This window comes from Paramisgurnus dabryanus, chromosome 1 (assembly GCF_030506205.2).
Source record: "Paramisgurnus dabryanus chromosome 1, PD_genome_1.1, whole genome shotgun sequence".
Lineage (NCBI taxonomy): Eukaryota > Metazoa > Chordata > Actinopteri > Cypriniformes > Cobitidae > Paramisgurnus > Paramisgurnus dabryanus.
Genome location: NC_133337.1, coordinates 36611232 through 36755410, shown reverse-complemented (window position 1 = coordinate 36755410; position 144179 = coordinate 36611232). Strand labels below are relative to the sequence as shown.

General features: G+C 37.6%; 9 protein-coding genes and 1 long non-coding RNA gene across 14 annotated transcripts in view; 7 read left to right on the top strand and 3 right to left on the bottom strand.

Moving 5' to 3' along the window:
- gsap (gamma-secretase activating protein) overlaps positions 1-16208 on the top strand; it is a 26318-nt gene extending 10110 nt beyond the window's left edge. Inside the window, exons 19-32 of one of the 3 annotated variants that reach the window (XR_012336729.1) lie at positions 3021-3101; positions 3794-3928; positions 4196-4257; positions 4588-4619; positions 5365-5426; positions 6607-6702; positions 8779-8849; positions 8940-9034; positions 10501-10620; positions 12962-13023; positions 13385-13489; positions 13748-13844; positions 13930-14091; positions 16086-16208. Coding sequence is in view for 1 of the 3 variants with exons in the window: in XM_065268573.1 (XP_065124645.1) it covers positions 3021-3101; positions 3794-3928; positions 4196-4257; positions 4588-4619; positions 5365-5426; positions 6607-6702; positions 8779-8849; positions 8940-9034; positions 10501-10620; positions 12962-13023; positions 13385-13489; positions 13748-13844; positions 13930-14030 (1119 nt within the window). In the remaining 2 variants the exon portion in view is untranslated. Of the gene's footprint in view, positions 1-3020; positions 3102-3793; positions 3929-4195; positions 4258-4587; positions 4620-5364; positions 5427-6606; positions 6703-8778; positions 8850-8939; positions 9035-10500; positions 10621-12961; positions 13024-13384; positions 13490-13747; positions 13845-13929; positions 14336-16020 lie in introns of those variants that run through there. The other 2 variants (XR_010532502.2, XM_065268573.1) reach the window with 2 other exon arrangements.
- On the bottom strand, positions 14478-40946 carry ccdc146 (coiled-coil domain containing 146). The gene is made up of 19 exons (XM_065268581.2): positions 40866-40946; positions 40064-40228; positions 34004-34086; positions 31921-32130; positions 30145-30202; positions 29640-29816; positions 29482-29555; positions 29153-29380; positions 28682-28868; positions 26549-26641; positions 25851-26021; positions 25175-25263; positions 24436-24600; positions 23823-24047; positions 23507-23735; positions 17025-17144; positions 16802-16939; positions 16038-16286; positions 14478-15206 (listed from the first exon to the last, which is right to left on the bottom strand). Exons 2-19 carry the CDS (start codon positions 40223-40225, stop codon positions 15006-15008), a joined length of 2859 nt encoding a protein of 952 aa, XP_065124653.1. The 5' UTR covers positions 40226-40228; positions 40866-40946; the 3' UTR covers positions 14478-15005.
- Positions 36575-40004, top strand: fgl2a (fibrinogen-like 2a). Its single transcript, XM_065268576.1, has 2 exons — positions 36575-37278; positions 38470-40004. Exons 1-2 carry the CDS (start codon positions 36627-36629, stop codon positions 39180-39182), a joined length of 1365 nt encoding a protein of 454 aa, XP_065124648.1. The 5' UTR covers positions 36575-36626; the 3' UTR covers positions 39183-40004.
- sinup (siaz-interacting nuclear protein) lies at positions 40576-43192 on the top strand. The gene is made up of 4 exons (XM_073814794.1): positions 40576-40665; positions 42219-42344; positions 42704-42939; positions 43026-43192. The coding sequence occupies exons 1-4, from the start codon at positions 40608-40610 to the stop codon at positions 43110-43112; spliced, it is 507 nt and encodes a 168-aa protein (XP_073670895.1). The 5' UTR covers positions 40576-40607; the 3' UTR covers positions 43113-43192.
- Positions 43193-74252: 31060 nt separating this feature from the next.
- LOC135749911 (leucine-rich repeat-containing protein 17) lies at positions 74253-92043 on the top strand. The gene is given in 5 exon segments (XM_073814773.1): positions 74253-74428; positions 78904-79748; positions 87783-87938; positions 91511-91793; positions 91795-92043. Coding segments are annotated over 4 exon segments (1305 nt in total). The 5' UTR covers positions 74253-74428; positions 78904-79003; the 3' UTR covers positions 91916-92043.
- A 5373-nt stretch (positions 92044-97416) lies between these two features.
- Positions 97417-106916, top strand: cep83 (centrosomal protein 83). Of its 2 annotated transcripts, none has more exons than XM_065268588.2 (16): positions 97417-97510; positions 98157-98363; positions 98614-98764; positions 100680-100772; positions 101302-101433; positions 101529-101780; positions 101972-102103; positions 102219-102333; positions 102416-102560; positions 102653-102802; positions 103304-103379; positions 103491-103648; positions 105657-105786; positions 105884-105987; positions 106084-106249; positions 106317-106916. In XM_065268588.2, exons 2-16 carry the CDS (start codon positions 98158-98160, stop codon positions 106473-106475), a joined length of 2169 nt encoding a protein of 722 aa, XP_065124660.1. In that variant the 5' UTR covers positions 97417-97510; position 98157; the 3' UTR covers positions 106476-106916. The 2 variants fall into 2 exon arrangements, with proteins under 2 accessions (XP_065124660.1, XP_065124661.1); XM_065268589.2 differs by lacking the exon at positions 97417-97510 and adding an exon at positions 97533-97934.
- Positions 106917-107448: 532 nt separating this feature from the next.
- LOC135749792 (sortilin) lies at positions 107449-126045 on the top strand. Its single transcript, XM_065268459.1, has 21 exons — positions 107449-107728; positions 110035-110097; positions 111297-111373; positions 111524-111626; positions 113997-114164; positions 114240-114313; positions 117022-117068; positions 117174-117310; positions 117411-117494; positions 120365-120425; positions 120971-121123; positions 121210-121307; positions 121631-121730; positions 121831-122002; positions 123254-123447; positions 124112-124304; positions 124702-124809; positions 124885-124993; positions 125206-125312; positions 125405-125522; positions 125759-126045. The coding sequence occupies exons 1-21, from the start codon at positions 107504-107506 to the stop codon at positions 125771-125773; spliced, it is 2406 nt and encodes an 801-aa protein (XP_065124531.1). The 5' UTR covers positions 107449-107503; the 3' UTR covers positions 125774-126045.
- On the bottom strand, positions 117514-123349 carry LOC135750462 (uncharacterized). 2 transcript variants are annotated; one of them, XR_010532486.2, is made up of 4 exons: positions 123225-123349; positions 123068-123124; positions 121826-121962; positions 117514-120469 (listed from the first exon to the last, which is right to left on the bottom strand). It is a non-coding gene; the product is annotated as an uncharacterized lncRNA (long non-coding RNA). The 2 variants fall into 2 exon arrangements; XR_010532731.2 differs by lacking the exon at positions 123225-123349 and having other exon boundaries at positions 123068-123137.
- A 1243-nt stretch (positions 126046-127288) lies between the features above and the next one.
- c1h2orf68 (chromosome 1 C2orf68 homolog) lies at positions 127289-128550 on the bottom strand. Its single transcript, XM_065268460.2, has one exon. The coding sequence runs from the start codon at positions 128077-128079 to the stop codon at positions 127588-127590; it is 492 nt and encodes a 163-aa protein (XP_065124532.1). The 5' UTR covers positions 128080-128550; the 3' UTR covers positions 127289-127587.
- Positions 128551-130125: 1575 nt separating this feature from the next.
- fam3c (FAM3 metabolism regulating signaling molecule C) lies at positions 130126-142401 on the top strand. The gene is made up of 11 exons (XM_065268433.2): positions 130126-130271; positions 131568-131659; positions 134200-134262; positions 134650-134754; positions 134923-134949; positions 135522-135645; positions 136705-136763; positions 137674-137724; positions 137879-137963; positions 138068-138194; positions 141067-142401. The coding sequence occupies exons 3-11, from the start codon at positions 134247-134249 to the stop codon at positions 141154-141156; spliced, it is 684 nt and encodes a 227-aa protein (XP_065124505.1). The 5' UTR covers positions 130126-130271; positions 131568-131659; positions 134200-134246; the 3' UTR covers positions 141157-142401.
- The last annotated feature ends 1778 nt before the right edge of the window (positions 142402-144179 follow it).

Here is a 144179-nt window from a genome sequence, read left to right as displayed (position 1 = left end):
ATATAACATCCATTCGCAGTTTTAGTCCACAAACGTATTACATATGAGAAATATTGATATTTCTTCGTTGTTTCCATGGGATTTTGCATAAAATAATCCGAAATCCATATTGTTATTCAACAACTGCACACGCAGCGCGATTCTACTATGGATAAGGCATACGCGATCAGAGGTTCAAGCAGCACAGGAGACCGATAGAAACTTTCTGTAGCTTTTACTTAGTGCTCTCATTCGCAGAATTTTGCGTATGCGGCGCTACCGGACCTGATTGCGACCACTTTAGTCAATGCTTATACAGCCGCGGACTTCCCAGATTCGGCTCTTTAAGAAACGCGTCAAATACAAAATTAAAGTTAAAATGAACATGCTGCATACAGCACCTGGAAACAGACATACGCTGCGTCCCAAACCGCCTACTTCCATACTATATAGTAGGCAAAGAGTACGAGAAGTAGTGCTTTTCGCCTACTATATAGTATGGAAGTATGCTGTTTGGGACGCAGCCATTACTATTTTACCCGCAGCTTTTTCCTGTGTGGATGCTGGTCGCGCGCATTGGTCAAAAATAAAAAAATTAAAATAACACGTCTATTTTTGAAATGCATTGTTGTATCGCGCTCGTTACTAAGACTGTAACGAGTAAAATACCAAACTTTTATTAGTAATGCGTTATATTACTGCGTTACAGCAAAAACTAATATATTACTGTAATATATTATATTTTGTAATGCGTTACTCCCAACACTGCTGGTGAGTGCTTTAGTTTGTAAAACATGAGGTGTCCACAATGTAAATAGTTTTATTTTTATTTTAAAAGCTTCATAATTACTATGTACTGTGTAGTTTACGGTTACTAGTTTATTTCAATATTTAAGGTAAAACACATTTTTGTCAAATGTGTATACAATGTTTTTATGTAATAAGTAAAGTTTTGTAGATACATACTCTAGGTAATAACCACATGTAAATAATTAATTTATAAAGCTTTTTCTACTTTATTCTACATCATGGTGAAGATCAAAGCTTTCAGTAACCTTATTTTTTATCATATCATCTTCAAATTTAAAACATAGATTGGTCAGACATGTGGTCTTAAGTCTATGTTGTATTTGGGTTGGTATGGCACATTTAATATGACATTATTAATGAAATAAAAACACGTTTAATTTTAATAAAACATTTTCACCACACTTCAGTGTCTATTACATTTAGCTTTTTTACATATCTGAATTCTGATAACTGAGAAGTAAAGACACAAGTGTCTTCTTTTTAGAGATATCAAAATTGTGTCTGTAGGTCAAAGGGTTTTGGAACTACAGCTGTTTTAGTGTGGGCATGTACATTTCATGATTTGGCCTGAAAACGGCTGTCTGGATTAACAGGTTAAAGGTGCGGTAGAATGTAAAACTGTATTTGCCTAGGCGTATATTAATAATAAGAGTTCTGTACATAGTAATGACATAATCGTGAGCCTCAAACATGATTGTTTCCTGCTTATGTAAACCTTATGCATGCAAAAGACAGCTGGAAAATAGGTCAATCTCAACATACCACCATCTGTGACAGCGTCATGTATGCCCCCACATTAAATTAATTACAATTTTGTTACGATGCTAAAAACAAAGTTGTGACTGTTGAGTTTGCGCTATATGCTAGTTAATGCTATATGCTAACGTTTAGGCTGAAGTTCTACTATTGACGTTACAGTTACGTTTTGAAGGTCCATACTGAAAAAACACAGACTTAACACTCAGAAATGTCGATTTCAAATCTCCGAATAATTGATTATTCCTCAAAATCTATATCTTCGTCTGATACAGGCTCAAACGTAAGGTCTGCTTAAACACACACACAGATCTACTAAATTAGGCCGCTCTGAGAAGTAGCCAATCAGAGCATAGCTCAACATTATTATTCATGAGCCTTTTAAATAAAGTAATTAATAGACCATTTCACTCTAGGGACAAATTGTAAGGTTGTAAATGGACATGTAAAACGTCTCTGGATCATTTTTGCACTTCATAAAGTTGCATACCTTCTATGTAGGTATCAGAGAACAATGTAACATAATGTATCAATGCCACCTTTAATGAGTGGAGCGATGGGAGATGTTGTCTTTATCATCCAGAGACGTGTGGAATGCACGAATCATGTTCACGTACAATTATAATGTTACATTATATATATTATAATGTTACAGTGGTTCATTGTGCATTAACTAATGTTAACAAATACAACCTTATTGTAAAGCTGTACCAATTTTTTATTACCAGTACGTTTGATTTAAAGTCATGGTAATGAATTAGCTGCAAGGCACAGCAGCTGCGTTCAGATATTACTTAATTTATAGACAAGGGATTTAAAGGGCACCTATTATGGCCTTTTTACAAGATGTAATATAAGTCTCAGGTGTGCCCAGAATGTGTCTGTGAAGTTTCAGCTCAAAATACCCCACAGATCATTTATTATAAAATGTCCAAAATGCCCCTATTTGGGTGGGAGCAAAAACGCGTGGTTTTAATGTCTGTATTTTTAAATGCAAATAAGCTACAGCTCCTTAATTCCTTACAAACAGACGGTGATCGCTTTCAGTTAAAATAAGTCTGATTAATACAGTCTGAGACAATAGTATCTAGTGGCCAGAGTACAGCTCGCCAAGGGTGGAAACTATGGTAATGCAGGACTGTAAGTAGGTGGGGCTTTATCAATGTGACCTCACATTGATAAGAGAATCAAAACGGCATGTCTAATAAGACTGTTTTGGTTTAACAGGGATTAAAAAAACCAAAAGCGGGTGGATTTTTTTTAATTGTAGGGTGTTTGTGTTCACACTCTGCCAACATACATTATGCACCTTGTTAATGTTAATAATGCAAGTAGTTTATGAATATTTTATTACAAAAATCTTACATATTGTGGCTTTAACTCCTTTTTTAAGGGAATTTGCTTTTATTACTTTAAACACTTTGCACCATTTGTCTTTGCCAAGGACTGCCTAACCTTTATGTGTTGTTTTCAAGGAGCTGCCCGTTGCTCTGACTGCAATCCCTGGAGTTAAGTGTACTCCTGAATTGCTCTGTCAACCACTTATCAAGGGGAAGGTAAGATAAACAACTGTATAGTCTCTCTTTGAGCACACATTTTAGGGAAAATACTTTTTATTTTAAGTCTTGCTTGCTTCTGCTTTTCACTATCCAAAAATTTCAATTAATAACATTAAGTTCATTACTACCTTTTTTCCTATTGAATCCCCTGTTTCAAAGAAAAATGTTACATAATGCAAGTTAAAAGTATGTAAGCCATTTAAGCTGCACTGTCAGAAAAATGGTCAATAAACAGTCCCTAGCTGTCACTAGGGCGGTACCCTTTTAAAAAGTACACTTAATAGTACCTTATTAATCGGTACCTTAGAGATACATATTGGCACCAAATGTATACATATCTGTATCTAAATGGTACATATTATGAACTTTTAAAGTGACAGCTATGGACCATTTTTTCAGAAAGTGTGTCCATAGGTAGTTTCAGTTAGCTTACAAAACACTAGGTGGCAGAAGAGGCCTGAATTTAGTGCTTGTGAATGACGCAGATTAGCTGGAATCCATATGTAATAAACAAAATTTGGGAGTGGTGTTAGTGGGAAACTCAACAACAGAAAATGTGTAAGTGGTGAACTGTCAGCCTGGAACCAAAACAAACAATTAAAAGCCTATACATTTGCCAGGACTTCAGTTCACACATAATATAACGAAAATAATATTGATGTTGTTCTTTGGGTTTCTCTGGGTAATAGGGTAAGAGCTTGCATGGTTACTGGGAGGAGCTACATCACGTCTTGGACAGGATGAGATACTTTGAGGCAGTACCAGGCCTACGATTTAGAACCACTTTAATTAAAGACGAGTGGAGGAGATTACAGACGGCCATGGTGAGCGACAGTATCACACAAGTAACGTTAGACCGACATTTAGCAGTTAGATGTGGGTCACTTACAGATTTTATTTAAAAATATTACCTATTGTAAAGTAGTGAATCATATTTAAATGACATAATAAATTGCCACTTCAAATGAATTAAAGCTAATATTCGGATGCTGTGTATAAATACACTAGCGTAGTAAACAAGTCCTTCACATTGACCAATTAGAATTGCGGACAGGAATTGGTTTTATAATATAATTGTTTTGTTGTTACAGCACAACTCAGAAAAAAAGAAATCTCCGCGCTATAATCGGCACATCGAGGAAAACACCAAAAAGTGGGTGGAGAATGATGTGGCTGTTGTGAGTGTGTGAGTGTGTTTGTGCGAATGTTAGGAGTGCATGTTACACTTTTAAAACAAAGTGTCGTATTATGCAGTAGGTTGTCAAACTTTTACACACATTTATAAACAAACAGTAAAAACAAGTCATTTATTTGCTTTTGCAGTGCATTTCATTTTTAAGCTTTGCATAGCTGATCTGTCCAAGCTAAGTGTGTTTGCCATTGACATCTGATGAGACCCGGGGGTAAAAGAAACAGTGCAAGTGAAACACTTGATTTTATTTAAATTCCTTTTTTTCTGATGTATTATTTTTTGTCTCTCTAGAGTTTTGTCCATGGTGGACACCTGGCGTTTGGGTAAGTGAAACATGATTTATTAGTGTCGATGAAAGGACTTGTGAGATCGTTTACCCCAAATCCAGGAAATGTTTTGTACTTACATGGAAAACAAGTCCCGTAGACGGGGGTTTCAGGGTCACATTCTCTAGTTTGGATGTAATCCCACTTTCGTTTATCTGTGATTAATCAAGTTTCTCGTTCGAGGGAAAGAGAGAAAGTATTTCAGGGTTATATAAGAGTACCGCTCGCTCCCTACTCACAAAACACACACAAAATATGCAGCTCTCAGACATGCACTCCACTTAAATTAAGCAGCCTTGACCATTTTTCATATGACGCTCTTCACCTGCAGCCTAAAACTGAATATGGTGAAGATGGAAGTTATGTTTAAAAAAAACTATATAAGGTGCAATGTACAATGCAAAAAAAAAACTTTCATAAGCGGCAGATCACACAGAACACATTTCTGACAGGTGCCTTTTTAGAAATAGTTTTCAATAGGCAGTGAGCATTTTGCTCGCCTCACATTTTTGCCGCCTGTCGCGCCAAATAAAGGCAGTGCTGTCCGCCTCGCGTTTAAAGCGTGTTTGGTGTGATCGGCCGCTAAGTGAAGTTCTCAAACTTTTTGGCGTCTTCAAATCTTCTCAAAATTATTTGTATTCTGTGGAAGCAAGTTATCTTGTACAGGTTTGAAACAACATCAGGGTGAATAAACAATGACAGAATTTTCCACATCTGTAGTGAATTTTCTTTCATCTTTCAGACAGGCGTGTGGTTCCACTGTTTCAGGAGGAAGACCAACAGCAGAGGGCACTGGTAGGCCTGGTGAGTTGTAGACCAGCATCTGATAATTGATCTGCTATGACACTCCAAAGAAATAGAGTCATGTCATAGATCAAAGAAGCTGAATTCAACATGAATAGGCGTCAAGTGCATGCAATTATAGACAGTTATAAATAATCATTCACAATGACAGAGACAGTTAATAAGAAACAGAGGACCTGACTCTACTCTTGCATATTTTTGATAGTCACAGTCCTTAAGTTTTATGATGTAATATTGGTTCATCAAATACTTTCGCTTCAAATCCGCTTAATCCCGGCATCAGTCTAAACAGTTTTTTAGCAAAGTCCTCTAAGTGCACAGATAAAGAATTGAATGAAAGACTTAACACTGACTAATAACCTTTTTTTAGGTATTGCTATTAAAGTAAAATGACTAAACCTAACCATAAGAGCCTGATAAAACAAAATAAGATCTCAAGGAATGTCGTGTAATAGTCCTGCACAATTTTATTAATTTATTCGTGTCCATAGCACAAAATTCAGCTTTTTTCATGCCTTGAGCACAAATGTCTTTTTCGTGACACCCATACGAATTTCTATAAATAGTTTCTGGTGTCCGTGCCACGACTTTCTTTTTTGTGTCATTTTATGTATTGATTTCTATTTTTCTCATTTTTTTCTCCCTATTTGGAAATCATTGTAGCTCGGGTTGGGGTTAGATTTGGGTTAGGATGTAATTTTATGTATTGGTTTCTACATGTTTTTCTTCTGCCTTTAAAACTATTCTTGCCTGGATGTAATGTGTGGTTAGAGTTCGGATTAGGATGTCTAAAAATGTAACAGAAAGTGATTCTATCCCCAAGCGACAATGGTAAGAAAATAGGAAAAAACTATGAGAAAACAATAGATAAAAAGAAACGAAAAAGAAAGTCGTGCCACGGACAAGAGAAACTATTTATAGAAATATGTGCAAGTGTCATGAAAAAACAATCATGCTCAAGGCAAGAAAAAAAGCTGAATTTCATGCCATGGAAACGAATTAATTAATAAACTTTTGTGTGACTATAACAAGACTTTCCGTGGGATCAGTCTGTAAAACAAAGCTAATTTACAAGAAGACATGTCTGACGCTCCTCATAATATCTTGTAAAAGGTTTATACAATTCAATTAAAAAGTATATTTATATTGTTATTAATCTTATTCCTGTTGCCTTATTCAGATGGTGGACAAGCTCAGAGAACACTTGAACAGGCATTTACCACGACTGGGGAAAAAAAAGATTGATCTGCTTGTGGTGAACTATGCGGCAAAGCTGGTATGTGTTTGTTTGTTTGTTCTCAATTCATTACGCCACAGTTTTCTATCAGCCCATCTGTTTGCAGTTGACCGCAATGAATCTACTCCCATTGACATAAAAACTGTGCTACAGCTTACTGGGGTCAATAAACCATTGTACGTATTCCAACATACTTATCACCCCATTATGCATTGCTCTCTTATTATCTAAGGGAAGCAAATGACAAGAAGATATGCACATATATTTGTCTCCACCAAGCTGATATTAGACTGAGCTGAGGGAAGCAGATGGATGGCACTTCCTGTTTTTGTAGACCAGGGAGATCTGCTTGAATTAATATTAGTTTAAGCGTGTGTGCTCAACTGAAACTAAAGTGAACAGAAAGTGAATTAAGGGTGGTGCGTGTGCTCTCTACAAAAACAGGAAGGGACAATGCGTCAAATTAACCTCTAGTGAAATGTCGCATGGTTTATGACAGCTGTCATTTCAGGACAGCGTGGGTTTATTTCCACCTTATGTCCTAATACTGTATGTTCCTTGGTAGTTTCGGAGAGGATGGGTGTTGTCATGATTCTGCTGTTCCTGTAATTGCTGGGGTTGGTAGTTATTTTGACATAAAAGGCTGCTTTAATCTGTGGTGGTCGGATTAATAATTTTTAGATTAATTGCAAAAATTAGAAATGTAAAAGCCGGGTTTTAAAATGACATTTACATACTCACCTGAAGGATTATTAGGAACACCTGTTCAATTTCTTATTAATGCAATTATCTAATCAACCAATCACATGGCAGTTGCTTCAATGCATTTAAGGGTGTGGTCCTGGTCAAGACAATCTCCTGAACTCCAAACTGAAAGTCAGAATTGGAAAGAAAGGTGATGTAAGCAATTGTTGGTCCCAGACAGCCGGTCTGAGTATTTCACAATCTGCTCAGTTACTGGGATTTTCACGCACAACCATTTCTATGGTTTACAAAGAATGGTGTGAAAGGGAAAAACATCCAGTATGCGGCAGTCCTGTGGGCGAAAATGCCTTGTTGATGCTAGAGGTCAGAGGAGAATGGGCCGACTGATTCAAACTGATAGAAGAGCAGCTTTGACTGAAATAACCACTCGTTACAACCGAGGTATGCAGCAAAGCATTTGTGAAGCCGCAACACGCACAACCTTGAGGCGGATGGGCTACAACAGCAGAAGACCCCACCGGGTACCACTCATCTCCACTACAAATAGGAAATAAAGGCCACAATTTACACAAGCTCACCGAAATTGGACAGTTGAAGACTGGAAAAATGTTGCCTGGTCTGATGAGTCTCAATTTCTGTTGAGACATTCATATGGTAGAGTCAGAATTTGGCGTAAACAGAATGAGAACATGGATCCATCATGCCTTGTTATCACTGTTCAGGCTGGTGCTGGTGGTGTAATGGTGTGGGGGATGTTTTCTTGGCCCACTTTAGGCCCCTTAGTGCCAATTGGGAATCGTTTAAATGCCATGGCCTACCTGAGCATTGTTTCTGACCATGTCCATCCCTTTATGACCACCATGTACCCATCCTCTGATGGCTTCTTCCAGCATGATAATGTACCATGTCACAAAGCTCGAATCATTTCAAATTGGTTTCTTGAACATGACAATGAGTCAATATTGGCCAAATTTCTAATTCAATGCCACGTAGAATTAAGGCAGCTCTAAAGGCGAAAGGGGGTCCAACACAGTATTAGTATGGTGTTCCTAATAGTCCTTTAGGTACGTGTATGCATTTGGCAGATGCTATTTTGGCATTTAAGGTATACATTTATTATCAGTATGCGTGTTCCCTGGGTGTCTAACCAACAACCTTGCTAACAGAGTGAGCTACACTTAAAGGGTACCTCATCTATGAAGATTTGTATGCTTTAATATAGGCCCAGATTGGCTAATCAGGAGCACCAGGAGAATTCCCTGTGGACCGGTCTGTTTTTTTTAACGAGAGAGCCAATGTTGTCATGCCACCGGGTGGAAGGTTGCTGTTCCTAGGCTACCTGCACTCACAGCAGGACCCCTGCTGTAATGTGTTTTAGTAATATTTATTTATATTTTGTTCACTTGGTAGTTGGAACTGGTCTGGCACCTGCTGGAATTGGTGTGGCAGAAGCTGGAGTTGGGCCCTTGGGTGCTTTGCCTGTATGTATTCCTATTCTTTGTGGGATTATGCATTACTTCCAAAGGCAGATGTTGATTCATATTTTTCAAACTCTGCAATTTCTACTCTAGGAAACAACAGGGCTGTTCAGAGGAGTGGGCAATGTTTCATGTGATGTTTCGCATTCTGGAAGCCACTAAAGGGCTCTGTTTTCCCCTCCCTCCAGGTATGAGAAACATTGACTGAGACTCACTGCATACCATATGAGGACATTTATCTGTGTTTCAGCACTGTTAGCTGCCTGGCTGTCTACTACCTAAATACTGAAACGGGGCCTTATAAGAAAATGTTAGATGGCTTACACGAAATGCAGCAGAATACACTTACAATAGATTTCAGTATAATTTTAAATTAACATGCAAGGAGCAAACAAAATATGTGACCCTGGACAACATAAGTCGCACAGGTATATTTGTAGCAATAGCCAGCAATACATTGGATGGGTCAAAATATCTATTTTTGTATGCCAAATATTATTAGGATGTTAAGTAAAGATCATGTTCCATGAAGATATTTTGTACATTTCCTACCATGAATATATCAAATGGTATTTATCATTAGTAATGTGTGTTGCTAAGGACTTTAAAGACGATTTCTCAATATTTTGTTTTTGCACCCTCAAATTCCAGATTTTCTAATAGTTGTATATCAGCCAAATATTGTCCTAACAAACCATAAATCAAAAGAAAGTTTATTTTAAAAAGAAATTACCCTTATGACTGGTTTTGTGGTTTAGGGTCACATAAAAATGTTGAATAAGCATAGAAACACATACAGTTACATAAACATTTTTTTTTTATTCATATTTCTCAGTGAATCTTTCAGATTTTATATCCCTACGGCAGTGTTTCCCAATCCTGGTCCTCGAGTACCCCCTTCCAGAAAGTTATAGATGTCTCCTTATCTAACACACCTGATTTTACTCAACAGCTTGTTAGGGAGATATGTTATCTATTCTGGAAGGAGACTGATTAGTTGAATCAGGTGTTTTAAATGAGGAGACATCTAAAACTTTTGAGGACCAGGATTGGGAAACACTGCCCTACGACAATCCTAAATTTTTTGCAATGTATACTGGGATTACGTTTCTTGAAAAACAATTTTTGTGACAATAAAGTATTTTAGAAGGAAATGTCTTTGTTTTGGGAGCGTGTCTATCATGTTATCTTGAAATGCAACTCGATACGTTTTTAAAAAGAGTTCATGCTCATACGTTTCCAAGACATAAGCAGCTGGTATGTCTTCTCTTTCCAAGTTTAGACATTGTAACGGTTTGTTTAATGATAAAGGGAGGAAAGAAACCTGTAGTTCTCCCATGACTTAAACCCTCTTAACATTAATCTACTGAACATCTCTCCAAAATCCAAATGCATCCCATAAAGTGTAGATGTCGGGCGTGTCGGATGTTTGTGTCGATTTTACGACTCAACGAGGTAAAAGAGTTGTTTTTGGAAATCTCACGCATGCCAGATATGTGTGGGTGGAGGCGCTCTTTGACACAAATGCTTTGGCCAGTGCTTGGATGATTCATTGTCCTGGTGCATCAGTGTATACTTAATAACGATTGAATGGTTATTACTCATAAAACAGTTTGAGTGACATAAAGGCGTTGGTTTGTGTATCTGTGTGCAGGTTATTCCACACTGTTGAGTGTGCTTGGAGTGCGCTGTCTCCCACGGCACACTTTTCTCCAGTATGTGGATCACGGCCTTTTGCAGCTCACTGAACCGTTTGTTTCACGCCTTATGACAGGTAATTATATAACACATTCTAATATACGCTGTTCCTAAGGCTATTCGTTTAGTTTACATTTTCATAAGAAGAGTATATTCAGTTAAAGGACCAGTGTGGGTTTTTAGCGGTGAGATTGACATTATGCGTGTCATGAACATGAAGGAGATTTTATGCACGTTTATAACAATTGTCATAAATGACAATTTGTCTAATTATGTCAATTTTAATGCAAAGATGACATTGTTTAAATTGTCTTTGTTATGACAACTTGACTTAAACCAATACATCATAAGTTGTCATAAATCTGTCATAAACATGACATGGCAAAATAATTATCAAACTTCAGAAACTACCTAGCTTTATGTGTTAACTTTACATAACATTAAACATTTGAATGTCATTAAGTGTTAATACTCTGCAAATAATTGTAAATTCTTTAACAAAATGCAAAGGACACATCAAAATATTATACGTAACTTTATGTATGTGCACAATACATAAAAAAACTGACAACTAACTTGTTCTTCCTCACACAGAGGCTTCTGAAATTTTCTGACAAAGTAGAAAAACTAATAAAACATTAAATTTAATTTATTGTAATTAACTTTGCAGCCATACGGACCCAATGCTGCATGGCTTAACCCATTATTGTACTGATTTTATTTAAGTTTAGGTGAATCGGTCTTCAAATGCAATAAAATATAATTTTATCAATTTTAATATTATTATTATTATTATTATTGAATGACTGATTTTATTTGTTAAGCACATGAAGGAAACTTAAAAAAAACATTATGAACTGAAGAATATTCATGATGTTATTATAAAACGATTTGACTGTTATTAACACTTAATGAAATTTTAATGACAAATTATATTTGTAACCACCGTTGTTGAGGTCAAGAAAAATATTTATGACACTGTTATAAAACTATATGAGAGTATTAACACTTAATGACATTTTAATGACAAATTTAATTTGTATCACTGGTAAAAAGTGTTCAGTTATGTTGTCTTGGTAATGTCAAGTTATGATGTATTGGTTAATGTCAAGTTGTCATAACAAAGACATCTCAAACAATGTCATCTTTGCATCAAAAATTACATAAGTGAACGAATGACACTTAATGACAGTTGTCCTAAACGTGCATAAAATCTCCTTTATGTTCATAGCATGTGTCATGTCATGATTATGAATGTGTCATGTCAGTCTTACAGTATGAACACCCCTTTAAGTAAAGTGTTACCATTTATTTTGATGGAATAGTACAATTTTTTATGTGTATAACTAATCTGCGACCCCATGTTTACAGCAGTCCCTTAGTGGTTATATTCAGTACAACAGCACTCTTGCTCATGTAATATTTTTTATTATTTTTAATCTGAACTTGAGTTGAAACTCTCTCATGATTTAATTACCCTCATGTTGTTACAAACCTGTATACATTTCTATGTTTTGATGATCACAGAGTAAGATATTTTGAGGAATGTTTTTAACAAAGCCATTTATGAGCCCCATTCACTTCCGTAGTAGTATTTTTTCCTACTATGAAAGTAAATGCGTCACATAATCGGTTTGACTCAAAAACATTCCTCAAAATATCTTCCTTCGTGTTCATCAGAATAAAGAAATGTTTAGAGGTTTTGTGGGTGAACTATCCCTTTAAATGAAACCAGAAACGTTATGCAATCTGTGGCTGGTACATTTACGAGTCAGATGAGTCACTTTAACCCAGGGGTGGGGAACCCTGGTCCTGGAGGGCCACTGTCCTGCAGAGTTTAGTTCCAACCCTAATTAAACACACCTGAAAAATCTAATTCAAGTCTTCAGGATTACTTGGAAATGAAATGTGTTTGATTAGGGTTGGAACTAAACTCTGCAGGACAGTGGCCCTCCAGGACCCAGGGTTCCCCACTCCTGCTTTAACCCATGTTCTGGAAACAGCCAATAGTATTTACACTGTAAATGTACATTTGGATCTGACAGCACCTTTGAAGTCTTATAAATCAAATCAGTTGTCTGTCATTCTTAATAAAATCAATGTGATGGTTTCCCAGACAGGGCTTATCCTAATCCCATCTAAAATGAATGTTTAAGCTGCCTGAATTTTAAAACATCTTGTACTAACATATTTTAACATATCGTTTCTGTAAGGTTTGTTTGTAAAATCTACTTAAATGTCCTAATATAACCAATCCCTAGTCCTGGATTAACCTAAACCCTGTCTGGAAAACTGTCCCAATATCAGTAATCTCAACGAACAGGGTCATTCAGGAGCCAGTACTTCCAGGGGTGCATATTTAAACAAAAATTGTATTTCTATTTTAACAATAAATTGTCTGTTGTATTTCTGGGCAGATCTAGATAACAGTGACGCCAATGAGAAACTGAAGTTCAGCATTTTAAAGAGACTTCCTGAGGTAATGTTTTACTGTTCTCTGGAAAGCTTTGTCATACAGTGTGTTGTTACTTCCCGTAATTCATCCACACTTTTCCGACAGATGACTTCTTTTGAAGAACTCAATAATTGGCCTTTTTTGTAGATTAAATGGAACGAGACCATGTTTGCGGCATTTATTTGGTCAAAGCATGTTCTTGGGTTCAGTCTTTGTTTGTAGTTCTACCGCAGCCAAGTCTGGAGGCGATATGGCCAAAAGTCCATCTGTTCTCCGTAGCAGAATCATTCAATCTAATTCTATCCTTTGTTTTGGAAACATTTGGAATATGAATTGCCATTGTTACTTGATTAGCTTTAATGAAGATTGCTTTTTACGCTTTTAGTGCATGAAGCAGAAAGTGAGCCAGCAGTGGGACCACCCCATCACATCTGCATGGATTTCCAGAGAATATGTCAAAATGCTACTGGAAAAGTATCCAGAGAACAGGGTAAATATGAGGGGGTGTCTTTTCTTTGTAAAACGACATCATAAAAATCTGCCAAACAACTGAAACTAATACTCAAGTTATTATTATGCTAAGCGTTTAATAAAAGATTACAGCTGCTCTTTAGACGTTTCTTTGGTCTGCAACAAAGAATCGACCGCTGTGTTTCGAATATAAAATATGGTCTTGGCTGTAAGATCGAAGCACTTTGTTGATGAGAATGTCCCATGTTTACCAGCTCACTGTGTCATTTGTCTTTAGGAGTCTATATCGCTAGACAACGGTAAGATGTGTTTCCATCCCGAGTTTCTGCCTCTGAACTACCTCGCCAAAATCCTCTCAGACAGGGAAGAACAAGGTACGCTATTTCAGAGATTTTTTTGCAGGATATGTTGGTTGTCATTTCCTGTAAAGGTCATTTTTGTGTCCGTGTTGTATTCAAGCCGAGAACCCTTTTGAAGAGCAGGAGAATGTGGACGTCAGGTTTGTGGAGGAGACTGCCTTGAAGCAAACCCTGATCAAGCTGGGCTTTGAAGTGAAATGAAAACAGTTGGAGACCAAAAAGGGAAACATGTAGACTGCAATCATTTCCTCAAATCTCCAATGTAAGGGACATTGACCTGCTGACCCAAGCTTATCATCTAGCTGAAGGTCTGTTTTAAAAAATAACGTCCATCTGGGTGCAAAAATGTGATTGACTTATGGGTACGTATGGGTGAAATTATGAATTGGCTGAAGATGCTATGAGCACCGATAAAAATACAAAGGGATTTTATACCAGATGTTATGTGGGGTCAATCTTGGTAAATGTGTACATATGTAACAATAAATAAAAAAACTTTATACTCATTTTCTTGTGTATTTTGTAAATTGAATAATTGTAAATTTCACTGGAGCCAACGAGCATGACCCCACCCCTAACACAATCGCGAGCATCCATTCAGGTTGTAGCGGTATTTGAAAGTTTAGGAAGACGGCAGCTTTCATACGAGTGGGCGTGGTTTCAGCGCAGACAGTGAACACGCCCCCAGTACTTGAGAGCACATAATGCTGCTTATTTTTCCAGATTAACTTATTTTATTAATAATCGTTTTAATCATTTCATTTTTGTATAATATGCCCACTGGAAGTCTGTGAGAAAGAACAAAACCTTGAGAGAAAAGGACCATAACATTAGGCTAGGTAAAAAGTTTCTATATATGATTTTAAAGCTTTGCCAGAGGGCATAGCCTCATGTCTAAGTTCTCTCCCAGTTTTCGGCTCTGGCAAATCTTTAAAGGATCCTTGTGAATTCCCGACATACCAACATCAGAAGATTCACAGAGCTCCTGAGCATGAGCTCAGTGAGGAAATGAAACTCTTACGGCAAACAAGTCTATTGTTAGCATTGCTAGTTCTGAGGAAATTAACAAAATTCCTTGGCAAATGTGGAGATTTAATTTTATATGTGTAAGTGACATCAATCTGCTACTGATGGACTTACTCTAATTCTTAGTAGGTCTGCAAGAAGAATCTCACACTAAATCTCAATAGGTTTGGGTTTTGGTTTGCGGATGTGGCGAATGTTGGCACCAGGCTCGGTGGGTTTGAAGGGCGCTAGGGCTCCGTAATGTTTGGGCACAGGCAACGGATCGTCAGCTGGGATGTAAGCGTTGGGTCGAAGCTCAGCTGTAGTGTAAACACCGCTTGGAAGCTGCTTCCACTCATCTTCCTCAGCCAACTAACAAACAAACAAAGAGTGACATCAGTATTGCACAAGTTTTATGTTGCAGGCATTGTAGTTTAAATATATTCAGTAGTTAAGCTTTGCAAGAGCATTGATCTGATCTGACATTAATGGCCCTTTACTTGTTAAATGCGTTTAAATGCACCAGGTCCTAGGCCTAAGTTTAGTTTCCAGGTAAAGTACCTGTATTATCAATTCTATTATTTTATCTTATGGTAATGAATCTTATGGTAATGTCTTAAAACAATGCAAAAATCATAAAGAAGCAATTATACAGCATAAAATGGAAATGGGGTGAAACAAGACCTGTACATGAGATTTAAGAATCTCTCTCTACTAAGTACACACCACAAGGTAATGAGCCTGAATTTTGGCCAATTTTCCCCCTTACGAAAATCCTAGGTAAAGTCCAGATCGTCTATGTGGTTTTATCGATTATCTTATCAGATTTTTTTGTGGTGCGTGTAAAGAGCGTCTGAATCTGCTCGGAAGGATGTTCGGTACAACCATATTTTGTTTACTGTATAGTCCAGTTTGGCCGCGAAAGGCCTTGCAAGATCTCCGCGAGATTGTGTTCTCAGATGATGGTGCCTGGTGTGCCGTCATGACCACATAGCGGCACTCCACACACTATAGGAACAAAATTGTTAAATCGTCGTTTGTTTTTTTTATTATGTTTGTGGTCTCTCACATCTTGAAAATCTGATAAGATTTAAACAAATCTTTTGGTGTGGCCCTAGCTTAAGTTGATATATTTTTACATATAATACAACATGTACTGTATTTGGTTTGCATTGTGTGTGTTCAGAATATTCAGAGGCTGACCCTGGCTTTTTTCTCTGCATCAACTTGGCGTCTGTGCTGATCTCGGAGATGTCGCAGCCACTCCTGCTGTGTGTCGTCGGAGGGGAACAGACCCTGGTCTAGACGCCTCTGACACGAGTCCAGCTGTAGTTCTTTCTCCTTCATCTCCTGATGCAGAGTCACGGACTCCGCCTGGCGCATGGACAGCTCCCCCACGACGGCCATCATTTTACGGGTGCGCTCCCGGATCTGAGCCTGCAGTTCATTCATCTAAAACATAAATGCTTATGTAAATGCACCTGATACATGTCAGTTTAGAGATTTAGTCGAGTTGAAGGACTGGCTGGAGAGGGTCAGAGATCATGAAAGCTTGCTATGGTTCATTACAGTGGGCCAACTATAAGATTTCACTTGGCTGCATTAACTGCAACTATTATGTACTGTGCATCAGCTATTTCAAAATAAAAAAAATACTTATAGGTGTTATATTATATAAAGCAGTTGTTTTGTACTATTACCAGTTAATACCAAGGATCAATCATAATAAAAACAATAGTCCTATTTCACAGCAAGTTGCGTCCATCAAATTTCAAATAATATATTAATAAGATATTAATCATTGGATAATTGAAAAACATGCATTACCACGTTGTTATGCGATGTGCAAAACACAAAAAGCTGTGTATGTGTTCAAACACAAAAGAGATAATGTGTGAATGTCTTAACCATTTTTGGTGTGAAGTGTACATGAGTGGATGTACAGTGTAGTGTGTGTGCGAGCTTACTTTTTTAGCCAGCTGAAGGGAATCTTCTTTACCATTCTCAGCTTTGTTTCGGATCCGCTGGGAGAGGTGCGTGACCTGCTCGTACACCAGTTCTATTTCCAAGAGCAGAGCTTCTTTTTCCGTCAGCTGAACCTCCAACTAAACCCACAAATGACATACGGTTTATCATAACCATTTATTACATTGTTTGGAGTCATCGTGCTTTGAGATTCATGAGTCGTACCTGTTCAATCTTCTTGACGAGTTCTTCAGGAGATGGATCTTCTCCACTCAGCTGTTCTGCTCTGCTGAGGTCCATTACCATTTTTTCTAGCTCTTTTCTTTTGTCTTTGGTCTCAGACAGCTATGACACAGACAAAACAAATTGACAATTTTGAACAGAATGTCTAAATGATATCAGTTTGAGCATTATTTCAGTAAAACTGTATTTTCTGTCTTAATTATCTGACTAGGCTATGTATACGTCATCATTGAGATGCTCTGTAGGTGGCCGCCACAAGGAGTGCAGACAGACTGCTTTTATTGCGCTGCATTTCTTAAAACTGACATTATTGACAATACATGTGTGTACATTTGCGTTCCATCTGAGAATGGTTTACTTAGTTATATTGCGTCAGACGAGCTGCAAATGTATTTGCTGTGCTCTTCAGTCAGAGTAAGACTTTACAGTGGGACTTTTCCAGCAACACTATATCACAACAGATAAATCTAATTAATACATTTGAGATGTGTACTTGTACTTATTGACCCCAATAAACTGGAATAAGCTTTCAGACTGTTTATTTTGTGTCTAGGGGCCCCTACAGAATTGGGGTGGAGGGTGGGATTGAGGGGAATTTGATTATTTTGTTTACACCATTTTTATATCTCTTCTGCTGCTAAGAAACCTCAGTGTGCGCTGAATGGCTTTAAACAGAAGACATAAATTCTTTATCAGAGTTTCTCATCTTATCTTCTGAAGCAAGGCTTGACTACAAAAGCAAAGAATATACAGTGAGCTGGATGTAGATTTTAAACGGCATAATGAGAAACCTACTGAAATAAGAGTCGTGTGAGACTAAACTAAGATATGCAACACAAAGCCACAGAGTACAAAGACATTACCATGATGTGCCAAGATTTGGAGAAAAATAGGGCTTTAGATCTCCAAGCTCATGAATTGAGGCCTTCTTGGGCATTCTAATAAATTTCAGTAATAAAAGGTGGGATGGTGAAGTGTTTGGGGTCTGACTTCTTATCATTTGGTTTTGCTTGGCGGTTTCCAAGACATTCCAGTTTTCTTGGCTTGTTTAACTTCTAAAGCATTGGTACAAAACTTATTGTGACACTCAATAGTCACACATACACCTTTCACACATACAGTCTTTACTGGTAATTTACTGGTAAATTGCAGTTAACAGGTAATGTGTGAACAGAACCTTTCTGGTATATCAGTTCTGCCAATTTACCAGTAAGAGAGGTTGTAAGATTACCAGCAATTACCGGTAAGCACTACGTGTGAACAAAAAATATAGATTACTGGCATTCAGAAAAGATGAAGTCAGACCGAGCTGACAGCTTCGGGGCCAATCGTAATGTTTTCATACAGATGACGCGTTTACCCCTGCACTGTTTATGGACGTTTCCACACACGCTGCTTAAAAATCGAGCACATTTAAAGTTAACGTCCACATTTCTTCCCCAAAGTTGTTTAAAATAGCTTACCATCTATTTGCTGAATTGCAGGCGTCCTTAGCACCCCCTCTGTGAAGCCTACTGTGCAAAAGTACTATTGTTTAAGACGCAGTTTCGGTTTGAAGTTGCCTAATGCAATGTTGTTTGGTCATGAGCCACTTCGCAACCGTCAGCACAAACATAAAAACAACAGAATACGAAACATGGATATAAAGGACGTGACTTTTTTACAAAAACAACGCTGAACTCGCCGCAACTTCGGCTTTCTCACTTAGTTTACCGGTATTTTGATACTTTGATTTTTTTTATATTTATTGGTAAATTCATTCTAGTAAATTCATGGTAATTTATTGAAATTACTGTGTAAAAGAGGCTACTAAGATGTGAAAACAAAAAGTCACTGTATATTTGTGCCTTCATGCAAAAATGCACACACTCTGCAGGTGGAAATGGATGTCTAGAGAGCCGTTTGCATTTTTTAACTCTGTCCCCCCCATTGACGAGTTTTTATGGCAATCCATATTTCCGCTATTATCCACTAGGGGCCCTATCTTGCACCCAGCGCAATTGACTTTGTCAGTGACGCATGTATCATTCGTATTTTGCACCGGTGCACAGCGGGTTTTTCCCTCCACAAACGCACGTCGGCAAACTAGGGAATGAACTTGCGCTCCCTGGGCGGTTCAGCGCAAAAAAAGAGGCGTGTTCCGGCGCAAACCATCCCTGATGCTATTTTGCTGTTTCAAAAAACAATTGCGCCACTGACCAGAAAAAAAAAGTTTAAAGTCAGTGGCGCGTTGCGCGTGGTTCATTATGCTATTTTAAGGGCGCATGCTTGACCATAATGTATAGCGTGCACAACGCGCACACACTTTGCATCTAATCTACACAGATGCAACAGTTATTTTTGCAAATCATAAATTGTTACACTAAAAATATTAATACACGAGATAAGGGGAATCACAGTGGTGATTGTGTGGCTGTATTACGTTTATTTTATGTAAATAATAATTAAAATGTTTTCACAAGAAACAGTAATGTATGTGAACTTGATTTGTAAGAGTACTTTGGGGTTGGACCTTGCTTGCGTTTCTTGGGTCCGATTTCAAAGCCCCCAAACCCTTTCAGCGGTGAGGGTGGACGCAGCGATGTCCTCTGCTGGCGTCAGGTCCTGAGGCAGATCCACCTCCCGTTACACGGCGTGCCCGATTTATGCTGGCAAGCTTGGGATTCCCCCGTCTCCTGACATCATTGTAGCGCTTGGCGCAACGATATGCCAGTTGATGAGACTGTGGCTATTTCCTCTCACGCATGTTTAACCTACGCTGATTTGGGCGGGTTTCTCCTATCCCCATACAAAATAACTTATCTGTCTTTGACTGCTCTTACAAGAACGTGGGTCTCCTCGGCTGTGAACCGCTCCTGGCGTACGCCTGGTATATCCGTCATAATAATAGCAACCCACCATGGAACTTGCGCCCTTGCGTTTAAAGGGAATGTTGGATAGCGTTCTGATTGGTTTATTTGACGTTACGCCCAAACCACACCTATGAATAATGAACCTACTTCAGACCAACCCCTTATTGATTTGCGCCCGGCGCAAGAGTTATTTCTCACGCCGGGAAAATAGCAACAGCGCCCAAGATCCGCCCACAAACTCACTTGCGTGTTGCGCTTCGCACTTGCGTTTCAGATCGTTAAAATAGGGCCCTAGATGTTGCTCTTAAACCAACTTATAAAACAATGAAGCATCCACTGATCCAAAAACAGGAAAAACTGTTGGGTATGTTTTGATCATTGTTAAATTATCTCAGCTTTTTGCTGGAAATTTTTGTATTTTTGAAGAAACCTACCCATATTTGAGAGGTGATAAACAAGCTCTGGTCTTTCATTTGATATACTGTATGTTTATACAGTATAGTTAAAGAAGAAAATGCATTTTGAAGGCATTAAACTTTTGTAAAAATCATAAAGGCTGCTTACTTTTTTTTTAAACGCTGGTGGGGAAAGAGTTAAGGAATTTCTTACATTTACTTATACACTTCATCTTAAAGGCACACAATGGAACTTTTTGGCCACTAGGGGGTGCTAGACATGTATTTTTCACGTCTAGTGCCCCTAGAGCCCACAAGCGCCGCAGCACTGTCGCAAAGGAAAAGAAGACAACTCTTTAGGTCACATAGTGTGCCTTCCAGCATGTCATGTGTCATATAATATAATTTCATGGGTTTTATTTTCATCAAACGCCAAAAAAAATCGCATAGCTCACGTTTACAAGCCAGTTGTAACGGTGGTCGCTTGGTTAAAGTTTATATTTAATAAAAAATTGCCCTAAAGGGAAATCGAGCCTGGATCACCGTGTCGTAGGTCCATGACGCCGCCACAATGTCACGTGATATAAGTCTCTCTCTAAACTCTCCAAGTAGCCTCCAGTAAAATTCACGTTAAAAAATAGTGTTCGGGCGCCAGACCGGACTTATATATGCAAGCATTATAACATTACTTACTAGAACAAAAGCATGAGGGACAAGTCAGCATCTGTAAGAAACCCCTCCTCCTTCTTTAGTTCACTTCAGCTAGCAAACGCTGGCCCAATATGATTGATCCTCGTCCTTCTTTTTATTCTGTCACTTTCCTTCTTTCTGGTCTCCTCCGACAAAACATTGGGTTTCTTTTTCTTAGTTGTTGCTTCGGCCATGACAAAAACATCAGGAAAATAAATAGTTGCGCTGTCACGTCCGAATTTGAGGAAGTGGGGAAAGTGATGTATGCCGTAAAGCAGATTTTTGTAGTTTTTTGTTTTGTGCTTGGGTTACTACCCGAAACCCCAAGTTTAAAAGTACGAGTAAAAGCGATACAGACCCCGTCAGCCTATGGTGGATATGTCATTAAACTTATATTAAGTTGATGTACCATCAAAAGGGTCTTGAAAATATATTATGAAGGTTGAAAAACTACAAAGTGTCACTTTAAGCATATATTATACAGTAGCTACCTAGGGCAGAAGAAGATACCAAAAACATTTCCTTTTTACTTTAACATACTGTACTTGTATACTACATTACTGAGGGCTCTAGAGCAGTGGTTTTCAAACTTTTTAAAGAGCGACCCTAAAAAAAGAATAAAGATTATGCAACCCATAACACACACAATATCTCTCTCTTACCACCAGAACTACTTAGAAATTCTTGTGAACTTGTGTGTGGGCTGGGCTGTGCAGCGTTGCATGGAGTCTATGCAGAGCGAGCATGTTTAACAACAGAAAGTTCATTAAAGTGGTGTCGGCGATCACTAATGGTTGACTTATATGTTGCTTATTAGTGGCAAAAATGTTTATTAAATGTTTATGTGGCTGAAGGTAATTAATGGTATTTAATGACAATTTCCTTAAATCATCCAGGTGACCCAGTTTTTAATTCTTTGCTCTAGAGAACGCTATTTCACTCCTCTGTATGTTCTGTAGATATAGCAGAATTGACAATAAAGTTGACTTTGACTTTTACTGTGTCTACACTGCTTGTGAGTGTTTCTTTTATTTATTATGCTCCACAGCTACTTTAGTCACTTTGTTCACAGCCAGTTTCAAAAAATAAAGTTATGTGCAAATACATGTATGGTTAATAACTATTAATGAAAGGATAAATAATAAAGAGAAACATGTTTGCAAGCACGTCTCTCTAACCAACAGGCAACAACTGCCCTTAAAGCACTTTATGAGCTCCCAAGAGCGGTCTTGAACCCATAACATGATCTTACATGAAGTGTTTATTTCATGTGTACTAATGCAGTTGATGTTGAAATAAAATGCCTCTGTTGTTTAAACATTGAAGACTATAAAACTATCAGAGCATACTGTTTATTCCACTTTTATCTTTTAGAAGGAACTTTAAATGCTAAAAGATTACATCTGTATGTGTACCACCCTAGGCAACAGTAAATATTATAAACTATGTGACCTGTATTTACATTTCATTCCATTATTTAGACTTTATGAATAGAAATTTTATTTGACTTACAGTATGTGTATGTGTCAAATTGACTCTTTGGCAAGAGATGCTGGTAAGAAGATACTTTGAAAAGTATCGATACACTATTACATATGCAGCCATCCTGATCTTTATATATTATATTATTAAACTATTTATGCAATTTTTGCCAAAAGCAGTATATTTACGTTAATATGATAATTTAAACTCAAGGATTGGACACACGTAAATTAGGCCTAGAGTACCATGTTAGTATATCATCAACCTTTAAAACATTTTGATGGAAAGACTAAAGCTCTTTTTGAAATGTTAATGCATCTGTTGGACCAGATTGGGAAGTAAAAGTAGCCAGCAAGTGACTAACAGGCATTTTAACAAGTGTTTAGAATTTTTTTTTTAACGGCTTTGAAAAGCACCCCAAGGATGTTTCTCAAGAAGTATGAGAGAATATCCCGAGTGTGCAGAGCAGAGGTTGAGTTAGACTTTTTAACCTCATTCTCACAGCACTTTAGCACCAGAAATTTTCCGAAAAATTGGCAGAGAGGCTTCTGTGTGAACACAAACACATCCCGTAAATATTCTGGGATCGCTCCCGGAAAGAGGACCTAACATTGCCGTAACATACACGAAAAGCATTGTGTGTGAACAAGATGCAGAAACAATGCCGTTAAGGGGGTGCCGTAGTGAGGACACGCATGTCACTGTAACCAGAAGTTATAGTTCAGCTCTTTGACACAGGGATTTAAACGCAGATCAACATTCATGGAGACAAATGTAGGAAAACTGGACTGAAGCAAGATCAGGAAGCTCGTCACTATCTGCACTAAAGCTGAGATCATGGACCAGCATGACAGGAAAGCGCATCATGTGCTCCTTATGATCTTGTCATAAACAAACATGCATGAGCATGGTATATCAAGAGAGAAATCACGGATAAATTAGCAACCAACAAAAAACCTACCAAGTGCAAGACTTTAAGTCATGTATCTTCACTGGGTTTTTACTGTTATGTTTGGGTTGTGTTGTCCTGTACTGGAGTTGTTACCTGAATCTGTAACAGAATGTTCTCGTCCTGTAGTGCCTGAGTCCAGGGCACCTGTTGTCTTAGCAGATTGATCTGTCTATCCTGATCTTTCTGGACAATCTTCAGGTTTCTTATCTCATCCTCCATGTCTTGGATCTTCATGTTGTCATCTTGAATCGCACCCTCCTTCGTATTAAGCCTCTCGTAAAACACACACAACTCCTTTTCTCTTTCCAGAAGCTGCATGCCTCTGCCAACAAAAACATGGAAGTAATGTTGCACATGTAATACCTAAAATTCTCCCGACATAATCTTTTTCCCTTCTACCCTCTCTCACCGCTCCTTACGTCCCTGCACGGCGGACTCAAAGCTTTTCCGCAAGTGCAGTAGATTTTGCTCCTGCGTGTTGATTGTGTCTGTGAGCTTGCTGATGTTCAACTTTTGCTCCTCACGTTGCTCGTGCATTTCCTGCAGATCTTTGGAGATCTTTGAGATCTCGTTCTTCGCATGGTCTCGGAGCTTGTAGCTTTGGGAGTGTTGCAGATGGGACTTCTGCAGCATCCTGGAGTGAAATCAAAGAATGCAAGTACTTCTTTTACACTTTTACACATGTGTTTTACTGATCGAATAGGTCAAAGGTGGTTATGAAAACACACGTGACTCTGCAAACTCAGTAAAACCAAGAATATAAATGCAAAGGAAAGTTGCAGAGCCATGAAAACTACATGAAGCATGCAAATATGGATGAGACGGATGGGGCAACCAGGAAATTAAAACAAATATTTCCAAACAGAAGAATTTTTACAGCAATGCATTACCCAGAATTACCATCAACTTCTGCATCTGTTATGATGTGATCTCGTGGTTACTGAAACTTTTCAACATCCTTTAAATTTCACGAAAAACAGCATGCCTAGCATTAGCAAGTGTAATGTAAAAGCTTTAGTTACTTGTCTTTGTTGATCACAATCTTTCGCAGAATCTGAAGGTCTTCCTCCATTTTATTCAGCTTCTCTTTAACTTCTGCCAGATTTTGGTTGGAGATTTGGATCAGGCTCGTGTATTTGTTCCTCTCATCTTTGATGACTTCATACACCTTAGCAAATACACTTAGCCTGGTGATAGCAACAACACAATCACAGGTTACAGGATAACAAACAGGCTTACTTCTACTGTAGATCAGGTCAATGTTTTCTTACTTTTTGGTCAATTAACAGTGGCGGAGTGGCAATCAGGAGGGTCGGGACTTTTCCCAGTGGGCCGGTAGTGTTTTGAAGCCACGAGGGCCGGTCTGATAATAGTTAAACATTATAACGTTATATAGCAATCCCGTCTGGCAGCCTGATGTGCGGCCTCTTCCTACCTCCCGCTGGTCAAACTGAGCAGCCTCTCTGCTCAACACAGTAGCCTATAACAGGTCCAACTATGTGTAGGTTATTTAAAAATATAGGGGGATCAGTGAGCGGCCACTCCCCAAATGGCATAACCCATCAGCCTTTGATGTAAAAAGCCGCCAAAAGAGCACGTTCATCTCTAAATACGAGACCTTATTATTTGTATAAAACATTTTTGACCACCATTTTTTTGGTGGTCTACGAAATTTCCCGGTAGATTTTTTAGTCCCACTCCGCCCCTGTCAATTAGGATCTAAAAAAGGCACAAAATAAAAACATGTTTTGCAGTGAATACCTTATTTGGGTATCTTGACACTGTTTCTTGTGTTCTTGAATAACCAGACCTTTTCCCTGTAGGTCTTGCTTGGAACGCTTATATTTAAGCTGTAACCACATTCGTATCTGTTAGCATGCATCGTGCAATATTGTTGCCAGATTTGACATCAGTGAAGGTAAACAACATTGGTTCTCATGACCATCGTGACTGATGGAAACAAAGCCCAAGTGACATTTAAATATTTTCAGCAAATTTGACTTTTTGGTGTGGTTTGGGTTTCTCACAAAATAGGGTTTGGAAAATAAACACAAGCTACAGTATATGGACTATTTTTGTGGTGTTTTGTAACTATACTGTACAGCCCCTGGTCACTTTTTTTATATTTAATTTTGATAGTCCGCTTTAGACATTCTACTAACTATAAATAACTTTGCAACAACATGTCAACAACCGCTTATTTATTTATTTAAAGTAGTTTGAAAGTTACTTATAATTAGTAAAATGTCTGAAGTGGACTATCGAAAAAAAAAGTGTTACTGTTTCAATTAACAAGAGGCTGAGGAAATGGTGACAGTTTTCATTTGTGGTTGAACTATAATAATGGTAAAACATTTTAGAAATTGGCTGTTACAATTAGGGAACAGCGATGCTAACATTGCAGTTTTGGGTTTGTGGGTTAAATAAAGATCTCAACCTGCGCTTTGAGCAGCTCGTGGCTCTTCTGCTCTCTCTCATTTGCTTTGATGAGTATGAGACGATGGAGGTGATGAAGCTCTTCTCTGTGGCGATGAGACTCTCGTATTAGAGCCTGTTCTTGCTCCACATACTCTTCTGCTAGATGGACCTTCAACCCTGCCATTGACTGCTACTCTCAAACACACACACACACACGCACACACATGTTGGTGTATGTGGTTTATGGGGACATCTCCATAGACGCAATGCATTTTATACTGTCCAAACTGTTATATTCTATTCCCCTTACCTACCCCAGTCCCTAACCCCAATGTCACAAAAACCTGTTGCCAGTCTTTAATCTATGAAAAACTACCATTTAGTATGTTTTTTTTAGCTTTTCCGTTTATGGGGACACTCTCTGTGTCCCCGTAAACCACCTTTATAGCATAATAAACATGTCATTATACACTATTCATGTCCTCGTAAACCACATAGACCAACCCACACACACGCACACGCACACGCACACGCACACGCACACGCACACGCACACACACACGCACACACACACACACACACACACACACACACACACACACACACACACACACACACACACACACACACACACACACATTGTGCTGGATATTGGGATCTTGCAAGATAAATTTAAACAAAAAGTAAACTTAATGTTATTTGCCTTTAAGTGTTTACCTTAATAATCAAACTGCGTTTTAGGTTCTCCACTTCATTTTCAAGATCCTTCCTCTTGTGCAACAAGCAGTCACCCTCTGGAACTGCATCCCTCTGCAAGAAGAACACCAACAAACTATGACATTCTAAAATGCTTAACCTGAAAAAATGCTTAGCGCAACAAGGAGACACACATCTCAAACATAAAAGTAACCTGTTATAAAATGTGTTCTTACTTTGTGACACCACAGAAAAATGTGTTATTAACCACCCAGTTAAAATTGAATCATCGAAAAAACTGCCAAATAATTAAAATGTGCCATCGAGCCATCGTTTTTGCCTGCTAAAATAATCCTAAACACAGATATGTGGAAAAACTGTTTAACAGATTAACTCAGACACAACTTCAGTTTTACATACTTCACATTCTTTGCAACATGTGTAAGCAATACATTTCTAACATTTATGATGTGTTTAGAAACAATTCTCTGAAAAGACTTTAAGATTTTAATAAAGTACTGTCAAAAGGAAAAGCTATAAAAGCACAATTTATAAACTCAGCATTTTCAAAAAAGCTTGTTATGAGGCCATCAAATGAAAAACAAAACAAAAAAAAACATTCAGTTCTTAAAATCACATGAGTAGATGATTGCTCCATCACACAAATTGTGCTTATTTGTTTAAACTGCAATGTTATTTCTCAGTAATAGCCACCTAATTTTAGGCACTACAGTGATTCTCAGTTCCTTTAACTTTATCATAAAATGAGAACGATTAATCATCATGCACGGACCTAACGTGAAAGCAAAATGATTTACACAGCGATTCTTAGATGTTATGCAATAACTGATCAATAATAATTCTTCACTACAAATCATTCTGAAAAGACGATTTTATTTGTTCAATCATGAGTTGTTTGTTACTTAAGAAGACATTTTCACCCCATATTTTTGTCTCTAGATATAGCTTGGGTCCCTTTCACAATGTACTGGCAAAAACAAATTTAAATTTTTTATTATGGCGGTTGGATGTGAATTTAAAGCGTCATGAAACACTAACCAACACTTTTTTTAGATGTAAACAAAGTTAGTTGTGTTGCACATCATAGAAGACAATGTTAGTATCTGTTAATTTCAACATAAAAATAAAATTTTAAGCTTTTCTGTGATTTTTTGTCTTCTGGGTTTAAACTCCATATGGTGTAAACTTCACGGGCTGTGAGGTGGCAAACACGAGAAAGAGCACAATGCATCATAACTTGAAAACCACGCCCACCGGTGTCTCATTATTATTTATAAGAGAGCGTGTTCTTATCCAATGCAGAGAGGTTTCGCTTGTGTGTGTTTGCGGACGCGTGCCTGTGCTCCGTACGGCCAGGTCACCCAGGGAGGGGTGTCTGGGGCTCAGGATTAATCGCACATGGTAACGTTCTGTATAGTAAAGTAAATGTGCCTGCGCCATACACACACTCTGTAAATATGTTGGATGATTGGTAGGCAGGTGGACTTTGATCTGTTCCATGCGGTACCATGCCCTGAAGACTTTTCATTATCTTCAAACACGCTATTATTTCAACTATTGTTTAAATTAAATATTATATTCAGTTTAATTATTTCTGTAATACTGCTAATCTAAGTAAATCTTAGCTTATATCATTTGCCCCGCCCACTCATTGCTGTTCTTCTCACAGCGTCCACGCCCATTTAAGTAGCATTTTTCAAACTGATAGTGAGGTAGACTGGACCTGAAACGCTTTAAATATGTACTGTGTACAGAACTGCAGTATAATATACATAACTATTTTATCAGTGGTGTATAAAGACTTTATCAAATCAACTGTATTGTTTATATTACCTTAGAATGAGCCTTTTTTTATCTACATACACCGCCAGTCCCCTTACAGAGAAGTCGCCATTTCGAACCACCATGTTTCTAAACGGACAAAATGCTCTATTGAGCGCGTTTTGTCTCTACAATATCTCAGACGATGACTTAGTGATGTTTAGTGGTGCTCTTGTAGCTTGTCTATGCATTTTAAAAGGGAGGGGTGAACTGTGGAATGAGCTGTTGGTTTCAAATCTCAAGGCTAAATGCCGTTAAAAACCTACACAGTGGACCTTTAAGAATCGAATTGTTAGAAATGTCATGAATAACCTGAGCCTGGGTCCTCTCAAGCTGCTGTTGAGTAAGAAAAAGATCCTCTTTGGCCTGTTTCAGCTGCAGTTCATTCCTCTTCAGAGCTCTTAAGAGCCTGTCTTTCACCCGCGTGTCTCGAGCCAGCTTATCACGGAGAGACACGTACTGGGCCACAATCTGCTCCATGTCAATGTCCAGCTGACCCCTGCATTCCAAAGCAAATTCAAGAGATAAGACCACTTTCAATCATAACATAAATATTTGTTGGTTCTTGAGAGATTAGTCACACATTTTTTTAACTTATGGGTTTAAAGTATATGGTCTGCATACAGTTCCTAATATTCAACCTACAATTTTTTCTTCATGTGTGTTCCATGAAGCAAACAAAATCATGAGGGTAAATAAATGATAACACAATATTACTTTTTAGGGTGAACTGTCCCTTAACAACGTGACAATGAATAAACTGAAATTTGAATCCATTATGACCTTTGATCCATGAAGCTGGCCTCTTTCTCTTTGGTCATCTGCAGCTCTATAAGAAGTCTTTCTTGTTTATTCTGTGCGGCCATCAGCTGAGCCCTGTAGGCTTCCAGTTCTCTGAGCACCTCTCCTTTGGCCTCCTTCACTTTCTCATACTTTGCCCCCATCAACTGTTGGTGCTTCATGCGCTCCATACGCTGTTCCTCCATTACTGCCACCTGTTTCTCCAACTCTCTGTCACACACCAAGATAAATGTTAACTTTACAAATAAACATCAACAATGTTTTGCATACATTTCTTGAAACAATGAACTCGAGCCGCTCCAGTCACATACGATTTTCTGTGGGTGATCCTGTCAATCTCCTTTGCTAGCTGAATGGGTATAGGGAGCAATTGAGCCAGCTCAGCCTGGTAAAAGAACAAATAAATAAACATGAGAAAACCCCACAGCATAATGCAAAGGAAAGATGCTCATTGATTGGTCTTGCTCACCTCCTTGTTCTCAACAAGTTTTTTTAACTCATCAAGCTCACATCGTTCTTTATCTGTGTGTTTCTGTTGAGTCTCCACACTTTCAGTTAAAGTTTGCCCCTCGTGTCGGAGTTGGATGGTCTCCTTTCTCATTTCCTCAGAGCTCTCCTTTAGAGACATGTACCTCCTTTCCAGCTCCTGAGGATTTGCATACATATAAATACTTGAGCAGAACACACACATGTCATACTCAAGTACATAGAGTATAATATATGCACCAAAATATAATTAATTGGACTACAATCAATTTAACACAAGATTATGCATAATTTAACATGGCCATTGAGAAAAATGTAAATCATAAAACTAAGTGATACAATGGTAGATTACAATTTCTATCTCCTAGGATGATATTTAAGAAAGATTTTTAGGCATTCTTCATCATTCCTGTCTTAACAACCCCACCTGTCCCCACAGGTGAAAGGACATGAATTGATAAAACATCATGATCGCAGCCAGTACTCACAGCTGGTTTGGGCTGGTTCTGGTACTCTTTTTCAAGACAAAGCTTTTCTTCATTGAGACTGAAAAGGAGAAATAAGATTCTGTGAAACAAATTTTGTCCATTTGACCAAAATCAGGATATGATTTTTAAATCAGGATGTGAAGCAATTAATACAAAAAGGAACTCAAATGTGTGATACTGTGAGAACCAAGGCCGTTGCTAAATTTAGTGGGGCTTGGGACAAATGTTCCCCTCTTTCCTGGGTCCACTGTTTTGGCTATTAGCTTTTATTGGACCGCCCCTCTTCACAGGGACCAGGACAACGTTTCTTCTCCGCACCCCCAATGGCCTTGATTTAAACATGACATATTGAGAGTAAAATGCTAGAAAAAGATTATTCATATAATGTAGGTAATACCAGAAGTAGAAGTCAACCTGATTTAAGTTTTATAGTTATTAAACACAAATTTTTCTATTCTAGATCAATGCTATACTGCTGTAGGTGAGAGCTGGATTGCAGTGAGTCCTTCAAGGTGAATTCCTTTATGAAAGTTTGGCTGAAGATTAAGGATCTATAAAAGAAACGACATCTGGCTGTAATATGTCTGCTTCTTTATGCAGTACAAATTCTTGCCTGACCCGGGACATTTATAGAATATATCTAAAAAACATTCTATGTGTGAAACAAAATGTCTGTGTTAAAGTAAAATGTAACAGAAAATCTGAAATTTTTAACACACGTCAGATTTTCTAATGGCAGGATGCCATGCCTCCCTAAATCTCATGTTAAGAAATATCTGATAAAGTATCTTTTGCCCTTATAATGATTCACATAACTTTGTTGCACCAATGTCCTAGCAAAATGTCAGCCGTGTGGGCCGTAACTGAGCATAGTGTTCTTTTCCATCTATTTTGGAGGCGAGAAAGACCTTTCGGAAACAAGTATGTGAGTGTTAGGAGAGAGAAAGAGCTAGAGTTGAAGTACCCTTTGATCTGCCAAGGGAATCTTATGCACAAAACTTTCTTAGAGAAACAGTTTATTAGAAAGGTCATGAATCTGTTTTTGACACGTGTAAATGGCCCTTAAAGGGGACATATCATGAAAACATGACTATATGTGCTATAATTTGGTCACCAGTGCTTCTATATAGAAAATATTAAAATATCAAAAAGATCAACCTAGTAAACAGTTCTCTGCAAGCATATGAAAAAATAGGTAACTGAAATGAAAAAAAAAAACGTTGACAACTCAGCAGGTCACATCAGCAGCATGCGCCGTAGTCTGCTTGCGAACACGTACTAAAGGACCAAAGAGGAGAACAAATTGTTGAATAAAATCATTTGTTTTGTTTTCTTTTACGTACAATAGTGTTATTATCGTCACTTCATAAAATTATTATTGAACTACTTATGGCAAAGGGACCTTTTTGGTGATGTCTTTAACAAAAGAATTGTGAAAATCAAACTGCAACCTATGGGACAGTCACAAGCCTCCCTGTTTTCATCAAAACTAAAATTTGTTCTGAAGAGAATCAAAGAACTCTGTGGCTTAGAATGACACAGAATGAGTAAGTGATTTATTATGATAAAAATTTTATTTTGGGGTGAACATATCCTTTAAAGCTGTTTCTTATTAAAGGGTTGCAGTTTGCATCAAACTTTGATGCTCATAATTCGTTTTAAGTAGGATTTCACAGACAGGGTCACAAATCATCTTTTGGTTAAGTCACCCGCATCTAAACACCTTTTCTCCATGTTTTGATTGTAATTGAAATACCCTTCAGAGTGTCATCTTACCACTGGATCTGGAACTGCATCTGGTAATCTCTCTCCTCAGCCTCTTTCAGTTCATTGTAGGACTGGAGGAGCTTCTGTTTTAGGCTGCTGACCTCAGTGTCATAACCCTCTGGAAAGAGCTCTGCCGTCTCCAGCTCCTGGTTCTGCTGCTTCAGCTTACTGCGGTAGGCCTTAGCTTCCTGCATGAGTTTCAGTTCTGAATCCTGAGAACTGGAGAGACAATTTATAATTGCGCCTGATATGGGATGTACAGTAATTTGTACTTCAGTGTAAAGTGGACTTCATTATTCATGTTCTGAATAAAATGTGACAAGCAGCACAATGCAAAGGAGTTGTTTGCGGCATCGCTGGGGTGTTAAGTGTGGTTGCTTGTAAGCCTAAATCAAAACAGTCAATAGCTACAGTACTCTGTTCCCTAGAAATGGCTCGGGTCCCTCTGTCATTGAATGTCTATGCGATACATACATATGTTATTTTTAAAGTTAATAGAAAATATCTGCACCTCTCCTCAACAAGGAGGAGATTAATCGTTGATTAAGGAGATTAATGCTTGATTAATCTACACCAACACTAGTGCAAGGTTTATTTGGGGTACTGTCACTTTGAGACCTAATGCATGCACATCCAACTGTAAACATTTACTTAAGACATAACTGAGACTGTTTACGAGGATAATCGTGGCTCTTTGAGATCATTTTGTGTAAATATGCTTAAGTGGAAGAAAACGTAAAGTCAGTATTTTAACCATTTGCTCGAATACCCGTCTTGAGATGCACGCTGGCCTTGCAGGCTATCCTTAGGTTCCTAGTCCATCCAGGAAATTGCGATTCTGCGATCACAGAATTTAATGCAAAATCCAGCAACATCCAGAAAATTTTTTGACATCTTACTTCCCGAAGATTTACTGCAAAATTTGATCCAAGATGCGTTGTGTCAACTTGTGTGAAATCATTATTTTGCACAATGCTCTTTTCGCTTCTAAGAGTGTGCTGCTTCAAAGTAAAAGCATGTAATGTGAGTACAACTATAAAATATCAAATTTAAATCGCAGAATTGATTGATTAGTGAAATAGACTGTCTGAGAAACCAGCTTATGCAACGTGTCCATGGCAATGAGCGAACTCCGTTCAGTGAAGCTTAATGCCAGAACAGTTGCATTTTGAGTTGTGTCCAGAACTATTGTTTATATTGAAACTGCAGCTGTGTCCCAATTGGAAGGCTGCGACCTTCTAAGAATACAAATGCAGTGACAAGAAACTTTTTTCTGCTTATTATCCACTTTTAATGAAGGTTTTAAATATTTGTTTCAAAATATCCACCCGTTACAGGTGCGCTATGAAGCTTGGGAAAGTGACGGATCAATTTGTTCTATCATTAGCAGTGCAAGAAATAAGGACGCACTTTGAGACTTCATTTTACGCATCCTTTAAATTGGGATTGCCTTACTAGCCTTCAGTCATGCTGCTGTGACTTAGAATACAATCTAAGAAGGTCGCAGCCTTTGAATTGGGACACAGCTATTGTTATTTGAAATAACTAGGGGTTCTTGAGATCAGAAAGGTATAAAAATGTGTACTGAATGTTGTCTGTTGTATACCTTTGAGTCATAGAAAGTGATTAAATATTTGCACATGTGTAGTAATTTAAAAGAAGAATCTTGTGCTTACCAATTCAGTAATTTTTTTGTTTTTACAAAAAAATCCTAAAGAATTTGAATAAAGCCACTGCAAAGTCAGTTATTTTTGCCACAGAAAATATAAAAAAAAAATTGCAAAATCCTGTGGGGACTGCTTTATTGTCGAGCCCTGGCAAGCATCACTTACTATATGAAAATTAAAAAAAGAAATCTAGAAAGAACCCACTACAGGACACATTACCTTAAAGGTTGTAAATACAGTATATCATCAATAGTTGTAAGTAGTAAATGTTAGGGCTGTGAAAATGAGACCGCTTAATGCTACATGCCGTGTTTGTATCTAATAATATGGCGTAAATTTAAAATACATATGTAATTATTTTGGTTTCCTTAAAATACAGTGTGATGGTTTGACAATTTGTAAAATAACAATGAAATTGGTCTTACCTTTTCAGAGCTTCTTGTAAGAGGTTAAAACTGGCCTTAAGATGAGCCATTTTCGCTGCACTGATCTTTCCTTCAGAAAAAAGCTGGAACAAAGATGATAAAGAACTATTAGATTCAGAGGTTACAAACAACCAAACAACTTTATCCTTGATACATTTGAAAGCTAAAAAGGTTCAGTGTATTTGCTTGAATGTCTTTAAGTGTTGTTGTAGAAGATCTACATGTGTCACACATCAGTTTGCTTTTGAACTGGAGTATGGAAAGCTTTGAGCTCTGAGGATCTAAGCCTTGAGGATTGTTTTTCTGAAGAATGAAGAACAGTTTTCAAGATAAGCATTTCTGATTATCAGGACCAACAGAAAGAACATGTGTGTTTTTCTCCTTTATAGTGGAGACAAACAAATAAAAGAAAGGTTTGATAGCTTGTTCCCAGATACAGTACATGACAAACCTTTTCCAGATTTCTGGGTTTATGTTTGCCATGTGATTCATCTAATGTTAAATGTGCTTTATATTTTATTTCTAAAATGCTGGTATTTATTTAATTTATAATATGACGTAGCTAATTTAAGTGAAACCCCTCAATTCAACTAACTATTTTAAGGCTTTTAACACTTTAGCCTTGTGGTGGAAGCATTGTTTGAATTAAATTTCAACAGTAACCTTTTCAAGTGTCCCTGTATAGCTCAGTGGTATAGCATTGCATTAGGGACCAAGGAAACCAAGAGAACACACATACTGATAAACAACATTGTAATGCACTGTAAGTTGCTTTGGTAAAATGATTTTGCTAAATTTTTTGATAAAAGCTTCTGCCAAATGTGAAAATGTATTAAACACAAACATGTCCTCATAATAACTCAGGAGTTAAATTTTATATACCCTAATTATATTATATATTATAAAACCCAATAGCCAATAGAGTCATATGCATGAATTACTGTAAAAAAGGAAATCATGAGGTAAACATGTGGAGGAAAGCTTTGAAGTCATCCAAGAAATACTGGACCACGCCATGTGCTTTTTAAAAAACATTTCTTTTTGCCCACATAGTAAGAAAAATTATTGTAGGTTTTCATTTCTGCAGAAAATGACCTCACAACAACGATTCAAAACAGAAGGTTGATAGAATAAGTAAACACGAGAATAAACTTCAAATTTCTGGCATACTTGTGAAAACATCTGCGTATGATTAAAAAACTGCAGTTTCTGTACTAAGACAAAGCATGTATGTGTCACAGCCAGTCTTCCAGTGAAATACTACTATGTGACACACAAGATCCAGTGCCAATAAAAACATGTTAGCAATGCATAGTGCGAACACATGACAGCAATAAATTGGTGTTGACAAACAATTTTTGCAGAATTCCTCAGCATCCACAGGAATGTGTGATGCGAAATGCAAGTATATGAATTGTATATGAATATTGATTTTAACTTACTGAAAACCAGCAAGTGCTTTAACAGGACTCATTTACTCATCTTGGGAGGTAGTTTATTTACTGTACAATTTACTCATATATTATTTGGATGACATATAGGTACTTAAAAAAAATAACTGAGTTACAGCAATGTGAGAAAGGATAGATAGATAGATAGATAGATAGATAGATAGATAGATAGATAGATAGATAGATAGATAGATAGATAGATAGATAGATAGATAGATAGATAGATAAAGATGGATGGATGGATGGATAGATGCTTGCAAGATTTATGATATTCTATCATTTAAGCAAAGTCAACAGTTGTTTGTTTTCATTTATTTTTGAGCTATCTGAACTGCATTTGGATGGCTATTAGACGTCTTTTAAATGCTAATTGCTCGCTGAGATTCCACAGCGTTTCCATTTACAATTACATGCACTTGAAATTGATTTTTTACTAAAACATTTTATCTTTTATTATCAAGTTATGAAGATCATTTATTTTAACCCTTGTATCAGACCCAGTGTTTCATAAAGTGTGGAAATCCATAAAACAATATAATACTTTCAAAGTTATGGTAATCAAAACAAATAGTGAACTAATTTTAAACACTTTTTTTTTACCAAAAAACATAAATATTTGTGGTCATTTTCATTACTGCACACAACTGTACAGTTAATTTAGTCTTTTAGGGAACTACTAAACAAAAAAGTAGATGTGAACTACAATGCCTTGGATAAAATACGACACATGACATGTGAATGAAGCACATAAAAACCAAGGTAAATATTATAAGTGAACAGACAAATGAAAATGTAATACACTCAATATTATAAAACAACTACTGTTTGCTATTTAGGAAACATAAAATGCAGCTATGAAATAAATAATTTATATGTAAAAATGGTCATCTTACAGAATTAACCTGTATTGCATGGGTAAATTTAACATTGTTGGACATTGTTAGCTGACAAAAGAAAAAAAACTAGAAGAATCTATAAGAATTTATTTACTAGAAGTTCACAACGCCACAATTTTTATAAGAAACACCCAATTATGCAATACACTGCAGCTCCACCCACTCTTTCTCCCTCCCTCCCTCTCTCTCTCAACGCTGGTATTAATGACAATGTTGTTGCACTTTCAGGCAGTTCTCCTCTTTTCCTTTCTTAGATTGGGTTCTCATTACAAGACCATGAAACTTTTGTATGTCTGCTGTTCCCTTCTGATAGCGATAAGAGAGGGGTTAGCAGCTGCTGGCAGTGGCCCTTCTGGGGTTCTGAACAGGTCGTCTGGAGTTTCCAGCTGCTCCCAGGTGAGACTGAAGCCAGCTGGGCAATGTGATGATGAGGACGAGTGCCCATACCAGCTCACTCTGCCGCCTCTGACCATCCAACTTCCCAAACAATTTCGACTACTGGAAAAGACCATGAAGGAGCTGCAAAGTCTGAAGGAGACCGTAAACATGATGAAGATCTCCTGCCAGGAATGCAGCTCGCGGCAGGTGGATGTCAACTTACAGAAAGACAGCGGAGACCCCGCGAATGGTGGCTTTGAGCAGGGCAGAGGGGACACCAGCACGAGAGTCTACCAGAATGGAAACGACAGCAATAATGATATCGTAAAGGACATGCGGGTGAAAATGAACCGTATGTCTATCAGCCTGAAGAATGCACGTGGGCAGATTAACACTCTTCAGGGTCGTCTGGAGGAGCTTAACCTTCTCAATTTGCAGAACGTTGAGGATATAGTGGACAGGAAGGTTGAGAACATCACTGGAATGGTCAACAAAATCAGCAGCACCTGCACTTCACAATGTCCAAAAGTAGAGCACCCTGAACCTCAACGTAAGTTCAGATTTGCACAAAATACTTTAGCCAGAAAGAAAAAAATATATAGATCATGTGTCTTTTTTAAGTTGATTATGTAACACAAATCTATTTGAAGAATAGAATATGGTGATAAAGGGGTATTTTTAAAGGAGTTGAAATCTTTTTCTATATATTGCTATCTATAATATTTGCCCTATAGTGTTGCCTACTGTAACTAAACTCTTCTGAACCACATGCAGAACTGGGTTAAATCTGTTAAGACCACTTACAAACAATAATCTCAAAGAATGCAATCACGCAGGTTGTAACGAAATGAATAAAGGTTTCTTATGGCTTATATTAAGCAAGTCATCTGCCAAAGCAGAGGCTTATAAACTGGACTGAAAACAATATTACATGTGGAATGCAAACTAGTTTTAGCAAAGACTGCATTTCAAAAATAAAAACCTGCTGTGGGGAAGAGCCATGTTTACAAAAAATCACATGCTGGTTAAATAATTTCAATAAGCTTTAGGAAAAAAATTGCAGCTTTTTGTCACCTTTCTCTCAAATTAACAGAGGTGTAAACTAAAGTAATGAAGTACTTTTACTCACTACTCAAGTAACTCTACATCAAAGTGTTTTTATTTGGCAAACTTTACTACATTCCAATGCATAAAATTGTTCTTGTCACTCCACTACATTTCATAAAATACCGTTATATTGTGTACTCTTGTTTTTAAACTAACACTAAGGTACATTAAAAATCTACTAATTTCTCATGAATACTCAAGTAAAACATTTGGTTACTTTTACTCATGAAAAATAACTAGATATTAGATTTTTAATTAAATTAGGTATTAAAAGGCATTTAATATGAAATGTAGTGGATTCAAAATTATGAAAGCATACAAAACATGCATTAAAATACATTAAAGTAAAAATAAAAAAGCAAAATTATCAAAATATATACCCCAGCTGTCACTGGGGCTGTACCTTTTCAAACAAGCAGCTTTGCACCTTTCATATTGGTATCTCAAAGGCACAAACTGGTACCTAATGAATAACAAATAATGGTACAAATATGGGCCTTTTTAAAGGGTACTTTGTATTCTCAATAATTAACAGCTTTAAACCTAAAACATCACCATTTTAATGATTTGGCTAACTTTATAGCGAAGACTGTGATTTCAAACTATTTCAATTCTGATATCTCCCTCTTCACAGCCCTCACAAGCTTCAGTCCCAGAGATTGCTCTGACATCAACTTGCTAGGAGAGCGGCCAAGCGGGGTGTACCAGCTGATCCCTGACCCCAGGAATGGCAGCTTTCCAGTGTACTGTGACATGGAGTCATCTGGAGGTGGGTGGACTGTCTTGCAGCAACGCATCAATGGCAGCGTGAGTTTTAACCGCAACTGGACCGAATACAAAAAGGGCTTTGGTGACCTGAACGGGAACTTCTGGTTGGGCAATGACAAAATTCACCTGCTTACCAAGGCCAAGGACATGGTCCTGCGTATTGAGCTAGAGGACTTCGGCGGCACACGTGGATATGCCAAGTACGATCAGTTCTACGTGTCAAATGAGTATCTCAATTATAGGCTGTCGCTGAGCGGGTACTCAGGCACCGCTGGAAACGCTCTGCAGTTTAGCAAAAACTTCAACCATGATCAGAAGTTTTTCACAACACCCGACAGAGACCATGACATGTATCCTACAGGGAATTGTGGGGAATACTATGGATCGGGCTGGTGGTTTGATTCCTGCATGTCAGCGAATCTCAATGGCAAATACTACAAAGCCAAGTATAAAGGAAAAAGGGATGGAATATATTGGGGAACGTGGCACAACATGACTAACGAGTACTATCTGACAAGCTACAGACAAGCATTTAAAAATGTCAAAATGATGATCAGGCCAAAAAATTATAGTCCGTAAATGAACTGATGATAAATGCAAATAAATGGTGCAGTTATGCACTTTCCAAAATATTTTTGCTATTGGACTTGCAATTACTGTATTGAAAGCTTACATTTGGTCAAAATATAGTACCATGACCTTTCTGTGAAAATGTATAGTTTACTTTTTCTTTGTGTGTGTGCTACTGCCATCTTGTGTTCAACTGTTTTACTGTAATTATACAGTATATCAGGGGGTTTTCAAATTGTGAGTTGGAAAACACTAGTGGGTTGCACAGTGAGATCAGGTGGGTCGGGCAAAGTCACTTAGTTGTTGTAGTGAAACAGTTTTGAATTAATCCTATTAATGATAATTAATGGCAATAGTTTTGATATCAGGTATTTTAAGACTGCAATTAAACTTACATTTAATTCATACAATGTCAATGAAAATATAAACAAGCTACACTTTTTTAAAAGAGAACAATTTTTTTGTATTTCTAAATGTATTTTTCTGTATATTTCTATAAAAAATAGTTTGGTGGATCCTGAGATAGATACTCAAGTGGGTGGTGGAATGAAAAAGTTTGGGAACCGTAAATAAAGCTTTAAAAAAAGAAATGTACAGTATTTATTTTTGAAAGAACAGCCTCTAAAGATTCTTACTGCATTTTTACTGAGATTAAGCATAGGTAAAAGAAATAGCTTTGGCATTTTCTGGCACTTTTTAAAAATAACTTAATTTTTTATTTTTTGGTTTTAAAATTGTTTGTATATTTGAGCATTGCTATTAAACATCTTTATTTGTTTTTAAAGGGTACGTTAATCTTTTGTGTGAATCTAATAAAACTATAAATACTAACATTTGCTTAACACAAGAGTTTTATTAAAAACGCAGATGTTTGATGTGTCCTGATCTACCTGTTCCAGGCATTGTATGGCTGGGTTTGATGATGTAACAGTAGGTTGTCTATAATGAGCATCAGCTTCAGGAGCTATTGCTGAAATGGGTGTGGCCCTCTCATCAACCCCCTCCTCCTCATTCTCTGATGGTGAAGGCCTCCACCCCTCTGGCTGACTCATGACCTACACACAAACACACACACAAAATTTGTAACTGTAAAATTGAGTAGTTTGCCTGCAAAGAGCTATATAAAAATGATAAAAATGTATAAAATAATATATCTTTCTTTTCTAATATTTATTTAATGTATCTAATATTTATGGGGAAAACAACATTATACTAAATTCTCAACAACCACATAAAGCATTTTTATCAGTTTACTATATGCCTGTCCACTGACAACGAACCCAAAGGACGCAAAGACGTAGCTGTGCGTGATTTTAGCCCAAATTTGGAGCAGCTGCCAACAATTAAAGTTGAAAAGCTAATTAAGTCCGTGTATATATAGGACAGATACGTTTACTGAGTTAACGAAGTTATCAGTTTTTTTAACCTGTTATTATGGCTCAACGAAACTCAACGGAAGGTGAAGACGGCCAGACGAAAGATCTTTACTCAGGTTAACAATTACAGAAATATTAAATTAATTACTCAAGTATTTTTGCAACTTCGTAGCAGTTATGATGGCGGAATTAATTTATAAAGGTTTTAAAATATATGTACCTCAGACATTTTCCCGGAGTTATAGCCTAACTTAACCTTTTGTCTGCGTTCCTTTAGTAACTAACGTTATATATGCTCGCTTTATATTAATCTTACCGTGTTCTTTTATCGGATATCTTCTCTATAATGCTGTTTTCAACTTCTAATTTTGCGTTTTATCCGTTAAGTGTAAATCTCTGCGTGTCACTGTTGTAGCGCGCGTGGAGATATCGCCATAGAAACGACTCCAACAGGAGGAGCTACTGCGCGTGCTCTGACGTTTTAGGACAGGGTTGTTAAAATCGTGGGTTTATTTGGTTTTACAAACCTTTATTGAGCACAACTAAAAGCTTTTCAAAAAGTGTATTTAAACGTATACCTAAACATAAGTATTCCGCTTTTCGTGTAAATCTGACATTAATGTTTTAACTGGTTTTAAATTTTGTCCCACGCGACACACTACTCTAAATATTTAGTCCCTTAACTGACACATCCAGTTTTGTTAATATGGATCCCTCCCATAGGAGCAGATGATCTGAATCATGTGTGTGTGTTCGATAAGGGAGACATGCGAAATGTGCAGAACAGTTTGAAAATACTTAAACTAGTTAAGTTTCTGGACATTAAAGTGTTTTAAAATCTTACTATAGCAGCATAGTAAATGAAAGGCTACAGCATTTACTACATTGTTTCCCCTTGTAATAGCTTTGTTTTTGTTAAATGATTTGCTAGATGCATTAGATCAGTGGTTTTCAGAGTGCGGCTCCCCTTGTGTACGGTGCATTCCTTCGTGCCCCAAAGAAAATTTGACAACGTTCTAAAACTCAACATTTTAATAAAAAACCATTAAATTATACAAAGTAGTGCTTTTGGTTAGTAGCCTTATTTTTTTTTAGGTTTAATTACACAGAATTCATGATAAATGTATTTTATAAAATGTCATAAAACGGGGGGCCCCCTGGCACCTTCTTGTGGCCCCGGCCTCCAGTTTGAGAACCACTGCATTAGTTAACATGAATAAACAAACAACTGACATTAAGTTACTTTAAAATTTGCTTCTGTTTTTATTATTTTTACCGTGAACTAATACATTTTTAAAATGTGCATGTGTTAGTTAAGGCACCATGAACTAACATAACTGCATTGACATTAGCAAATATTAATAAATGTTGAAGCTATTGTTCGTGGTGGGTAATATTTATAATATTAACCAATACAACCTTTATTGTAAAGTGTTAGCACTACAGTTAAAAATGCACTGTAGTTTATACTACAGGTTAGTTTACTATAGTGTAGTCGTATTTTGGGTTATTGGACTTGTGTTGGACAGCCGTGACATTTGCCTTGTGACAACAAATTTAGTATTTAAAATAATGACTTTGATACAATTAGACTTTACTAATTTTACTAAATCTAATAAAATCTTAAGTGCCAAGTGTGTTTGCTTTAACATTATAACTTGGTTTTCAGATCAGAAAGCCACCATGAAAACTGTAAGTGCATTTAGACGCAGAGCGCCGCTAACCTTTTCACCTAAACGACAGTATGCTGTAGCTGTCGTCTCTCCAATGCAAAAACATGACAGCAGTGAACCTGGTAAGGACACAAGATTCTTGTCCAGCTATATTATGTGGCATTTTATCCTTTATTCCCTATGCTAGTTTAATATGCAAAGAATTCTACAAGCCATTTGAAAAGCAATGGCCTGTGCACCACCAAAACGTATTTGGAGTAGCTGGCATCTTCCTATTTCTCCAGTGTATAGTATGTAGGCCTATAATGAAATGCTACACTGAAATGTATAGCAGTTGCAAACTGCATGCAACTGTCCCCCTGCAATCCAAAGTGATCACCTTTCAAATAACTTGCATGCAAAATTACTGTTGTATACAAAAAGGGCACAAGTTCTTTTACAGAAGTACTGCTCACACAACTCCTTTGTGCGTCTGTACCAGTCTTTGCAGAGATTACATCACTAGGAACATCTTCGTCTGATCTTAGCAGGAGAATGGATGAAGCCATTGCTGGACTCCAGAGGAGGTACAGAGAGGGCAGACGTGCGAGTTTCAGGTCGAAACCTTTAACTCAATTTAAGCCCTTCTCATTTGATGCACGTGATGCTGCACAGAGAGTTAAACGTGAAAGGAAACTGCGAGAGCTTAGTCGGAAGCAACATCAGTGGCTGGCAAGGGTAACATCTTTTACACCATTTTACTTAATTTTTTAAGATCCTGTCACTGTGGCCAAAGTGACAGTCTAATTTGTGTTTTCTCCCAGTGTTCCACATTTAAAGCTCATCCTATAAGAAGATACAAACCTATAGTCCAGCCACCCACACACTCCAAGGGTGCTTTGGAGAGCTAAAATAACATGCAACAGATTTTAATGTCGTCTTGTCGTTTTTAAGTGTTTGTAAAAATAAACTTTTTGTATGTCACAAACTGGATTCCTCTTTTCTGGAAGTGTCAAGTTTATTGGAACATTTTAGATTGTTTATTGTAGCCAGTGTCTTTTCACTTTACTGTTAGTTGCATGCATCTCTTGACCCATAATCTTACCCCATGTTTCATAAAATTTTTAATTTGATCCCATTAAGTCCGTGTTTTTCACTCCCAATCCTGCAGAGACTGTGCCCTGCAGAGTTTAGCTCCAACCTTAAATCAAACACACCTACCTGTGGTTTTTTTTTTTTTTTTTTTTTTTCTAGTGATCATGAAGACATTGATTAGCTTGCAGGTGTTTGATTAAGGTTGGAGCTAAACTCTGCAGGGCACCGGCTCTCCAGGATTGGGAGTGAAGAACACTGCATTAAGTTATTTATCAGGTGTTATTTAAATATTTGTGGTATTCATAAATCCTTTTTGGTTCTGTGCATGTTTCTGAATGTCTGGTAGCCTTTTATAAAAGTAGGTTAATTTAAGTTTAGTTTAACCTGAGTTTAACCAAAAATGTGAAATTGACCCTCAAATTGTTCCAAACCTGTATACATTTCTTTGTTCTGCCAAACACGGATATTTATAATCCAACAGGAAACTGGAGCATCTTTGGCATCCATATAATAAAAAAATACTATGGAAGTTAATGGTGCTCCAACTGTTTGGTTACAAATACTGCTAAAATATCTAGCGCTCATTTTTAGGAGAACTGTCACTTTAAAGTACTATGTACCAGAAATGACTGACCTCATGGCTGTTCATAAGATTTTTTTTTTTTATTGCTTGTCTTAGTGTTGCAATGGTTTAAACCCTTCAAAGCATGCAAAAATTAACTGCCAATCCCATACACCTCGGGCTGTTGCCAAACTTTTGTCTGTACCAGGAGAGGGCGCTGAATCTCCATTTTTGTAACTGGAGCAGTCTACCTTCAATGTCTTTGACATTAATGTTATGTAATCACTGCCCAATGGGGGGGGGGAAGGAAATTTGTGTCATGTAGATGGCATTGTCAAAAAAAGTTTATAATACTGTAAAACCATCTAAACGCTGTTGTTATTCGTAACAACGCATCACAGGTATGCAGCTCTTTGGAAGGCTGTGGCCAATGATGAGTAACAAAGGCATCTCTATGTACACCCTTAAAAATAAAGGTGCTTCACAATGTTATAAAACAAGGGTCTCCAACTCTGCTGGAGGGAACCTGTCCTGCAGATTTCAGTTCTGATCAAACACACCTGGACCTGCTCATCAAGGTTCCTAAAAATTTGAGGTAGGTGTGTTGGGAGTATCTTTGGAAATAAAATATGCGGGATGCAAACACTGAAACTGAGAAAAATGCCATTTAAGTTTGTTACACCAGCCAGTTAAACATGTAAGTTCAATTTTGGCACAGGTTTCTCTGAAATGGGACAAAATTGAACCAAGAGACTTTCACAAGACACAACAGATCTCACAAAGCCAATTTAACCCTTAACTCAATTTTGACCAAATGCGTAGTTACTGCACTTTGGTTTTTAGGGCAGAGGTGCCCTCTAGGAACAATGTTGGAGACCAATGCTATATAACAGGAGTGGGCATTCCTGGTGGATGGCCACTGTCCGGCAAAGTTTAGCTCCAACCATATTAAACACAACCGAATGTGATTTCCAAGTAATCTTTTAAATTAAGGTTATTGTTCTTTTATAAATGGTTGATCTGTGGCATCGCTGTGAAGAATTTTTAAAAGTGTAGGAGGCAAGACAAAATAAGACTGAATGAGAGAAAGGGTTCAATGAGAGAGCTTAGAAGTATGATTATTTTGAAATTATTTTTTTTGACCAGCCATATTTTGAAAAGTTGCCCGCCAGCATTTTTTGTGATTTTCAAAAAGTTTCACAAAATGCCTTCAAGGAAAACTTTCTTCTCTAAATATATAAACATACAATATATCAAATGAAAGAACAGATCCTCTGCTTTCGAACAAACAAACAAAACCGGAAAAAATGTTTCATCCTATTTTTTTTATCTGCTTATAAACACTTTTCAAAGCAAAAACCTAAAATAATTAAGTTTTTGTGAAGGAATTTTGTTAGAGATCTGGGGCCGTATTCACAAAGAATTTTAAGGCTAAAAGTAGCTCCTAACTGGCGAATTTAGGAGCAACTCCTAAAAATAATGGGCGTGTCACTCCTAAATTTAGGACTCCTAAATTTTTTCACTAAGAGTAATTCACAAAGCATTTTAGCCCTAAAAGTAGCACCTAAGTCTGGGACAGCTTAAAAGAAGTCGAGAGGACTCCTAACTCACTAAGACCTATTCACAAAAGATCTTAAAATGCCTTAGGTGCTGATCCTCCTTTACATGGACAGTTTCACCAACTCAAAAGCATTGCAAGTACTAAAAGCACACTTTAATGTAAGCATATTGTTTATGACATTTGTTTCATAATTCATTACATTCATGACAAGCAGGAAGTTTTTTAGAATTACATGAAACAATAATGATATTAAATATTTAATATTATAGGCATACCTGTTGCCATGCTAGTCTGTTTAAAGGCTGCAATCTCAACCCTCTACTGCGATTGTAATGCATATACCACCGCCTCTCACATTCGTCCGGGGTCCGCGACATAAGTGGGAATGTTGCATTGATCTGCAACAAATCCTCTCCCATCAGTAATGCGCGGGTTGATCCGAAATGAGCGGATGCATGCGGTCACCCGCGGTTACGAGTCATCCAAAAATATTTTTAATGATATTCGGGTCGCGTTCGGTCGGGTCGTTTGAAATAAAGATGGCAATTAACTATTAAACAATTACTACTTAAAAAAAATGCTGGCCAGGGAGCGGGTCGGGTACACTATTTATTTTTTATTTTTTGCGGTCCGAGTTGCGGGCGGGTTAGTTGAAAACGTTGGTCGGGTGCCAGTTGTTTTGTACATTGACCCGCGCATCACTTTCTCGCATGTCTCACGCTTAGTTTTGCTTGATATTTCAGTGCCAAATTTCCCTTTTATTACGTTTCTTTTTTCCAGCACCAACTGGGCCAGCAGCAGTAACTGATCCTGCATCCATTTGGGCTTTCTTTTTCGTTTTGGCGAGTTCCACCATCATTTATTTATTACATTAGGCAGGCTTCTTTAATATGGGCAACATTTCCTTGCTTTAAGTAGTCTATTTAGGCTAATAGGATGTACATTAATCAAGCAAGTGTTAATGCAATGTCGTTTTTTATTATTAGGCAATTGGCGGTTTTCATTTGTATTAGGCTTGATTTAATTTAATTTAATTCACGACTTTTCTTTAATATATGCATTTCGATGGCATTACTATTATTATTATTTTGTATAGGACACAGACATATTTCGATATTGTAATTCCATGATTTGGTGCATCTGTGTTATGTTCCGCATGACAGCCCTGTCATCTAACAACCAATCACCGTGGTCATTGCAAGGCAGCTCGTGCATGAGAATTGACGTCATCCGTAGCAACGAAGACTCACTCTTAGTTTAGGAGTTATCATTTTTCCTTACTAAAAGTAGGTCTGAAAGGCGTTGTGAATAACTTTTAAGAGAAAACTCCTAGCTAAAATCTTTTAGTGCGATTTAGGAGTACTCTTAGTGATAAGATAAAATGCTTTGTGAATACGGCCCCTGATTTAGAACAATTATCAAAACATGCACAGTTTAAAATTATATAAAAAAATTGCTTCAGTTTTTTATAAATTGGGTAATCGCGGTATTACAGATTAACATAAAACCTCATCAGGAACACGTTATTTTTATGCAAATGTTTGGGGAAAGAGTTCAGGACAAATGTGTCAGGGATTAAAGTTTGGTGACAATGGAACGGAGTTGGTAAATACATAGGAAAGCTATCTAGTGCTAGACGTTGCTTTATTGAAGAAGGGAGGAAATTACCACTCTCTGTCTGCCAGAGACCATAGCAGAATATCTTTTAGAGATGAAGAAAAATGGCAACAGCCTCAAAATGACAGAAATGCACAGGCCTCAAACCACAGTATCGGTCTTCCGAATACTGTCCGAGCAGCTCTATGTTCTCATCCCGGCCCCATGGTCACTTGCTGCCGTGAACTCCTGGAAACAGAATATGAGGCTGCATCAAACAGACATCTGTAAAATCTATACTGAACCCATATAGACAAACATATTTCCTGGCAGTCAACACAGCCACATCCCAGACATGTGATGACAGCTTTGGTTTATAGTTTAGTTCACTTGTACAAAAAATGGTCGATATATGTTTGTCAATGAAGCATTACCTTTCAAAAAGTACAAAGAGTTCATATTAGTACCTCAGAGGTGGTACCAAAGAGAGCTTATTAATATATACTGGTACCAAAAGTATACATATCTGGACCTTTAAAAAGGGTAAAAGGAGTGTACTCACTCCAACAACCATGAAACCATTTATTGTGAAATAAATGCAAATATTTGCTTCTTTTTATTAAAAAAAGAACTATTGAAACTACACAGAAAATTTTTCCATGAAAGTTTTGCGTAACTTGAAGAATACCCTGTGATTATCCTCAAACCAAAATTATAACTTTGGAGATGTGGAGCCTGGAGGAACATTGGAAAACTATGAATGCGGACAGTAAACATGTACAGACAATTGCAAAAAAAATATACGACAAGTCTTGTAAAATACAGCCAGAGGGATAAAGGTGCACAAAATCAAAAAGCAAGCCTTATCTTACAAATATGCGGAATAGTCCTTTGTTTAGGGTTTATTGCATCATATCAGGAATTAAAGTTTCTGTGCTTGGAAACACACGAGGAGTTTTAAGCATGACCATTGAAGGGCAGAGTTTACCTTCCCAAACATCTCCTTTTTTTAACCAAATAAGGATAAAACCTCACAATGCTGTTTTAAAACCCCCATTTAGTAAGAACATAAAACCTTTTTCTAATAAAAATTACAGTAGGCTTCCCTCAGTCAACACTACAGTAATAGCTTTTCCAGGTCGGTCCTCCAGCCATTGCGGGTCACCGCACAGGGATCTGACAGTCGAAGACAGACAGTCAGGGATTTGTCCCAGGTGAAAGCATTTATGCGGATGTTAAATAAGGCCAGCTGCCCACTCAAGTCTCTAACTTTGACCCACAGGTCAGACATCTGTGAAGGAAGAGCTGTGGGAAACGGGTTCAGAGAGTGAAGTTTTCCCCCTTACCCCAGAATGATGGAAACAGAAAAACAGAAAAACCTCATTTGGTTGGCTGGATGAAGTCCTACAGGTGCACCAGTTCTGTCCAAAACAAGTAAGCAAATCTGTAGACTCCAGAAAAACTCAACGTTATACGTTTAACAGCTGCAGTGACGTGTAAGAACACCGTTTACACTGTTCATGGATAATGTTCATAGATAATGGATTGCAAGTCTGTTAAATCTGCCGAGGAGTTATGATCATGCTTATATTATTTCTGATGAACAGATGATAGCCACTGGAGACATCTGTGATAGACATCTGTGTCTGTCAAATCGATTATGAATAAACTTGCATCTGTTCAGAGCTTAAACTGGAATAGCTATACAGCTCGTAAGAATGCCTGAATACATAAAAATAAGGCATTTGGGATATAAATTAAACTTGGAAAACAGGATAGAAGTTCCTCGAGAGTTTCTGTAGCCTAACCGGTAGAGCATTGCATTAGCCGTGCATAAGTCATGAGTTCAGTCAGGGAACAGATTGATAAATGCTCTGTTGAGTTGCTTTGAATCCAAATGCATAAATGTAGAATATAAATAAATAATATTTCTTTAAACAGCAAGACAAATTGCCAACGCTCTTTGTAACAGATTTTTTGTTTATAACATTTGATCCTCCTCCTATCCTGTTGAGCCACCTGCAGACACTGGACACAAGGAAACGTGGGGAACTGGCTAATACCTGCTGCTGTGTTTCACATTATTCCCACACTCTGTCCAAGTCTCTCTCTCTCTCTCTCTCTCTCTCTCTCTCTCTCTCTCTCTCTCTCTCTCTCTCTCTCTCAACATTTCATAGTTGTACTGACTTAAAAATCTTTTCAATCTTTATGGTGTGAATGAGAAGCACAAAATCTGGTTTTAACACCCATTTGTCATTTTAACAGCTGAGGCTGGGAAGGATAACTAGTTGTGCTAAAAACAATCCACATCCGCACCACAGAAGTCCAAATCGGCACCACACCCTCTTTAATGGCTGTAATGGTTTTATCTTATGACAGTAAAACCTCATGAATGAAGTAATGAGCCATCTTTTGCTTTTTGAGAACGGCGGCACATAAGCTTCTAAGAAATGTTATATCACATGTAAGAACTTCTTTTTTAGGTAAAAATGACCGCCATATTCAATTTTTACTATTGCATTCTGGAATTGCATTCTACACAAAGAATATAATACATGCATTTCTGCTTTGGATTTTTGCAAAACAAAGTTACCTGAACAGGAAGCATAACTATATTGCCTACTTCTGAACTCAGGAGCTTAATGGCGCCTTTAAAGGGACACTCCACTTTTTTTATTATTTCGATATTACACAGTGCCCGAAAATAGTCCCCTGCTATTGAAAGTTACCAAGGGACAGTGCGTAACATGTTATGGCAGCAAAGTCCTCTATTATTACGCCAGAATGAGAGTATAGTTTCTGACCATATCGGCCTAGAAAATCGCAACTTTTAATTTTCCGTCGGTCTTAGTACATGATGTAACTACAGAAGAGTCAAGTTTTAAATAGGAAAAATATTGCAACTCTTTGGTTATGTTTTAGCTCGATGCTAATGGTCTAATCAGATTCAATGGATTGTGCTAAGCTATGCTAAAAGTTGTATCACCAGACCCGGAGATCAGCTGAATGGATTCCAAAATGGTAAAAATCAAATGTTTAACTCTGGGGGAGCTGGAAAATGAGCATATTTTCCCTTTAAAGGAACAGTTAACCAAAATATGTTGTGGTTCTTGCATGTCTTGTGATCAGCTGTCATATGTGTATAATGTCACCCAAGAACCAAATAGATTTGACATGATAAAACATGCCAAAAAATGTCAACTTACCATGCAGCACATTACAATACATTGCCATGGATACACAAAGTATCGTTTGCAAAATATTAATTGTTGTTTTCTCTCACAATCGTATCGTTTCACTTAAAGGGGCCATGACATGAAAATCTGACTTTTTCCATGTTTAAGTGCTATGATTGGGTCCCTAGTGATGCTATCAACCTAGAAAATTTGAAAAAGATCAACCCAGTAACTTAGTTTTGGTAAACCATTCTCTACAAGCACATGAAAAAATAGGTCGTTGAAATTTAGCTCTCCTTATGATGTCATAAGGAGCTCTTATTATAATTATCCAACCCCTTAATCCAACCACAGCACTGCCATTTAGTGCAGAGAGAAAATAATTCACAGAACAATTGAGTTTCAATTTCAACAAACCACCATCATTGTGATCAGTGTTTGCACTTGATCTGCACATGTGCATTTTAGAGGACACACCCAAAACGGCACATTTTTGCACACACCTACAAAGTGGCAATTTTAACATGCTATAATAAATTATTTATATGGTATTTTGAGCTAAAACTTCACACATGTGCTCTGGGGACACCAAAGATGTATTTGACATCTTAAAAAAGTCCTGTGACATGGGCCCTTTAAGAAGACATACAGTGGTGTCTTCAGTGGAGGCATTTAGATTACTTTAATCATAGATGTATGTGCTCAACTGTATGGTTACCATCATTTATCAAAATATCTGTCTTTTGACTGCTTACAGATTCAGAAGCACCTTGTGTTTTTAAACAGAGTGAGAATGTGTACATCTGGACTCATGAGGTCTTCATCTGCCAGTACATTGACCCCTTATGCTAAGAAAGGATTTTTTAAAAATTGCATGCTCAAGACTCTGCAATTAGTGTTTTTGCCTTTGTAGATATCTCTAAGTAAACATCTGAAATAGATATGAGGTTTTTTTATGTTATGTTGCAACACAAGAAATATTGGTTGGAAAAGAAGCCAGTAATACGATAAGAGGAGGGAGATAAAGAGTGAAATGAGGCTCAGACGAGAAGAGGTCTTGTGGAAATTGGCACTGAGACAAGAGAAGGGGGAGCAAGAGGAAGTCACAATGGGAGGAGATTGATTTGAGGATGACAAAGGCATTTATCTTTGGTTTCACTAAGACAAGAAAGCTCTTTGTAGCCCAAGCAAGGACACTGTCCAATGGTCAGTGATTTTTGTCATGTTTGTTGACTGGGTTCTGCAGGAGCAGCATTCCTTTTTTATGAAAACCCAACCAAAGTGATTTTTTTGTGATTTAATGTTTTCTACATAAAATCATCCTACATAATGTAAAGAACATTGTGTGAAGATATAACCTTGATATCTTTAATGTTGACTAGTAAGGTCATGTCAAAGTTTGAAGTTAATGTGAAATCAATGAGTGAAATCAAACTTTGATGCTTCTAATCTCATAATTACATTATGATACTTTAGCCTGGATTTCACAGACAGGGTCACATACTTTATTATGACTGCTGTTTTCACAGAAATCCTAGAAAAAACACACTTCAAATAATAATGGGCAGATTTTCGGGAGGTAATGAGTAGTTGGCTAGTAATATTGCTCTATACCTGCAGGTCTTTTTCGCTTAAGAATATTATGAAACACACCATAGTGGACCAAATCCATCACAGCCTTTAATGCAGTCATTATGTTTCTTCTCAACCCTTTTGGTCAGATATAGTGAATGTTGTAGAGCTGCTGCAGATTTGTTTAACAGTTTTTGATAGGTCCTTAGCAGCTGGCTTTCTAAGAAATATTGGAAATGAACTGACTCACATAACGTCAGTCATTGCTTCTCACTAAAGATTCAACCATTTACAAATTCTGACATCAACCATTTTACTGCAAAGCCAGTGTTGATTCTAAACGTAAATTGTCAGTCAACTGATTTGTTGTAGAGATAACTTGGGCTAGAGAAATGTGTTTACTATGCAGCTGAATGAATGCCTTCAGCATGTAACAGTCCATCTTCTGTAGTTCAGCTCAGTGTTGACCACAAAGCCCATGATTACACAAGCAAAAGTTGAAGGACATTAAATGCTGAGGGAGATACATCGCAAACACACTGATGGATATAGTGAACCATTGTTTTCTAGATTAATAGAAATATATTAATATAGTCCCTAAGTTAAGCATTAAAACTTCATGTAGTCCATTAAGTTAGTAAAACATAGTTTTTTTGTCAACTGGCAAGATTTGTTTTTTATAGGTGCTCATAGCCAAGCTACAATTGCTCATGCTTGAATTCAGTTAACAATATTTCTAAATGTAAAAAACACCAAGCTTTTAAAAGAGAGGACAGAAGAAAGTATAAAAAAGGTTTAATAGATTTGTATTGGACAGAACTGTGGTTGAAAATTAAGCAGGCACATAAAGACTATAAGCACAAATCTATACGGTAATTTTTCCCATAAATATCCTATTGTCTTGAATACCCTTTTTGTTATCTAATTTTCTTGTGTTTTAAATATTCAGAAGAACTGTAAGTAAATATTCAAAATGAAGAGCTTTTTGCTATTCTATAAATAGCTTTATTGTATAGAGCTCAGATGCAAAAGCCACTAAGCGCTACGTCTGGCAAAAATAAGATAATGATATTGACTGAATGCTCTTTAAATCTGCTTAATCCGGGCCGCAGGCCATTCAGAAATGCCAGTTAGTTGGCACAATACATTAAATGCCACAGCAATTTTTCAGCAAAGTCCTCTAAGTGCATGGAAGAAGAAATGGATGAACGACTGCATGCATATTATGTCAAGATTAAATTAGCATGTACTTAGAGCATTTTGCAGTACCAATGAAATGACTAAAGTGTAAATAAGGGTGTCTTATAACCTTTTCATTGCCATTCAAGTGAAATTACTGAACCTAAAAATAAGAGCCTGATAAAAAATAAGTGGCAGTTAGAGGGTTTTGCATCTGATCTTATTATTAACAGTCGGCCCAGAAATTAGAGATTGTACTGATGTTCTTTCATAATAAATCTAAATCTTATTTTTATTTTTAAATATTATATTACTACATTTTGTGTTATTTTACACTGGCATTACATAAATTTAAATAAAAACTAGTAACCACTGGGCAGTGGGCAGGGGAGCTGCTAAGGGAGTGACTGTAAATTTGGCATCTTTATTCCTCTGCCATAATCTTTAACTGCCATAATCAATCTCTTTCTTTTTTTCTGTTTCTCTACTTTCGAAAACTTGTGGGAACAACTATTATGGTCAAATTAGGCAAGCAAAAATGATATTTGCTATGGTCTCGCTTATGCATCTACAAAACTTTTGCCTGCTGTAGTTAACTTTCACATTCCAATCCCGTGATTTGTACACTTAAGTCACACAAATTTCTGAAAAACTTTTTAAAAATTTAACCTAACTGACATATGCAAACAAATCAAGCTTGACCTTTTCTCAAAGCTAACTTTTCCTAATTTTAAACCAACCAATCTCACAGGATATACCCCAGACGTGTTAGCACACTGAAAAAAAATGATTCATTGAATTTAATCAATTTTTTAAAGGTAAGTGGTTGCAATCAATTGATTTAAGATACATTTAAACAAAAGTTTTATATTTTATTTTACGTTACTAATCATTTTTGTTTAAATGTAGCTTAAATTAATTAATTGCTACCACTTACCTTAAAAAATGTATTAAATTCAATGAATCATTTTTTTCAGTGCAATGTAATTATAGTAGTCTGGCACATCAGCTCCAGTATGCAAATGTTCCGCTAAAACTGACAACCACAAAGAGTCCAAATATTTTTGGGCCCTATTTCTTCCGCTTGGCCAACAAGCTCTCCCTTGCCCCTGCCAAACCTTTGATCAGCTGCTCTTGTGCACAAAACTCACATGTTTCAATTTTGCTCAGCCAGCTGAATACTTGCATCACTCTGGGAACATGACGGAGGAAGGAATCTTTAATCAAACCCTTACTTGGCCTAACGTCCCTCATTTTTCTTTCTTATCTTTAAGTCTTTCTTCTTCTTGGTTTTCTAGAATGCTTTGAGGGAGATTTATATATGGGTGTAGCTGAACATTGAAAGCTGAAGTTTCTTATAGAAGCTGGGCTTAAAGGCAGGGTCCATGATCTCTGGAACCCAATGTTTACATTTGAAATCACCTAATCCAACACGCCCCTACCCCAATAGAATCTGGACCTTCTTTTGATAGACCCGCCCCACACATACACAACCCAGGCAACAATGTCATTTAGTAGACACACATCTGCTGATTGGCTACAAGTGTGTTTTGGTAGTCTGGCCAACTACCTTTTACAAAGCATTTTCCAGAAATCATGCACTTTGTCTTTAACAATAAAGATGGGCTGATGGCCCCGAGTATGTAGTCATTGTTATATTTTCGGACCAGTACTTGACCAAAACGTAAATATATTGTTTTTGTGAGATATGGAGCTTGGTAATGTAAATTCTGCTTTTAAACATGAAAAGTTTAGATGCAAAACCCTCTAAGTGCGTGTGACATGAATTTTTAGGCTCTAATGTTTAGGCAAAAAGCTCAGTGGAGTTTTATGACACGTACGCTGTCCTTACACTTTAATTTAAATAAAGCACAGCCCCATTAACACAGCACTTTGAGACCCTTTTACAGGAGCGTCCCAAAACATTTTACAGGACGTGTTTGTGTTCACACTAGGGCTGTCAATAGATTAAAATATTTAATCTAGATTATTCGCATGATTTCATGAGTTAACTCGCGATTTATCACAAATTAATCTCAAATTTTTATCTGTTCTAAATGTACCTAATTTAACACTTTTCAAGTTTTCAATGCTCTAATCAGCGTGGTGTGGACAAATATATATATATATATATATATATATATATATATATATGCTATATGCAAATGTATGTTTACAACAGCCTGTTTACATTTTCAACAGAACCGTCAGCCATAGTTTTATATATGATTTTCCCTTTAGAAAACCTTGTTCTTTCTCCATTTCTGTTGGCTGCTGCATTATTTGTGACCTGTGCTGGCAAATTGAGTTGGGATGAGCAAATTTTCAAAAATTAGTTTAACATTCTCTATTTAAAACACTTTAAAACAATTTTGACATTGAGACAGACCGCTTTAAGATACTGTAGGGTTTAATATTATGTTACACAACAGATACTTTTCCTTAACAGTTAACCAAACATCCACTTCAGATATACCAGATTATAGGGCATACCTGTGTGAATTCTTGTCAAAACAGATATTTTTAAAAATGTAATTTTGTGTAGATGTCTATATTGGGGTCGGGCACTTGAGCATTTGTGTGCATGTGCTTCAGACATAAGCGTCAGGAAGATCGCTTTTGAGTTTTGTCACTCTTATTAACTCGTTTACTCGTTAACTTTATCTCTCTTCATCATTATTTTAACATCAAGCAAGTCCTGCAGTCTATTTTCTATAATTTCTGCATGCTTTAACAACGAAACCAAAAAGTGAATGAAGACACATCTTTGCTTTAGATTATGGACTTGGGACGGTTCACCTCTCAGGAAACGTACAGATAAACATCATTTTAGATGTTTAATGACCATTTAGAGCATTGTATTCGCTAGACGAGAGCTTAACTTGCTGCATCTCAATTCATCCAGCTGTGTGTGGGCTAGACCTAGGGTCGAACAGAAATTGCGTGTTACGTTTATCGCGCATTAATAAAGTTTGTGACATTAAAATGAATTTGCATTAACCCGTTATTAACGCATTAATTTTGACAGCCCTAGTTCACACAGACGGCTCTCTGCAAATTTTACTGAAATTTACTGAACACAAACATGTTCCATAAAATGTTCTGGGATCACTACTGTAAAGGAAACCTACAGCAGTTACATTAAATTTTCACATACCGTACATTTTTTTACACCTCTAAGTCCCGCCCATCTGAAACAGGTCGTTTGGTACAAAGCTCATCGTTGTGAAAAAGCGCGGTGTCAACGGGTGTGAACTGATTGGCCAGCTACCCAATGCGTCGTGATTGGCCGAATACCTCAGTAACGTAATCAGAAATATGACGCTCCTTGCCAAGTTTTGGAAGATGAGCTCCCAAAACAATAGTGAAAGCCACGAGATACTATCGTATTTACTACTACCTTATCAACACGAGCCTGAATCGGACCCAGAAAACACGGATGGCTAAGCTAATCAATCAACTTTACCAGCGCGATGTGAGCAGAACGTAACAGATGGTAAGGTAAGGATACTAGTGATGGGCAGAGCGAGGCTTCGTGAAACACTGAAACAGTTGAATCAATTGTGTCGAGGCTTCGAAACATGGATCGAAACCGCCTCCACAGTGACACCTAGTGGTCATTTGCACGTATTGCCATAGAGCAGCCTTGACAAGGTTTTAGACGAGCGCTGACAAATTGTATCCCACATGTTGTGTAATTAATACAAGTGATCAGGTGGGAGAGTGGATAGTGTCCTCGACTCTCATGCAAAAGCCCTTTGGATCGAACCCCGGGAAACGCAATGTTATTACCGCGTCACAATTAAGTTACATATTTTTGTTGTTGTTTTAACATCTGTTTGACAACTACATGAGCTTTTAGGCTCATCATTGTCAATAACTATAAGCTGGTTTATTTAATAAATAAATTGAATAGAGATAAATACCACATAAACAATAAGAAATTAATAAAATATATCAAGCCACCATGTCACATATAAATATCTGCTGTGTGTGGAAGGACTTAGCCTACTTCTTTTTTACAGATAATTTCTCCAGCCTTTGAAAAACTCCTCTCACAAAAACCCACAAGGTCAATATGCGTTTATTTCACTTTTATACAGATGTGCGATTGTGTTGTCTGTTCCCGACCGTGCCAATCAAACACTGATTCGGCAGACCACACCTGATGAAACACTTAGTGAAACACTTCGAGGCTTCGTTTGGTCATAGTCACGTGACATGGCTGTTTTGAATCACGCTTCGGATCAGTGTTTCGACACATCTGCGCTTCGGGAGCCGTTTCTCAATGTCAAGGATACTTCCTTGGCAGGACTAGTCCTTACAAGTCACTTCCTTCAGAGGCGAGGCGAGGCTCCTTTTAAGCATTCGGAGAACACGTTAAATGGAACAGGCTAGCAAGTGCACGTCATTACGTCATTACGTGATTGAAAGGTGTGCTTTCGGTGCTGCGCGCAGAGGATTGTGGGTGATTTCAGCGCGTGAAGAGCGCGAAGGATACAAATTTGCATCCTTTCCTGTATATGGGATATTTGTCGAACGAAGGACTCAGTCCTTGGCTGAAATTTCGAGGATCCTCGACATTGGAACAGTCCTTCGACGGACGTCGATGACGTAGCATCCTCGAAATTCTAGCTTCCGAGGATCCTTCCTTGACATTGGGAAACGGCTGGGATCTCGCAAAGCTTCGGAACGACTGTTTCGCGTCAGCCATCCCTAAAGGATACTAAAACATGAACCATGTTTGCATTTGTGAACGTAGAAACAACAAACAATCACTAATCTGCACTTCTCAAATCTCGCGTTTGGATCATCATTAGGAAATGCATTAAAACACAAGCGCGTCTCTGCACCAAACTCGTCTTTGAATCGTCAGTGAGGAAATGTATTAAATATGAAAACATCGGCTACTTACAGTATGTCAGTGTAGTCGCAAAGTTACAATTGCTCCACTTTTTAGACGAAGCCTTTGTGTACATCCAGCGGTTGTACTCCGCGATGTTTAGAAAGTAATCCTCCATAAAATGTGCAGCACGCAATCGAACATTTGGCCTGTACTGTTCTGAAACAGTGTTGTAAATAAAACCTAACCACTGGTTTCTTAATGTTTACTCTGTTGGAATGCCAACCAAAGTAGTTTTGCAACGAAACACAGCATCTGCTCGACAACAATACTACAGCGTGATTGAAAGTTACACCCTCTATCTTTGCGTATATATGAGGGCGGTGTTATGAAAATGTTCAAACCAGTATGACGTCTAACTGCATGGGCGTGTTAAACGAGCCGTTTTATGTGGGCGTGGATGAGGCTTCACGTTTAAAAAGAATATCTCTTTGGATTTGAAACTTTAATTTTTGCAACTTCTGACATCATTTAACACTCTAAAAACAAAGGAAAACATGCAATCTGACAATTTGACCCCTTTAATACGTTACGTGTTTTTACGTGATCTGTTTTTACAAATCCTGGACGCTTTGTGAAAAGGGCTTAAAACACACAAATGCATTTTGACCATTCGTTACTGTCCCTTTTGTAAGTAGCCACTATGCTTCCTGTAAAACAAGTTCTTGACATACCTCCGATGAACATGATCCATCCTGACAGTAACGGCATCAGACGTTTATCCGCTACAGTTACACAAGCATGAATCCAACCGAACGATGCAGCAATGATTTCTGTGTAGTAAATTAAGTTTAAAGTTTATGTTTATGTTTAATAATAGCATGTTGCTCTTGCTTGCATACAGTCCAGATTGACTTATCGTTTTAAAGGCATTTTTAAACATCCTGCATGTTATTGGCTCTTATCTAGAAGTACAAAGTTTTCCAAAATTAAAGTGTATCTGTTCAGGTCTGCAGTGCTTACTCTACTGTCTATGCGATTGGGTAAGTCACTAATTATATTTTAATACAGACGGAAAAACCACAACACTGGCACCACATCAGAGCTTTAACATTGCACAGACATGATCTACCACAGCAAAGCTGCTCTACAGATGTGTGGGAACAACCCCCTGCCTCTTCTCCTGCATGCATGCATCACGCCGTAAGTATGCATTAGATCGAGAAGAAAAGCATTAAAGGGGGGGAGGTCCTGTAAACAAAATCAGCATATTCACTCTCTATCAACAAACAAAGTCAGGTCTTCTTTCATTCAAGAGGTGACACAAGAGGTGAATTGTTTATATCTAATGCACAAACACCTATGTGTTTCAGTGCATGTTTGTATTTACAAGCATTTCCCTTTTTCTAGATGGCAACAATTCTGGGAGCCTATAGTTCCAAGGGTCACCACAACAAGGCCTACATTTTTAACAGCAGGGACCCAAGGCATGCAGATGTCTCTGTAGAAGGATGCCTCAATGCAACTAGCATTCAGATCCTATTTTCCAGTCGTGCTAGGGCTCCAAAGAAATGCCCTTTAAACTCTGTTCTCAACTGTGCCCTCCCAAACCAGGCGAGTCGAGGGAAAAGAAGTAGGCCCGACCAGGTGTGATCACTTAGTCAAATTAAGCATGGTTTTGCTACAGTAACTAAAATGTGCCAAAAATAAGGTTACTACAATTTTACTATAGTAAAACCACTGTTCATTTTCACAAGGGATCTATTTGGGGTCACACTGGAGCCTACTCGCTTCTCCCCAGGAGAACATTGATATGATTTAAATTCCTTTACCAAACATAAACACAGCATGAAAACGGCAGGAAACGGCATTATGATAAACAGGCAGATTTTTGCCTCAGCAGTTTGTAGGGTGAGGAAAGAGAAACGCTGTGCAAATCGAGTTTGTTTGTCATCTTTGGATTTGGATAATATTCTGGAATCTGGATAATAACAATAATAATCTTTTATTACAAAGCTGTATATATAAATGGGAAGTGTGTAATTTTGTCGAATCCTTCTCCTATGGCAGTTTAACATGCGGAGGAACCACATGTCTTGCAATGTTCTTTCTGAAAAGTACAAACATTGTGGTTATGTGATGCTATTAACATTGCCCTGTGTTTTTGAGCGGCCCAACAAATTGACTTCTGACTCAGCCAGCAGGGTTTGCGGCAGGACCACCCGTTTTACTGAATAATAAGCTCATTTCAATAAGCAAGTTGTGTGCAAATTCGATCTGTAATGGTGATCACCGGAAAATGCCGACTGCATAATACTAAAGGTGGCAAGAAACCGAAGTATGCGTGATGTAATTAAAAGCATGACATGAATGAAATAATACGTTCATTGGATTACTTTTCCAATATGAAACGTCATGCAAAAACAGTGATATTTCAATTTACTTGGCCCACTGTGTAGATTTTATCGGCATCTAGGTGTGAGACTGTGAATTGCAACCAATGGCTCAGTCCACAGCTCACCCCTCCCTTTTGAAATGCATAGTGAATCTACTGTAGAATCAACAGGACAAACATGTGGTTGTCTTAGACAACATAGCGACAAAACACGCTCTATAGAGATTTTTTTCATGTAAGGGAACCTGTGGTGTATGTAGATAAAACCGGCTCATTCCAAGGTAAAAAAAACAATACAGTTAATCTTTATACACCACTGATAATATAGTTATGTTATATTGCATTTCTACCAGGGCTTTGAACCAGATTTTTTCCCAATTGGTTCGTTCCGAACAGAAACAGTATTTTAACGTTTCCGGTTTTCGGTTCAACCCTAAAAATGACGTTCCTGAACCGGTTAGAACACAAAAAAGTTCAGAACCGGTTAATAAGGTTCCATGTCAGCTGTGGGACATACAAATAAGTAGGATGATCATTAGGACATTAAACTTAAATTATTAGTCTACATAATTTTCCTTAAGTCTCTATCTTGTCATCAAACATTAAAAACTACATTATGTAAGCAGCATAATTGTAATTCTGACATGCCTACGTTTGTTTCAGCATTATACATGAATTAAGACAAGGACAATTTCTGCCATGTCGTTTATTGGCAAACAACTTAAACAAATGTTTTTATTAGAAAAGGAATACTGTGGTATTTCGAGAACAGAAAGATTGTTCGCTTGTATTTTGAAACGCGTCTCTCCGTGTATGCACTTTTGAGTGCACATAAACACAGGCATACACACAGACGGAGGACGAATTCCAAACGGCGCCATGGGAAGAAGATGCAGCATAAACAGTCGCTCCACATAAAGTGAAAATTACGTTGTTTTTCAGTGCTTTATTCGGCAAATGTATTTTAATGGACTACAGCAGGGATGGGCAACTTCGGTCCTGGAGGGCCGGTGTCCTACAGAGTTTAGAGTTTACGTTTGATTGGAGTTGGACCGGACACATTCAACCACATGTGCGTCTGTGCCTACAGAAAATTGCTCACTTTAGCGCCTTTTTGTGGTTAAATTGTTTAAAATCACTTAAGTGTTAACATTTGCAAGCCTTTAAAACACGTGCAAATGATCAACTTTCACCCTATTTAAATTTGCACATTAATCCGCGAATCGCGAATGCGAGCTGAACCGTGGGTCGTGATCTGTACAAATCAGCTGCGATCCATTACACCACTAATTAGTATTAAAAAAAGCATCTTGAGATACTTGGAAACCTACAATATTTACCTCTTATGATTGAGCATTAGAGACTTGGGGCTCTATCTTACACCCGGCGCAATGCAGCGCAATGCACGACGCAAGTGTCTTTCGCTAGTTTCCACCCTAATTTTCACGTTTAGCGCCGCGTTGTTTAAATATCAAATGCATTTGCGCCCCCTTTTGCGCCCCTAGGCGTTCTGGTCTGAAAACGAGGTGTGTTCAGGCGCATTGTTGGCGCGTTGCTATTTTGAGGCAACTAAATTAGACTACGCAATTGACCAACAAAAACCTGGTCTAAAGTCTAAAGTCAATGGCGCAATATGTTTTATGTTATTTAAAGAGCGCATTAGTAAAATGCGCCTATACACGGGAGGACAACGCGGGTTTGCTTATCACAAGGTACATGAATGCGCAGCAGCACAAAAATGCTTTTAAATATGAAAGATTACAGGATTGAATGTAAAAGATTATTATTGAATCTCTTGGACATAAATGAGGACTAATTATGAGACGTAAGAAGGCGCAAAGAGCTGCTTCACCTGCAGCCTGGTAAGTAAATTAATGCTTTGCTTTGAACAAATGCGTCTGTTTTTAAATGTTTTTTTTTAATGCTACCTCACGGATTTATTGTATATGATTACTCTGTACCTGTGGATATGGTGAGATGAGAAACATTTTTAAGTAATGCTTAAAAAAACTCTTTGCTAAAAAAAACGCTGTCCAAAGTGCTGAAACGTGAGGAGAGCCGTTTGTAAATTCTTTATCTCCTGTTTGTTACAAATAAAGTATTTTTAGAGTACAAACCTTATCTTACATACTTGTAAATTATTTTTTGATGATATTGGATAGCCATACATTTAAAGCAATTACAAGCCTGCTTTTTACTTCCATGACTAAAAGAAAACGGGTTTTAAAGGTTTTAATAAAAAAATAACAATTTCAATACAAGTGGAAAAACAACACAATTATTTAACATTAATCTTAAACTGGGGATCTTCTTCCTCCGCTTAGTTTTTCAGTTGACAAAGTCCGTCATCTAAATAGGGATTAGACATAGCACAAGAGCAACTTGCTTTGAAAGGGGATGAGAGCTGTGACTCTCATTGGTTTACTGCACGTTACGCCCAAAATACTCCCATTACAATAAGACCTACCCTTTTCGACCATGCGCTCGACGCAAAAAACATTTTTCCCGTCGTTAAATTAGCAAAAGTGGATTCGGACACGCCCATTTAGACGTTGCGCTGTGCGCTTTAGACAATGCGCTTAGATCGTTAAAATAGGGCCCTTGGGCTTGAGTAGGCTACTTACTGGTGGCAAGCTTCTCATTTCTTTGATGAGTCAACGACGACCGGTCGTGAACTTCACCGAGTCATATTGCACAGGAATCTTGTCAAAGAACAAAAAAATTCCGGTATTAACCGGTTACCATTATTTTAAATAAACGATTCTGTTCCGAAACGTATATTTTATGAAAGTTTCTGGTTTCATTTCAGTTCCTTGCAAAACATCAAAAGTTTCTGTTTTTTGTTTTCTTTCTGTGAGTCCGTTCAAAGCCTGTATTTCTACCACACATTGCACCTTTAATGTGCAACAAAGTACTTGATCCAGAGCATGCTTTTGCATGTGTAGACTGTCGCCTCAGAAATTACTAGAAAATGCATCATCTTTTGTATTTAGTTTCTGTTTTCCACATATGATATAATAGAGCGGAAATAATAATTTGTAATACAATAAATTTCCAGCAACAGACAGTTTGTTTTCAGTCTGCTTAAAATGACTTGCTGGTAAACCTCTGTCATCCGGACTTTTAAAGTTAGGGGCGCCACCGGTGACCGCACATCTGTGAAAACAAAGTGTGTGTACTGTACACGGTGTAGTAACATAAATCACCCTCTAAAAATTATTTAAACAATGGTTCCTGAAGCAATACACTGTTTACCTCCAGTAGAAATGATGTCATACATACCAAAACCATCAGGTTGTTTTTATCAGAGACTCTGGAGTGAGTCTTGCTTCCCTGTGATGTTTTTTTTCCAGAATGGACTGAAAATGATGTTTTACAAAAGTGAGACAAAAGTCTGGATTGGACATGGGAAGGAAAGGGAATGTGTTTGATTCGTTCATTTTCTCCACAATACACACACACACACCCTTGTATATATATTCACACGCCTCCATTTCACCCTTTGGCTGTCCTCCCTATTTGAAAAATAAAGCATGTGCAAGGTTTATCTTAATAATGACGGGAAGATTGAATACAAGAGTTTTTCTTGACTTGAAAATGGAGTTATCTTTCTATTTACATTATATAGATGGCTTCAGCAGTAATAACATAAAAAAACGGCTTTCATGGAACAAACGTAACTTCCGGTAAAGTTATGCAACAATTAATAACAATAGAGTAATTTTAGAGTAGTTTATTTCTGATAACAAGTAGATTACCTTAGTTTAAATCATAACTAAAGCATATCAAAAACTACACTGAGCTAAAGTTACTGTGTAAAATTAATGTATTAAATGTTAAAGGTGGGGTTAATGACCTCTGAAAGCTAATGTTGACCTTTGAAATTACCTAAACAAACACGCCTCTACCCCAATAGAATCTGCACCTTCTTTTGACAGACCTGCCCCACACATACGCAACCCAAGCAACAATGTTGGTTAGTAGACATGCCCCTTACTGCTGATTGGCTTCAAGTGTGTTTTGGTTTTCGATTCCGTTTCCAAAGTGTTTCCAAAAATCACGCACCACAGCTTTAACTACTGATTGGCTGCCAAACCTCTCTTTACAATAGCTTTAATCCATATCCCCCCCCCCCTTCGTTTTTAGGAAACCAAAACATTTGTAATTTTCGGCAAGGTTTTTGTTCCAGAGTTCAGTTTAGCACTAGCCAGACCATTAAACAAACAGAGACCGGAAGTAAAGTTCCGACCAGACGCGTAACCGCGACAACCACGTGTGTCCAATAAAACGTCTATAAACATCCAAAAGCACTGACGCTAACAGGGAATTTTTTAAGAAGCTTGTCCCTAATCTGAGACTCGTGCTGTAGTTTCTCATGAATTTATTTGATGTCTGAAAGAAGCTGAACCAGGTTCAGTTTAATAGAAGGTCATTGCAGCTCTGTTTGGAATCTGTGTCATGATGGGTGCTACAGCTGTTCAGCTGTGGTCTCATCATTTTTAAAGGCAGTAATGAGAAACAGATCTGTATGACAATTAGCACATGTCCTTAGCTTCCTACAGCCAGTTTTGTATGATGAAAATTCCAAGTGACATAAACTTCAGAATCTGGGTAATGGCAATGGAATGGCATGACTCTACCTTGATATGGTTTGCAAATATTATCAGTGTTCAGACAGATGCTCATGCATGCCCTCAAGCAAATGTAAGTAGGATTAACACACTTAGTGTGTTCAAATTCAGATATTGGGAAGACTTTGTGCTGAGCATTTTTGTTGACGCCGTTGTCCATGGATATTTTCCATCTGTAAGAAACATACTAGCTGAGGCACTAATCCATGTAGACTTGTAGACACATGCTCTGGAGGAGAATACATTTGACCCCTTTGCTTTATATTAAATGATTGAACACAAGGGGATAGTTCACCCAATAATGAAAATGGTGTTGGTTACTCCGAACACGAGTTTGACCAATTTCAGTTTCTTCGATGTTACACATGAATGAGTTTTGAATTGAAGTATATTCTGCCCATTCTTTTCCATATCATGAACATGCCACAATGATAGAAATGCATCCAGTCACACAGTGATTAACAGTCTATTGAATGGCAATCAAATTTGGGACAACCTCACAGAACTATAAAGATAATTTCTGATGATTTGAATTTAACTCAGAAGTAATTATAATACTTTATTGGTGCTTTTAGTAGCTTGACACACACATCCTGGATTCACTAATGCATATTCTTCAAAATTATTATGAATAATACAAAAATATATTTGGACATTTGGATTTGGAAAAACACAGGGCAGAGTAAGTGATATCAGAAATTTTATTTTGGTCGAACTACACCTTTAGGCGCAGAGCAATATTAAAAAAATTCAATTCTAACTTTGATATCCAGCGGACAAAATCTTAGTTTTATATTTCAGCACAACTGGGCTCTTCGCATGAGGTATGACCTAAAAAAAAAACACTTGAACCACATTCACACCTGACACACACACAAGAAATATGACACAAGATGAGCTTGATATATGGACAGACACACACACAAACACACACACACACACAGTGTAGAAGAGGCATTTTAAAAGTTACCAAAATCTGATCTCCAACAGCTGCATAAACACAGTGGTTATATCATTCAGGAATCATTGGAAAGCTCAAATTCACAATGGAACTGTTACGTCCTACTAAAGCTGTGCTGGCAAAGTTGATCGACCCTTCTTGATCGATCAGTATGGTCATCTGCATTTTCTGGATCAGATTTGAGCTCGTATTGATAAGATAGTGAAGACGATAATAACTCCTGTCAGTATTGCATGGGAAGCTGATCTTCCAAATATGGTAAGAAACGTCATATTTTGGCAGATTTTTGGTATTCAGGTCAATCACAACGTTCTAGTTAGTTGGCCAATAAGAGGACACTGCACTTTTCAGAAGGATGAGCTTTGTACAAAATTAACCATTTTTAGGGAGGTGGTGAATAGAGGAGCAACAATAATATAAGGGTATGTGGAAAATAATGTGTGTTTTTAACCATGCATGCAAACTTATTGTATTAAACCAAATACACTAAATAATGTTAATTGTAGCAATATTAAAGGTGCTCTTTAAGCAGCTTTTTTGAGGTCTCATCCTGACATGTTTTTTTTAACAGTATTGCTTGGCTCTTATCGGCTTCTTTATCTTCACAATTCAGTTTAAGTCATCCATTAAAAAAAACTAATTTAAGATATTTTTGTAAAGAAAGAAATTTAGTAGCGTAATTATATTTTGTCAATTGAACTATAATTTGCCTTCAGATAAAAGTTTTTAAGGTCATGAGAAACATTTCAGTCAAGTGACTCTAAACCTTAAATGGTAGTATACATGTATGTATAAATATGGTCTTACAGCTACAGTCACAAGAACCCAACAGAACAGGTTTTGTAATGGCAAAGTTGGCATCAATTTTGCTGAGGAATGACTCTGGAAACAGTCCTAGATGAACCCCGATCAGTTTGCCAAAGATGCCAAACAATTTGGAACAAAAGTTGCTCTGCAGAGTATCAGCAAGGCATGCAAAAACGAAATAACTCTTTCAACACACACACACACACACACACACACACACACACACACACACACACACACACACACATTCTGGTTTCCATGTTTTGTGGGGACATTCCATAGACGTAATGCATTTTATACTGTACAAACTGTATATTCTATTCCCCTTACCTGCCCCATTCCCTAACCCCAACCATCACAGAAACCATTCAGCTACTTCACATTTTCAATAAACATCATTCTGTTTGATTTATAAGCTTTTTTCCTCATGGGGACATCAAAATGTCCCCACAAAAATACTGGTATTCCTATCTTTGTGGGGACAATTGGTCCCCACAATGTGATAATTACCAGGTACACACACACGCACGCACGCACGCACGCACACACACACACACACACACAAACACACTTTTGGATATTGTTCATGGTGTAATGTGTGCAATAGTAGACACAATGAACTCTATCCCACAGTCCTCTCTGTCTATGTCATGCCCACCATAGCAGCTGTATTATTTCAGTCAGTGGATGATCAGTATTTGGCACCTTTTTCACATAAAGTTTACTTTAGGCTTTCGCTTATGTTAAACTGTTTTGTTTGAGAAAAAAGATAAAAGGTCTTAATTCTATTAAAAGATTTGATAGAGTTGGCCTGGGAAAACAGATTAAGAGGACTTGAAGAAGAAGTTTTCATAATATTAATAAAAAATACTTTGGTCAAGTCAATGGGGACCATTTTTGGTTGAACTATTCCTTTAAGGATTGCATTACTTCACATTTTCCAACCATAAATTATGTCTGAAAGAGTATAAACTATACAAAATATACAGTATAAGTGCTATAATACATCTACCTAAATATGATCTGAACTCAATTTATGACCTGAAATCAAACAAATGCATATTTTACAATGAAAACAATCATGGACAAAGAAATAACCGTGACTGTATTTATGGCTAAAATATATAAATAAGTGATTAAAAAAATGGTGACCACTTTTTCTATAGAAGAGTTTTTTCTAAATCATTGCAAAAGGTCAAAGTTCCTGCCATTCCAGAATGCTGTTAGCAGACATTAGGCCATCCATTACTGTATAACCAAGTGACCTTTATCTATCTAAGGGCAAAGAGGAAAAATGTCATTTTCGCATATGCTCGTGTCTATCAAGGCAGCGTCGAAAGCATGAGCGTATAAAGCGTTCATGCATATACTGCACTGTGTCCAAAACCACTGATTTATATACTCATTTATAATTCACTTATAGTGAGTGACATAGTGAAAATCACATAGTTGGATATGACAATATTGGGCAAATTGTTACAAGGTTACAGACGTTTCTTGAAATGCTCAATGTACCCAGCTGTCACTGTACATTTAAAAAGGTCCTAATATGTAGCCTACTAGGTACAAATATGTATACAGTACATTTGGTGCCAATATGTATATTTGAGGTACTAATAAGCTCTCTATGGTACCAATATGTATTTTAGAGAAACTAATATGAACTCTTTAGGTGCAAAGCTGTACTTTTCGAAAGGGTTGAAGCATTGACAGCTGTGGTACATATTTGCACCATTTTTTCTGACAGTGTATGATAAACTACTTTTCACACAGGGCACAAGATTGTTCCTGGATTAAGTTTCTGAATAGTTTTCGTGCTGTTCAGACTACAAAACAGAACAGATTTGGGTCTGATACACTTTTTAAAAAGTTGCCTGAAAGCAGCCATAGAGACATAACACACCATATGAAACACACAACATTTTTCAGCTTGAGAAATGCCAAGTTATGTCTCAAAAGCATTAGTAAGTTACAGATTTTTAGGATTTGGACAATTCAAAAACTTGCATAATTCAATCATGTTTTGAATAAGGTCTTAGTTAAAAATCTCAATAAGTTTAACATCCATTTTCATTGTTCTTTATTGGCAACGTCAAGGTCTGCTCAACCACATGGTTTAAAGAGAATGTCCATACTTGTCTTCATGCCAAAATATTCCTATTCCTGGGAGAGCATGCTAAATTACATCATGCCTTGTGCAACTAAACTTGTCGAGACCGAGAATCTGTTTTCATTCCAACTGGGATCCAGCCATAGGATAAAACCACTGTGTATTTTTACACATTAGTAATTATAACAATACAGTAAATTATCCATTACTATAAATGTATTGTGCTGACTACTGTGCACTTTCCCAGAAGTCTGTATATTTTTTATATCCTCCAATGACCATTAATACAGACTATATAGATGAATCATATCCCTGTGCAAGTACTGTATTCATGCCAACAGCAGCTACACAATGATGGAGTTCCAATCCAACCATGGTCAAATGCCAAAAAGAGTGTTTTTCAAGAAGTCTTGAGAAACCTGATACTGGCTAACAGGAAAGACTTGAGATAAAATATTTGCATAATGTAACAACAGTGTTACTTTATTATAAATACTATTTTAGACAAATGATAAGCAGCTGTTGACAAAAGGCACATAAAAAAATGAAATTTGAACTACTCTTGGCAACCACTGGTTAATCTATACACAAGTTAGGCCTAGTCCAAACATCCAGTATTTTAATAAACAGAGTTTTTCCCTCATCCTTCATTAAAAAAATCTTTGCATCTACACAAACATGCAAAAACCCGGTATGAAATGCTGTCAGAAGGCAAACCGTAACGCCATGTTGGGCAATCAGAGGCCATTGCAGAGTCTCGCCTCATTACGAACAACGATGTCAAAAGCCAAAAACTTATCAGCTGCATGACAATGCTGCATACTGAGTTTCTGAAAATCTGCACCGTGCCAGATTTTTCATAAAAGTTCAGTTTCAGTCACCTGATACTGCGTTTGCATGTGGACGAACGGCCAAACCGCAATGAAAAAGGTATGGTTTTGAAATTACCCATGCACATGTGGACAGGACCTAATCTACACACAAATTAGGGAAGGACAATTTAGCATCTCCAATTTACCTAACCTGCATGTTTTTGGACTATGAGTACCCGGACTATTTTGGACTATTGATATAGGGAGACCCATGCAGGCCTCAAACCAAAGACCTTCTCACTGTGAGGTAACAGTGCTGCCCACTGAGCCACTGTGCCTCTTATTGTAACTTAAACTTAGATTTTTTTAGTACATGCAGGTTGGGTATTTCATTCAAGAGTGAAAAGGTTTGGTGTAAAAATCAAAAAATCTAATCTATCTTGGAATTTTATCAAGAACTGCTAAAGGAGAGCGGTAAAATGTGGATAAGAAAAAAGCTACAGGCTTTATAAACATTTTAGCTGATAACTAACAAATCTTTTCTGAATTCTGTTAATCCATGAAAAAGTGCGAATGTTAAATGTATAGGATTCTAGCACTTTTTACTAAAAAATCTTTGCTTCTTTGCTAAGAACATCCTGTGAAGCTGTCATTGCATCCAGTAAAATCTGTACAGATGCAAACACAGAATGCAAAGACATCAAAGTTCTTACAGCAGGGAAGACGTGCCCAAATGTGGGTAGTTCTGTTCATTTATGGGTTGATGTTAAGAAACGTGAAAAAAGTTTCAAAGATAAATGCAAACTAATCCCCCAGTGTTCCAATCAATATCCAAACACAACCTCTAATCACATTCGTACAGACCCAGCAGTGTCTAGCCATCCAAACATAGCCCCTAGTCAAAATTTGGTCTGTCAGTGAAAATTTTACAGATGCCTAACCATAGCCCAAAAATAAATAAAAAATAAACAAATTACACCAAACACCATATAATCACCTTATAATGTTAACTTTACTTACATGATGGAATATCATACATCTCACAAATTAATCTGGCAAAAACGACATGTAGACAAATGTTAGTTTGTTTTGACTAAAATTAGTTCTCATAACCTGACTATATTGGGTCTATAGTTAACCTAGTCGGTGTAATGACGTCTATGGCTTGCTGGGATTTTGTTCTTGCTTTATTCTGATAACTTCACTCTTTTGTTTGATTTGCATCGATCGAATTCATAAGAAATTGCCAACATGTAAAATAGGTAAGTTTTCTTTTGAGATTAGATTTAGTCATCTGTGAATGATTGTAGAAAAGATGAAGATTATTCAGTACACACTTTTTCATTTTAAAAATAATATAAATAATTCAGCTAAATAATTTTTTTAATTTGCATTTTACTTTATATTGGCAGATACTATTTTGTACATTAAAAAAATGCAATATTAACATATAGGGCCCTATTTTAACGATCTGAAACGCAAGTGAGAAGCGCAAGTGACTTTGTGGGCGGATCTTGGACGCTGTTGCTATTTTCCCGGCAGGAGAAATAACTCTTGCGCCAGGCGCAAATCAAATCAAGCTTGCCAGCATAAATCGGGCACGCCGTGTAACGGGAGGTGGATCTGCCTCTACACAGGACCTGACGCCAGCAGAGGACATCGCTGCGTCCACCCTCACCGCTGAAAGAGTTTGGGGGCTTTGAAATCGGAACCAAGAAACGCAAGCAAGGTCCAACCCCAAAGTACACTTACAAATCAAGTTTATATACATTAAGGTTTCTTATGAAAACATTTTAATTATTATTTACATCAAATAAACGTAATACATCTACACAACAAACTTATGAAAATATTTTAATCGTTATTTGCATGAGAATTTTTTAACGCAGCCACACAATAAATAAAAACTATCACCACAATGCTCACCACTATGATTCCCCTTATCTCATGTGTTAATATTTTTTATTGTAACAATTTATGATTTGCAAAAATAACTGTTGAATCTGTGTAGATTAGATAAGCAAAGTGTGTGCGCGTTGTGCACGCTATACATTATGGTCAAGCATGCGCCCTTAAAATAGCAAAATGAACCACGCGCAACGCACCACTGACTTTAGACTATTTTTTTTGGTCAGTGGCGCAATTGTTTTTTAAAACTGCAAAATAGCATCAGGGATGGTTTGCGCCGCAACACACCTCCTTTTTTGCGCTGAACCGCCCAGGGAGTGCAAGTTCATTCCCTAGTTTGCCGACGTGCGTCTGTGAAGGGAAAAACCCATTGTGCGCCGGTGCAAAATATGAATGATACATGCGTCACTGACAACGTCAATTGCGCTGGGTGCAAGATAGGGCCCATAGTGTACACCAGGGGTTCTGAACCTTTTGCAACTTATGGCCCACTGACTTTTTAAAACATTTCGTGGACTACCTTTCTAAACATGATAATATCAACATAGAATAAAAGAAAAACAATGCATTGTGACAAGCCTTTCGCCTGTCTAAAGTCACTGAAGGTACACCTGGTGATAACCCTGTAGATGAAAGAGAAATGTCATTGCTTCCAATGAAAAACCAAATCACATACTGTAGGTGTCATTTTGAGCAGAAGAAAAACATTAAGGGGACGTGCACACCAAAGCTTTAAAAAAAAAGCTATGCTTCCATTGGAAACAACTGAAAACATGCACCATGGCAGCATGGCGAACGTAGTTTCATTCAGCTCTTTTGACCACATTACAGTTCCATATCACTTCACATAGTCCGCTTTGTGTCGTGGACGCATTACCACCTCGGGTGTGTATTATTTTTCTAATAACTCAACGGCCAGTTGTCAATTATTCCTTACATATTTGATGAAACAACCCTGATTTTTAATCACATCTTTCATGTGCCTTTTCATGTTCTCAGTCTTGTACATTGCTGTTGTGTTGGTGTGACTTTATGTCACTCCTGAGGTTCACTGTTGGAAGTCAACAGACACTGGACTGAAATGATAACAATAGGCTACATGTAGACATGAAGGCAAAACTGAAGTGGTCTATAAATTATTTTGGCAGCTGTATTAAAATTATTTCATTAAAATGCGTCTTTATTTGACGAATAACTGAAAGTATCTTGCACGTCAAAAAATTATGCGAAAGGGGGAAGTCCAAGAAAGTGATGTGGAAAGCATGTCAAAAAGTGGCGCTACAGTAGGGGAAAGCGCGTGTTTCAAACTGACCTAGGTGTAAGGATTTTGCTCTCCTTCAGTGTATCGGAAATTGGAGTCACACAGTGAAGCCCCCGCTGCGGACAGCTATTGTAGATGACAACAATGTGGCACAACTCAGACATGCTGTTTGCGACTCCGTTCGCATAGTGTTACCGCATCTGAATGAACATACGTTCTATCTGACATGACTTGATTCTTGTTGCAATATTCAAACATAAATGGGCTTTTAGATCATGCATCTTGAATTAGCCTTTTTAATTAATATAAATTCATTAGAAAAATTTCATGCGAATATAACAAGATTTATAATGATGGCACTCAAGGGACCACTGGTGGGCCGTGGGCCACCGGTTGAGAATCACAGGTGTAAACAATTATATTATTAAATTAATAAATGGATGCTGCATTTTTTAATAAAACCCCTCCCTTGCATGACCCCTAACCCTACCCCAAAAATACTTCTTCATTAAGTGATTTATTTTCACTTTTCAGGCAGTTTTTAAATTTGTATTGAAAATAAAAACCTTTTTGTGTTATATGATATGAAAAGGAGAAGAGTGAGGTCAGCAAAAGGTGGATTCAAACCAGGGATCTCAAGTTCTACGAACCTTAGTGCAGACATTGAGTTTCGACCAACCAGACATTAATGGGCGGAGCTAGTGTAAATAGCGTTTGCCAACAAGGAACGCGATTTGCACATAGTGTAAATAGACACACTGTTTTTTTATTATTATTTCTATTATATTCTAATTCTGTTTTGTAGTGGTTTTATTTCTTATTAGAGCTTAAATGATCCAGTCCTCAACATTTTATGTTAAGATTTTTTTAACACTTTGGATTTAATAGTAAAAAGTAGGGATGCACCGATAGGATTTTTTTTTGGCCGATACCGATTTAAACAGACAACTTCTGGCCGATAACGATGCCGATATTAAACACTTGTATACAATATTATACAGTTAGTCTATTTGCTAGTTTATTTCTGCATCAAATTATTTTTACTGAACATGGATTGAATCTAATTAACATTCAACTGACCAACATAATAAGAGAGGCACAAATTAAGCTAAAACTAATTTTTTACATATAATGGATTTCTTTATGCAGTTAATTAATAAACAATCGGGTATCGGCCTTTCTCATGCTATTGCCGATATGCCGATGGTTTCAAATTCATCAAAAATCGGCCGATAAATATCGGCGGCCGATACACGGTGCATCACTAGTAAAAAGTAAATGCAGCTACAGAAATTCTGACTAAGTTTAAAACTACAATGTCCATAAGAAACTAATAATAACAGAACTGTGACTGTTTTGGGGTCACCTATTTCTTTAAAAAGCCCAGAAACATACTTTCCAAATAATTTGAATGAGGTTGCCCCATGCACACAGTGTCTTTGACATCAGGCTAATAAAGAGACTCCCTAAAAGCCTGGAGGCGGTACAGTTGTAACAGGGAAATGTGGGTTTGGTTGCCTGCACAGACACACAGTATGTAATTTAAAACCAGGCACAAGCTTGGGGGCTGCACTGAGCCTTACACACACATACACACATATGCTCATGCACATACACATACAAAGTCAGCCAGCTGAACAGCACGCCGCAGTCAGGCATCCAGCGCAGCTCAAACTTAATGACAGGACAAAGAGATAACAGGCTAACAGGACATAACCAGATTGGATGAAATTTTTGGACGCATTTCCCTGTGCACAGGTACCGGAGGGTTTTTGTTATTAGTGTGTGCATGCGTGTGGTTTATGTATAGAAAAATCTATCCTTCAATGCTATCGAAAGTGGACATACATTTGCACTCTTGAATGCAGCTGCACTTTGTTCCCACTGGACAGAAGTTCTCTTATGGAGGTCTCACACACTTCCTGAAATCTTACTGTACTTCTTGATGGGATGAACTTTTTGTAAAAAGTTTGTTCAGCAATTGTGGTCCATGTACGTACACCTGGAAACTTTGATGCATGTTTGTAGTCTGCTATATACATAAGACAGGCAGAGCATTGATTTTTTTGTGGGTCTAAAGTTTACTTTTGGTTGATGAAATACATTTGCTCTATGAGTCTATGAGTGATCTAGTGATTTTTGTTTGATCAGTTAGTTGCTTCAATCTGACATCACATTTTTTGTAATTGAAATTTTTTTATAATACTATTAGTCCCCCCCCAAGTATTAGTAGTATTGGTCATGTGATCCCAATATGTTGTCCCCCATGATGTGACTCGCCGAATGCAAATTAATTGTTTACAATTTTATATGAAATTATGGTTCAATGGAGATTTTATGGGTTTAACTTTTTAATGAGTACCTTTGAGGTTTTTCAGTGATAGAAATCTTTTAAGGGGGAGTTAAAGTTAATTCAGGAAAACACTCACGCCTGACCTAGAGGAAAAATGCTTGTGTTTGAAGGCTTTTCCTCCCAATGCAGGACGTTCCAGTGGTTTTAATTAAGCATTGCTGGCCAGCTAAGCTCTCTCTCTCTCTCTCTCTCTCTCTCTCTCTCTCTCTCTCTCTCTGTGTTTGACTGTCTGTCTCTCTCACACACTCGCTGTGGGTTTTGCTGATAGCTTTGTTTGTGGTGGTGATCACATTCGGGGAGGTACATTTTTCTCAAGGTCTCTAACCTAAAGGAGGAGGCTGTTGGCCCTGAAATAATCAGGAACATTCTCTCAGACATACTGGATCACCTGGAGTTTGGGTGGCACAGAAAAGACAAACTCAGCTTTCCAAGTTGTACAGCGAACACTGCTGCCGTTCTTCTCTACTTACCACTGAAGCTTCCCTTGCTTTGTTGTAGTAAACCACGGCCAATGTCATCAGTTTCACACAAGGATTGTGTTATATTGATTCATTTACCTAAAGCCTGACTTGCTTCCTGTTAATGTCTGCACTGCTGACAGTGTATACATGACCTACATAGACCTTCAATGGAAAAAGTTGTGCATTTTTTATTAATCAAAAAGGTTCATTTTATTTAGTATTGACGTGAAAATAATAAAAAACCAATAGAATATACACTTTCAAAAAAAAAGTTGCAAGAAGGTACAAAAGGGTCACTGGGACAAATATGATGCCCTTTGCCATTTTTGATAGATTCGGTCACAATGCAATGCTGACAGGAGTTAAATTACAGGCTGTGAGTCAAAGCGAGAGGAATTATGATAATGTCGGTCTTGTCTACATCACCAATCCCAGGAAGTAAACTGTTGCCTACAATCGTGTGTTTGTTGTAGTCCAAGAAAAAGATTTCCGTCGGAGACGATAACTCGCGTCATTGTTTACTTTGGGGTTTGTACCTTTTGCATATCGTTAACATGTACTAATACACACTTTCACACCAAAGGTAATGTAAAATCGTGAATCGGATCAATCGTGCTCTTTAAAGTTTGATTTCAATCATTGATTTCACATTAATTTCAATCTTTAACACAACCCTACTGAGTCAATATGAAAGACATTAAGGTTATATTTTCACAGAATGTAGGAAATCAATGTAGGATGATTTTATGTGAAAACAGTAAAAAACTGGGTCATGTACTGCAGCGGTTCTCAAACTGGGGGCCGTGGCCCCCTGGGGGGTCCTGAGATGGTTCCAGGGGGGCCCAAATTTAATTACATTTTACAAAATACATTAATTTATCATAAATTCTGTGCAATAAAACCTCAGAAAAACAAGGCTACTAACCAACAGCATTATTGTATAATTTAATGTGTTTTTGTTTAATTAAAATTGTAAGTTTTGGAGTGTTTTATGTCATAAACTGTCTTTGGGGGGCCATGAAAGGATACACCATACACAAGGGGGGCCGCACGCTGAAAAAGTTTGAGAACCACTGATGTACTGTATGTCTAAACAGAAAGGATCAAGAACGTATTTCAACAAGTCTTCAAAGAAATAAAGTTGCATCAAGGTAAAAACTGCTTAAAAACTGTTTAAAGTCGGAAAACAAAATCACAACAATAATAACAGCATTTTTAAAAAGGTTTCCTCGCTCCCAATTTGTCTGGTATTGGCCAGTCAAGCAGGTAAACCTGGCCCAAACTCACTCCACTGGTTGAACCAATGTTGCTAAGTTAGAGGCCGTTCACATATCACATCTTTTGTGAGCTCAAGTTCATTATTTCAAATGTAGGCGTGCGGTTTGCGCACTCAAAAGGGAAGCAACGTGGCCGTGACGCGCAGGCAGTGCGACGTGCTTATTTTTTACAGGCGCGTATGCACCGCATCGAGTTAAAAACAACTAAACTTGTTAGAATGCCGCAGGCGCACCACAGGACATGTGAGAAGAACCAACCAATCAGCTTCCTCACCTTTTCCGTTACTTTGAAACCTCAGCAGAAAAATGGAGGAGCAGCTCATAATTGCGGTCCAACAACAGACGCCTCAGGAGCGCAACTGCCCGAGCGCGAAGGAGAGTGCGGCGCACCTAGCATTTCCATGTGTTTATACGTGCGACATTTGAATCGACTCTTAGGTTGCTCAAATAAACTGATGTTTTATTGGTGCCACAAAGCCAGTGTTTAGACATTTTTAAAGAAATCAAATAAAAATTGATTCTCAACATCTCTGTATATTAAGTTGGGAACAGAGAATTTACTTTTAATTATACATTTTAAGTCACATTCTAAACAATTAACAGGACTCATACGGCATTCACATGTTATCATAGTCATGCCTGGGTTTTTTATGGAAGACAGATTAAACCATTCTTGCAAATGCAACAGTAACATTTAACTATGTACATCTGTGAAAATGTCTGTAAAGGAACACAACGATTTGCTGGAAGAATGTTATAGTTTCTGTCAGAGGTGCACACCAGGACAAAATCTGTTAGTAGTTTTATAGGGGAGTACAAAATCCTTCACTAAATTATTGATTTTCTGTGTAAAACTAATATCTGGAAGACCAAGGGATCTAATGCCATGAATCCTTTAGCAGCAAGTTTAAAAGACTCAATACACACGTCGTCCTAAGATTGGTGTCTTTAGACTTGTATTGCTTGATCTGTATCAAAGGGGCATGACAGTATGTGTCCACTACCATGAATTTGCCAAATAATATATTTTGTTTACACCATCACTCAAGTTTTAATGTGCCATTTTTACAATGGTAAAACGTTTTCACATGCACGTGCACATGCACACTGAAATAACCCTGTCAGACAACTCAAACAAATGAGCTTGTTTTGAAAAGCACCACGAGTGTGTGTACATATTTGGAGAAGTCAACCTATGGATTGCTTATATATACATTTACATACTGTATAGCAGAAGAAAATATTTTACACGCTTCTTACAAACTTTACCTTTGTGTTTAAAGTCTCTTGAGTAGTGTTTCTCAACAGGGGGCCTCAACAGATTTCCAGCGGGGCCTTATAATGACTTCTTATTTAAAACAAGCATTACAATATACCAAAAATCAAGATCATTCTTATTGTTTTGTTTTTAACAATTTTACATTGTCTAGTCATGCCAAGCTCTAGTACTGTATATTTTAACTGAGTGAGTGGGGGGCCTTCAAATATTGTTGTGGACAATAGGAGGGCTTTGAAGTAAAAACCCCTTAATCCTAAGGGAGCATTACCTTAAATGCACACTGTGACTAAGAGGGCAAGGCTATGGGGTTAATATAACTGACATGTTTATAAAAGAGAATTCTGTGAACTGAAATTATTTGTCAGTATTATTAAACAGTCAAATCCACAACGGGATAAAGTTGAAATAGCAGGGTGTGGGTTATTAAAATAAATTTATGCCTGAAATCAGGTTCTAATTCATTTTGTTTTCTTATAATCGCTGGGAAAAGCAGTGGTCCAAATGTGTTAGATCATTTTTTAATAATAGTGAGAACATGATGTTGGCTGATCTTGGATACAGTAATAAAAGAGGAAGGAAAGAATGTAAGGAAAACTTGACGATAGACCAATAAATGATTCACGAATGATGATTTGTATAAATGTGAGTTGGTAATGTATCACTGTCATCGCAACAGATTTGTCAATATTTCACTAATTATTAAATTAGAAAAATATGTAGGAAGATATTTTGAGGAATGTTTTTAACTAAACTCATAAGAAGCCCTATTGTCATCCATAGTAGGATAAAATAATACAATGGAAGTCAATAGAGCTTCTGATCAGTATGGTTATAAACAATTCTGTTTGTTTGTCTTTTCTCAGGGACGGCAGCTGGACCCCTTTACACATCCCAAAGCTCTCCGCTTATCAAGGTTACCCTAAGACTGCACAATACTAATTTAGCCAGCTGCTGGCATTTGCAATGCGGCTGCTCCTCTGTCTGCTGCTGCTGTTTCTGGTGGTCTGGGTGGTCGATGCGCGAAAGGGCGAGAGGAGAAAAGGACACCGAATGCGTGGCCGAGGCCGGGCTATCACCGTCAAACGTTTTGCGGCAGATTGCAAGGAATATACGGCCAATGGGGACAAATATTTTGACTGCCAAGAGCGTCGCCTGACAGCGGTATTGTCGGGTTGGCCAAAGGATATCAACCACCTGCTGCTGGCGAAAAACAGTATCAGGGTTTTGCGAGCCAACACCTTCAGTAATTTCCCCAACCTGAGGAGCCTCGACCTGCAGCAGAATGAAATTTCTCAAATAGATGAGGATGCATTTATTGGTCTGACCAAACTTACGACTTTACTGCTGCAGCACAACCGTCTGCAGGTGGTAAGTGAGGAGATGCTAATCCCAATGCCTCAACTCAGCTACATGCGGATCTATGACAACCCGTGGAGGTGTGACTGCCAGCTGGACAGCCTGGTGAGGTTCATACAGGTGCCCAGTAACCGTCACCTTGGTAACTATGCCAGGTGCGCAGAGCCCACTGCGTTCGCGGGGAGGCAACTTAAGAAGCTGGATGTGGAGCAACTATGCACCGCTGAGCAGAAGCCCCTGATCCCACATTCGGATAATCAGACACTACCGGCTTCGATAAAACTATTTGAATCGATCACGCTGTGTCACACCTACATGCACCCGGTAACCTATCTGGACTGCAGAAGCAAAGGTGAGACTGATTTTTTTTTAGAAATAATAGAGACAAATTGATAGAGATAATGACAAATTTTAAATGGTGAATTTACAGAACTCATTGCTTTGAAATCATTAAAAAAATATTTGGTTAACTGAATTAGATGAAGTACCTACTGCTTCAAACAAAACATGCTACATATAGTATGTGTGGGTGCAATATAAATACATTTCAGACATACTGCATCTGCCATGTTTTTATTGTCTTGTGACCTGTATGTCCTTTGACCAATGACGTAATCAGAACAACCGCAACCATAATTTACTTTTGTGTTGTAATTTACTTCATGTGGACTTTCAGTCTTGTGGCCTTAAATTGTGCATGCTCGCTTAGTCTATGGGGCCATCGGGTGTCTCATCTGTTATTTTATTGCTCCGAAGTGTGCTCCTTAGTGCCCCCTTTGAACCCTTGATGTAGTCTTTGGCGAAGTGAGCACTGAAGGCTTCCAGCAATTTACCAACTCAAAAGTCATTGCGAAAGAGCATTCAAACCAATCAGATGACGGGAGAGAGGAGTTCACACTGATGGGCAACTTCTCTTCCTATTTCCGGGGTGACGCTCAAATCTGTCCCAAAAGATGACTCAAATTCTCAAAGTTGATTAAAATTTCAATTTTAAGTATAATCAATAATAACACTAAGCAAGAACTACTAATAATAGACATGAATATACACACTAGGGGCCCTATTTTAACCATCTGAAACGCAAGTGCGAAGCGCAAAGCGCAAGTGACTTTGTGGGCGGATCTTGGGCACTGTTGCTATTTTCCAGGCGGGAGAAATAACTCTTGCGCCAGGCGCAAATCAATAAGTGGTTGGTCTGAAGTAGGTTCATTATTCATAGGTGTGGTTTGGGCGTAACGTTAAATAAGAAATCAGAACGCTATCCAACATTCCCTTTAAACGCAAGGGTGCAAGTTCCATGGCGGGTTGCTATTATTATGACGGATTTACCAGGCGCACGCCAGGAGCGGTTTACAGCCGAGGAGACCCACGTTCTTGTAAGAGCAGTCAAAGACAGAGAAGTTGTTTTGTATGGGGATAGGAGAAACCCGCCCAAATCAGCGTAGGTTAAACAGGCGTGAGAGGAAATAGCCACAATTGTCTCATCAGCTGGCATCCCCATCATTGCGTAAGCGCTGGAGCGCGCTGCGACGCTACGATAGCATTTAGCTTAGCCCCATTCATTCAATGGTACCATTTAGAGATAAAGTTAGAAGTGACCAAACACATCAACGTTTTTCCTATTTAAGACGAGCAGTTATACGAGCAAGTTTGGTGGTACAAAATAAAACATAGCGCTTTTCTAAGCGGATTTAAAAGAGGAACTATATTTTATGGCGTAATAGCCCTTTTGGGAGTACTTCGACTTGGCGCAGTAACACCCTCCCTCTCCCATTATGAGAGTGAGAAGGGGAGCGGACTTTTCAGGCGAGTCGAAGTACTCCCAAAAGTGCTATTACGCCATAAAATATAGTTCCTCTTTTAAATCCGCTTAGAAAAGCGCTACGTTTTATTTTGTACCACCAAACTTGCTCGTATAACTACTCGTCTTAAATAGGAAAAACGTTGATGTGTTTGGTCACTTCTAACTTTATCTCTGAGTGGTACCATTGAATGAATGGGGCTAAGCTAAATGCTATCGTAGCGTCGCAGCGCGCTCCAGCGCTTACGTGCACACACACAGATGATAGAGGGATGATTCAACAGTTCTTAGTTAAGGTAATAACATATTTTAATATTGAAAATGAGTAGACTATTCCTTTAAATTTACAAAAATCCTGGAATGTTTTCCTCAAAAAACTTAATTTCTTCTTGACTGAACAAAGAATGACATCAACATTTTGGATGACATGGGGGTGAGTAAATTATCTGGATTTTTTAAGAAAGTAGAATATTCCTTTAATAATACCCATGTATATCCACTCTGTGAAAGGCACTCAAATTGAGAAAAGCTTCAAAAACCTCCTTTTTGGTCAACATCCAGCTACATTATTGATCAATGAGATGACATTATAATTCTACTGAGTCAGCATGTGGTAAGATACAGTAATCTGCAGCAGAATGGAAACAAACGCCTGGAATCACAAAATGTAAGTTTCAGAGAACGAGTTAAAAGGGACTGAGGCATATTTCCAGCTGAGACATCTGTATCCCCATCTCTGGAGACATATAAATGCCATATACAGACTGTTATTAAGACACAAGAACGATTCTGAATGTCATTATCATATATCAAAAATCTCTCTACAAAGCTAGAGCAATGATCACATAAGACCGCTTTGTGATTTTGTAATGGGTTAAATTCCAAAATCTTCCATACCTCATTGCTTTGGTTATACATGATCTCCATGGGAAACCAAGGACAGTGCTGGTCTGTATTATACTGTATGCGAGTCTTGTACTGTTTTTTGATGAAGATCTTGTAATAAGAGAATAAAGAGATGGCTTTCAGCAGTTGAAATTCTTTAAATTTCCCATAGGAAGATGAATATAAGTGACCATTCTGTTTTCAGCTTAAATATGTATGAAGTTTTTGATGATTGAAATCTCAACATTTTTGTCTTTATATGTAACAGGACCACAATGCAGTGCATCTTAGTCTATGATAGCAAAAAGCTCAGGCACCTAAAAGCGATAATTCACCCAAAAATTAAAATTAATAATTTTCTCATTCTCACCTGTATAAATTTCTTTTTTTCTGATTTTTTTGAGGAATGTTTGTACCCAAAACGATCATGAGTCCCCATTCATTTCCATAGTAGGAAAAAATAATACTATGGAAGTAAAGGAGGCTCATTAACGGTTTGGTTACAAACATTCCTCAAAATATCTTTCTCCGTGTTCATCAAAGCAAAGAAATTTATACAGGTTTGTAACAACAAGAGGGTCAGTAAACAGAATTTTCATTTTTGGGTGAACTATCCTTTTAAGACATACATAAATTTAAGAGATGAATATAGGACATAGATATATATCTTTTTCTGTTGCAGATGAAAACTTGTCAATAGATCACAGGGTATGGCAGGTGGGCGGGTCCAGGAAAAGATTGCAGCGATTAGCTAATAGTAACATCACCCAACTTCCAACGATCCAATCAATTCTTAATTGACGAATTCAAGTCCTGCCCTACATAATTTTCATTTCAGAAGCCGTTTCACTCGGAAATACAGGATGACTTGGAAAATATGACAATCACTACTTTCATTATGACTTTAATTTTACAAATGCAACCTGGAATTACACAAAAACCTCCAATTAACTGTCTTGTTTTGTAAAGCAACGGCTCTGGTTTTGCCTCTGTCATGACAGACTAAACTATTCTGACATCCATACTAAAATGAGAGACATCGCCAAACCACATTTACTGAGGTTAGTTGAGTCAAGCAAAAAAATGTGTGATACAACACAAGCCATGACAAATGAAGTCAGATGGATTTTGAAATCATTGTGATTCAGACTTTTCCCCTTACCCAAAAATATTGAGTCAGCAGTCTGAAGCAGAGTGAGGCATTCTAAATCTCTACTTCCCGAAAACATCAACCCTTTACAGGCTTGTAACGTTAAGTCATCTGTCTTAGGACCTAAGGGATAACTGGCAATTTCTGTTTGCTGCAGTAAACCCAACTATTAGACTGAAAGCCAAGTTTTAGTGTTTCCCAGCTTCAGAAAAGGCTTTTCCCTGCATTAGTCATCACATCTAATTGTTTGGTTTTGTTTCAAAAGCATCCAGACCAAAGCACAGTACTGCACTGTAAAACATACTTTACATACACACTTAAAAGTAAATGTGCTACACAATGCCATAAAGGAACTATTTCTGGCTGTATGGGCATTCTTAAAAAAAGCATGTGTTCATTTTTTTTTTGTTATGAATTTAACACATTATGTGTCATTTTGTGTTAAAAGTAACACAAAATATGTTTTTCCAATAATAACACAGATGTGTGTATTCTGGGACAACACATTTAGTGTGTTGTCGCTAAACTAACACAGATTGTGTTGTTTAACACATCCATTCTAAGAGTGTAAAAAACCTTTAACATCTGAAGAACATTTCTGATTTAAAAGAGGTTTTTGGTTCATTTCTGTTTTACAACAGTATCTGCTTTGCATGTGACGCATCTCTCAAGCTAATCAGCTGCATGGAAGCATTTCCGAGTATCAGAGACAGGGGCGCCGTAAGGGGGGGAAAAGTTAGGACGATTCTAAGGGCCCATGAACTTTTGAGGGCCCCAGCCGAGGACTGTGCCGCACACGCAACCCCCTTAAGCTGAGCCCTCTTAGCTCCGCCCCGTCTTTACTCTGCGTTTTAGCGCCGTCTTCAATCCATGGTCTCACAGTGCGCGTGAACTTCAGAAGAGAACAAGGTGTGTGTATTTACTGCTATTTCCTATGATATCTGCATATGTGCACTTCCTTACTATAAATGCAGTTTACACAATGTGACGCTGGAGCAATACAATGTAGTTTTCTTTCCACTGTAAAGTCTTCGCTCTGTTCACCCCAGTTTAAAAAAAACACAAGGTGATTTACGTTCCCTGTTTTATGTTATGATTCTAACGCGAAGTCAGCCCTTATAAGCTGTTTAAATTAACGTAGCCCGTATAAGCTAATTAACATAAACTAGAAATGCGATCGGTTACACACTGTTTTGTTTTGTAACGCAATATGCCAAGGAAGGATTTTTATGCAGTCGTAAATCGAGTTGGTTGTGATAAAACTGAAATGCAACAAAGGCTAAACTAGTCAAATTATGTATATTAAAGCTTCTCAACTTGCAACAGGGTTAAGAAATCAATGGAAATCTATGTCGTAATCTGCTATAGTTGTCATTCATTTAATTTTAGAGCCCCGTTTATTAAAAAACAGTTTATAAACCAACTTTTTTTAGTTAATGATCTGTAAGAATGGAGTTTTATTAGTGCTGTTCATTGATTTTAGTACGTTTTTTGACATTTGGATATCAGGGGCCCTATTTTAACGATCTGAAACGCAAGTGCGAAGCGCAACGCGCAAGTGAGTTTGTGGGCGGATCTTGGGCGCTGTTGCTATTTTCCCGGCGTGAGAAATAACTCTTGCGCCGGGCGCAAATCAATAAGGGGTTGGTCTGAAGTAGGTTCATTATTCATAGGTGTGGTTTGGGCGTAACGTCAAATAAACCAATCAGAACGCTAGCCAACATTCCCTTTAAACGCAAGGGCGCAAGTTCCATGGCGGGTTGCTATTATTATGACGGATTTACCAGGCGCACGCCAGGAGCGGTTCACAGCCGAGGAGACCGACGTCCTTGTACGGGGGAATCCCACGCTTGCCAGCATAAATCGGGCACGCCGTGTAACGGGAGGTGGATCTGCCTCAGGACTTGACGCCAGCAGAGAACATCGCTGCTTTGAAATCGGACCCAAGAAACGCAAGCAAGGTCCAACCCCAAAGTACTCTTACAAATCAAGTTCATATACATTAAGGTTTCTTATGAAAACATTTTAATTATTATTTACATAAAATAAACGTAATACAGCCACACAACAAAGTTATGAAAATATTTTAATCGTTATTTGCATGAGAATAAATAAAAACTATCACCACAATGCTCACCACTATGATTCCCCTTATCTCGTGTATTAATATTTTTAAGTGTAACAATTTATGATTTGCAAAAATAACTGTTGCATCTGTGTAGATTAGATAAGCAAAGTGTATGCGCGTTGTGCACGCTATACATTATGGTCAAGCATGCGCCCTTAAAATAGCATAATGAACCACGCGCAACGAGCCACTGACTTTAAACTTTTTTTTTCTGGTCAGTGGCGCAATTGTTTTTTGAAACTGCAAAATAGCATCAGGGATGGTTTGCGCCGGAACACGCCTCTTTTTTTGCGCTGAACCACCCAGGGAGCGCAAGTTCATTCCCTAGTTTGCCGACGTGCTTCTGTGACGGGAAAAACCCGCTGTGCGCCGGTGCAAAATACGAATGATTCATCTCGCTGGGTGCAAGATAGAGCCCAAAGTGTTTCAATACTACAATAATGGTGTAAAAACGTCTGAGTGCTGCCCTCTTCAGGTTGAACGGTGGCTACTGCAGTTGAATTTTCCTATTGAATGTTGGGTCCAAAAAATGCCTCGTGATGTAAGCAGGTTCAAGCTCACCACGCTGCTTTTGTCAAGCATCTTTGACCCAGTCTTATTTCAGGCAGAATGTGAAAAGATGCATTGTTGTTGTTCGCCATTTTTAAATGTTACAATGTCGTGACTCGTGTGTGTAACAGCTCAAGTATACAGTATGTCAAGACTGTCTCTGAAAATCAGACTAAAGCCTCAAATCTTATTGTGAGATAAAAAGCATCACAGTTTAATTTCAAGCATTAATTTCACTATGATTTCAATCGCTGACATGACATTACTCAGTCAACATTAAAGATATCAAGTTTATATTTTCACAAATGTTCTTTACATTATATAGGATGATTTTATGTGGAAAACAGTAAATCACAAAGAAATACTTTAGCTGGGTTTTCACAGGCATGGTCACATTTATCTTTAATCTTTAAGAATGTTGCATTTTCTCTGAATATTTGATTTAATGTACTGTATTTTTCAATTAAATTTACATTGCACAATAAATTATCTTAGCTGCAAACATTTTAGGTATCTATAAATACTGATAACTGTGGTCAAAACAATAGCAAAATAAATAGTTCTGTATTATTAAATTACATTTTGAATAGCTACAGTAGGTTGGATTGTAGTTTGGTACGAAATGGGTATGGGGGGGGCTGACCCCCTATTTTTTCATAGGGCCCAAAATTGCTAGCGGCGCCCCTGATCAGAGACACGATGTCCCACAAATTTTCAAAGGTTACAATCAAACACTTGCCTTAAGAAAGGTTTTGAAATATCTCTCTGTGGTAATATATCTCTCTGTGGCTCTGTGGTTTGATGAAGCCTTTTAAAAAGCATGGGTTGAACCAAGTTCATGAGTGTATAAGGCCGACATCTTTCAAAATAAATAGAGAGTTCCTTTTGCCACCAATACTGTCATATGTGCCTTACGTTGTTTGAGGTTTATTTACAGATACTACCTTGTTTTTGCAACTGTAAGTGCCATTATCTGTAACTGTTTGAAGGATTACGGACCACCAACGCTGAACCGACTTTAGGAAACGTTTAACAATGGCTGAGACATATGCTCCCATGTATGGCTGCTCAGCTGGAAATAATTAGGAATTATGGAAAGTTCTTTAAAGTGTCTCGAAAACATATGGGCGGTGCTGCTCTACACAACATTCACTTAGGAAATATAAAGAATCCATTTCAAAACCTACAAAAAATGTATTATTATTTATGTGTCTGCTGTTGTGATGGCATGTTTGTGAAGTACCAACAAAAATTCTGCATGTCTGCAAGAATCAATCAACTTAGACCAAAACGAATTTCCAAGTTATTGTAGTTTATGCAGTGCTGGTTTGATTCTGGTCTAGTAATTTGTAATTCATTGTCAGTTATAATAAATACTTATTTGCAACAGTCATACATAATAATGTTACTAAACCAAACCGTTCGTGAGCCCCATTCACTTCAATAGTATTCTTTTTTACTACTACGGAAGGGGGTCACGAATGTTTAGATTACGAACATTTCTCAAAATATCTTTCTTTGTTTTCATCAGAACAAAGGAATGTATACAGGTTTGTTACAACATAATAGTAAGTAAATGATGCCAAAATTTAATTTTTTGGTGTGAAGTATCCCCTTAACTATCAGAAAGATTGTCCCTAGTTGTCACTGGGACGGTACCCTTTAAAAAAGTACACCTTTGCACCTAAAGAGTTCATGTTAGTAAATCAAAGGTTCATATAACCAATATACAGTGACTGTATTTATATGGTACATATTAGGGACTTTTTAAAGATTACTGCCCTGGTGATAGCTAGGGAAAAAAAATTCTGATACTGTATATTAATATGAACAGACTTTTATCAAATATTGATGCAAAATCTCTTCTCTGCAGAACTTAAATCTGTGCCAGCGGACATACCGGTGGATATTGTCAAACTGGATCTATCCATGAACAACATTAAGCAGCTGAGACCTAAAGCGTTTGTGACTGTTAAAGACCTAAAACACCTGAATCTGAGCAGCAACGGTCTGAAAAGCATTGACACAGGTGAGCCAGCGGCGGTACACAACAATACCAAGACATAACCTTTTTCAGTTCCTGAGGATGAACAAGACAAGTCAATGTGTTAAGTACAAACAACTAGTTTTGGTGTTTAGTTCAGCTTCAACAGCTTTGTAGCTACAACTTAGTGCACAGAACCATGAGGAGAAAGTGTTTGGAGAGCAATCCTTATACAGTATCTATCAGATACTTGACCAGATACTTTTAAGTGCACCTATTCCATTGCTAAAAAACAATGTTATTTTGTGTATTTGGTGTAATACAATGTGTTTGCGTGGTTTATGGTAAAAAAACACATTATTTTCCACATACAGTACATATATAGTGCCCTCCTCAAATGCATTGATTTTGTACAAAACTCATTGATCTGAAAAGTGCTTTGTACCTGATTGGCCAGCTATCTGTACGTTGGGATTGTATGAGGAATTGTAGAACAGATGAACCCATATGCACACGATGTCGGGGAAAACAGAAAACACTTTATTACAAACAAAACCCCACGAGGGGGTACACAACATGAAACGTATAAGTCTGACAGATAACACAAATACTTGACTTGGTAACTAGACTATAAACCTACACGCAACACGAGAAACACAATAAACACAATGAACCTGCACAGAACTAAAGATACACTGACATTAAATAGAAGAAACCAAACAAGATAACGAGAGGGAACAGGTGATAGGAGAAAACCAATGATTACTAATAAGCAGGAGAACGAGGGGGCGGGGTCACAGGACAAGACACCGGAGGCACATGCCAAACACAAAAACAAGGCATGAACCTCCACACAAGGCCAGGGACTGCCAGAACTCTGCCACCATGACAAAATACAAATTTAACAAGACTTCAAAGCAGAGTCCTGACAGATTGGCCTGAATTCCTCTGACGTCAGCCAAAAATGTGACGCTCCTTACCATGTTTAAAAGATTCGCTCACAATGCTATGCCAACAGGAGTTAACTTACAGGCTGTGAGTCAAAAGCGCGAGGAATTATGATAATGTCGTTTTTGTACACGCCAACAGGCCTAAGACTAGTTTGTTGTAGTCCAAGAAAAAATATTTAAGTTACACACAATAACTCGCCTCATCGTTAACATTGCTGTTTGTTCCTATTGAATATAGTTAACATGTACTAATACACACTTACACACCAAAGGAAATGTAAAAACGTGTATCAGACGATAGTTGCTCTTTAAAATGAGGGAAATCAGTCGTGTTCAATCCACGTTGCATGAATAAATCACTGCTGGTGAAGGAATCTGACATACAGTATGTGTCTTCCCACTATCACTCCTCAAAAAAAAAACAAGTAAATAAAAGGATCTAAAAGACTTATGGTTTTGGAAAGTAGAAAACAGAAAGTAAGGTAAAAAGGTGTTACAACCGTGCAGCTCAGTTCAAAACAATAAAAAAATCTCATCAAGTCTGGAGAAAACATAAACCTCAGCACATTTCATTATAATGCCTTAATGAAACTGAGCAGGGGTTCCTTGAACTTGAACACACTGCACAAAATTTGTAGGCTACTTCAAGCTGACACAGCAGAAGGTTTGCCTCAAGTTTAGTTACTTTCATTTTAGTTCCAGAACTGAATTTAAAATCTTATCATTAGTTAGAAATATGGATATGTAAACAGCTCATGAAATATTTTTTCCGGCCAAATTTGTTTTCTCTTACCAGGGCAAAATGTTGCTGTAAATTATGAGGATCATTTAAGCCTTTCTAAAAAAATTGCACTTAAAGGGATATTTCATCGACTTACTCACTCTCATGTTTTTACAAACACTCCTCAAAATATCTTCCTTCATCAGAACAAAGAAATGTATACAGGTTTATACAGGGCTTGAAAGTGCGACCAATTTGTCGCACATGCGACCTAATTTCTCAATGGTGCGACTTAAAAAAAAATCAGGTCGCATTGGTGCAACCAGGAGTTCGAGGGAAAAAGCCATGGTCCCGAACTACGTGTGTGTTCGTTTAAAAATGCGTGTGCCCTCCAGTCAGACAGAGAGAGGTGAGTAGAATGGGGCTCATGAATGGTTTGGTTACAAACATTCCTCAAAATATTTTCATTCATGTTCACCAGAACAAAGACATTTATACAAGTTTGTAACAACATGAGAGTGAGTAAATTATGACAGAATTTTCATTTTTGGGTGAACTATAAATCCGATGCGGTCAAAAATTTTGGTGCACCTAACTTTTGTGCTGGTGCACCTAAGAAAAAATGCACCAGTGCAACCATTGCAAAAAGTTTGTGTAGAGCCCTGTTTATAACAACATGAGAGTGAGTAAATGACAGAATTCTTATTTTCGGTGAACTATCCTTTAATCACAGTCTGTACTAGAGCTCTAATGAACAGACCAGGAGGGTGTATCATCCAAAAGTTCCCTTGCGAGGGATGATTACACCAATTCAGTCATACTACAGACACAGGAAGAGGACAATGCCCTCTGGTTAGTTCATCAGTCACCCTTCAGAGATCACAGAGAGGGAAACAGCTCCCAAATCACTCTCATTTTACTATAACCAGACACTTCCTCTGCTTTAGCTGTTCAGTAGTGTATTTGATGTTCTTTACCTTACATATTAGGTAAATAGTCATGTAATAAGCGGGATAATGTACTGTACTTGCAGCTGTTTGTTATCATGTAATCACAATTTCGTCATGTAAACAACGGGCTGCCTATACATTATTCCTTATTCCGAATTATCAGAAAAGCTCAACAAGTAAAATATTAACACTGTCATTCAGGGAAATGGAAACGAATGTGCACTGTTTGTAAATTTGTTTATAGTGCCATTCACACAAATCGCCAAATCTATTAATAACATGTTGCGCTTTTCTTTGAGAAATAGTACCTTTGAAAAACGTATATATATATTATTGTACTGTTCGAAACATAAAACTGCAGGTTACTTCACATGTTTATTCAAAACAATTTTCGGTGAAATCTGAAACAATTGCTAGGTCAATCATTATTATAAGCTATAGTTGTGAATCAGGTAAACTCATTCCCGACCAGCCATTTTTTAAAAGTTACCTGCCTTCATTTTGCCAATATTTTTTTCTCTGCTTATAAACTCTTAAATATGGTTATTTTTCTTTAAAAACATTTTTTTAGCAAAAAGCTGAAATAATTGCATTTTTGTGAAGGAATTTTGTTAGAGATCAGATTCAGAATGATTATCAAAACATACATAGTTTAAAATTATTAAATAACGTTTTGGCTTCAGCTTTTTCATAAATTGGTAAGTCATCTAGTGAATAATCGCGGTATTGGAGATTAACATAAAATTCATCAGGAACACGTTTTTAATGCAATTTTTTTTTGTCAATGGCGGGGAAAGAGTTAAGGTTATGGTACTGTTTTGAAAACTGACTGTTTATGTACTTGTGCACAAACTGATTTCTGTTTAATTTGAACTAAAAATGTTACTGATTGCAGCTTTACTTTGACTCCTTGAGCTCACATAAATGCCTAGTAAATATTTGTATAATAAAAAATGCTAAGTCAATTTATTTACACTTTTCCCTTCTTTTGTCCAGCTGCCTTTGCAGGCCTTCTGTACTTGAGCGAGCTGGACCTCTCCAACAACAGCCTGCAAAATTTCCAATTCAGTGTTTTGGAGGACCTTTACTTCCTGAAGAAACTATCTTTGGGTGGCAACCCTTGGATCTGTGATTACAACATTCACTATTTGATCTATTGGCTCCAGCACCACCCTGGGGTCTATCACACAGGTCTGGTTTGCAGTGAGCCAGAGAATCTTCGAGGTAATTCGGTGGAGAGCTATGTGAAGACCTATGCAGACTGTCCTAAGGACATGCAGACAGACACCCAGCGGTGATCCGGCTGGCATCACAACTCAGGAGTTAATTGCTGAGATAGACGAATTTGGGCCAAGACCTTACAAAAGACCACAGAAATATGAGGTCTCTCATCTGAATTAAGACGATCGCTGTTGGGAACGCAGTTTTACTTTGTCATGAACAGAACCTTGTGTGATGTTTAGGCATTTCTTTTTTTTTACGAGTAATTTTGTAAATGAATCATGATAAATAAAAGGTTTTTTTACAGATGGTCTGATGTTTTTCCATTAAATAAGGCCATACATAAATACGCCAAGGCATGATGCCACAAGTTCGCTCAAAAAAGTTTGAGCCGGTTTTTTTTCTTTTTAGACAGGACAGTGGAATATATAAATTACACAGGGACAGAGGGAATTAAAATCAGGAAAAGATCCCAATTCATCACATCCCGTTCTTATTGTCAATGACCACAAGTGGTCAAAAGATCAAGAAAAATGTTAACCCCTGGGTTCATGACCCTTTTAACATGCATTCTTGCATAACTGGGCTGGTAACAAACCCTACTCACTATCTCTGCTGATAAACCATATGTGTTATCTCTATCACTAGCTACTGAAATAATGTCAGTTGGCTAACTACAACTAAATAGCTTGGCAAAATAGTATACTGCCAGCAGTATGAAGTGCCAAGGAGGAAAACAACGAAAAGTAGAAGACCAAAGAACAAGATAGTTAATGATAATGCTTACTATATGAACTGAAAATTGAATGCATGCTTGGATTATCATATATACCACACACAAATCATGTATACATACTTGCATAGATTGTTTAATGCTAAGTATGCTGTAAAAAATATATTTTGTTTCAACGTAAGTATTTGTGCTTCATTAAAATTTTGAGTTAATTTAACTTAAAAATATTAGTTGACTCAACAAATTTAGAGTTAATTAATATTTTTAAGTTGAATTAACTCAAAATTTGAAAGATTTACCTTTTTAAGTTGAAACAACAAATCTATGTTTTTACACACACCAATGTTAATCTGTAGACTTTTCATACAATAACATACCAGGATAATACAATGTGTATAATGTTTAAAATGAAGACGCGTGTATGCACATTCCGTGCTCATGGGTTCATACGTGCAGTTAGTCTTGTAACATGTACGTCTACAGGATATTAATCATAAGGACTGAAACATTATAAAGGCATTTTTCTAGAAGGAAACGGTGGTACACTGCATTTTCACCGGAGCCTAGTTTTTATCTCCATCCTGTCTAAAATGAAACAGATGTTATGAAGATCACGAATCTGCATGGGGGAAAACATGGAAAAACTATTTTGTGTTCAGGTGGAGGGACACATGAGGACTTTGTGCAATTTAAAGAATATGGCTGGGAATCAAAGCGACCTGCTTGTCTACCCTCTAAAAATAAACAGCGCTAAATAGCTGTAAAAGTGGTTCACTGGTTCACAGTGGTTCATAGGGGAATCATTTTAAGAGCCACATAGCACCAGTGTAGAACCATATTGTGCTCTGTAGGACCATAAGTGATGCCATAGATGAGGAGTCTCAGTGATAGTGAAAACCAGGACGCTGTTCAGCTCTCAACGGGAGGGAATACCTACCATCTTACTGTATCACACAATGTAATGCAGAAATTTAATACATGCAATGCACATTTTCCAGACGCTTTTTGGAGAATAGGGAAAGCTGACTAAATAGCTTGGCAAAATAGTTTACTGCCAGCAGTATGAAGTGCCAAGGAGGAAAACAACGAAAAGTAGAAGACCAAAGAATAAGATAGTTAATGATAATGCTTACTATATGAACTGAAAATTGAATGCATGCTTGGATTATCATATATACCACACACAAATCATGTATACATACTTGCATAGATTGTTTAATGCTAAGTATGCTGTAAAAAATATATTTTGTTTCAACGTAAGTATTTGTGCTTCATTAAAATTTTGAGTTAATTTAACTTAAAAATATTAGTTGACTCAACAAATTTAGAGTTAATTAATATTTTTAAGTTGAATTAACTCAAAATTTGAAAGATTTACCTTTTTAAGTTGAAACAAATCTATGTTTTTACACACACCAATGTTAATCTGTAGACTTTTCATACAATAACATACCAGGATAATACAATGTGTATAATGTTTAAAATGAAGACGCGTGTATGCACATTCCGTGCTCATGGGTTCATACGTGCAGTTAGTCTTGTAACATGTACGTCTACAGGATATTAATCATAAGGACTGAAACATTATAAAGGCATTTTTCTAAATGCAATTTTTTTTTGTCAATGGCGGGGAAAGAGTTAAGGTTATGGTACTGTTTTGAAAACTGACTGTTTATGTACTTGTGCACAAACTGATTTCTGTTTAATTTGAACTAAAAATGTTACTGATTGCAGCTTTACTTTGACTCCTTGAGCTCACATAAATGCCTAGTAAATATTTGTATAATAAAAAATGCTAAGTCAATTTATTTACACTTTTCCCTTCTTTTGTCCAGCTGCCTTTGCAGGCCTTCTGTACTTGAGCGAGCTGGACCTCTCCAACAACAGCCTGCAAAATTTCCAATTCAGTGTTTTGGAGGACCTTTACTTCCTGAAGAAACTATCTTTGGGTGGCAACCCTTGGATCTGTGATTACAACATTCACTATTTGATCTATTGGCTCCAGCACCACCCTGGGGTCTATCACACAGGTCTGGTTTGCAGTGAGCCAGAGAATCTTCGAGGTAGTTCGGTGGAGAGCTATGTGAAGACCTATGCAGACTGTCCTAAGGACATGCAGTACGGCCCGACAGACACTCAGCGGTGATCCGGCTGGCATCACAACTCAGGAGTTAATTGCTGAGATAGACGAATTTGGCCCAAGACCTTACAAAAGACCACAGAAATATGAGGTCTCTCATCTGAATTAAGACGATCGCTGTTGGGAACGCAGTTTTACTTTGTCATGAACAGAACCTTGTTTGATGTTTACGCATTTCTTTTTTTTTACGAGTAATTTTGTAAATTAATCATGATAAATAAAAGTTTTTTTTACAGATGGTCTGATGTTTTTCCATTAAATAAGGCCATATATAAATACGCCAAGGCATGATGCCACAAGTTCGCTCAAAAAAGTTTGAGCCGTTTTTTTTTCTTTTTAGACAGGACAGTGGAATATATAAATTACACAGGGACAGAGGGAATTAAAATCAGGAAAAGATCCCAATTCATCACATCCCGTTCTTATTGTCAATGACCACAAGTGGTCAAAAGATCAAGAAAAATGTTAACCCCTGGGTTCATGACCCTTTTAACATGCATTCTTGCATAACTGGGCTGGTAACAAACCCTACTCACTATCTCTGCTGATATGTGTTATCTCTATCACTAGCTACTGAAATAATGTCAGTTGGCTAACTACAACTAAATAGCTTGGCAAAATAGTATACTGCCAGCAGTATGAAGTGCCAAGGAGGAAAACAACGAAAAGTAGAAGACCAAAGAATAAGATAGTTAATGATAATGCTTACTATATGAACTGAAAATTGAATGCATGCTTGGATTATCATATATACCACACACAAATCATGTATACATACTTGCATAGATTGTTTAATGCTAAGTATGCTGTAAAAAATATATTTTGTTTCAACGTAAGTATTTGTGCTTCATTAAAATTTTGAGTTAATTTAACTTAAAAATATTAGTTGACTCAACAAATTTAGAATTAATTAATATTTTTAAGTTGAATTAACTCAAAATTTGAAAGATTTACCTTTTTAAGTTGAAACAACAAATCTATGTTTTTACACACACCAATGTTAATCTGTAGACTTTTCATACAATAACATACCAGGATAATACAATGTGTATAATGTTTAAAATGAAGACGCGTGTATGCACATTCCGTGCTCATGGGTTCATACGTGCAGTTAGTCTTGTAACATGTACGTCTACAGGATATTAATCATAAGGACTGAAACATTATAAAGGCATTTTTCTAGAAGGAAACCGTGGTACACTGCATTTTCACCGGAGCCTAGTTTTTATCTCCATCCTGTCTAAAATGAAACAGATGTTATGAAGATCACGAATCTCCAGGTTTTGTCACTGCATGGGTGAAAACATGGAAAAACTATTTTGTGTTCAGGTGGAGGGACACATGAGGACTTTGTGCAATTAAAAGAATATGGCTGAGAATCAAAGCGACCTGCTTGTCTACCCTCTAAAAATAAACAGTGCTAAATAGCTGTAAAAGTGGTTCACTGGTTCACAGTGGTTCATAGGGGAATCATTTTAAGTGCCACATAGCACCAGTGTAGAACCATATTGTGCTCTGTAGGACCATAAGTGATGCCATAGATGAGGAGTCTCAGTGATAGTGAAAACCAGGACGCTGTTCAGCTCTCAACGGGAGGGAATACCTACCATCTTACTGTATCACACAATGTAATGCAGAAATTTAATACATGCAATGCACATTTTCCAGACGCTTTTTGGAGAATAGGGAAAGCTGACTCACACTAAGACAAACCATGTGTAAATTCATCATTCAACATATTTGAATACTGTTTTCCAAAGACATAAATATCCTTGTTTTATTTCACAAACCTATTGTTTTACTTCTGAAGACCAGTGTTGTCATTTGGATTACTTTAAAGATGTATGAAGCTTCACCCTGTTGACCCCAATTTAAGACAACATTGTTTATCTCCCTTGCTCATTCACTCACACATGCATGCAATAATAAACTGTTGAAAAACGAAGGCTATTTCAGCAGGAGTGTTTTAAACTATTGTCCTTTTAAAAGTTAAAACACTTACCAAACTATAAATAGCATGACAGCTGGTACTTGTCCAAAGATATGGAGAGAAGAGGAACTGCAATGGCAATATAAAAGGAGTGCCAATGTTAACAAATCTTTTGACCAGTAGTATATTTATGTAGGCATAGCTGACGGAATGCTAACCGTCTATCTAAAATTAAATAGGTAACTAAAACAAACGTGCAGCATAGATACATAAACAACACTTATGTGGCTGGTGAGTCCTATTGTTGATATGATAATAAAGATGTAAATACAGTGCTTACCCATAAAACAGTACAAATATTTGGGTCTGAAAGAAAGCATGTGCATGTGTACTTCAGCATCCAAATTTCCCACACAGCACATTACGCGCCAAAAAGACAACGGTTGGACAGAAGATATCCCTTAACCGAACGTTCCTACTTGGTCAATTTTCGCCATCTACTGGCGTAAGAGGCTTAGTGCAGTCAAGACTTAAAAAAAAACAAGCTTGTGTCTTTTCTAGTTTTAGTTATTTAATAAGACAAAACAAGCATTACCATAAACTAAAACAACAAAAAATCACGATGTTATTAGGGTTGTTTTTTTTTATAACAGATATACATCTCTAGAATATTTTGGGGTTGAAATCGTGTGCTGTGGAAGGCTTTATTGCGGACAAAACGTATCTAGCGAAATGCAGAAAACCCAGAAATTAAAATGGACATCAACGTGGCATAAATAAATAAAAATGACATGAATGAAGCACAATCAAACATTTAAACAAACAATACATTATTACTATTATTATTTTATGTTATTGTTATTATTATTATTATTTAAAAACAATCGGGGCTTTTATTTTGAAAGCTGACTTTGGCGGCCATGATGCGGACGTCACTGTATCTTGAACAGTTTGTTGCTGCCAGTGTTGGAGGTAACTTTACTAAAACTTCCCCATTTATTATATTATTATTAATAAATAAATTTGTTTTCATGAGTTGTCCGGTGTTGTCCTCTTGCAAACGTGGGTGTGTTTTTAAATAAATGCAGTTATCAGCGTTGAACAAGAACTCTTTGCGAGTCATTTAAACACTCCGAAGCTGAATAAACTCACAACAAATCGATCTTGCACTGCTTTGCAGTCACAATCCGTGGATTTATCAAAGCATGCAGCGTGTGAGTTTCCCCGGCGGGTCAGTTGCTTTGACAACACGGGAAGCCGTTGTGTGTTTATGCTGTCGTGGGTCTGTTTCTACAACACAAGAGTGAATCATTGGGGACCAAGAGCCTCACATCATCTAATCACTTGAGAGCTGAAGAGGAAATAAGGACACTTGTGCTACATATGTAGTGATCAGGTTCTTTGCTCATTTTTAACTAACCTCTTATAAGTGACTTTAAACACAACCCTGCATTCAGAATGTGCATTTCGAAATCTCTTGACTTTGGTGATTCAAGTGCACTCAGTCTTGATTGAGATCTTGTTTTTTTCCAGGGGTCTCTTGAGGTTTTAGTGGTCCCAGTGGGAGGCATACAAATATCTTGCATCTCTTTCTTACTCTTTTTTTGCTTTGTGACAGGATGAACCCTCCATCATTAGGGCAGTCATCTGCCCTGTTCCCCAATCCGGAGCCTGCAGCTGGGGGTGCGAAAGCCTCTGTCCTCCTGGGTGGCTCAGCAGGGCTCACCAGCTCTGACATGGAGCTCCAGAAAATGCTCATTGATGAGAGAATGCGCTGTGAGAATCACAAAACCAACTATCAGACCCTGAAAGTCGAGCATACCAGGTAAGGACTGTGCTTTGAACATGCAAAGCATATAGATCTGATCTCTGTATTGGTGATGATTTTCTAGTAAGCTTTATGTGTGGGGTGTGTTTCTGGGATTATGTTTTGTAGATTTTGTGGATCAAATCTCTGATGCTTTGTAACCGAGAACTGTGTGTGTGTGTGTGTGTGTGTGTGTGTGTGTGTGTGTGTGTGTGTGTGTGTGTGTGTGTGTGTGTGTGTGTGTGTGTGTGTGTGTGTGTGTGTGTAGGCTGCAGGATGAATATAGCCGGGCACAGAATGAACTAAAACGGTTGCTCAGTGATCGGCAAGTGGCTCAGGAGAAACAGCAGCTGCTTTTGGCAGAATTAAGAGGAGAAATGCTGGATAAAACACGTGAGCTGGAGGAAATCAAACTGCAGGTGCCCATTACTACCTCCCATAGTTAGTTTTTTTTATATATAGGAGCAATTGCAATTTGATTGCATTTCGATACAACAGCATTATATCTTTGTTGATTCTGCCTGTGAAATCTCTGCTTAAGTTATTTTGTGATTTACTGTAAATCATCCTACATAATGTAAAGAATATTAGTTGAAAATACAACCTTGATCTTTAAAGGCGGGGTACATGATCTCTGAAAGCCAATGTTGATATTTAAAATCAATTAAACAACCCCCCTACCCCAATAGAATCTGGACCTTCTTTTGATAGACCCGCCCCACACATACACAACCAAGGCAACGATGTCGGTTAGAAGACATGCCCCTTACTGCTGATTGGCTACAAGTGTTTTTTGGTACTAGGCCTGACTCCCTTTTCCAAAGCGTTTTCCAAAAATCATGTACCCCGGCCCGCATTTAATATTGATTGAGTGAGGTCATATCAAAGATTAATATCGATGTGTAATCAATGATTGAAATCAAACTGATAATTATCAAATTTGTCTTTTACTATTACGATTTTTGACAATTGTTTCTACAATTTTTTTTATTTCTAAACGTAAACTCAATAAATTACGCATATATATCTCAGGAAAAACTTTTAAATATCCACAATTTGTCTAGATTTTAGCTCATCTATTCAAAAATCCATAAGGAAATGTATAAACGCATTTAGGTGTTTTCAATAATTGTGATAACATCAGTGGCTGTGTCCAAAATAGCCCCCTATACCCGCTTTTACCATTCCCTACATTAGTCCACTGATATTGTCCACTTGAAAGAGCGTGGTAGCGCTGCGGGCGCCATCTTGTGTCGAGACACGGGAGTTTATTTGGCACAGGGAAGGGTACCAGCTAGCCGTTAAGTGTGTAAATAGATTGTACACTGTATTTGTGTTTATTTGTACAATGTTATACATTATTGTGGTCCAGAGGTTGTCAACCTTTTTCAGGCCAAGGACCCCTTAATGGATAGAGGAGGAGCAGGGACCCCCAGTACATGTATCAACATAAAAAAATGTATTTACTGAATAGATTTTAACATGAGAGCCTTAATTTTATCAAGTTTTAATTTTTATTATTAGCCTATTAATGCATTTTTATTTGCCTTATTTAATTTCTTAAAAAATAATAATAATTTTGAAATCAAGTAATATTTGGAGGATCCCAGGTAATACCACCATGGACCCCCAAGGGGCCTCGGACACCCTGCTTTAGACCCATGTTGTGGTTTATTTTAGATCGTTTCAGCAGCAACAACATAAACAAACAGCTTTTGTGTACTAAACGCAACTTCTGGTAGACTTCCACATAGAATCAATAACAGCAGATTCTTTTTACAGGAGATTATTTCTGAAAACAAAGGAAATAAATGACAAGTAAATTACCTTTGTTTATACATCTAACTAAGCTAATGTTACTGTGTAAAATGAATGCATACAATGTTAGCCACAGGTCCTTTAATTCTTGCATGACTGCCAAACCTCTCCACACAGCTGTGATCCATGCTCATCGCCCCCTCTTGTCTTTAGCAAATCAAAACATTTAATTTTCACTATTTGTTTCAAAGATCCGTTTAGCCACTAGCCAGACCTATAAATAAACACAGACTGAAAATTCACTTGGTTCAGGCGGGTAACCGCAAGAACACGCGTGTTTCAGATGAAACGGTTTATAGAATTGAATAAATGCACTCGGTAATGTCCACTATAATTTTCCCTATTTAAGGGTAAATGGAGCCTTTTCGGACACACCCACTGTATGCTGATAAGACATAAACAGACATAGTAGCTTCTAATCATGCTTGTATAAACACACATTTTGCTGACAGTGTAGCACTTTTTTATGCTGTGATGTGTCGATCTAGTTCATTGTTTGTGTATATGTGGTTTAAGGTGCTGACCCCTCAGCGACTGGAGCTTTTGAGAGCACAGGTGCAGCAGGAGTTGGAAGCTCCAATCAGGGAACGTTTCAATAAACTCCAGGAGGTAACAGACCCCCCTCCGTTTCGACTCCCATTAAATCCCGTTCCCATGACAGGCACAGACAGACAAACTGCAGCCAGCGTCCTGTCTGTAACAGATACACGCTGGAAACACGCTGCTTGCTCTATTTAAACTGCTTTAGTATTAAAGAAATGGTTCAAAGAGAAATGATGCCATCATATTATTTCAGACCCATATTACTACTGACTCCTTTTTGTTGAACACAAAATAAGATGGTATTAAATTAAATGTTGACTCTGCTACCTCTTTTTTCCAATTTAATAAGTGAATGCCGATTTAGGCTGTGAGTCGCTAACATGCATGTTTTACAAAACAAATAAGATCATACGGGATGAGAACAGTATGAGGGCGAGTAGATGAGGACAACATTTTTTATGTACACCCATTAAACGTTATAGTATAAGTGCAAAACCTTAGTTAATGTAACCTTAATTTGTAATGCTTGTAATGATGTCCCTTTCTTTACATTTTGTAGAAGTATTATAACCAATAAATTTTTGTTCTGTATCAGGAAGCTGAGAATTACAGATCAGAGTACAACAAAGTTCGGTATGACCTCACTTTCCTCAAATCTGAGTTTGATCACCAGAAAGAGGAACATGCTCGGGTTCTAGAGGAGAGGCGAATGCGACATGAAGCTGATGTATGTATATTTAGAGCCTGTGTTTTTTCGTATACTCATTGGGTGTTTTAGACTGCACTTTTTACTGAAATGTGTTTGTGTGTGTGATCGTACAGGTGGCGCGTCTTGAGCGCGATAAGGAAGATTTGGCTGCTCAGCTTCAGAGCGGAGACCCGGCACGGGATGGAAAGCGTGTGGAAGCTCTGCTAAGGGAGAAAGCTCAGCTTCACCAGCGCCTCAGAGGCTTGGAGGCCGAAGTTACCGAACTCAGAGCTGAGAGAAACAACTCGGGCGCTCAGGCCGAAAACGTGCAGCGGATTCAGATCCGACAGCTAGCTGAGTCCAAGGCTACAGTGAAGGCTCTGGAGGTGCGTGTGTTTATCTGATCGATAGGGGACAAATGCGGGATCATTTGGGAAACTTCTTGAAAACCGTAATTATTTTGCCAAATTCTGTTCTGTTTGCATTTCTGTATTCAAAGGATCTTTCTAAAAGTCCCACATTGTTTCTTAATTTTATGTAGATATTTGAACTTGTGTATGTATGTGTGTGCCTCCAGGCAGAGAAGCAGTCTATTCGTATGCAGTTGGACCGGACAGACAGTGAACTCTGTCTATCTCAGGAACAAAACACTGTCCTCACGGGCAAACTACACAAAGCTGAGAGAGAAAGTAACTCACTTAAAAGTCAGGTATGTAAAGTAGCCTAACAAAGCTTGGAAGTGACTTGCTTCATACTTTATACATGCTTCATACATAGAGTAATATGCTGCTTATGTGTGTCCCCCGTGTACTTGTATTGGGCAGGTTGAAGAGATGAAGCACGCTCATAAGCTGGAGCTGAGTAATGTAAAACTAGAGTGTGTTCGAGCCAAAGGAGAGATTGAAAGGGAGAGAGATACACTTCACAGCCAAGTGGATGGTAAACATCATTTTTCCTCTTTTTAAAGTTGCTTTAACATGTTTAATAACAATAGATACTAAGGTCTCTCTATGATTCACAGGTCTCCAGTCAGATGTTGAGGTGCTAAAGGCCACTTTAGAGAGAAATAAAGACTTGTTGTCTGAAAAAGAGCGGGAGATGGTTCGCAAAGTTCAGGCAGTGAGAGAAGAGGAGATACACAAGATGGCCGCCCTTCAGGAAGAGAAGTAAGCATGGTGCTAGCCTCATGGGATTGTCTCGTGGGAGACCCACTTTTCAGCATTTTGGGTTCATTAACGTATTAATATTTATTTCTCAGGCTGGAGCTGGAGAATCGTTTATCTGAGCTTGAAAAGCAGAGAGCTCTTCAAGAGGCATCAGGAAACTCTCAGAAAGAAGAGTGGGAGGAGCGTCTTCGTGCCGCCCAGTTGGGGGAGGAGTCTGCACGTAAAGAGATGCAGAACCTGAGGTAGTCGGCATCTATTTACGTCAACATAAAATCAAAATTGACCCAGTTTATAAAAGTTTACAAAATGCATTCTGGTTTTCCCATGTGCATCCCGTGCACATTTCTATTAAAGGATCATTCCGGTATTTAACACTTTGAGTCTCATTTCTGGTTTGTTTTGAATGAACTACAGTGATGGACACTGAAATTGTCGGTGAGTAGTACAGTTTTGAAAATGAACGTTAAGTGTTGTTTTAATGACATGTTTGTGCATGGTCATTGACTTCCATTCTGAAGCAGTCAAGAAACGCTTCTAAACGAGTCAAAAACTCAACACACGACCCATTGTCAAAATTTCTGTGTCTATCACTGTAGTTCATCCAAAACAAACCAGAAATGAGACTCAAAGTGTTAAATACCGGAATTATCCTTTAAGCCAAAAAAAGTCTTAAATATTTGTAACTGTAAAACCTCAGTAGCTGTAAACTTATTTCATTTTATCTATCTGTTTGTGTGACACAGAGCTAAAGTTCAGCAGCAGATTCAACAGTTGGAGGAGCTGGAGACCCTGAAAGCTGAAAATACAGATCTGAGACGAGTAAGTGCTTTAAAATTGGCATAATTACATATTTAATAATATAGAATCTGTCATTGCAGTGTTGAAGAATTATGATGTGTCTAACAATGACTGTCCTGTTACTTTTTTCAGCAAAGCGCCGAACTGAATTTACAAATCGGAAGTCTCTCTCACTCTGAGAATGAGCTTTTAGAAACCAACAACAGGTTGAGAGAAAGTCTTGAGCGGGTGAGAGAGGACCTGCGGAGTGCTCGCACACAAATGGAAAGGACCCAGCAGGAGGCCGAGAGGTATGCCGAACCAATACTGAGATAATAGTATCATTGAGTGCGTTTACATGCACAGTCTTACGCCGATTATGCTTAATAAACTGATAACACGTGGGGTCATGTAAACGCGTAAAGCGGTTTTCTTTAATCGGGGAAAGCCCTTAAACAGCGTAAGCAAAAACCGATCGGCACAAGTAGTTTTTTGCTCATTACGCCGATTTCGCGTCGCATGTAAACACCTTAACCCGCTTTCTCACGGTTTTGTCCATGTGCGCATGTCTCCGCGTATGAAAGATAAACGTCACGCGCGGAAGTAAGCGCAAGGTAACGCATAAAGGTCTCCGCTCGACTAAAGCAGTTGGCAGAGAAACTGTGAAAATAAAAGCTCATGTTACATTTACAGGTTCTGCGGACACGAGGAGAGATACAACAGTACAGCTTAAGACAGATATGTCGTTGACTTTTTGATCGACTATTGTGTTCTATAGGCGGTGACGTCACTGCCTGCGAGAAAACTGATAATTCTCCAAGTACCATGTAAACGCAGTTGTCTGCATAGCCGGTTTATTGATTTGCATGTAAACGCATGAAAACAGTTTTCTAAAATAAGCAGATTTTTGATAGTTATCCGCTTATTCTGTGCATGTAAACGCACTCATTGTCCACTGATAATCAGGGAAATTTCGCATTCATTATCGCAGACTTATCGCTGCGATAGTAAATGCGATATTGCCCTGCTTGTCAGTGAACTACGGCTTTGTGAAGTAAATGCCGCTCCATCTGAAAGCAGCTAATGGCAATTTACTACTAAATAAAGGGAACGGCTTTACTGAAAAGATGCGCATGACAGTCGCATGCAATTTTTCATGCAGCCCTAATATAGACATATACATAGAGGTATAGACAAGGAGAACAAGGATAGACACGGACGAGAACATGGTGGGAACATAAATATATGTATACATAAACAGAATGACAATAGTACCATAGTTAAAGGGGAATTTTAGGCCGAAATATTTTTTTTAAATGCTGAAAACCAGAGATTTTACCTGCTGACAGTTTATCATAATGTGCCATTAAGCATTTTTGCAGATGAGGGTATTTAGACTACCGGTAAGTTAACTGGGAAGATTCTGTTTTGGTTCTGAAGCTAATTTTAAATCAATAAAAATGTTTAAAAGTCAGTTTGACATAACTGTCTTTTTTAATTGAGATTTACACATCATCTGAAAGCAAAATTAATATTTTTCTGTTGATGTATGATTTTTTAGGATAGGGCCATATTTGGTCGAGCTACAACTATTTAAAATCTGGAATCTGAGGGTGCAAAAAATATCACCTCTAAAGTTGTCCAAATGTCCTTAGCGACATTTATTAGTTATGATAAATACATTTTCATATATTTCCTGTAAGAAATGTACAAAATATCCTTAGAATATGAACATTAATATCCTTTTTATTTTTGGCATAAAAGAAAATTGATTATTTGTAGGCTATTGCTGTAAAAATATACCTGTGCGACTTATGACTGGTTTTGTTGTCCAGGGTCACAAGTATGGAATGTGATTTGTTGATAATGGTACACTAGTCTTATTAGCTACATGAAAAATCATAATGGTGCGCTTTCCTGGACAGGGATTAGACTAGTCCTAGACTAAAATAAATGTAAGAGCTGTCTAAACTGAAAACAACTTGCACTGACGTATCTTAAAATACACCCTTTGTTTTGTCTCAAAATGCACTCAGGTAATTATTTTAGTAAGGCATGTTTGTTAAAACTAGTTATATTTCCTAATTAAACTAAGGCCTAGTCCTGGCTTATGCCAATTCCTGTTTGGGAAACCACCCCTATTAAGTCTTAAATAAAATGAATGAATTAGTGGTTAGTGTATGTCATCAGATACACTGAGCCTTGGTGCTAATGTTGGCAATGCAAGTTTCTCTCACAACTATACTATATAGCATCCCAGTTTGATTCAAGAAGCGTAAACAATAGATTTAGACTGTGCTGTTACTCATCTTTTTGCAGGCTGGTGGAGGAAAGGCGAGTGGAATGGTTGGAGGAGAAGCATAAACTACAGGACAGAGAGGCAGAACTGAGGGAAAAATACAGTCTGGCTAAAGAGAGACTGCAGAGGGCAGCATCTGCTCAGAAGAAGGTAGTTCCTTCCCCTGACACATCTTTCTAGTTTATAAGTACACGCATTTTCATAAAATTTCAAATAAATTATTATTTGTCTGTTTCTCTAATTTCAGAGGAAGACCATGAATGAACTTAAAGAGAAGAAACTTCAAGAGAAAATTCATCTCCTGGAAGCCAAAATAGCAGAACTTGAGATAGAAGCAAGCGCAGCACAAAAGTACTTCCATATTTTTATAAACCACTGCTCTTCCGCACTGATGGTTAATTTTGCATCATTAAAATGATTGTCCAAATTTGTTGACGTGTACACCAGAAAACCATCTTACTCTGAGGAACATGCTCAGCTCAACAAGCGTCTAAAGGAGCTCCAGAAGAGACACAACGAATTTCGTCGTCTGTTGCTGGGTAATCAGATGACCTCCACCCCCTTGGCCCCGTCCCTCTTTATCCCAGCAGAGTCCATCTTCTCAAACATACAGGTGAGCCACAATAACTATACAGAACTATACATTAATTACTTGCATCTAATCACACTTCCTCTTTCAGGAGGAGCAGCACCAGAGGGAGCTCTCTGTTCTTCGAAGACGCTTGGAAGACCTGGAAAGTAGTCAACAACAGCAGATGGAGGAGCTGGCTCCTCCTTTGGACAGGGAGAGAGACTCCAAAGCCCACGGGACACCCTTACTGACATCTGACCTATCGTGACCACAACACGTGCTACTACATTCACCCTGTGCCAAAAATCTCACATAATGCATCACGTTTGTGAGGTTGTCTTTGATCAAACGGTGCTTTACAACCTTAATATCAGATGTTTTTATAAAAAGCTGTTGCATTATTTATTATTTGTCTGTGGTATTTTATCAACTGTAAGCACCTTTTAAAGTTTACATATAATTTGTGGCTTGTGTTGTTGTTGTCTTCCACAAATGTAGTAATTGAGGAAGTTTGCTGGAATATTTACATATCGAAAATAGTCAATAACAAACCTCAAAAGCCATCTTTTAGATCTTTATAAGTCCAGATGTGCACATAATGTTGTTGTTGTTGTTTTTTTAAACTTTGGTCTAAGTATCAAGTTTTAAACTTTTTTGTAAATTTAAATCTTGATTTTAAGTGCTTTTAATAAAGAGCTTAGTAGTCAAAGTGTGTCTGTTCGAAATCTATTAACTAACTGAATTGAATTTTGTATCCAAGTACATTAAGCATAATCAAAATTAAATGAATGGTGGATGGATAGATAGATCACAAAACCTATGGTCTGTAACAGAAGATTATTTTAACTTTTAAATTACACATTTCATCTGTGATTTCCAAAATACAACATCTGTGGCCACATGGTTGACTTGAAACACTGATACCCAACAATACAGTTTAGGTGGACAGTTCAGTTTTCACTGCTGAAAAAAGAAACAATACCGATTCTGATTTCCATTACAAATCACTTGCTTACCATTAAAACCTTTACAAACTTCTCTAATGTAATGTGTTTGGGGCCTTATTCCATTATGATTGGGTCCCATCCGCCAAAAAACATTACACCAATACATCCCACCACATTACTAATAGACCATTAAAAATGTCATTGAAACCAAAGCAATTTTTTTTTAAGTTTGTGTGTTGAGCGGCTTGTCTCACACCCCTCCTCCCGCGCGCATTCTCTGCGCGCTCTCAGTGATCAGGAAACAGTCACTCATGTCTCTCTTTCTTTATCTCTGTCAGTCATTACAGTAATGAACTGGAAATTGTTAGTTTTCGGTACTGTGTGCTTACTGGTTTTGTCTGAGGATGCTGTCGCGCATGGGAAGCGACATGGGAAAACGGTGACCTTCTCCCGGGCCGCGCGTGGTCAGTGGAGACGCAAACGGGACACCTGGACGGGACGCGCGAGTTTCACAGCGTGCAAGTCACCTCTGTCCCCCAAAGACAGCGCTCTTCTGCTCAAGCAAACACATGAGGTAAGATCGATGACATGTAGATGTACTATCATTTTTTAACATTAAAATGACAGCTTAAAGTAGCTAAAGAAGTCAAATCTATTAATTTTATTTAGAACATTTTGTTGTTGAGATGGCATAATTTGGTAAATGTAACTGTTTCAGAAACCGTATCTAAATAAACTACCACATGAAATACTAGTCTAATATTTATAGTAAACTATGGGGCAGTTTTCCCGGACAGGAATTAGACTAGTCTAGACTAAAATAAATGTAAAAGGTGTCCAAATTAACATCTTAAAATACACCAGTCTCCTTTTGTTTGGCATCAAAATCCAATATTGCAATATGTAGTAATGTTTTTAGTAAGACATGTTTGTTAAAACTAGTTTTATTTTATAATTAAACTAAGCCTAGTCCTGGTTTAAGATAATCCCTGTCCGGGTAACCACCCCTATATTCCAATTCGTTAATATCAGTTTTTGAACCTTATAGTAAATACTAACCTAATGTATACTGCAGTTTATCAATTCACTAGGTAATACTGCAAAACTATAGTGTACTATATGTATTCTAGATTTTACTATATGGTAGTAAATGCTATAAATAGTGTTCTTTCTATGTGGGAACAACCCCCTACATTAACCATATTTTTTATAGTAAGACAATATAATAACCACAAGGTTTTTATTGACTCACTAGCCTACGTGTCAATTTAACAATGAAATAGTAGTAAAAATATGCTACTACAAATACTATCATTCCACAAACAAACATGTTACTATTACATTTTTACTGTAATAAAACTAAGGTTACTTTACATTTGGGACTTTTCATAAGATGCCACTTTATATTAGGTGTATTTAACTGCTGTGTACTTATGAAGAGTTCCGTTGCAAAACGAGATAATAATCTCGTTTTTTGGTTGTGCATTCCAATTAATATCAATTCAACTGCAGTTGTTTGTTTTGATATAAACCTTAATAACTTAAAAAAATACAGCCAAGTAGCACCATAAAACAAAATAATAACATGATAACATAAATTATAATAAACATGTTTTGACAAAAGTGTTTAAAACGGATTTATCCCGTTTTGCAACGAACCTCTTCATATAATGTAACTAGCGTGTGTACAAACTATATAGTATGTTTTGGTACGTTAAATTTAAAGCAGTAGTTCTCAACCAGCGAGCTAGCCCAAACTTCAATCACAGTAAACAAATTATTTGAAATGTTTTTATTTTCTTGTTATAGCAAGCTGTAGAATATTTTATTGTGTAGAAATGTGATGTGTTGCATTGTTGTGGACATTGGTGAGACCTTAAAGTGAAAAAGGTTGAGATCCACTGCTTTAAATATGCACAAAGTGTCTTGAAATGTACAGCTTTGTTCAGTGTGTTGACATAATTTCCACTGAAACAGGAAGTTAGGGTGGGACATATTAGCTGTGTCCGAATTGGAAGGCTGCGACCTCCGAAGGCTGCATTCGAGGACAGATTGCAGTGCGGCTGAAAAGTACCAATTTGAAGGATGCTTAAAATGCAGCCTTAATATGGATCCTTCACAGCCTAGGCTATCCTGAGATTCATTGCGCACCTGTAACAGCTGGATATAATAGCTGAATATTTTATAATAATCATTTAAAACCTTTGTTAAATAAAAGTGTGTATTTTGGCAGAAAAATGCTCCTGTTTTAGTATTTTGTATTATTTATTCTGTGGATGTTGCATTTTACTTTTGTATATTTCTAAAGGTTGGTTAATTTTATTTTCTGTTGGTTAGTCTAATCTACATCCACGTGCCATGTTTTCTAAAATAAAATAATTTTGTTCTGGTTTCATACTTATTTCATTAAAAAAGCTTTCTGCTGTCACACTGACAGCCGTGGTGGGCGCTTATACAGCTGGTGAATGGTGACCCAACTATGCAGCCTACATAGACCGTCTCATTTCAGAACACATCCTTGTCTTCAAAATACGCAACCTTCAAAAGATCCAGCCTTCGAATTGGGACACGGCTATTGAGTGTCCCTTTCCCCTTTTGAAATAGCCAATAGCATTTAGATTACCTCACAGCCTGGAATATAGTTTATAGATTTCCTTAAGGCTACCATATTCATGCTAAAAAATCAAAAAGCTCAATTTTGATTTCACAGGGACTTTAAAGTATCTGCATATTGTAATTACACTATTGACTCTATCCTGAACCACTTAAATGCTTTTGTCTTTTGTAAGAAGGCCTACACAGTAGGTAAATACATTTAATGGGTAAAGTGGGTCAAGAAACTTCACTTCCACTCAAAGTAACTTTTGTTTCTTTTCCTAGACGGGTTTCCATGGTGATGACGGCTCCAGTTTTACACTCACATGGGTTGGAGATGGAACTGGGGTTAGCCAATCTTGCTAAGTAATCCAAAGAATATACCTTTAACTAATAGACTTTTCTCTGTCTTTGTTTTTTATTATAAGGTTATTGTCTTGGTAATACAGATGGTGTGTTGTAGCATATATGTTCATCAAACTATATTTAAATTTCTCCTGTACCTGTAGTTCATAATTTTATCCCATAAATTACATTTCCTTATGCCTTAAAAAATAGCTTGAATGTAACTCTATATGTTTGCTCTGTTTAGTATACTTACGAGTGAATATACGAATTAGTCTACACCTCCTCTAAATCACACCTGTTTGGACTACCTGATCCACTTGATCAACACATTTATATGATTGGCAACACATTACTGGTGGTTTCAAACCGCGTTATTGAGATGATCTTTGGTACACTGCACGCAGTGTTAAGGACTAAATACTCATCAATCTCAAGGTGTTGACTGATAAATTTGCATATTGTGTGTTAAAGGAAAACAACACATTTTTTAATATTTTACTATGTTTTTACCTCAGCTTAGATTAATTAATACATACCTATCTTTTTTCAGTGCGTGCACTTAATCTTTGTACAGCGCGTCATTAATGTGTTAGCATTAAGCCTAGCCCTATTCATTCCTTAGGATCCAAACAGGGATGAATTTAGCAGCACCTTCTAAACAATTCCATGTTTTCCCTATTTAAAGACTGTTACATAAGTAGTTACACAAGTAAGTATGGTGGCACAAAATAAAATGTGCCGATTTTTTAAAATGAGAACTATATTGTATGGTGGTAACTACTCATGTAACAGTCTTCAAATAGGGAAAACGTGTTTGGTGGCTTCTAAATTCATCCCTGTTTGGATCCTAAGGAATGAATGGGGCTAGGCTAAATGCTAACACATTAACGATGCGCTGTACAAAGATTAAGTGCACACATTAAAAAAGATAGGTATGTATTAATTCGTCTAAGTTGAGGTAAGAACATAGTAAAATATTAAAAACGGTGGTGTTTTCCTTTAAAGCAGCGTAATTAAAAACAAAGACATATAAACAACATTAACAACCTGATTTTCACAAGGGGAACTTTAAATAATAGTTTAATTGTATTTTTTGTGTACTTTGCCTTTTTGGCCCATGTAATTCACACATGATGTGCTGTGTGAAGTGTAAGATGTGTGAACAACACATTTTGTGAACTCTTGTCTGGCCATTGCAGATTATTCTGGTCCTTTCCACAGTCAGCGTACCATCAGACTCATTTTATGAAGGTGGTTCCACACGCCTTTACAGAAGGTCAGTGGGGTATTTACCTGTTCTCAAATAACATAAACATGTGTCCAATTTAGGCTTATACTGACTGACATTCATGAATCAGGATTTTTGTATTTAGATGCAACAATCTTGTTTATCTTTTATCAAACACAAAATTTTGCATCATTCTAGTGAAGACTATGGAAAGTCTTTCCATGATATCTCCCATGCCATCAGCAACGCATTTATAAAGAAGGACTTTGGAATTAGTGCTGGACCTGGGAACCCTCAACAGGTAAATGTAATGTCTGATAACTACTAATAAATCTCTAGTTGTGACATTTTTTTAGTATAACCTCACTTTTAATCTTCTGTGAGTAGGTTTTGATATGTAGGAAAATGTGATGTTTCCGTTCTAACATGTAACACCTCCTTCGTCTGAAAACATGTTGTGGTTTTAACAGATAGCCTAATGCTATTGACAGAAAGCATTTGTGTCAAAATGCACCACAAACCACAACTTTTTTTTAACATCCTCTTCAATGGGACAGAGTAGTTCAGTTGGTTTCTGTCACACCACTTTTATTTTACTTATAAAAGTTAAGCCAAAGATATTGGAAATAACAAGATTGATCACTACTATGGCCCTGTCCCAAATGGCCTTAAATTGCACATTCTCGCTTAGTCTACGAGTCGGTAGGGTGTCCCATCTGTCTTTTTTACGCTTTGAAGTGTGCTCATCAGCACCTCCTTTGCCCCCTTGATGCGGTCTGCAGCAGGCTTTGCACACTTTACCAACCCAGAAGTCCTTGCGAAAGGGCAATCAGACCAATCAGACGACGGAAGGGAGGAGTTCAAACTGACGGGCAACTTCTTTACCTATTTCCGGTGTGATGCTCAAGTATGTCCCAAAATACGACTCCGCTGCACCCACGTGGACTCGCATCAAGGGTCCCTAAAGTCTAGACTACGTGATGTCATCAAAGTGTGGACTCTGAGGAGGACCACAAGTCCGGAGTGTGCCATTTAGGACAGGGCAATTAGGGGGACAATGCAACACTCAATATGGCCCCTCTGGCTAAGTCCCGCCTACAGTTAAAAGAACCAATCATCAATTGACAAGACTGATGGTTCTGTTGGGGAGGGGCTCTATACAGGCATGAGGTATTTGCCAACCTGTGCGCATGCTCAGTAACTGAATCAAGCTTGAAAAAAGGTGCAATTTGAGCTTAAGAAACATAAGTTATGGTACAGAGTTAATGTCAGATGTAATTGTTGGTCAGAAATATGTTGTTTAAAGGGATAGTTCGGCCAGAAATGATATTAAACCCATGATTTACTCACCCCCAAGCTGTCCGAGTTGCATATGTCCATCGTTTTTCAGACAAACACATTTTCGGATATTTAAGAAAATGTTTTAGATCTTTCAGTTAATTAAATGTGAAGTTACTGGGTCCACGACCTTCAAGTCCAAAAAAGTGCGTCCATCCTTCACAAAAGAAATCCAAACAGCTCCAGGATGATAAACAAAGGTCTTCTGAGGGTAATCCGCGCGGTGTTGTTGTAGAAATATCCATATTTTAAACTTTATTAACTTAAATAACTATCTTCCGGTAGCGCCGCCATCTTAGACTCCTCTGTATTCAGGAGAGAGTATAGGCGTAGTGTACACACTTTTCTTAGTAACGTATGATAAATTCGGAGGGCGGGTGCACAGAGCAGCGGCAGAGTAGCCTCCGTAGGCTGCGTAACCTCTCATCCTGAATGCGGACGCGACTAAGATGGCGGCGCTACCGGAAGGTAGTTATTTTCGTTAATAAAGTTTTAAATATGGATATTTCTACCACAACACAGTGCGGATTACCCTCAGAAGACCTTTGTTTATCATCCTGGAGCCGTTTGGTTTATTTTGTGAAGGATGGACGCACTTTTTTTGGACTTGAAGGTCGTGGACCCCGTAACTTCACATTTAATTAACTGAAAGATCTAAAACATTTTCTAAAATATCTGAAAATGTGTTTGTTTGAAAAACGATGGACGTATACAACTCGGACAGCTTGGGGGTGAGTAAATCATGGGTTTAATATCATTTTTGGCCGAACTATCCCTTTAATTGTGTACATATTAGCATGCCATTTCAGGGGGTCTTTCACCATTCAAGTAGATAGGATTTTAGTCTTGCATGACTAAAACAACTGCCTGGAGAGATTGCAAAGATGGCCGCCTAGTGGCACGGCTTCCCTTAAGGGGCTTTGGATGAAGGGATAGTTCATCCAAAAATGAAACTTTATCATTTACTCACTCTCATGTTGGTACAAACCTGTATACATTTCTTTGTTCTGATGAACACATAGGAAGATATTTTAAGGAATGTTTGTTACCAAACCAATCAGAGGCCCCATGGACTTCCAAAGTAAGATAAAAGAATACTATGGAAATCAATCGGGCCCTGATTGGTTTGGTTACAAACATTCCTCAAAATATCTTCCTTTGTGTTCATCAGAACAAAGAAATGAATACAGATTTGTAACAAAATGAGAGTGAGTAAATGATGACAAAATTATTATTTTTTTATGTGAACTATCCCTTTAAGACCATTCATGTGTTACCTGACTGTTGTTTTGTCGTTTATGATTTCTAATTAGCATTTTGTTGTTCATTACAGGTGATTCTGACGGCCAACATACCTTTTACCAAGACCCCAGGAGGAGTCATTTATACCTCGATGGATGCAGGTGTGACATTTAAATCAGTTCAACTTCCATTTCACCCAGCACAGGCTATTCAGTTCCACTACCAGCACCCAAAATACCTTGTGGCCATCAGCATCGATGTAAGAGCTCTTATACTATACATCTATACTACATATCTTATACTACGTTTTTAATATGATCTTATTGATTTTTAGGATGGGTTATGGCTCTCAAAAGACTTTGGGAACAGTTGGTCTGAAGTTCACGAAGGAGTTAATACTTTCACATGGTGAGAACAAACAACAAAGATCTGAATGAGCTTACAAAACAAAAAACATTTTGGGGATTACGTTAATGAATCTTATACACAAATAAGTCTCCCTGTGCTAGTGAGATATATCAGTGTTTATATTATAAAATATTTCAAATGATCAGCATTTGCATAATGTATTTAATGCACAGCTATATCCTTGGTCATAAAAACTACAGTTTTATTGGTATGCAAATGTGTTGTAGGGCCACCACTACAGTTCATGGGGCCTTAAATAAAATTATGAGAATATGTCCCAGTTGTTAGGAATCTCGAAGATAACAGTGGTGAACCCAAACGCAGACAACAAGGGGTTAACTCAGGATATTTATTAATGAATAAAAACAGAAAACAAAAACCCACGAGGGGGCAAAACCACAGAAACAGGATAACTTAAACAGGATTGAACACTAAACAGGGCAAGACCCAAAACTACACTAAAACACTAAACTAGATACACTTAACAATAAACACTACAAGACTAGAATTCTTTAGACAGAGTACTCACAGGACTTAGGAATAAACGTCAAGGCTGAAGCACGGGACAATGAATACAAGAGGATTAAATAGGGGAGCAAATCAAGAGGGGAACAGGTGACATGAATCAAACAATAATGGGATGATTAACGGGGAAACAAGGGGGCGGGGTCAGGAGACGAGACAGAAAGCACATGGCAATGAAAAAACAAAGCCAGTGCTCTCACACAAAACATTGGGCTGCCATGATCCTGTCACTATGACTTAAAAACTGTGACCTGAAGACAGGACCATGACAGGACCCTCCCCTTAAGGGACGCCACCTGGCGTCCCCCAAGGGAACACACTAGACACGAGACAAGACATACTGAGAAACAGAGAAAAACCAATAAAACATAATACACAAACACAATGGCAAACAACAACTTACAATAACAGGGTTGGGGTGACATAACAAAAACATCATTAAAGGGAGAGGGGGTGGGGGAACAAGAAAGTTCAACTGAGGAAGTCCAGGTGGGGTGGAGCTGGGAGGACAAGGGGTCTTGGGTCCTGGGGCGGAGGTAGAAGGTTTGGGACGAGGAGTCCGGGCAGGCTTGGGGGTCTTGGTAGGTGGGGTAGGTCCAGAGGGGGCAGACTGAGGCAAGGCTGAGGTGGGGAGGACTGGAGGCACAATGGGAAACAAGGCAGGGTCTCCGGACAGGAACGGGGCAGACACAGGAGCCAAGACAGGGGGCGCTGCGGCTGGCAGCGGGGACAAGACAGGGACCACGACAGGGGGCGCTGCGGCAGGCAGCGGGGACAAGACAGGGACCATGACAGGGGGCGCTGCGGCCGGCAGCGGGGACGAGACAGGGACCACGACAGGGGGCGCTGCGGCCGGCAGCGGGGACGAGACAGGGACCACGACAGGGGGCGCTGCGGCCGGCAGCGGGGACGAGACAGGGACCACGACAGGGGGCGCTGCGGCCGGCAGCGGGGACGAGACAGGGACCACGACAGGGGGCGCTGCGGCCGGCTGCGCGGAGGGCAGCGGCGGCTGGGCTGGCTGCGTAGCCTTCCTTCTCCTCTTCTTATGAGGACGCGCTGCAGAGAGTGGGGAAGGTGGCGTGACCACCTCGGAGGAGGACCCCCCAGACGAAGACTCCCAGGAGATCCTCCTCTCTCGCTTCCCTCGAAGGGACATAGGTGGGGAGGAGCTCTCTGGAGCTGGAGGGGAATGTCCTGGACCGCCGGGCACCAACACTCCCATGATACGTCCCTCCGGGACAGAAGAGAGGGGCACAGGCTCAACGGCTCTGGTCGGGTTCCCCCTGGAGTTAATCCCGGGTCCATAAACGAGAGGATCATACCAAGTAGGACCCGGTTCACACTCCAGAACGAAACCCCGACCTCTCCTCGCCAGACGACGGTTCATGTCTGCTGGGCTCCTTTCTGGCTTCAGCCTTCTGTTAGGAATCTCGAAGATAACAGTGGTGAACCCAAACGCAGACAACAAGGGGTTAACTCAGGATATTTATTAATGAATAAAAACAGAAAACAAAAACCCACGAGGGGGCAAAACCACAGAAACAGGATAACTTAAACAGGATTGAACACTAAACAGGGCAAGACCCAAAACTACACTAAAACACTAAACTAGATACACTTAACAATAAACACTACAAGACTAGAATTCTTTAGACAGAGTACTCACAGGACTTAGGAATAAACGTCAAGGCTGAAGCACGGGACAATGAATACAAGAGGATTAAATAGGGGAGCAAATCAAGAGGGGAACAGGTGACATGAATCAAACAATAATGGGATGATTAACGGGGAAACAAGGGGGCGGGGTCAGGAGACGAGACAGAAAGCACATGGCAATGAAAAAACAAAGCCAGTGCTCTCACACAAAACATTGGGCTGCCATGATCCTGTCACTATGACTTAAAAACTGTGACCTGAAGACAGGACCATGACACCAGTTCTTATACATCCAATGTAAAGGTACATTTAGTGACCCCCCCTCCCATCACAGTAGCAGTGTGTGGTATAAATACTTTATCAGACATACTACATCTGCCATGTTGTAATATCCTATTGCATACTGCTCATTTGCCATATTGCTTTTGCATACTATACAGTAGGAAAGCATGTATATTCAACACATTCATAAAGTTCAGTTGAGGATTTCTGCATCTCAAACATTTCTTCCTTTTTTATTTAAGGGGTTCTGGTATTACTCTGTTCTTCAGTTCAAGTCGAAAAGGAACAGGTAAGGAACGATTATTATTCTTTGCCATATAGTACATAAAGGAAATAGTTGGGCAGTACTGCACCTACTAATAAAAAAATTATCTTTTGATTGGGTTTCAACCAGTGGATGCAGCGAGACGGGGCGAGCTTATTTTAAGACGGACGCAGGATTTTGGCAAAACCTTCCTTACCATCGCCAAGAACATCTTTTCTTTTGGCTACATAGGGGGATTCCTGTTTACCTCTGTCATGGAAAAACTGGTACGAAAAATGCACACCCAAGCATGGATTAACCCACATGAACACATTGTTTCTTGCACCCACTCTCTCTAAATTCTTTGAGATTCTTGTCTGTTTACAGGGTTCTCCTCGAGTTATCTATGTGTCGTCAGACCAGGGTGACCATTTTAATAAAGCTCAGCTACCATCAGCCACTACCGAACAGGTGAGAATACACACAGACTTGAAACATTGGTTCTTCAACAGGGGTCCAGGGCCCCTTGGGGTTTGTGGTGGTATTGCCAGTGTCCTTCAAATATAGTGTAGCATCCAAGAAAAAGGCACAGACACAAAAATTAGTTTAAACAAAACTCTTGCCTAAGGCTTTATTTAACCGAGCACCTGTAGGCCGAGGATCACTTCGGGAACCTTCCAGAGAGTGCACAACAGAAACACAACCACCCCCATTTCAGGCAAGACATGAAAAGGGTACAGAAACTCAGCTTTAACCCTTACAGCAGTGTTTCCTAACCACTAGTGTGCCGTGACCACTTGTTTGGTATGCTGTGGAAAATAAAATTGCCACAGTGTTTGAAAAAGTGCTCGAAGCTAGCTACCAGGTTCCTGAGTTGGTCACAGCTGCGTGTGTCACTGTCATCAATTCCAGCCAGGATATCATTTGTGTTCATCAAAACATGATCAAGTTTCACATTAAATGTGAATACTAGGTTTATACAGTATAATATTTCAGTTTAACAAGTCATTTAAGCATTGCAACAGGTTTGTGCAGATCTGTTAATGTTTATTGTGAAAGTGGTGTGCCGTATGAATTTTTTACTTATCAAAACAGAAAAAAGGTTGGGAAACACTGCCTTACAGAACAGAGTTGTTAAGCTCAGTGGTAGAGCATTGTGTTTGCAACGCAAAGGACATGGGTTTGAACCCAGGGAATACATAATGATAATGTATACCTTTTAATTCACTGTAAGTCGCTTTTAAATCGTCTGCCAAAAGCTTAAATATTGTAAAAAAAGTATTTATTTATTTATTTATTCATTTTGAAAATTTAAATTAAGTATCAAACAAAAATGCAATAATAGGTTAATAGTAAACATTAGAACACAATTAAAATGAAGAGCATAAAGTTCCCACATTAACATCAATTCAGTAAAATTAAAATGTATAAAAAGCCTTAATGTCCTCCCATCCTCGAACCGATCTCGCTTTACTTCCGGTCATGAGCTATGGCACAAGGGTGGGGTATGGGAAAATATTGCAGCGATTAGCAATTAGCAAAATGACCCAACTTCCAACGATCCAATCAGTTCTCGATGGACGAGTTCAAGTCCCGCCCTACGTGTATTCTGGTCATTCTACAGAAACGTCCACTTTTGGCATGATAAAATGTATTTATTTTTCTAACATTTAAACTTAGACCACATTATTAGATTACTATTTGACGTTATAAGTACACATAAATGACAGCTTAATGATTTTTTATTTTTTGTGTGCATGTACTTCAAGACTGCATAGACCTTTTTTGTCACTGGTGTTACCTTACTTTTTTAGCAATATTAAAAGGTGTTTATGAAGGTGTTAAAGTGTAGCAGAATTCAATTAATAAAAAATTATCATCATGTCACATGTGAAAGATTTTACTTAATGTGAAAGAAATAAAAACACAGTAACACCAGTGACACAACAAATCACCAGTCACTGGTGTTACTGATCTTCGCTGCTGTTAGGAAGGTATCACCAGTGACAATTTACATGAAAACTGCATTTTACAAAATTTCTGCTGCAAAGTATCAAACCACAGGTTGTCAATCATTGTATATTCACTAAATTAAGTAGTTTAATTCATTTGTATTCTAGTTTTTTGCAATTTCCAAACAATAAGGGACATCATACCAGTGACTTAAACTAAAAGCTTCATATGAAATCATGAGATAAATGAGAAGATTTCTGATAACTGAAAAGAGACAGTGGACATATATGGGCGTCTCTTCATAGATCTCCGGGAAGTGGAAAGAAGGAAGTCAAGTGATGTCATCAGTGTGATTTTTATTTAAAAACAAGAGCTTTTTGTTAAACAGTAACACCAGTGACACAACTCCAGGGGACCACTATTTTCATTATATATTTTATAATATTTATTTAGCATTTTGTCTTTTAATTTAATTTACATCATATATTTGATAGTTATTTACACATTATTGTATTTTAAATGGAAGAAAACACTGTTTTTGATCTAAAAATAAAGCATTTTCCCTGTGTACATGACTGAGGGGAAGAGCACTTCTGAGATGCTTGGAATTCTAATTAATTAATAAAAATGAAATATTGCTACATTGATGGCTCAAGAAGATGTAAATGTTCAAAAAACATATTGTCTCATTTTTAAATATAAAAAATTGTAACCCTTAGGTGTTTCAAGTGTAACATTTCTGTAAAGGCTAGGGACAGAAAAATTTACATTTCCGTAGAATGACCCATTCTCATTTCAGACGCTGTTTTACTGTTATATACAATATATAATATACAATGGGGAAAATAAGATAATAGCTACTTATGTGTCATTGTGACTTTAAAAACATTTCCACATTTACCATTAGGCATTTAGCAAACATTTCCTAGTGATATGTTTCACCTAACAATTGAAATTACTTTGAAGGGTTAGTTCATCCAAAACCACATCAGTTACACCACAGTGGCTCAGTGGATAGCACTGTTGCCTTACCGCAAGTCTTATTTGCGTCAGGAGGTTTTCTGTGTGGAGTTTGCATGTTCTCCTTGTGTCAGCATGGGCACTCCGATGAAAAAAGAAGGTACAAGAAGGTAACAAAGCTGTTACTGGGGAGTACCATTTCAAAAAGAACACTTTTGTACCTTAAAGGTGCACATTGGTACCTCAAAGATACACACTGGTACCTCAAAGATACACATTGGTTCCTTAGAGGTACCTTACTGTACCAAAATGTCACATATTAGGACCTTTTTAAAAGTACTGTCCCATTGACAACTTTTGTAGTGTTGCTTATATAAGAGATGCACACGAAGATTCTTATGAGACTAACTCAAGGTGTTTGTTCACAGTTCTACTCGGTTCTGGACGGTGATGAGGACATGATCTTCATGCACGTGGACAACCCAGGAGGTACACTTTTATACTTGGTTTAACACAGGTTCCTTCTGTGTCAGCTGTAAAAGAGAGAAGTTACCGCCGTTATTTAACAGCTTGACCGCTGCTGCCGTCAGTTTAACAGCGTTTGAGAGGCAGGACTTGTTGAACGAGTTCCTCTTTGTGCTGACATCAAATAAAATGTCTTTGACTGCTAGTTTGGAGGTCTATGTGCTGTAGCGATCACTTGAGACAGATAAGAGTGCGCATGGTGTTGGCTTTCAGCAGGAAGTGGCTTGGTTCTCTGTAGTCACTTTAGACACAAATATACCCCTCGTATTTTCGGTATTATTATGTGAAGAATGATCTCACTGCCCGTCATATGTTTATTCTTTGATCTGTTTCTTATTGAGAGCTATTAGATGCTTGAAATTCCTCGTATAATATAATTTAAACCCTGACGAAGCATGTTAGGTGCGGGTTAGGTTTTGAATAATGAACAGTTTCTTATCTCTTGTCTGGAGAAATGCTGTGTCAGCTGAGTGATTGTTTGTGTGTGGTTTGATCTCACATGCTTACAGACACATATTTTGGGACAATCTACACATCGGATGACAGAGGAATCCTGTATTCCAAGTCTCTAGATCGCCACTTGTTCGGTGGGGAGGGGAAGAGTGATTTCACTAATGTGACCTCTTTGAGAGGGGTCTACCTCACCAATGTACTCGAGGAAGGTAAGAATGCTTGGTAAAGATTTGCGCTAGAAACAAGACTGCTTGTAACAGTGCTGCTGATGTCATGATGATGTCATTTTCCGCAGATGGACGTATTCGCTCAGTCATTTCATTTGACAGAGGTGGAGAATGGAGATTTCTGAAGAAGCCAGAAAATGTGGAATGCCCGGAGATCTCGAAGACGGTAACAGTTAAAGATCATAACAATCCATCTACATTTAATGCATTATATTCTTAAATGCCCCATGAACTTTTTAATATGTGTTCCAGTATGTATTTTCTTTCGAAACAATCATACATCATAAAGGGCGTGTCCCTTTTTTAAATAGCTGATGTTTAGTTTAACTCTACGTCCCAGCCCACCAAAACCACACTTTCAAAATATCCAAGAGCATTTCACTGGTACAAAGTTGTATATATCTATTTATGCAAAATGAGTCTAATATTGCCAGAGGTGAAAATTAGACTAAGTTGTAAGTATGCATGCTTTGGTGTTTCCTGTTGCAGTGCAGCCTACATATCCACGGAGAGCACAGTCACTTCAGTGGAATTACTCCCATGCTGCCTCTCTCTGAACCCAGTGCTATTGGTCTGGTCATTGCTCATGGTAATAGCCCTCTCATGTACAGTACACACCACTAATAAACTCGTAAAGAGAAACTGCACGTCTTTAATAAATAATCACTGTAAGTTGAATGTTACCGCAGGTAGCGTCGGGGACTCCATATCAGCTGCCCGGCCGGATGTGTATGTGTCTGGAGATGGAGGATACACCTGGTGGGGGACTTTGAGAGGACCGCATCTCTATAGCATCCTGGACTCTGGAGGTCTTATAGTGGCTGTTGAGGCACACAGAGACCAACAGATCAGCTCTTTAAAGTAAGACACCTTACTTCACTAAAGTCTTGGGTCATTTATTTTCCAGATGCCACTTGTTTAAAGGGACACTCCACTTAAAAAAAGGCTCATTTTCCAGTTCCCCTAGAGTTAAAAAAAGTTTTTACCATTTCGGAATTCATTCAGCCAATCTCCAGGTCTGCAGTACCACTTTTAGCATAGCTTAGCATAATCCATTGAATCTGATTAGACCATTAGCATCATGCTAAAAAAATGACCAAAGAGTATCAATATTTTTCCTATTTAAATCTTGACTCTTCTGTAGTTACATCGTGTACTAAGACCGACGGAAAATTAATACTTGCGATTTTCTAGTGATGATATGACGCAGTGCCCGAAAATAGTTCCCTGCTATTGAAAGTTCCCAGGGGGACTATTTTCAGGCGCTGTGTAATATCATTGTGCCTGCTGCAGACATGTTACAGCAGCAAAGTCCTTGCTTATTACACCAGAATTAGAGTATAGTTCATAGCCATATCGGCCGAGAAAATCGCAACTTTTAATTTTCCCGTCGGTCTTAGTACACGATGTAAATACAGAAGAGTCAAGTTTTAAATAGGAAAAATATCTAAACTCTTTGGTCATTTTTGAGCGCGATGCTAATGGTCTAATCAGATTCAATGGATTATGCTAAGCTATGCCAAAAGTGGTACCACCAGACCCGGAGATCGGCTGAATGGATTCCAAAACGGTAAAAATCAATTGTTAAACTCTAGGTGAGCTGGACAATGAGCATATTTTCAAAAAAAGTGGAGTGGCCCTTTAATACTTTGTTATGTAAGGGATAATGTATAGATATCACACTACAGGGGCTTATTTCACAATAACAAGCGGCAGCCTGTACATTATCCCGCTTATTACATGGCTATTTACCTCAAAAGTTTATTTCTGGTTTCAACATAAGTGAAGACGTTCAAATGTCACAAATCATGCTATTTGGTTTATCATTTATAAATATAATGTCATATGTTATTGAAAGACATATTTATATTTAATAAATTTGTATAATTTTATAAATAATATTATTTGTTTAATATTAAACTGTACCAAAATGATTTGCAGCATCCAGGTTACCGTGTGTTATTTGTTTTAAGCAGTTGTAATCTGAAAAAAAAAAACTGCAAATGTCACGACTGGCCAATCAGAATCAAGCATTCAGACGAGCCGTGTAATAAATAATGCTAAACTGTAAATATCTAAATACTTTTTTGGCTCTTTGATGTCTGTTTTCAGGTTTTCCACAGATGAAGGCCAGTGCTGGAACACATTTAATTTCACCGATCACCCAATCTTCCTGGCAGGCCTTGCATCTGAACCGGGCACTAAGACCATGAACATCAGCATCTTTGGTTACCGACCAGATGACGATGATCAGCCCATGTGGGTGGCAGTCACCATAGACTTTGAGCATCTGCTAACCAGAGAGTGTAAGACAATAACTCAAGTTTAAGTCTAGCTCTTGTAGGTGGTTGCCACTGTGTAGCAACACCGTCTAGTTGTGAGGGCATGGTTGCTATTGCATTAACAGGTGGTTTGCTAGAATGTTATGGGTGGTCACAATACCATCTCTCTGATGTTTTGGTCCCTAGATAAAACAAAAGATGCAAAAGTCGCATTAGTATACACATTACCGTTTATTTTGCTATATGCCTCATATCTATAGACCCTTTTACTGTTTGTACACAATGATGACGTGGCAGCGTATGTGCGCGCATTTAGGCAACGGAAGTATGGCAAGAATCAACAGTGAAGCAACACAGACAGAGAAGTTATTTTAAAAAGTTGACTTTATCCACATAGTGGAGTGGATAGAAGACGTTAGCAGATGCCCAAATATAAAGTGGCCAGATACATATATACGTATATTAGTATATTATTTTAGTGCAACAAAATGCAACAACCAGAAATTTTGATGCTGGGAAACCGTTTTAATAAACTTTCTGATTTGCTAACACGTAAGAACTAATGGGGAATAACAACACTTCTTTTGCCAAAATGCGCGCGTAGCCTATTTAATCACGTGAGCTGTAAAAGGGTCTATAGGCACATGCACGGATCTTTCTATCTAAAGAAGACTTTCTTGTCTTTAAGGTGATGAAAAGGACTACGTGAATTGGTTGGCTCACTCCGAATATGGAAGTGACACAGAAACGGACGGATGTGTTCTTGGCTACAAAGAGACATTCAGAAGACTGAGAAAACTGTCAGCCTGTCGAAATGGAAGAGGCTATGTGGTCAGCAGGCAACAAAAGCCATGTCCTTGTACTAAAGAAGACTACATGTGGTAGGAAAAATTGCAGATCCATTTCATCACACTGAGGTTTAGACTTCTGCTTGTAGTTTAAACGCAACACAAAACCTAACTTGATGTACAGTGAATCAAAACCTTTCCTAAAAGTCTTTTGTCTTAAAACCAATACCCGTTCTTGTCTTAGGACAACTTTTTTGATCAACTTCAATGTTGACTGGTATATTTTTTATCCTACTTGCCAGGGAAAGTATCTAAAAACCCCAAGATAAATTTGACTCGAGAAGAGACTCGAACTTGATTTGTTGTTTCTCAAGTATTTCTCAAAATTGTATATTATTAGATATTTTGTCTGGAAAACATGTAAAAAACGACTAATTTAAAACTCTTTTGCAGTATGAAACGGAAATTGTTTTGCTTCTCTTTTTAACAGTGACTATGGTTTCTATCGGCATGAAAACACATCCGAATGTCTACCACAGCCTGAACTCCTGAATCAAACCCTAGAGAGTTGCTTAAATGGAGAACTACAGTCAACAGGGTAAAAAACATTACACCTACTTGTATGTTTCACAAATTTTCAGACCATTTAATGTTATGCCATCATGTCACGCAGGTATCGCAAGATTCCCGGTGATAAATGTCAGGGTGGTTTCAATCCTCTGAGCATCAAAAAGCACTGCGAGACGGTCAGTCCATCATCAAATTTGCCAATTGAGCGATCGGTGAGTAGCAGTTCATCTGTCTGTTTATCATTGTATTAGCAAATAATTATAATGAGGATGATTATTGCAATTACAAAATAGCTTAAAGTACTTAAAACAGCATGGACCATCATGGTAATATTGCAAAGGTAATAAAGGTTAATGATCCAGAAACAAATTTTATATTTTCTTATATATATGGTAGATTCACACAGTTGTTTCTTTTATTGCAGAAGGGCATGCTGGCTCTTATTGTGGTGTGTTCATGTGTGGGGCTCATAAGTTTGGTAATAGGTGCAGCATTAATCATAACATCAAGGAAAATGAACTGCAGGCACAGGTAAGGTCACATGATCAAACTCAGACTGGACCCAGATTGGCTGACATTAGTGCATCTTTCATTCTTTTCTAATCAAATGCTGCCCCCTATAGGTTACCCGCATATCACTTCTCTGCGCTTCAACTCCAAGACGATGATGTGTGTATAAACCAGGAGAGCGGCCCCAGCAGCATACGGCACAGTTTAGCAGTTCCGGATGATTCAGATGATGTAAGTTTTTCTTATTCAAATTATTTTCACATTCCTGTACTACATCCATTCAGTAAGTCTGAATATTATGTAAGGAATTATTGATGGCGGGCCATTGAATAGACCCAAGGTGGAATGCGGCACGAGTCAGAATAAATAAAGCATTCAACAGCCCTGCTGTATAAATATTTTTAAATATATTTATGCTTATGTGTACACATAGACTAGCTTGCTGACCATATTCATGTCTTATTTAGGATCTCATTGAATGAACAGCATTTAAAGCCTGCCTCAACATCTGTGCTAAAGCGTGCAACTGGACAAAAATGCCAAAAGTGACTGTGAACTTTCTGTGAAGAATGTTTTCCAGCAAGTTTTGTTTTCTCCTATGAAATGTAATATGCAGGTATTATCGGATAATTTATTGTTAGGAGTGAATTTGCTTTCACTCTCTTTGTCTTTTGCACTGGAATTATTTATATTCCCTCTGCTGCTGGTAGTCCTTCATGTGTTTTGAATTGTAAATAAATGAAAATGCATTAAATCAGTCTGCAGTATTTCTATTTTAATGTGATTTTAGTTATGGAGTCTTAAAGGGGAATTTTTACAAAACTTTTTTAAGATGTCAAATAAATCTTTGGTGTTCCTAGAGTAAATATGTGAAGTTTTAGCTCAAAATACCATATAGATAATTTATTATAACATGTTAAAATTGCCACGTTGTAGGTGTGAGCAAAAATGTGCCTTTTTTTTAGGTTTGTCCTTTTAAATGCAAATGAGCTGATGAAATGCAAACACTGATTACCATGATGACATCTGTCTCTTTCTCTCTGCACTAAATGGCACTGCCGTGGTTGGATATGGCAGTTTAGGAGTGCGGTATTATCCCCTTCTGACATCACAAGGGGAATCAAATTTCAATTACCTATTTGAGTAGGTAAACTGGTTTACCAAAACTAAGTTACTGGATTGATCTTTTTTACATTTACTTTTTACATAGAAGCACTGGGGACCCAATTATAGCACTTAAACATGGAAAAGGTCAGGATATTATAATATGTCCCCTTTAAGAGCTGTAATAAAATACTTTTGGATGTAGGCCAATTATGCTGGACACCCCTGAGATAAGTAGTTATGTGATATGATAAATTATTGAAATATGTATCAAAAATACTGTTCAAAATCATTTTATATATGTATATTTTTGACAAATTAATTCACATTTACATTACTTACATTTTGAAGTTTTTGCAAACCACACACCTCAAGTACACACTCACCTCATCAACCTCACATTTATGTCCCTCATGGACAGATCCTTTGAGGTCTCCTAAAGAGGAGGGTGTTTTCATCAAGTACTCACAGGGGTGCCTCAAGGTTCAGTTCTGGTTCCCTTCCTATTCTCCAACCTTACTGGGAACGATCATAAAGGCACATGGCATTTATGCAGATGATACTTAGCTCTGTCAGTCATTTTTACATATTTGTTGTCTCTTATGATGAACTACTGTAAACTACTGTTGATTTTTCTAAGTTGCTAAGGTGTCTAAATACATGTAAATGTAACACATTTCTACTAACACGTACCACAATATCATACAGTACTCTCTCTTATACCCTAAGCTTTACTAAAGAATTAATAAACATTTTGTTAGAGCCATACCTTTGTAAAAATAAAAATAAAATGATCAGACAGTAAAATACTTAATATATAGCCTAATATAAATAAATAATTTATGTCGTTGCATATATTTAGCGCCTTCTTTGTTGCCATGACAAGTAAAACGTTTTTTGTGAAAAAAAAAATGCACCATTTTTATTTCCTCGTACAGAAAAAATGCAGGTCTCGATTTCTGTATCTTACAAAGACATACTGTTTAGGTTCAAACTAAATTTCATGATTTCATCTTTAACAGTGTATCTATTGTCTTTCATTATCTACACCTAACAAGTTAGGCTAACGTTACTTGGCATGCTTGGTGCTGTAAAGCAGAACTGCATCATCCACAGTTATGGTCACACAATATTTTAGTGAGGCCTTGCTTTTAAAGTATGCTTTTTTCCAAAAACAGCATGTTTCTTCATCTTAGCATTTGTCACGTCGTTTGTCCACTTCTCTTTCCACACGTGCCAGCAGTGCTGCCCTCATGGCTAAGTCCAAAATGTTCTTCTCTGCTACTCTTTCTACTATCGTTTCTGGCTTGTCCTCCTTGTGAACAATGAATGATGTTATTTGCCCACTGTCAGCCTGGTAATCAAGCCAAAATAATACTGTGCCGGAGTTGCCCTCATTGCAGTCCTCTGTCCCACTCCCTGCACTCACAGCAGGCTCAGAACCATCTAACTTACACCGTTGACGTAGGTGGTACATCTGTCGGTCAGGCCTTTTAGGGCAGCGAGGGGTAGTGGTGGGTCTGCGCCTCTGTTTCTCTTTGGCCTGTTTTACATCTCTGTCGTAATCATCCCTTGCAATCTGATTTCTTCTGATGTGGTGAAGAAACCCGTGGCTCATATCCAAACGAACGCCAGGCTTGTATTTGACACACTCTTCCTCTGCGTCGTGCAATTGTGCGTCCATATTTGACAACAATCTCAAAACAGAAGTCACTCTTCAACTTGAAAGTTTGAAAATGAAACTTATGTTTTACGTCATGAGTGGTGTGGGGTCTCCTGCAAGACACGCCTCTGCTGTGACGTTTAGCGATGTTTGGTTCTTGAATGAATCGTTCTTTTTGAGCCGGTTCATAGGAAGTGATCGGTTGAGCCGATTCACTAATCGAACTGGGTTGATGACGAGGACGCACAGCCGAAATAGCACGTCGAACTCAAAAGAAACGAACGAGCCAGTTTAACCAACGGTCGAAGATTGCCGACGATTCTGCCGAATGAGTTGCTGACACTGGGTGCATCCCAATTCAGTTCAGGGTCTAGATCCTTCTAGGCCGCGGACTTTGAAGGCAAGACTCTGTATTAAAAGGCTACAGCCTCTAAAGTACACGGAGCGAACTGAAATGAGACGGTCTTGCCTACGGGGGGAGTTGCGTCACTTGCTGTTCCCGCCCACTACGCTTGTCAGCGGGACCTATCAGACTTTTTAAAATAAACCAGATATTTTATTTTTATTTTAGAAAATATTACACATACACTGCCCAACAGTATGTCAAATTCACCAACCTTAGAAATATACAAAAGTAAAATGCAAAACGCACACAATTGCAGCAATAATATTAATTCATATCACTAAAACATAATTAATAGTGGTAATGCAGTGACAAGGACATTAAATTAGCAAAATATACACTTTTATTTAACTACAGTTCTTGCGTTATGTTTATTTTTAAAATACCCGCATTGAATCTTGGGATAGCCACGCCCGCGCTGTTGGCCAATTGATCGGAACGTTCGCATTTGGCAGCCATCTTACCACAGGTCGTTCGCTCACTCGTAGCATTGTGTTTTAATGGTGCATGTACTTTTAAATGACCATAACTTGCATAATTTTCTACCGATTTTCAAACGGGTTGGTTTGTTATAAACCTTAAAGATGTACTTATGACACGGCATACTTATACTAAAAAAAATTATGAAACACGTTAAATCATCCTGAATTATCGCAACATCCTGAATTATTATATTAATAGCGTTTGTAAGAAACCAAACCATTTGAAAATCGTTAGAAAATTTAGCAAGTTATGGTCATTTAAAAGTACATGCACCATTAAAACACAATGCTATAAGTGAACGAGCTCCCTGTGGTAAGATATGGCCGCCCGGTGATGACGTTAGAGACTCCGCCGTAACACATCTAGCCTTTATTATACATATCTATGGTGAAGGATCCATCTATGGATCCTTGGCTTCAGGGGGAAAAAGGGCCACATTTGGAGGCTTGCATGTGAAGGTGCCTTTGAATTGGGACAGCCTTGGTCGCAGCCTGGTGACGTTATTGGCCTTCAAATATTGTCTTGTTAGGCCGCACTACTTAGCCGTTTCTCAATGTCAAGGAAGGATCCTCGGAAGCTAGAATTTCGAGGATGCTACGTCATCGACGTCGGTCGAAGGACTGTTCCAATGTCGAGGATCCTCGAAATTTCAGCCAAGGACTGAGTCCTTCGTTCGAGAAATATCCCATATACAGGAAAGGATGCAAATTTGTATCCTTCGCGCTCTTCACGCGCTGAAATCACCCACAATCCTATGCGCGCAGCACCGAAAGCACACCTTTCAATCACGCAATGACGTAATTACGTGCACTTGTTAGCCTGTTCCATTTAACGTGTTCTCCGAATGCTTAAAAGGAGCCTCGCCTAGCATCTGAAGGAAGTGACTTGTAAGGACTAGTCCTGCCAAGGAAGTATCCTTGACATTGAGAAACGGCTCTTGTGTATCACTGAGGATCAGAGGCGGCGCCAGGGAGGAGCTAGGTGGTGCTGTAGCTCCCCCTATAATATCCATAGCACCCACCCAGCACCCCAAGAAATGTCTGTAATATTTTTTATGTTTATATTTTAATGTCATGTTTGAATAGTTTTTTCATGTTGTTAAAAAAGGAATTAAATAATAATTTAAAAATATTAATTTTAGTGTAAAATAACAAGGCCCAAACAGGTGATCTTCTTTGGCCAATGGGCGCAGCGCCTGGTGAACCTTTGACCTTAACGCACGGCAGTTTGTTTTTGATAGCAAGTTTGGAAATTTAGCAAAGACCCTAAATTGCGACACCATCATTGATGCCTTCGCACTCAATCAACAGTTGTGAAGACGTCTATGGTAAGTGCTTGATTTTCCCCAGCTGGTGGTTATTACAAATTGAATTAATTTGGTGGTTAAACAGCAGAAATCTTGGCTCTTCATAGTTACATCTATAATGCTCCAACTATAGGAATACTGCTGATTTATCATTAGATTAGTGTTGGTAACTGGCTGTGCGATTTCGTGTTCTGAGCATAAGCGTGCACAGTTTCTGTTGGATTGTGTTGTTTGTTGCTCCGTTGTATTCAGGGCTTGACTGTGACAGAATTGTGAAATATTATTTTCAGAGGTTTACATTGGCAGTCTTATGTATATTGTATCTATAGCCCTTGTGTTGAATACTTTTACATAGTCGCGAAAGGAGTATATGTCAGTTAATGCGGGCGTGTACGTTACGCGTGTATATAGACTCTTTTACTGTTTGTACACAATTACGACATGTCAACGTATGCACGCGCATTTTGGCAACAGAAGTATGGCGAGAATCAGCATTGAAGCAACACAGACAGAGAAAGTTATTTAAAAAAAAATTGACTTATCAGCTACCAGATCCGTACATAGTGGAGTGGATAGAAGACGTTAGCATATATACATATATTAGTATACTATGTTAGTGCAACCAAACGCAACAACCAGACATTTTGATTCTGGGAAACCGTTTTAATAAACTTTCTGAGTTGCTAACACGTTAGAACCAATGGGGAATAACACCACTTCTGTTGCAAAAAATGCACGAGCAGGCTATTTGTTCACGGGGGCTGTAAAAGGGTCTCTCTCTCTCGCTCGCTCTCTCTCGCATGCAAATCATATTTAAGTTGTTTGAGCAAAACCAATGATTTTAAAAGACAAGTTTATTTATTCTTTATATGTAGGATATGTATAACACATCCGCAATGCATCAGTGTCTGTAATGTGTGCTGCTGTATATGCTAAACTTTTAGGAATCTTATCAAAGTTTAGTCCAACTGGTCAGTCGTATCTGACATTTAGGATCCGTGATTGAAACTGTGACCACAAACATTACATAAGTGAATGAAAGGCAATAAATCAGCTATAGGCCTATATGCAATAACTTTTTATTTAAATGTTTCAATGTGTTGACACAAACGACTTTTTTAATGTTTCATTGATACAAGTCGTTAAAAAAATAAATGCGTGATGTCATGTGTTAATGACGTCAGGAACCGATGATTCGGCTTTTTGAACCGATTCAATGAGTCGAACTCTCCAAAAGAGCCAGTTACCGGACTTTGCGTCACTACTGACGTTTTGCCTTACGGCACGCACACGTAACCACTCTGAACAACTCTACAGGGCTTCTTCAGAATGTGACACGCCTCCTTATTGGTAAACCCGGATATATCGAAACCTGTTCAAAACTCAGCTGTGTGTCGCCTTGGCATCAGGTAAGTTAACTTCTCTTTTTTAATATTCATTTTAAGCATCAAAGTAAATATGCTTACTGTTCTAATTCTTATTCGTTCCTGTCGGTTTAAAGGTTTATTTCTTGTGTTTTGTTTGTGATAGTTAACTGATACTGTCACTTACATGCTGTTTACTAACACTTCAGCCTTGATTTTCGCACTAAATTTATATGTAGGAGCCTTTAAGTCGCTTTAGATTATTTCCCATGAATGATAAAATCTTAGTTTATAGGCTGAAACTAAAAGTAACTTAGTGAGATGAAAGTTCTTGACCTGACTGTGTGAATTATAGTTTGTATTGAACTCCGTTATGTAGCAATCAGTGAAGTAATGCACCAGCACATTTTTCATATTGAAACTTTTGTTTGTCTTTATTTACAGTTAAAGGGATTTTATTATAATGAAAACAAAGAGATGTAGCAATATCAAATAGATATACTGTGTTATTATTTCCAGAGGAAATCTAAAGCAGGTTAAAAGAAGTGTTCTGTCACCTGTGCAATGCATGACTATAAAGTTGTAGGAGATTTGTCAAATTATCCTACATATAAACATTCAATAATAACTAGTTACTAGTTTTCACAATGCAAATACAATACCTGTTGAGAGAGGGAGAGTGGTGGTGGGGAGGGGTCGTTTTTTCAAGAGATCGCCCACAAATGTTTATATGTGTTAAAGGAGTCATGGCATGTTTCTTTTTTATGTTCTCTGATGTGTACTTATAATATTACTCATATATTTTTGCCTTAAAACATACACATTTAAGTAATTTATTAAATTTTTCACCTTGATTGAAAAGTGTGTTTCCCCGCTACAAATACGGCTTCTCAAACCTTCTTTAAGCACATTGTGTGTTTTTACATGTCACAGACAACCAAACAATCTCACAAACACAACGATAAAAGTTTTTATCACTAAAGGAAGCATTGAAATGAATTACTAGCGAACACTGACATATCATTCTCAACTATTATGTACGAACACTGCAACGTTTTTACTCTTTAATACGCAGAATTGCACCATAAATAAGGCATGTTTTTGCCAGCAAAATGGGAATTCAGAATCTTTTTTTGTGAACCGGTTCTTTCGGACCGTTTGTTTCAAAGAACCGGTTTAAAACACTGATTCACCAGTTTTTTTAACTTACTCGCGTGACAACATCATTTACATCTAATTCTATCACTACAGCAGGGGTCTCCAACCTTTTTGTGAGCAAGGGCCACCACAATGGATAAAACAATTTGGAGGGCTACTTTAAGATATAGCCTACTCAAAACTTTTTTGTTTTAACTAATCGATTTTATTTTATTTTACTTGTTTTAGTATTGTTTAAAATGTTAACATACGTAATCCAAGCCAAGCTAATATAAAAAATATGTAATAAATAAATATTACAATTGAGACTTTTAATAGAATGTGCTTTGGCGGTCACCTCCCAGACTCTGTGCGGGCTACCTGGTGCACACGAGCACCACGTTTGACCACGTTTGACAAGGTTCCTACGGGTCCGACTAGTTTACCCAAAAATCATTTACTCACCCAAATGCCATCCAAGATGGCAACAAACTCAGTTGGTTGCTCAAAAACTTAAATTTATTTTTCACTGAAGAAACAAAGACATGGATATCTTGGATGGCATTTGGGTGAGTAAATGATTAGGACATCTTCATTTTGAAGTGATCTAATCCTTTAAATATCTTCATGTGCGTTTCCAAGATTAACAAAAGTCTTAATAGTTTAGAATGACATGAGGGTAAGTAAATGATGATAGAAATTTCATTTTTGGGTAAGTACGTCGCCATGTAGCACTGTTGTGCTTCGGAAGACCTGAGTTCGAGTCCTGGCTTATGGACTCTTCCCCACCTCACTTCCTGTCTAGCTACTTTTCTATCCTAATAAAAGCACAAAAAAACGCCAATGCTAAATGTTTAGAATGTAACATACTTGTTAGCAGTTGATTTTTTTTAAACAATTTATCAGAACAAAATATGGTTGGAAAAATCTTTAGGGAGGTCTGGAAATTTGAGTCTGGAAAAGTATGGAATTTTGAAATGAAAATTGTGTAGGAACCCTGGTTTGAGACCCCTGCACTACAGCAAAATATGAGCACAGATTATTAATACAATACCAGTGGGTTTCTAACACATGCTCTCTTGTATATGTAGTGTTATCAGATCTCCCGCTTCCGTCTTGTGCGATGAAATTAAAAAAAACACTTGCAAAATAGTATTTAAAAAGGATCTATTATCTGATTCATATCAGGGCGCGCTTAATGATATCATGTTCGATGTCAACAGATCAAGGCTAAATTGATTCCTAATGTCATGATCCCTTTAAGTCAGAATGCAGTTTGGTGCACGAGTGCACACTGTGCAATCATTCATAAAGAATGATCAAAATGCAAACGGTATTTGGCAAGGTTTTTAAAGAAAGGATGAGCAGCCATTTGTGTCCTACTGTTTAATTTCAAAGCCTTTTATGTTTATAAGTTCACTGTTAATTTGTATTTGATCTCATGGCAGGTGTCTGGATCTGGATTGTGGTGACAGTAGCAGCCTGAGCCATCATAATGATTCGAGCAGGAGGTCTGTTCTGTTTCTTTAAGTTTGAACTTTAATATATTGTCCAATGGATAAGCTCTTAACAAAGCAGAGTATTTGCTTATTGATCATGCAGCGAATATGTTGAAACTCGCTGTTTCATTTGACAGCAGTTAACTGGTTTAGTGGTCATGTAGTAATGCAGTATTGCAACCCAGGAAGTTGGAAGAAAGTAGTAATGCAATCAAGAATCAAAAGAATTGCATTAGCACACACGTAACTTGTTTTTGGGATCACGTTCCACCAGTTGAGAACACCTGTGATATTGAATACAGAATATTTATTTATTTTTCAATCAGTTAAAGTATATCTGACGTGATTTTGGACGTGATGATATCTTTGTTAACTGCACCCTCACTTTTCCTTTTACAGGACTTTTGAAATTGGTAGCACTGGTTTCTGTCCTTTGTCTGGCTGTGTTTTTTGCCTTTGAGCTTCTTGAGAATAAAACAAACTTACATTTGGGAATAATGTTCGGTGAGTTTATTCAACAATATTTTGTGACATCCAACACACACACAAATGCATTTCTAATTGAACAAGTAGTAAACCAATATACTTGGCTTGTTTGGTTAGTAGTAGTAGAGTTATGTGTCTGATGTGCATTTGTTTTTATTGACTGATCAACATTTTTTTTCTCTACAGAACGATCTGCACCTGTAGAGCTGAGCTGTAAGTACATAATTTACTTTTATCTACTACGAATTTACCATCTTCAGCAGCAGACACCATTAAACAGGAAAATGTATGTATTAAAATAAAATAAAAGTATAGAGCTGTGCAGAACATGAAACCTTACAGTCACTGCCTTGTATATCAATGCACAGTATTAGCAATACTTATGATTTATATTAAAGGTGTAGCGGAGGATTTTCTCGGATTTGAGAAAAGTGGGGCCCATTGACTTACCATAGTATTTTTTTCCTACTATTAAAAGTCAATGGACCCCATCTTTAAAGTGGACTACTCCTTTAAGGTTAATAGTGTTTGATGAATTGATGAATAGTATGTGTTAAATTCCTTTTGTAGGGCACAATGTTTTATAGTTGTGTTACTTGCCATTAGGTGTGTTATTGTTAGCAATGAAAAAATGTCTTTCAGTTACCTAAAGGTAAATTATAATAATAAAATGTGGTTACACTTTACAAGGTCCCATATGTAAAACATTACTTGATGCATTACAAAATATTTAGAAAAATATGCTTGTGTTTAGTCAGTAAGGAGGACACGATGTTGTTTTACAGCCCCCAAAACTCCCCAACACAAATGTGGCCTTTCTAAATCGTGTCCCGAGGACCACTTTGCCTTTAAGGTCAGCAGCGGAGCAGCCAGTGTAGTTGGACCGAAAATGTGTTTTCAAGATAACATGTAGGTTTTACACACATCTCTTATTGCGCAACACTTTTTGCAGCTATTTGCTTAACAATTAATGCAAGAGTTACCTCTTCCACCCTTAACAAACTGTTTTTTACCAATACAACCTATACAAATACATATACTTTTCATGCACCAATAAGCATTTGTCATACTTGCGTGTGGATACTGTGCAGAAGTCTTAGGCCACCATGCTACAATTAGATTAGTTTTTTTGCAATGGTATAATGAACATATATGATTATTTCTCAGGTTCTTTATTAGAATACAACCAGAAAATACACGAAATTTGTATATAGGATTAAAAACCGTATAAAACTATAATCTGAAGTGTCAAGTTTTTAGGGTAAACTTCCCTTCCACTTGAGCAATAGCAGGCACCTGCAGGATCTCTTAAACCTAAATTAAATTAAATCCTAATTCTAATCGAATGATTTCAGGACTTCCGTCTTCTCAAAAAAGCTCAAGATGTGTTTCGTGCCAAGAGAGGTCACACTAAATACTGACAAATGCCTAATTTGTTTTGTTTTTAATTTTGTGTACATATTTTCTGTATTTTCTGTTTGTATCTTAAAAAAAGAGTGAAAAATAAATCTAGATGGACATAAAAACTTTGCTACAACAACAAAGCTGATGGTGGCCTAAGACTTTTGCAAAGTAGTGTATATGCTGTAAACACTGTCTTAAATGACTGTTTTTGTCATAATTACTATTGTACATATTAATTACATTTAGCAAAAGCTAACATACAGAGCAAATGAAAGTGCATTAAACATTTTGTGTATACTGCAAAGCCAGGTTTGCTAGCAGACCTTGGAGTTAAGAATGGAAGATGAACAACATAAAAGACAATAGTTTTATTTTGTTTTTGTATTTTAAATATATGTAAATAGATTGGGATGTAAAATGTTAACAGAGCTCCAACAAAAACCTCACATCATCAGCATTTCAATGTATAAAATCTTGTGCATATATGACAAATAAGCTTGAAACTTAAACCTTTGTATTTGTATTTTCATTGACTTTGTTTGTCCAACCTTTTTCTTTTGTCAGAATAATGAGTGGAGTGAAGAACAATGTTGGACGGGGTATTAACGTCGCCTTGATCAGTGGTATGAGTAATCTTTCTTTCTTTCTTTCTTTGGAAACCAATGCCCTTTTACTTTTTGTACACACTGATAACGTGACAACATATGTGCTCGCATTTTGGCAACGGAAGTATGGCAAGACTCAGCAGTGAAGCAACACAGACAGAGAAAGTTATTTTAAAAAGTTTCGATAAAACTTTCTGAGTTGCTAACACGTTAGAACCAATGGGGAACAACACCACTTCCGGTGCCAAAATGGGTGTGCAGCCTATTTGAACACGTGGGCTGCAAAAGGGTCTATTAAAATGACTGTTTTTTCAACATGTTAGTTGACCACACCCCCTTTTTTGCTACTGATTGAATTGAGTCCCTACCCAAACTTACATCATTTAGTTAGCATTGCTGTGTAGGGCTGGTCTGGATGATTTATCCATCGAAACATGACACACTTGAAAAAAATCTTTACTTTTAACAAACTAAAGTCAACTTGTTGATACTTGCTGCTTGAAAGGTGTTGGATTTTAAACATCTTAAAATGTTGCTGTGTTTCTTTTTTAACCCACCAAAGGGACAAATAAACCCAGGAAATTTGTATATTTGACCGAACAAAATTTTTTAGTGTATTGCTTCTATCTTGAATGCTGATTGGTTAACAGCTGTGGATACTTTTGTGAACACCTTTAACCATATATAACACAGCTATTGGTAAGTCATTGTGTAAACACTATGATGAGTGTATAGGGCTCAACATTAAGGATTTTGTTCTGTTTCCTGTCAGACCTGTAGTACAGTCAAGTTTACCTGCCCTGACAACATGTTAAGTGGCACCAGTCCAAAAAACTATTTTTATAGACCGCAAAATGTACCTTTTGTTAGATTCAATGTTCAGCCTTATTGTATAATTCTGACCTAAGCAACGGTCTGCTGTTTGCAGGAAAGACAGGCGAGGTCATCAAGACGAGTTCCTATGACATGTGGGCTGGAGGTAAACTCTTACATCACAGTTGTGTTTTGCATGCCTTTTTGTCCGTGCAATTTTTTGTAATGGGAGAACTGGGTGTCATACGTGTGACATTTCTCTTTTGAATAAAGATGAATGAGTCATTGCCTAAGATTTAAATAAAGTTCTTCTTATTTAGATGTCAACGAGCTTATCAAGTTTTTAAAGGAAATAGAAGATGGAACCATTGTCATTATGGCAACATTTGATGATCCTGCAACAAAGTAAGATCCTTTGCTCCTGGATAGCTTAGTCATAAAGCAATGTGTTAGCAGCGTAAATGTTTATGGCTAAAAACCCATATTTATTTGATCTCAATTATCATCAGGCTAAATGATGAAGCTAGATCGCTGATAGCAGATTTGGGAAGCTCAAGCATCAGCATTCTGGGCTTCAGAGATAACTGGATATTTGTTGGAGGTAAAGGGATCAAAACAAAGAGCCCATTTGAGCAGGTAAGTTTGTCAGTAGGGGGCGCCATGTCCTTTCTTGCCATTTACAGCTTTGTTAATGGGGGAACACCAACACTAATGGATGACTGGAATCGGGTGTCTTTTACTATAGACGTGTACTGAGATGTGTACTGTGGGGATTCTAGTAACAGGATTGAGAGTTTGGTTCCAAAACGCAATAAATCCATTTTGACTAATTTGGGTAAAAATGTGTTTTCTATACCAAGAAAGTGACCAGATAAAAACCACTATTTTCTATTACAAACTTTCACATAGCATCTTTAGGTTATAATAACAGTAAAAATTGATATCCATAATTAGATTTTCAAAGATTTGTTATAAAAACTGATAATTTTTTTCCGTAAAATGCAATAAATCCATGACGGGGTTTTTTTTCAAAATGCTATAAATCTATTGAATCAATATATAAATGTGCATTAATCTTTGCCATGTTATATTCATTTAGTTGACATAAAATAAACATTAATAATCAAAACACTTACTTTGTCATATTAAGAACATTGTCATTACTGCGGTTATACTTGGGACGTCGTCGGCGCTGAACTTTTTTGACAGCGATCAGCTGTAAAATGTTTTGGTCCTGTTTGTTTTTTATTGACTTTGAGTAAAATAATGGAAAATTTTTCATAAGATCACCAGGGGTCAATGTGTTAGCATGACAGAAGCTTCATGCTGTCAGGAGAACAAGCAACTGGTGGCATTTCGCCTCTTGCGTAAATTATTAGATTTTAATGGCTTACGCTTCTTCGCCGCCACAGAAAACCACCACAGGTTTATCAATGCCATCAAACGTTTTATTTTGTTTTTGTTTGTTTGTTGATTATGAAGTACAAAGTAGATGAGGATAACTAGGATTCTGTGTGTATTCAAAGCGCCACTATTATTGTTTACAATGCATGGCGCGCTGTGATTTGTTGAGTGGATTTATTGCATTTTGCAGAGAAGGAGGACTGGGTTTTTTTCACGTTTTGGAAAAAAGGTAGAAAAGATGACAGAATCACGCAGGATATCAGATTTTGCATAAAATTAAGAATTTACTTTTTAATACTGACCAAATATAATACTGATTTTGGCAGTAACTCATTTTTTTTATGGAGTTTATTGCGTTTTGGAACCAAACTCTTCATATATATCATTGGAAAGGTCTAAGACTCTAGAATATTTGCTATTGAGTCCTAATGAAACCTCACAAAAAATATCATTTGAAAGCTCTAAGAGTGTAGTATCTTATATTTTACCTGTGTTTTGCAAAAAAAGAACGACATAGTAGCAGTTTCAAGAAATGTCACTGACCCACAGGCGGGCCCATTCGTTATTACATATTTTTGACACTAATGTCCTATTCTAAACATGAAAAAATCTTACCAAACTGTATATCATTGGAAAGCTGTAAGAATGCAGTTGAAAAAAAAAAAAAAAATATATATATATATATATATATATATATATATATATATATATATATATATATATATATATATATATATATATATATATATATATATATATATATATATATATATATATATATATATATATATATATATATATATATATATATATATATATATATATATATATATATATATATATAAGAATTCATATTTCAAAACCTTTTTGCCCTTATAGTAATGCAGTGACAGTAATAAATCAATTTGTGACAAGAGTATGCAGCAAACCATTGACACCTAGTGGCCGTTGTTGGTAAATCTACTAAAAGTGTCTCAGAAGCCTTTTGTTTTTGAGATTTTATCCTGGATCACAATTAGTTAAGACTTATGGCTTCCTTTTTTAAAGCATATTTGATGTGAAACATTTTCATTTTTATAGAGTTTTTATATAAAATACATACTTATAAAGGAATTGGTCATTTGTTTGGTTTCTTATACTGATGTTCAGACCAAGCTAGAGGTGGAAATAACATAGTCCGTGTAAAGTGATTTAAAAAACTGTGACACACCACACAACGTGTTATTAACCACCTTGCCAAATTTAAATGCTAAAAAACCCGCAAAGTAAATAACATTATGTTTGAAAGTTTCAAATTCTGGAAAAACGCTGGGCGCCTGTACACGCTGAAACCACTCACGGAAACGCTGCCATCTCTCTCAACTTTAAAATGGTTTTGGCCAGAGGGAATACAGCTACAGCCAAATCTCGTGAGATGTTGGGTTTGGGGGTAGGATTAAGATGAAAACAGGGGGCAGCACAGGGGCTAGCACTGTTGCCTTACAGCAAGAAGGACTCTGGTTCGAAACACCAGCTAGGGCAGGTGGCCTTTCTGTGTGGAGTTTGCATGTTCTCCTTGCATCAGCGTGGATTTACTCCAGGTACTCCTGTTTCCTACCACAGGCCAAAAACATGCAAGATGGAGATGCCAAATTATCTCTCCCCAACCAGTGTATGGATCAACTTGTCTGAATAAAACTTGTTTATGGATTAAACTGGTTCTCGCCATGAATATAGCCGTAGATGCTGGAATGGCATAAAGAAATAAAAGGAAGAAAAAGAAAGATGAAAACAGTGCTCATCTTGTGAGATTTCACAATATTTTAGACGTAGCTGTAGCCTATCTAGCCACAACCAGTTTAAAATACCGCTACAACTTGAATGTATGCTCGCGATTGTGTAAGGGGCGGGGCCATGCTCGGTGGCTCCAGTGCTTCACCGAGGCATCGTTTTAGCTCCGCCCACATAATCCTGAACACAGAAATGTGGAAAACTGTTTAACGGTGTAACTACTACATCATTCACGGTCTTTGTAACGTGTTTAAAAACAATGATCTGCAATGACTTTACTTGAAGTAATTAAGCCTGTTTAACTGAAGTGTGTCTTTAAACCATCTGTCTCCAGCATTTAAAAAACAACGCAGAGACCAACAAGTATGAAGGCTGGCCGGAGGTTTTGGAGATGGAAGGATGCATTCCTATGAAACAAGAATAAAGTCAACTTGTCTTCAGATGATTTCCATTGTTCACAGCCTCCTAAATCAAAGCAAGCACATGGAGTTTAGTGTGACATTTAATGTATGCAAGGAAATATTGTGAAAGTAGTAAAGTGTATACTTATTAGAGTTGAGTATGTGAAGGATTTTTCTATATCTTTGCTCCTACTCCTTTTAGCAATGTTTTTTTCAGTCAAACATTTAAATCAACTTGCTGAAACTTACAAAGAGTGATTCCTTGCCGATACTTTCCATGATTTTCCAGGCCTGGAAATCTGTTTTAAAATCATGGAAAAGGTGGTCCACAACTTGCACGTTTTTAGCCATTTCAGTCTTCAGTGTAATGAGAGACAATAAATCGTCCTGCATTTACTTCTCATGCAGAGGTTGAGGACATGCATTCATTTCAAGTGCATTAGGAAACTTATTGACATCAATGGCTGACCTCTGCTTTCACTGAAATACTTTTACAGCTTTATTTATTTTTAGTCTCCTGAAGTATGTGTGGAGTGATATTTTATTTTTTACCAGTTGACTTCACTGTTCCTGAAAAAATCAGGACTTTATTCTTAAATAATAATATAAATGGCCTTAATCACTTTATGGAAATCTACTGCGTCTAAGTTTCGGACAACATTTTTCTCTTTCTGTAACTTTTGGGAATATTGTTAGATTTTAGGGTTATTGCATATGAAAATTCCAATTTGTTTTCTTTTGATATTTCATTTTTGGCTTTACTGTCTGTTATCTGCACATGTAAAGATTTTGTACAATAAGCAGTGTCATAAGTTAAATAAGCAGTCAGTTTACATCAAGCAACTTATTGACACTATGTAACCACTTGGATTTTATATTCTTACTTTAAACTCTTTTGTACTGTGCAGTCACGTTACTGTTTTAGTATAGTTAAATGTCCTACAGTGATGAATGTAAAATCATGATATTTAATTTTGCTATGGTATGCAAAATTTTATGGTGTGATGTTTCGGATTGTGATCCTTTTTTTTTTTTAAGAAAACCAACTGTGTGCCTTATTTATAACAGTGATCAAATTATACTAATACGGATTTGTCCACGTTTTGTGTGGGATGAAAATCGTAAAGCTATGTGTGATTTCTTTTAAATTTATTTAAATCATTTTAATTCAAGTCGAATCTTTTATTGTGTGATTGCGTTGATACTCTCTCCTGAATCCTCAAAGACTTTTGTAGACTTTTCCTATTAAAATGAAGTTGATGAAAAGGTCTGAGCTGTTGGTCTGGGGTTTGTCTTACCTTTGTTTAGATTAAGGCAGAGAAACCCCGAGAATAACTCTAGCATCTGTTCTGACTCATCACTATGTGACGTACAAATCCAAAACAGTGCGCATGTTTACAAATGAGTTGGGAGATTCTTGGAAGACATTCATACTTAGTTCACACTGCATGAAGACCAGAGAAGGTCTGAACTGCAAAAACAAAATATGATGAATCTTATCACCATCTTAAAGGACCTGCTTGTAACAAGCAGATCAAATTTTTCTCAACATATTTAATTCTGAAATATCACTGATGTAGGCAACAACATAATGCACAGACCCAGTCTATACAAAAGTTAATTTTTCGATTTAAAACAAGTTAAATGCCATCACTAATGAATACCATGAGCTCCTAGCCAGTCACAATAAAAACTGAAAATGTCACTTTTTAAAGTGCAGAATTACATTCAAGTATCCTAATGAAATTTTAATTTGATATTTTGACTGCTGCATCATTCCCCTCCACCTGATCAACTGTTTAAATCCAGCATTTCAACTAGATCATGTAAAAATATGACCATTATTTATAAGTCTCGAAACACATTCACACTCAATAAAGTTTAAAGTTGGATCAACTTCAAAAATACTTCAATTGGCAACGCCTAAAAAATATTTTTTTACCTAAAAAAAGTATTTTTCACTTAAACACATAAGTATGTCTTACCAATTGAAGTCATTTATTTGTTGATCCAACTTTTTACAGTGCAAATCAAGGCCACCGTATTTAAGAAGGATCAGAGACTGCAAAGCTGCATTTTTTTCTTTCTGTTATCTAATCAGATTGCATCTGTTTGAATTCTTTAGATGGGATAATTTACAAACTGTTACCACAGGCAATAGCTTTAACCCATACTTGTATAAACAATAATGAATTCTGTAATGATCTTGCAATGGAAGTCTTTGGAGAAAAGCATTCCAGGTGTTTATAAAGCAGTAACATGCAGCCTCCTAATAGTTTATTTAGGTTCACACAAAAAAGTTTTGAAAGTTTTGTCTCAATTTCTCACCCTCATGTCATTTGAACCACCATTGCCATTCTTGGTTCTGAATTTAAGTGTTGCCCCTCTTTTAGTGCACATTTTCTGTCTGAACTGATGTTTAGGCATACCACTTTTACTTTTAAATCATATCCACCAACTGAAACAGCAATATCCACATGAAGTTTTTTGTTTATTTAACACTTTTGAGTCATTTTGAACCTTGAAGGGTCTTTTGGTTACTATGGGAGTGGATGGTGTCTGACCCTTACGCTTAAGAGAAGGAGCTGGGACCCCCAGTACATGTATTAAATAAAGGCTGGATTTACATATTTTATGATGCAAAGATATTAAAATAATCATTTTTGGTATACACTGTCACACACTACAACCTTTTTTAAATATACTGAATAGATTTAAGATAGATTGGGAAACTTGGGAAAAGTTTTATTTTCATTAGTAGCTAATTAATGCATTTTGTAGAATAAAAATCATTAATTCAAGTAATATTTGGAGGACCCCATTAATACCAAAGGATCCTCTGTTAAAGACCCGAGTTTTAAAGCATTTACATTTTCTGTATAAAAATGTCTGTGAAAAAATAGCTGTTCATTTGTCAAAATTTTAACAGCAGGAATAGTTTTCTAGACAGGCAAGCTTCTGCATTAGACGTAACTCCTGAATTTGTGGTATCCTTGCTTCGTAACGCATACTCAAAATGTGTTCTCCTCTATATTTAACCCATCCC

Excerpts from the sequence above, each read along its gene's own strand:
- fgl2a (XM_065268576.1), top strand. The coding sequence starts at position 36,627 with ATGAAACTTTTGTATGTCTGCTGTTCCCTTCTGATAGCGATAAGAGAG. Across the intron at positions 37,279-38,469 it reads AGAGCACCCTGAACCTCAAC|CCCTCACAAGCTTCAGTCCC; the intron begins GTAAGTTCAGAT and ends CCCTCTTCACAG.
- ccdc146 (XM_065268581.2), bottom strand. The coding sequence starts at position 40,225 with ATGAGTCAGCCAGAGGGGTGGAGGCCTTCACCATCAGAGAATGAGGAG. Across the intron at positions 26,642-28,681 it reads TTGAGAGGACCCAGGCTCAG|AGGGATGCAGTTCCAGAGGG; the intron begins GTTATTCATGAC and ends TTCTTCTTGCAG. Across the intron at positions 15,207-16,037 it reads ATGCAGAGAAAAAAGCCAGG|TTGGCTGAGGAAGATGAGTG; the intron begins GTCAGCCTCTGA and ends TTTGTTTGTTAG.
- sinup (XM_073814794.1), top strand. The coding sequence starts at position 40,608 with ATGGCTCAACGAAACTCAACGGAAGGTGAAGACGGCCAGACGAAAGAT. Across the intron at positions 40,666-42,218 it reads GACGAAAGATCTTTACTCAG|ATCAGAAAGCCACCATGAAA; the intron begins GTTAACAATTAC and ends CTTGGTTTTCAG. Across the intron at positions 42,345-42,703 it reads ACATGACAGCAGTGAACCTG|TCTTTGCAGAGATTACATCA; the intron begins GTAAGGACACAA and ends CGTCTGTACCAG.
- cep83 (XM_065268588.2), top strand. The coding sequence starts at position 98,158 with ATGAACCCTCCATCATTAGGGCAGTCATCTGCCCTGTTCCCCAATCCG. Across the intron at positions 98,364-98,613 it reads CTGAAAGTCGAGCATACCAG|GCTGCAGGATGAATATAGCC; the intron begins GTAAGGACTGTG and ends GTGTGTGTGTAG. Across the intron at positions 105,787-105,883 it reads CAGCATCTGCTCAGAAGAAG|AGGAAGACCATGAATGAACT; the intron begins GTAGTTCCTTCC and ends CTCTAATTTCAG.
- LOC135749792 (XM_065268459.1), top strand. The coding sequence starts at position 107,504 with ATGAACTGGAAATTGTTAGTTTTCGGTACTGTGTGCTTACTGGTTTTG. Across the intron at positions 121,308-121,630 it reads GCCCGGAGATCTCGAAGACG|TGCAGCCTACATATCCACGG; the intron begins GTAACAGTTAAA and ends TTCCTGTTGCAG. Across the intron at positions 122,003-123,253 it reads CAACAGATCAGCTCTTTAAA|GTTTTCCACAGATGAAGGCC; the intron begins GTAAGACACCTT and ends GTCTGTTTTCAG.
- c1h2orf68 (XM_065268460.2), bottom strand. The coding sequence starts at position 128,079 with ATGGACGCACAATTGCACGACGCAGAGGAAGAGTGTGTCAAATACAAG.
- fam3c (XM_065268433.2), top strand. Across the intron at positions 134,755-134,922 it reads ACATTTGGGAATAATGTTCG|AACGATCTGCACCTGTAGAG; the intron begins GTGAGTTTATTC and ends TTTTCTCTACAG. Across the intron at positions 137,964-138,067 it reads TTTGATGATCCTGCAACAAA|GCTAAATGATGAAGCTAGAT; the intron begins GTAAGATCCTTT and ends AATTATCATCAG.